Source organism: Homo sapiens, chromosome X (genome assembly GCF_000001405.40).
Source record: "Homo sapiens chromosome X, GRCh38.p14 Primary Assembly".
Classification (NCBI taxonomy): Eukaryota; Metazoa; Chordata; class Mammalia; order Primates; family Hominidae; genus Homo; species Homo sapiens.
Genome location: NC_000023.11, coordinates 66,157,702 through 66,301,880, shown reverse-complemented (window position 1 = coordinate 66,301,880; position 144,179 = coordinate 66,157,702). Strand labels below are relative to the sequence as shown.

The 144,179-nt window shown below is 38.5% G+C and overlaps 1 protein-coding gene across 26 annotated transcripts; it reads right to left on the bottom strand.

Moving 5' to 3' along the window:
• HEPH (hephaestin) lies at positions 33,018 to 139,210 on the bottom strand. Of its 26 annotated transcripts, NM_001367242.2 has the most exons (23): positions 137,411 to 137,634; positions 131,144 to 131,323; positions 130,613 to 130,754; positions 130,377 to 130,452; positions 129,282 to 129,526; positions 128,080 to 128,292; positions 113,340 to 113,522; positions 111,943 to 112,197; positions 109,583 to 109,751; positions 108,243 to 108,379; positions 106,652 to 106,783; positions 103,987 to 104,198; positions 102,853 to 103,003; positions 101,129 to 101,341; positions 98,304 to 98,517; positions 94,547 to 94,686; positions 93,635 to 93,766; positions 46,740 to 46,846; positions 45,551 to 45,776; positions 42,902 to 43,041; positions 41,619 to 41,781; positions 38,193 to 38,237; positions 33,018 to 35,441 (listed from the first exon to the last, which is right to left on the bottom strand). In NM_001367242.2, the coding sequence occupies exons 7-23, from the start codon at positions 113,344 to 113,346 to the stop codon at positions 35,209 to 35,211; spliced, it is 2,676 nt and encodes an 891-aa protein (NP_001354171.1). In that variant the 5' UTR covers positions 113,347 to 113,522; positions 128,080 to 128,292; positions 129,282 to 129,526; positions 130,377 to 130,452; positions 130,613 to 130,754; positions 131,144 to 131,323; positions 137,411 to 137,634; the 3' UTR covers positions 33,018 to 35,208. The 26 variants fall into 26 exon arrangements, 23 of the variants coding, with proteins under 23 accessions (NP_001354171.1, XP_047298651.1, XP_047298650.1 ...); NR_159801.2 differs by lacking the exons at positions 130,377 to 130,452; positions 130,613 to 130,754 and adding an exon at positions 50,482 to 50,591; NR_159802.2 differs by lacking the exons at positions 130,377 to 130,452; positions 130,613 to 130,754; positions 131,144 to 131,323 and adding exons at positions 43,676 to 44,436; positions 97,952 to 98,059.

Here is a 144,179-nt window from a genome sequence, read left to right as displayed (position 1 = left end):
AACAACCTCATGATTTTGTCCAACTCTAACCACCTCCAGTCCTTACTGTCTGCATTAAGCACTTGATTCTTCTTTCCAGGTGGCATTGTCAGCATCTTAGATTTGCAGACATATTGTATTCCCAAGAAATAAGACAAAGCCACTTGTTAGGGACTATATGCTCCTCCTTGTAGTGAATAAGAAGAGTAGAGACAGTCTGTGTCCTACTCCTAGCCTGGGTATGGAGTGCAGCAGATTTAAGTTAACTCCCAAATAATTAGAAGTTCAAGAACAACAGGAACCATAAGAGAGACAGATAAGACATTGAAGCTTCAGAGGGTACTCTTGCATCAGTAGGTCTAAACACTACAAAATGCCACTTTGCAAGATATTCAGAGCCTTTTAGTGGAGTTATGATCATCATAATGGAAGTAATGTAATGAATGGAGGTGGGGCTTGAAACCAATTAATTAATTCAACAAATATTTATTAAGCCCATATCACGTTCTTGGCACAATTCTCAGCACTAGGGATATATCAATGACCAAAAAGAAGAGACATTGACCCTGTGCTAACAGAACTTACATTCTAGTGGAGGGAAACAGACAATAAACAAGTAAACAAATATAGTAACAGGATTCTATCAGAAGTGATGCAAAATGCTATAAATAATATGACATATGGTAAACGTGATAAGGAGTGGGCTGGTGGTCCAAGAGCTACTTTGGATAATGCTATGGACTGAATGTTCATGTCCCCCAAAAAATTCATGCGTTTAAGCCCTAACCTGCAATTTGATGGTACTTGAAAATAGGACATTTGGGATGTAATTAAGGTTAGATTAAGTCATCAGAGAAAAATCTTAGTACAATGGAGTAAAAGTCCTTGTAACAAGAGACATAAGAGAACTTGCTCTTGTTCTTTCTTTGTGTGAACTCAGAGGAAAGGTAATGTAAACACATGGCAAGAAAGCATCCATCCATCTACAAACTAGTATAGGACCTTCACCAAAAGCCAACCATGCTGGCACCTTGGTCTTCAGCTTCCCAGCCTCCAGATCTGTGAGAAATAAATTTCTGTTCTGCATATCACCCAATATGTGGCATTTTGTTATTTTCAGTCCCAGAAGACTATTACAGATAGAAGGTCAAAGAAGGTTCCTACATGAAGGTGATTTTTGAGCTGATATCTGAAGTGTTCAGAAAAAGCCATGTGAATATTGAGTGAAGACCATTCCAGAAAAAAAGGAGCAAATAATGCAAGAAAAAGGATGTCATGATCTTGGTATGTTAGAGGAATAAAAAGACCAATGAGACTTAAGAAGAGTGAAGGGAGGAGAGGTAGGAGATAAAGTTGGAGAGATTGACATATATCAGGTCATACAGGGTAATGTAGGCCATGAGAACAAACTCAGTGGAAAGTCACTGGAGCATCTTAAGCAGTAAGATAATATAACCTTATGAAAAGTTTAAGATGACTTTTTGCTACTGTGAAATGGTGACAAAAACAGAAACAAAAGGCAAGATAGATTTATTGCAGTAGTCCAAATGAGAAATAATTGCAGCAGTGGCAGAGATTCAGAGAAGTCTCTGAATATAGGTATGCTTCAGAAATGACCAACTTTAAGTAAGAATGGCCGATTAAATGCCAGAATGGCCCCGAGGTTGCTCGTCTAAGAAACTGAGTGCACGATGGAGACTTCACTGAGATGGGTAATACTGATAGAGGAACACATGTTCTGGTCCTGTTGAGTTTGAGATATCTATTAGAAATTTAAATAAAGATATCAAATAGAGAGTTGCATATAGAAATCTTAGAGTTCATTGGAAAAAAATATTTTCTATCCTCTACCATATGTTCTGCTGCTCACTCTATAACCTACATCTCCTCTAGTTTCTCCACAGTAAAGAAAAAATAAAAACCTAGGCCAGGCATGGTGGCTCATGCCTGTAATTCCAGCATTTTGGGGGGCCAAAGTTGGTGGATCACTTGAGCCCAGGAGTTTGAAAACAGCCTAGGAAACATGGCAAAACCCTGTTGTTAGCCAGGCATGGTGGTGCGCACCTGTAGTCCCAGCTATTCAGGAGGCTAAAGTGATAGAATGACCTGAGCCCCAAAATTTGAGTCTGCTGTTAGCTGTGATTGTGCCACTGAACTCCAGCTTGGGTGACAGAGGGAGAACCTGTCTCATAAATAAATAAGTAAATGAATAAACATAAATAAAAAATAAAATATACTGTCTAGTCACCAGTATTTCCTAGAATTTGATACTGGCTCAAGTCTCAAAACTAAGACCAAAAGGCAGTGGCCTTCCAAAAAAAAATGGTGAAGCTGACTTGCTAGTAATAACACTAAGTGCCTGAAAGTACTTATAATACTGCATACCTAATACACTTAGCAACAGGAAAGCCTTTGGCCTATCATTAATCGGGTGGAGGTGGGGAGGTAACAAAAACTGAGTACAAGACTTGAGCCAGTTCTCATACCTGGACACTCATATCCTTCGGTACGTGGATAATTTACTTTTAGCCGCCTGTTCAGAAACCTTGTGCCATCAAGCCACCCAAGCGCTCTTAAACTTCCTTGCCACCTGTGGCTACAAGGTTTCCAAACCAAAGGCTCAGCTCTGCTCACAGCAGGTGAAATACTTAGGGTTAAAATTATCCAAAGGCACTAGGACCCTCAGTGAGGAACGTATGCAATCTATTCTGGCTTATGCTCATCCCAAAATCCTAAAGCAACTAAGAGGGTTCCTTGGCATAACAGGCTTCTGCCGAATATGGATTCCCAAGTACGGCAAAATAACCAGGCCATTATATATACTAATTAAGGAAACTCAGAAAGCCAATGCCCATTTAGTAAGATGGACACCTGAAGCAGAAGCAGCTTTCCAGGCCTTAAAGAAGGCCCTAACCCAAGCCCCATTGTTAAGCTTGCCAACAGGGCAAGACTTTTCTTTATATGTCACACACACACACACAAAAACAGGAATAGCTCCAGGAGTCCTTACACAGGTCCGACGGACCAGCTTGAAACCCATGGCATACCTGAGTAAGGAAATTGATGTAGTGGCAAAATGTTGGCCTCATTATTTACATGTAGTGGTGGCAGTAGCAGTCTTAGTATCTGAAGCAGTTAAAATAATACAGGGAAGAGATTTTACTGTGTGGACATCTCATGAGGTAAAACAGCATACTCACTGCCAAAGGAGACTTGTGGCTGTCAGACAACCATTTGCTTAAATATCAGGCTCTATTACTTGAAGGGCCATTGCTGCGACTGCACACTTGTGCAACTCTTAACCCAGCCACATTTCTTCCAGACAATGAAGAAAAGATAGAACATAACTGTCAACAGGTGATTGCTCAAACCTACGCTGCTCGAGGGGACCTTCTAGAGGTTCCCTTGACTGATCCCTACCTCAACTTGTATACTGATGGAAGTTCCTTTGTAGAAAAAGGACTTCAAAAAGTGGGGTATGCAGTGGTCAGTGATAATGGAATCCTTGAAAGTAATCCCCACACTCCAGGAACTAGCACTCAACTGGCAGAACTAATAGCCCTCACTCAGGCACTAGAATTAGGAGAACGAAAAAGGGTAAATATATATACAGACTCTAAGTATGTCTACCTAGTCCTCCATGCCCACGCAGCAATATGGAGAGAAAGGGAATGCCTAACTTCCAAGGGAACACCTATCAAACATCAGGAAGCCATTAAGAGATTATTATTGGCTGTACAGAAACCTAAAGAGGTGGCAGTCTTACACTGCCGGGGTCATCAGAAAGGAAAGGAAAAAGAAATAGAAGGGAACAGCCAAGCGGATATTGAAGCCAAAAGAGCCGCAAGGCAGGACCCTCCATTAGAAATGCTTCTAGAAGGACCCCTAGTATAGGGTAATTCCCTCCAGGAAACCAAGCCCCAGCACTCAGCAGGAGAAATAGAATGGGGAACCTCTTGAGGACACAGTTTCCTCCCCTCAGGATGGCTAGCCACTGAAGAAAGAAAAATACTTTTGCCTACAGCTAACCAATGGAAATTACTTAAAACCCTTCACCAAACCTTTCCCTTAGGCATTGATAGTACCCATCAGATGGCCAAATCATTATTTACTGGACAAGGCCTTTTCAAAACCATCAAGCACATAGTCAGGGCCTGTGAAGTGTGCCAAAGAAATAATCCCCTGTACTGCAGGCCATACATTTCAATCCCTGTATCTTTAACCTCTTTGTTAATTTTGTCTCTTCCAGAATTGAAGCTGTAAAACTACAAATTGTTCTTTAAATGGAGCCTCAGTTGCAGTCCATGACTAAGATCTACTGCAGACCCCTGGACTGGCCTGCTAGCCCATGCTCTGATGTTGATGACATCAAAGGCACCCCTCCACAGGAAATCTCAACTGCACGACCCCTGCTACACCCCAGTTCAGCAGGAAGCAGTTAGAGTGGTCATCAGCCAATCTCCCCAAAAGCAGTTGGGTTTTCCTGTTGAGGGGGGTACTGAGAGATAGGACTAGCTGGATATCCTAGCTGGGAAGGTGACCGCATTCACCTTTAAACATGGGGCTTGCAACTTAGCTCACACCTGACCAACCAAGTAGTAAAGAGAGCTCACTAAAATGCTAATTAGGAAAAAACAGGAGGTAAAGAAATAGCCAATCATCTATTGCCTGAGAGCACAGGGGGAGGGACAATGACTGGGATATAAACCCAGGCATTCAAGCCGCAAAAAAAAAAAAAAAAAAAAAAAAAAAAACACCTGAGTACACTCTGGGCATTCCAGTCAATTGGATGTTATAATGTGCATGTAACAAGCAGGTCCTTAGGTCAGTTATCAGTATGAATACGAATAATAAAGCATGGGTGAGGTATCTCCTCTGGAATCAGTTTCTGCTTAGGAAACATAACATCAGCTTCTACTTTATGTATCTGTGAAAGATAGAGATATGGGAAAATATATGTAGAGAGTTGGGATGGAAAAATTTCAACTATGATTAATACAAAGGTGAATACATACTCATTCTTAACTCTTTCTCACTATATAGAGGCTAAAAACCTTAATACCTGCTTTCTAAGGCTCCTTTGTGGCTAGAAGTACTATATGATATAGGTCTTGCCAAATAGACCTAAGGGAAAGGGTGCTGGGAATTCTAGGAAAGCTTATGTATTTGCTTATTTTAAAAAGACAGATGAAGAGCAAGACAGTGGAATAGAAGGCTCCATCAATCGTCCCTCCCCCAAAGACACAAATTTAACAACTGTCTGCACAGAAAAAAAAACACCTTCATAAGAATCAAAAATTAGCTAAGCATGCATAGTACCTGGTTTTAACTTTATATCACTGAAAGAGACATTGAAGAGATAGAAAAAACAGTTCTGAATTACTAACGCCATCCCTTCTCCATCCCTGACAGTGGCAGCCTGGTGCAGAGAGCTTTTCTGGGTGCTGGGGTAGGGAGAACACAGAAATTGTGAGGCACTGAACTCAATGTTATCCTGTTAGAACAGAAAGGAAAACCAGACCAAACTCAGTTGATGCCCACCCACGGAGGGCATTTAAAGAATCCCTAGCCAGAGGGGACTCTCCAATCCCAGAGGTCTAAACATGAGTTCTGGTAAACCTCGCCACTGAGGGCTACAGTGCTCTGTGTCTCCAAGTAAATTTAAAAGGCAGCCTAGGCGATAAGGACAGCAAATCTTAGGTGAGTCCTAGTACTGAATTAGTACCAGAGAAAGTGGACTGAAGGGGCATACAATATACTGAGGCACCAGCTGGGGCAGCCAAGGGAGTGCTGGCATCACCCCTCCCTTAAATCCAGGCTGCACAGCTCATGGCTCCAAAAGAAACCTCTTCCTTCTGCTTGAGTAGAGGAGAGGGGAAAATGAACAGATCTTTGTCTTATGTTTTGGATACCAGATCAGATCAGCCACAGCAAGATAAGTTACTGGTCAGAGTCACGAGGCCTCTGTTCCAGGCCCTTGTTCCTGGAAAACATTTCTAGACATGCCTTGGGCCAGAAAAGAACACACTGACTTGAAGGGAAGGACCTGGTTCTGGCAGTACTTATCATCTACTAAATGAAGAACTCTCCCATACTGAATAAAGAGCAGTGATATTCAGTTACTACATCAAGGGCTTTGGTTGAGCCTCTGTGACTTGCTGGCTTCAAGTGAGACTCAGCACATTACCAGCTGTGGTGGCTATGGGTTAAAACTCCTTCTGCTTGGGAAAAGCAGAGGAAAATGTAAAGGGGACTTTGTCTTGCACCTTAGGTACCAGCACAGACACAGACTGGTAGAACAGCAAGTGGGCTCTTGGGATCCCTGATTCAAGGACTTGACTCCTGAATGGCATTTCTATACCTGCCCTTGGCCAGAGGGGAGCCCACTTCCTTGAATGGTGAGTCTCAGGCAAGGCAGCATTCACCACAAACTGACTTAAGAGCCCTTAGGCCTTAAGGGAACATCTGAGATAATCTGGCAGTACTCTTCTTGGCCTGGGGTTGCAGTAGCTACAGGGTGAGGGTCATCTCTCTTTGGAAAGGGGAGGGAAGAGTGGAAAGGTCTGCATCTTGTGGTTTTAGTGCCAGCTAAGCCACAGTAAAACACCAGATATACTTCTAAGGTGTTTGACTCTACTCCCTCACTCATGGATGGCACCTATTGACCTACTCAGGGCCTGAGGGAACTTATCATCCTGAAAGGAAGAACACAGGCCAGACTGGCTTTGCCATGGGTGGCTGTGGAACCCCAGGGGATAGAGTGAACACAGGCAGTTGCCAGTGAGTGATTACAGTGGGCCTTGGGCAAGACCCAGGACTGTGCTGGCTTCAGGTCTGTCTCAGGCCTGAATTCACAGAGAATTCAAAACAGCTGCAATGAGGAAACTAAGAAATTCAAGATAACACAGGAATTTTATCAGATAAATTTAACAAAGAGATTGAAATAATTAAAAAGAATCAAGCAGAAATTCTGGAGCTGAAAGATGCAATTGGCATACTGAAGAATGTGTCAGAGTCCTTTAACAGCAGAATTGATAAGGCAGAAGAAACAATTAGTGAGCTCAACAAAAGGCTATTTGAAAATACACAGTAAGAGGAGACAAAAGAAAAAGAATAAAAAACAATGATGCACCCCTACAGGATCTAGCAAATAGCTTCAAAGGGGCAAATCTAAGAGTTATCGGACTAAAAAAGTATGTAGAGAAACAGATAGAGATAAAAAGTTTATTCAGAAAGTAATAGGAGAGAAATTCCCAAACCTAGATAAAAATATCAATATACAAACACTAGATGGTTATAGAACACCAAGCAGATTGAATACAATGAAGACTACTTCAAGGCATTTAGTCATCAAAATCTCAAAGGTCAAGAATAAAATCCTAAAAGCTGCAAGAGAAGAGAAACAAACAGCATACCATGGAGCTCCAATACACTGAACAGCAGACTTTTCAGTGGAAACCTTACAGGCTAGGAGATAGGTCCATGACATGTTTAAAGTGCTGATTGAAAAAACTTTTACCTTAGAATAGTAGATCTGGCAAAAATATCCTTCAAACGTGCAGGACAAATAAAGGCTTTCCCAGACAAACAAAAGCTGAGGGATTTCATCAATACCAGACCTGTTTTATAAGAAACTCTCAAGGGATTACTTTAATCAGAAAGAAAGGGGCATTAAGGAGCAGTAAGTAAGCACCTACTGGTACAAAACTTACTGGTAATGGTAAATAAACAGAAAAACACAAAACATCATAACAGCGTAACTGTGGTCTGTAAACTACTCTTAAGTAGAAATACTAAACCATGAATTAATAAAGATAATAACTACAACAACTTTTTGGGACACAGATAGTACAATAAGATATAAATAGAACCAACAAAATGTTGAAAAGTAGGGGGGTAAAGTTAAGGATTCAAGTCTTTATTAGTTTTCTTCTTGCTTGTTTTTATATGCAAACAGTATTAAAATATCAACTTAAAATATTGGGTTATAAGATAATATTTTCAAGCCTCCCGGTAACCTCAAGCCAAAAAGCATACAACAGATGCACATACACAAAAAAGAAAGAAACTAAGTCATGTCATGAGAGAAAAATTACCAATAAAGGAGTGCAGGAAGGAAAGAAAGAAGGAAGGAAAAGAAGACCACAAAACAACTAGAAAACAAATAACAAAATGACATAACCAAGTCCTTACTTATCAACAACAACATAATGATAAAGTGGTCCATTCAGCAAAAGGATATAACAACTTTAAATATCTATGCACCCAACACCAGAGCACCCAGATATATAAAGCAAATATTAGAGCTAAAGACAGAGGCAGACCCCAATACAATAATAGCTGGAGACTTTAACACCCCACATTCAGCAATGGACAGATGTTCCAAACAGAAAATAAACAAAGAAACATTGGACTTAATCTGCACTACGGACCAAATGGATCTAATAAATATTTACAAAACATAGCATCCAATGGCTGCAGAATACACATCCTTTTTCTCAGCACACAGATTATTTTCAAAAATAGACCATATGTTAGGTCACAAAACAATTCTTAAAACATACAAAAACAATTGAAATAACATCAAGCATATTCTCCGACCACAATGGAATAAAACTAGAAAACAATAAGAAGAGGAATTTTGGAAATTATACAAATACATGGAAATTAAACCATGTGCTCCTGAATGACCAGAGGGTCAATGAAGAAATTAAAAAGAAAAGTGAAACATTTATTGACAGAAATGATAATGGAAACACAACATATCAAAACCAATGGGATATAGCTAAAGCAGTACACAGAGGGAAGTTTATAGCTATAAGCCTACATCAAAGAAGAGGAAAATCTTTCAGTAAACAATCTAATAATGCATCTTAGGGAACTAGAAAAGCAAAAAAAAATCAAATTACTTCTAAAACAAGAAATAATAAAGAGAGCAGTAATACATAAAATTCATATTAAAAAATGCAAAGGACCAATTCAACAAAAAGTTGTGCTTTTAAAAAGTTAAACCAAACTGACAAACTTTTAGCCAGACTAAGAAAAAAGAGAAGATCCAAATAAATAAAATCAGAAATGAAAAGGATACATTACAACTGATATGGCAGAAATTCAAAGGAACATTAGTAGCTACTATGCGGAACTAAATGCCAATAACTTAGAAAATCTAGATGAATTTGACAAATTCCTAGACACATACAACCTACCAGGATGGAACCAGGGAGAAATTTAAAACCTGAACAGACCAATAACAAGTAATGAGATCAAAGTCATAATAAAAAGTCTCTCCATAAAGGAGAGCCTGGGAGCTGATGGCTTCACTCCTGAACTCTACCAAGCATATCAAAAGAATTAATCCCAATCCTACTCAAACTTTCATAAAAAATAAAGGAGGAGGGAGGACTCCCAAACTCATTCTAAGAGGCTGGTATTACCCTGATACCAAAGTGAAACAAAGACACATGAAAAAAGGAAAACTACATACGAGTATCTGCTGAATATTGATGCAAACATTCTCAACAAAATATTAGCCAACCAAACCCTAGAAGAAAACCTAGGCATTACCATTCAGGACATAGGCATGGGCAAGGACTTCATGTCTAAAACACCAAAAGCAATGGCAACAAAAGCCAAAATAGACAAATGCGATCTAATTAAACTAAAGAGCTTCTGCATAGCAAAAGAAACTACCATCAGAGTGAACAGGCAACCTACAGAATGGGAGAAAATTTTCACAACCTACTCACCTGACAAAGGGCTAATATCCAGAATCTACAATGAACTCAAACAAATTTACAGGAAAAAACCAAACAACCCCATCAAAAAGTGGGCAAAGGACACGAACAGACACTTCTCAAAAGAAGACATTTATGCAGCCAAAAAACACATGAAAAAATGTTCATCATCACTGGCCATCAGAGAAATGCAAATCAAAACCACAATGAGATACCATCTCACACCAGTTAGAATGGCAATCATTAAAAAGTCAGGAAACAACAGGTGCTGGAGAGGATGTGGAGAAATAGGAACACTTTTACACTGTTGGTGGGACTGTAAACTAGTTCAACCATTGTGGAAGTCAGTGTGGTGATTCCTCAGGGATCTAGAACTAGAAATACCATTTGACCCAGCCATCCCAAAGGACTATAAATCATGCTGCTATAAAGACACATGCACACGTATGCTTATTGTGGCACTATTCACAATAGCAAGGACTTGGAACCAACCCAAATGTCCAATAATGATAGACTGGATTGAGAAAATGTGGCACATATACACCATGGAATACTATGCAGCCATAAAAAAGGATGAGTTCATGTCCTTTGTAGGGACATGGATGAAATTGGAAATCATCATTCTCAGTAAACTATTGCAAGAACAAAAAACCAAACACTGCATATTCTCACTCATAGGTGGGAATTGAACAATGAGAACACATGGACACAGGAAGGGGAACATCACACTCTGGGGACTGCTGTGGGGTAGGGGGAGGGGGGAGGGATAGCATTAGGAGATATACCTAATGCTAAATGACAAGTTAATGGGTGCAGCAAACCAGCATTGCACATGTATACATATGTAACTAACCCGCACATTGTGCACATGTACCCTAAAACTTAAAGTATAATAGTAAGAAATAAAATAAAAAAAATACTAGCCAACCAAATTCAACAGTACATAAAAAATATCATTCATCATGACCAAATGGGATTCATCCCTGAGATGCAAGGATGGTTCAAAATATGCAAATTAACCAATGTGATACATCATATCAACAGAATGATAGATTAAATAACATGAAACATACCTCAACATAATAAAAGCCATATGTGACAGTTCCATAGCTAGTATGATACTGAATGGGAGAAAGCTGAAAGCCTTTCCTCTAAGATTGGGAACATGACATGGACACCCACTTTCACTCCTGCTCTTTAACATAGTACTGGAAATCCTAGCTAGAGAAATCAGACACGAGAAAGAAATAAAAGACATCCAAATTGGAATTTAAAAAGTCAAATTATCCTCATTTGCAGATAATAAAATTTTATATTTAGAAAAACCTAAATATTCCACAAAAAACTATTAGAACTGATAAACAGATTCAATAAAGTTTCAGAATAAAAAATCAGCATACAAAAACAGTAATATATCTATATGCCTACAGGGATTAATCTGAAAAACAAATTTTTTAAACTCCACTTATAATAGCCACAAATAAAATTACATATCTAGGAATTAACCAAATAACTAGAAGATTTTTATAATAAAAACTATAAAATGCTGATGAAAGAAATTCAAGAGGACACCAAAAATGGAAAACTATTCCATGTTCATAAATTGAAAAAAAAATCAATATTCTTAAAATTGTCATACTACCCAAAGCAATCTACAGATTCAATGTAATCTCTATTGAAATACCGATGACATCCTAGACAGAAATAGGAAAAAAAATTCTAACGTTTATATGAAACCACAAAAGACGTAGAATAGCCAAAGCTATCCTAAACAAAAAGAACCGAACTGAAAGAATCACATTACCTGACTTCAAATTGTACTACAGAGCTATGGTAAACAAAACAACATGATACTGGGAAAAAAAAAAAAAAGACACCTAAATAGAATAGAATAGAGAACCCAGAAACAAATCTACATACCCACAGTGAACTCATTTTTGACAAATGTGCCAAGAACATACACTGGGAAAGACTGTCTCTTCAAGAAATGGTGCTGGGAATACTGGATATTTCTTATGCGGAAGAATAAAGCTACTCCCCTCTCACCATATATAAAAATGGAATCGAAATGGAGTAAAAACTTAAATCCAAGACCTCAAACTACAAAACTGCTATAAGAAAACATTGGAGGAAATCTTCAGGATATTGGTCTGGACAAAATTTTTCGAGCAATACCCCATAAACACAGGCAGCCAAAGCAAAAATGGACAAATGGGATCACATCAAGTTAACAAGCTTCTGTATAACAAAGAAAACAATCAACATAGTGAAGAGACATCCCACAAAATTGAAGAAAATATTTGCAAACTACCCATCTGAAAAGGGATTAACAATCGGAATACATAAGGAGTTCAAAGAACTTTATAGAAAGAAATCTAATAATTTGATCAAAAAATGGGCAAAAGATCTGAATAGATATTTTACAAAAGAAGTAATACAGATAACAAACAGGCATGTAAAAAGATACTGAACATCATCGATCATCAGGGAAACATAAATCAAAAAGACAATGAGCTATTATCTCACTCCAGTTAAAATAGCTTATATCCAAAAGACAGGCAATAACAAATGCTGGCAAGGATGTGGACAACAGGGAACACCTGTATATTGTTGGTGGGAATGTAAATTAGCATAAGCACTATGGAGAACAGTTTGGAGGTTCCTCAAAAAAACAAAATATTTACCTACCACACAAGTCAGCAATCTCACTTCTGGGTATATATGCAAAAGAAAGGAAATCAACATATTGAAGATATATCTGCCCTTCTTTGTTTATTGCAACGTCATTTATATAGCTAATATATATAGCTATATATAGCTAATATTTGGAAGCAACCTAAGTGTCCATTAACAGATGAATGGATGAAGAAAATGTGGTACATATACACAATGAAGTACTATTCAGTCATTTAAAAGAGTGAGATCCACTTATTTTCAACAAAATGGATGGAACCAAAGATCATTACGTTGAGTGAAATAAGCCAGGCACAGAAAGACCAACATAGTATGTTCTCACTTATTTCTGTGATCTAAAAATCAAAATAATTTAACTCATGGACATAGAGAGCAGAAGGATTGTTACCAGAGGCTAGAAAGGGTAGTGAGAAGCTGAGTGGGGTGATGGGGATGGTTAATGGGTACAAAAAACAGTGAGAAAGAATAAACAAGACCTACTGTTTGATAGCACAACAGGGTGAATATAGTCAATAATAACTTAATTGTATATTTTAAAACAACTTAAAGGGTATAATTCCATTGTTCATAACTCAATGGATAAATGCTTGAGAGGATGGATATGGCATTCTTCATAATATGCTTATTTCACATTGCATGCCAGTATTACAACATCTCATGTATCCCATAAAAATATACACCTACTATGTACTCACAAAAAAAAAAGACTTAAAATTAAAAAAACAAATGTGTGAGCACTGCCTCTTCCTCCTTCTTCTTGCCTTAAATACAGTTATGATGGTTGCAGCAACAGTAATCATTTTGTGTTTTTGAGGAAGATACCATAAGTATCTCAGTTACCTCAGCCCTGAAATGATTGAGTTACTGAACCATAGCAACCACTTTATATTTCTTGATATGTGAGGAAAAAAAAAAAACAACTTCTTTTTTTTAAGCCACTATAGTTGGGTTTCTCGTACTTACAGCCAAATGCAACCCTAAGTTAAACTACTAGTTAGTGTGGGGTAGGAATTTATTACAGGTGTGCCTGAATATGTCTCATGTTCTTGATCAGTATCCTATGCCATCTGCCCCCCTGGGCACAATTTGTAAACAGCTCACAATACAATAGACTAAGTGATATGTAATGTGGTACAGGTTCTTTGTGGCATGGAAGTGTGGAAGCTCAGGTCACTGAAAGCTGGTGTAATTAGGAAGGTCCTCTTCCAAGGATGGAGAGCTGCTACAGAGACAGAAGGATAAAAAGAGGGCATTCTATGTGGAAGAACGTGCATTAAAAATTGGCATTACTTTTGCTCCTGTCCTCTGGTAACCATCCTTCTGCTCTCTATGACCATGAGTTTAATTATTTTTAATTTTAGATCACAGAAATAAGTGAAAACATACTATGTTTGCCTTTCTGTGCCTGGCTTATTTCAGAAAGGTGCAATGTCTAGCTTCTGTCCTCAGACCAAGATTCCTTCCTAGGTTCCATTTGTTTCCCAAAAGAGTCATTATCCCTTGACTCTATAAAACCAGGCATCTAACTTTTACCTCACAATTATTTATAAATAACATCCCATTCAACGTTAAAGTAACATAAGTGGTAGGTCTGTTATATTCCCTAGGGCAGAGGGCTCTGGAGATGTGGCAGCCCCATCAGCACTGTTCAGATTATCTTGATAGAGATCAAAATCCTGTGTATAGGCAGGCCACAGAAGAGATCAAGGAGAGCTGTGGAAACAGTTGCTGTAGAGTCTCTAAAAATCTTCATAGTAAACTTGGAGCAAAAATTCCTTAAACTTCCCACTCTGCCTCCACTGCAATGAAATTGTTGGGCCTAGCCTCACTTCTTTATGATTCTCAGTTTCAGCCCCCACACAACCATCCCCATAACGTCATGCCACTCTGGCTCAATCTCAGCTTGTAGATTCAGACTCCAGACATTTGGTCCCTACTATAGGACTTGTCATAGGAGGGAATTAAGAAGGAATGAGGGCCGGGCATGGTGGCTCATGCCTGTAATCCCAGCACTTTGGGAGGCTGAGGTGGGTGGATCACAAGGTCAGGAGTTCAAGACCAGCTTGGCCAACATGGTGAAACCCCGTCTCTACTAAAAATACAAAAATTAGCTGGGCATGGTGGCACGTGCCTGTAATCCCAGCTACTTAGGAGGCTGAGGCAAGAGAATTGCTTGAACAGGGACCTGGGAGGTGGAGGTTGCTGTGAGCCGAGATCGTGCCACTGCACTCCAGCCTGGGCTACAGAGGGAAACTGTCTCAAAAAAAAAAAAAAGAAAGAAAGAAAGAATGAGACAATGGGAACTAAACAAAGTTTTGTTGCCACTTGTCTTTCATTTTTTGAGTTACATCACCTTAGATTATTGCATTATCCCACCAAGCTTTACTTTTCAAAATAGAAAATATTTCTAAGTCAGATTATGCCTTCATTTGCTAACAGTCATTAATTCTAAACTGTGAATTAGTACTGTGAAAGCAATGATAAATGCTCTGAACGAATAAGAATTCTGATGAGAAGAGGGAAGAATACATTTGAAACATGAGACATTATTCTAGGGGAGCATCATCTAGGGCCCTTATCGAAAAATTAAGCATGATAATTTTGAGAGAGAGTAGGGAGGATATCAGGGCTTTTCCCATTTTTAAAATTGGTTGTTGGTTTTTTATTGTTGGATTTTAAGAGTTTATTGTATACATTATTTGGGGAAGTTTTGTTTTTTTAATTTTTTACTAAATCTGAAATGAACAAATTTGTAAATTTTTAATTATATTTATTTTTAGAGACCAGGTCTTACTCTGTTACCCAGGCTGGAGTGTGGTGGCACAATCATAGCTCACTGCAGCTTCAACCTCCTAGGCTCAAGTGATCCTCCCACCTCAGCCTCCCGAGTAGCTAGGGTGACAGGCACATGCTATCATGTCTGGTTAATGTTATATATATATATATTTATATTTATTATATATATAATAAATATACACATATATACATATATACATATAATATATATACACACATATATACATATATACACATATATACATATATGTGTATATACATACACACATATATGTGCATACACATATATACACACATATGTATACACATATATACACACATACGTATACACATATACGTGTACACATATATATACACATATACGTGTACACATATATACACATATGCGTGCACACATATACACATATATGTGTATATACATATACATATATGCACATATACACATATATGTGTATATACATATACATATATGCACATATACACATATATGTGTATATACATATACATATATGCACATATACACATATATGTGTATGTACATATACATATATGCACATATACACATATATGTGTATATACATATACATATATGCACATATATACGTATATACACATATATGTGTGTATATACGTATATACATACACAGACACACACATACACACATACACACATACATATATACACATATATACATATATACATATATACACACATATATACGTATATATGTGTATATATATACACACACATATATACGTATATATGTGTGTATATATATACACACACACATACACACACACACATATATGAGATGGGAGTCTCTCTAGGTTGCCCAGGCTGGTCTTGAACACCTGGTCTCAAGCAATCCTCCGACCTTGGCCTCCCAAAATGATGAGATTACAGATGTGAGTTGCCATGCCTGGCCTCTTTTTTTTATTTTAGATAACAGTCTTTTATCAGATATGCCTTTTGTGAATATTTTCTCCAATTTTGTAGCTCGACTTATTTATTGACAGTCTTTATTTTAACCATTTAGGAAGGGGCACTATTTACACGTTGTAAGTAGCAAATGTTACACTTGAAAATTATATTAAAATCTTTTTCTATAGCCTGGGAGTTACAGTTTGGTCCTATTTCTATGTTAGTTTAAATGAGACATAGATTTTCTCATTCCTCATTTATAAGAAATCTTGCAGGGTCATCAGATGATTTCATGGGAAGAACTATTTCAGTATTATTAACCTAGGACAGCTGCTGAAACAGCCCCTTGGAACTCCCAAAATTGAGTTTGGAGGCACTTTCACAAGGCGTAGTAGCAACTTCTGAATTTTCGGTGTCATTAAATGTAACACTCACAAGGACCAATTCCTGACACAGGATTGTGGCTTCCTTTTAAGTTTTGGAGGAAGAGGAACATTTTCTACTCACCTTGCTGAGATTTCTCTTGACTACCAGTTAGGAACCGTTAGGTTTCAAGGTCAACTATGGGATTCCATTAGCACTTGGTGAGGAATAATTGTGAACATCAAAATGTACAATGTGGAAAGTGAAAGGCCAGAGGAAGATTATTATAACGTAGACTAAGGGCAAGCAGAATTTTGCTTCCTCAGTCCTTCACTAAGGGGCCCTTGTTTGATCCCTCACCTTAGATTTGAATCCTTCTGAGGTGCTTGTTCCTGACCTCAGCATTCCTCCCTCTGCTTCTTTTGTGTCCAGGGGCAGGGTTTGTTATGCAGCATTTAAGGTATAGTTGGGCCTCATTCAATAACCATTCCTGCTGCCTATGAATTAAGGATTCTAGCATTCCTGCAACTCCTTGTAAAATTGATTTATCCCCAGAAATGTCCACAAAGGTCCCCAGCCTCTCTGTCTGTCACGTTGTGGCTACTCCTTCCTAACTGAGGCTGATCGACTCTTGGGTGACCTATGTTTTGGCAGGATAAGGTTACTTATTCTTTGCCGGTAAAAGACCCCTCACATTCTTCCTCACTGGCCAAGGTGAATTTTAAGGCCATGTGGTTCTGATGTCCAAAGTCTTGAATGATCTCCAGTTGAAACATTCAATTTGGTTGGTACTGACTTGTCCTAAAGTCCTTAGAGTTTGCAGTCCCCTGGAGTGGTTGTGGTCTCTGCCTATCTTTGCTTTGGTTATACCACGGGGTCATATTGAAAGATGTGGCATGAAGCAGGAGTGGGCCACCAAGACTGATGATCTATTGGCATATACAGACACAAACTTAACAGTTAAATATTAAAGTATATCCGATATGAGTGGTAAACTAGCACTGCCATTAGCTTACCCAAGTGGGTCCTCTCCAGGCTTTCCCATGATCAGGAGCTATAGGATTCATCCCTGGTTTGGCAGGCATTCTTCAGGATGGTGCACAGCCTCTAGCCAGGGCCTTGTTAAGTATTTTCAACATTGTTCTACATTCAACATTGTGTTCAACATAGTATTGCCTTTACTCCTTTGTCAAAGATCAGTTGACTATACTTATGTGGATCTATTTGTGGCCTCTCTAGTCTGCTGAATTATATATTTATTTACTCTTTCACCAAGATCACACTGTCTTGATTATTACAATTTTATAATAAGTTTTGAAGTCAAGTGGTGTCAATCTTCTGATTTTGTTCTTTTCTTTTAATATTTTGTTAGCTATTCTGTCCTTTGTCTTTCCATATAAACTATAAAATAAATTTGTTGATATCCACAAAATAACTTGATGGGATTTTAATTGGAATTGTATTGAGTCTATATATCAACTTGGAAAAAGTAACATCTTGACAATATTAAGCCTTCCTATCAACTCTTCATTATTTAGTTCTTTGATTTCTTTCATCAGTTTTGTAGTTTTCCTAATATAGATCTTCTACTTATATTTTTTAGTTTCATACCTAAGCATTTTCTTTTAGGGCATGCTAATGAAAACAGTAATGTGTTTTTAATTCAAAATTTTACTTGTTACTGCTGGTATATAAGAATATGATTTACTTTTGTGTATTAACCTTGTATCCTGCCACCTTGCTATAATTGCCTTCTAGTTCCAGGAGTTTTATTATCTATTCTTTCAAATTTTTTGCACAGACAATCATGTCATTTGTGAACAAAGACTTTTATTTCTTCTTTCCCAATCTGTATAAATTTTCTTTCATTGTCCTGTCTTATTGCATTGGCTAGGACTGTCAGTACAATGTTGAAAAGGAGTGATGAGAGGAGATATCCTTGCCTTGTTCCTGATCTTAGTGGGAAAGTTTTTAGTTCATCATTAAGGGAAACGTTAACTGTAGGTTGTTGTAGATGTTCTTATCAAATTAAGGAAGTTCCTGTATATTCTTAATTTGCTGAGAGTTTTTTATCATGAATGGGTGCTGGAAGTTTTCAAATGCTTTTTTCTTCATCTATTTGTATGATCATGTGATTATTCTTCTAGTGTGTAGATAAAATTGATTACACTAATTGATTGTTAAACCTTGAACCAGCTTTGCATACATGGAATAAATCCCCCTTCGTCAAGGTGTATAATTTTTTTATACATGATTAAATTTGATTGGCTTATATTTTGCTGAGAATTTTTACATTTATGGTCATGCGAGATAGTAGCCTGTAGTTATTTTTTTCTGCAATGTCTTTGCTTTTTGTACTACAGTAATGCTGCCTGGCCATATAGAATGAGTTAAAAAAAATTCCTTCTTCTGAAAGAGATTATAGAGAATTGGTGTGATTTCTTCCTTAAATATTGATAGACTTCACCAAGTAAATCCACTGGGGTCTAGTGCTTTCTTTTTAAAAATATCATTAATTATTGATTCATCTTCTCTAATAAATATGGGAGTATTCAGATTATTTCTTCTTGTGTGAATTTTGGCAGATTGTGTCTTTAAGAAATGGGTCAATTTCATCTAGGTTTTAATTTATGGACATATAGTTGCTCATAGTATCCATGTGTTTTCCTTTCAAAGTCTTCAGAAACTGCAGTAATGACTCCTCTTGAATTTTTGACATTAGTAATTTTCATTTTTTCTTATTTTTTAGTTGGCTTGTCTATTGATATCTTCAAATCATCTACTTTTGGTTTTGTTGATTTTCTCTATTGATTTTCTACTTTTAGTTTCATTACTTTCTGCTCCAATTTTTATTATTTTCTTGTGTTTATTCTTGATTTAATTTGCTCTTCTGTTTCTAGTTTCCTAAATTAGGAAATTAGATTATTAATTCTAAATCTTTCTCCTTTTCTAATATACTTATTCAGTGCTATAAATTTTCCTCTAAATACTGCTTTAGCTGCATCTCACCAAGCAATACATTTATATGTAACACTTAGAAGCAATATACTGTAGTGGAAAGGGCACTCAACAGTGCCAGCAGACCACCATTTAAGTCCCACCCTGACTTTATGGCCTAATAAAGACTCCTATTCTCCTCTACTCTTAGTTTCCTCATCTGTAAGAATTGAATTTGTTAGAAATTATAGAACAGCTCAAAGCCATGAGTTGTAAATGATAAATACTGCCCTTTTTTAGATACTTTAAATCACTGTGAAATGGAATGGTAATTAATACTCTATGGAGGGGACAAGGCTTGACCTTTTCTAATGTAAGCAATTTAGTTCTACAAATTCCCTATTTAGTACTGGTATGGCTGCAAGCCACAAATTTTGTTATGTTGTATTTTCACTTTCAACCAGTTCTATGTATTTCTTTAATTTCCTTTAAGAATTCATTTATCCATGGATTATTAAGAAATGTGTTTTTAAATTTCTGAGTGTTAAAGATTTTTCCTTTGTCTTTTGGTTATTGATTTCTAGCTTGGTTCTATTGTGATTGGAGAACACACACTGTATGATTTCAATTCTTTCAAATTTGCTGATGTTTGTTGTATGGTCCAAGATATGGTATATCCTGATGAATGTTCCATGGTTGTTTGAAAATGTGTATTCTGCTATTCTTGGTAGAGTATTTTATATATATCAGTTAGATCCTGTTGATTGATGGTATTGTTCAAACCTTCTCTGTCCTCATTTATACATATTTTTGCTTTATGTTTCTGTTTTTTTCTTTCCTTCATAATGTTTCAGAATTTTTTACTTTTATTATGTATTTTGTGTTTCAAGAATTTTCTTTTAGCCATTCTTTAAAAGTATGTCTGATATTAAAAATGTATCTTAAATTTTCTTAGTCTGAGAATGTCTTTATTTCTCCATTCTTGATGTATAGTTTCACTGGATATAGACAATATTTTTTATTCATCACTTAAAAAACGGAATTCAGGCTGAGTGTGGTGGCTCATGCCTGTAATCACAACACTTTGGGAGGCCGAGGTAGGTGGATGACCTGAAGTTAGGAGTTCGAGACCAGCATGACTAACAAGATGAAACCCTGTTTCCACTAAAAATACAAAAAATTAGCCGGGTGTGGTGGTGGGTGCAGGTAATCTCAGCTGCTCAGGAGGCTGAGGCAGGAGAATTGCTTGAACCTGGGAGGTGGAGGTTGCAGTGAACCAAGATTGCACCATTGCACTCCAGCCTCTGTGACAGAGCAAGACTCTGTCAAAAAAAAAAAAAAAAAAAAAAAAAAAAAAGGGCATGCTACTTCCCTCTAGCCTCTAGAACTTCAGATAAATGCCCATTGTTATTCAAATTGATGTTCCACTATATGTAATATGTTATTTCTCTTTGGATCTTTTCAAGATTGGTTTTGGTCTTTAGTTTTCGGAATTTAAGTATGTTGTGTCTTGGCACAGACTGCTTTGGGATTATCATATTTGGGGAAAACTCAGCTTATTAAATCTGTAGGAGCATAACTTTTCCTAAATTTGGTAAGTTTTCAACCATTATATCTTCAAATACTCTTTCAATCTCATCCATTTCTTCTCTTCTGAGACTCCTATAATATGAATTATGGATGTATTGTAATATTTATATAAGCCCCTGGGACACTGTTCATTCAGTCTATTTTCTCTGCTGTTTGGATTTCGTAAATTTTGTTGACTTGGTCTCAAGTTCGCTAATCCTATCTTCTGCTATCTCCATTCTACTGTTCAGCCCATCCATCTAGTAAGTTTTTTAAATTTCAGTTATAGTTTCCAGATCTGTTTTTTCACTTGTTTTCTTTTTCTAATGTCTGTTGCTTTGTTGAGATTTTATATTTTTCATTTTATATGGTTTGGCTCTGTATTCTCGCCCAAATCTCATCTTGAAATGTAATCCTCATAATCTCCATATGTTGAAGGCAGGATCTGGTGGGAGGTTATTAGATAATGTGGAAGTTTTTCCCATGTTGTTCTTGTGATAGTGAGTTATCACAGTTTTTATAAGATCTGACGATTTTATAAGTGTTTGACAGCTCCTCTTAAACATGCTGACTCTTGCCTGCCACTGTGTAAGTTGTGCCTGCTTTCCCTTCCACCATGATTGTAAGTTTCCTAGGCTTCCTCAGCCATGTGGAACTGTGAGTCAATTAAACTTCTTTTCTTTATAAATTACCAAATCTCAGGTAGTTCTTTATAGCAGTGTGAGAATGAACTAATACAGGGTATTGGTAGTAAGAGTGGAGCACCGCTATAAAGATAACCTAAAAATGTGGAAGTGACTTTGAAACTAGATAATAAGCAGATACTGGAACAGTTTGGAGGCCTCAGGAGAAGACAGAAAAATATGGGAAAGTTTGGAACTTCCTAGAGACTTGTTGAATGGTTTTGACCAGAATGTTGATAATGATGTGGACAATGAAGTCCAGGCTGAGATGGTCTCAGATGGAAATGAGGAACTTATTAGGAACTAGAATAAAGATCACTCTTACTATACTTTAGCAAAGAGACTGGTGGGCATTTTTCCCCTGCTGTAGAGTTCTGTGGAACTTTGAACTTGAGAAAGATGATCCAAAATTGGAAGTTATGTTTAAAAGGGAAGAGAAGTATAAAAGTTTGAAAAATTTGCAGCCTGACAATGTGATGAAAAGAAAAACTTATTTTCTGGGGAGAAATACAAGCTGGCTGCAGAAATTTGCATTATTAACAAGGACCCAAATGGTATTTACCAAGACAATGGGGAAAATGTCTCAAGGGCATGTCAGAGATCTTGGCAGCAGCCTCACCCATCACAGGCCTAGAGGCTTAGGAGAAAAAAATTGGGTTTTATGGGCTGGGCCCAGGGCCCCAGACCCTACTCCTGAGTGCAGCCTTAGGACTTGCTGCCCTGCATTTTAGCCACTCTAGTTCCAGCTGTGGGTAAAAGAGGTCCAGGTGCAGCTCCAGGCTTTGCTTCAGAGGGTGCAAGCCCCAAACTTTGGCAGCTTCCATGTGGCATTGGGAGTGTGGATGCACAGAAGTCAAGAATTGAGGTTTGAGAACATCTGCCTGGATTTCAGAGGATGTATGGAAATGCCTAGATGTACAGGCAAAAGTCTGCTGCAGGGCCAGAGCCCTGATGAAGAACCTCTGCTAGGATAGTAGAAAAGGGAAATGTGGGGTTGGAGCCCCCACACAGAGTCCCCACTGTGGCACTGCCTAGTAAAGCTGCAAGAAGAGGACCACCATCCTCGAGACCCCAGAATGGTAGATCCACCAACAGCTCACACTGTGAACCTGGAAAATCTGCAGGCACTCAACTCCAGCCAATGAGAGCAGCCACAGGGGTTAAACCCTACAAGGCCACAGAGGAAGAGATGCCCAAGGTGTTGGGAACCCATGTTTTGTTTGCATTTGGATGTAATAACTGCCCTGTTAGATATTGGATTTGCATGGGGCCTGTAGCACCTTCGTTTTGGCCAATTTCTCCTATTTGGAATGAGTGAATTTATCCAATGCCTGTACCCCCATTGTATCTTGGAAAAAGCTAACTTTTTTTTTTTTTTTATTTTACAGGCTCATAGGTGGAAAAGACTTTCCTTGTCTCAGATGAGACTTTGGAATGTAAACTTTTAGGTTAATGATGGAAGGAGTTAAGACTGAGGGACTGTTGGGAAAGCATAATTGGTTTTGAAATGTAAAAAGGACATGAGATCTGGAAGAGCCAGGGGTGAAATAATATGGTTTGGCTCTGAGTCCCCACTCAAACCTCATCTCCAATTGTAATCCCCATAATCTCCATGTGTTGAGGGCAGGACCTGGTGGGAGTTGGTTGGATCATGGGGGAAGTTTTCTCCATGCTGTTCTCATGATAGTGAGTGAATTCTCATGAGATCTGATGGCTTTATAAGTGCATGACAGTTCCTCCTACATACTCTCACCTGCCACCATGTAACATGTGCCTCCTTCCCCTTCCATCATGATTGTAATTTTCCTAAGGCCTCCCCAGCCACGTGGAACTGTAAGTGATATGATTTGGCTCTTTTTCCCCACCCAAATCTCATCTTGAATTGTTCTCCCATAATTCCCACATGTTGTGGGAAGCACCCAGTGGGAGATAATTGAATTATGGGGGCAGGTTCCCCCATAATGTTCTCATGGTTGTGAATAAGTCTCACAGGATCTGATGGTTTTATCAGGGGTTTCTGCTTTTGCATTTTCTTCATTCTCTCTTTGCCTGCCACCATCCACATGGAATGTAACTTGCTCCTCCTTGCCTTCTGCCATGATTCTCAGGCCTCTCCAACCATGTGGAACTGTAAATCCATTAAACCTCTTTCATTCGTAAATTGCCCAGTCTTGGGCTTGTCTTTATTAGCAGTGTGAAAATGGACTAATACAGTGAGTCAATTCAACCTCTTTTCTTTATAAATTACCCAGTCTTGGGCAGTTCATTATAGCAGTGTGAAAACAGACTAATACATCATTTGCTTCAGGAGCATTTATAATTGCTCATGGAAGCATTCTTATGATGGCTGCTGCTTTAAAATAATTTTTGGGTAATTCCCACACGTCATTTATATCAGTATTTGTGTCTATTGATTGACTTTTCTGAGTCAAGTTGTAATTTTCCTTGTTCTCCATATGATAAAATTCTGGGCTATATAGAAATTCTCTATTTTAGCAGGCAGTCACTCTGTTTACGTTTAGCAAACAGGTTGTGGCATAATTTTGAGTTCCAATAACAAAATAATTTTCAGAGATTTTTATGTGCTGTATTATTTTGCCTGGATTCTCTGGTGTCATGAGGGCTCTTATTGATCTCTGCCAGAGCCAGTTAGTGTCTCTGGACAGTGAGAAGGATTCTCTAGCTTGAAGGATCAAAGAGTGCTTTCTGAATTGGGCACCTTGCTGGGATGCGATCCCCCCTTGCAAGTGCTGCCTTGTGTCTATTTGGGGGACTGGAGTCACTGGCTAGTGGAGAGGAAGAGCAGCTCCCCTGACTACTTAGTGTTAACAAAGCTTCTCAGTGTCTCCTGCCACTGCTGCCAGGCCCACCTGGAATTGTCAGTAGGACTCTCCTTCAACCTCAGGCTGCATTTTGCTACATTGGGAGAGGCTGGGCCTATATCAACTTCAATTTCTGGGTTGAGGCTTATATGATGTCAAGTTTCTGTATTGCTCTTCCAGGTCTGTGTCCCTAGCCAGTCTGCCTTTCTCTTTTTAACATTTGAATACTTTTATTGTTGTCTCTCTCACAATTTCCAGTGTCTTTTCATCTTAAAGGAGAGACAAGTCTATGACATTTTGTCCAAAATAGAAGCCTAATTTATTTGCAAAATATTACTTTTCTATGTGAAGAATAAATTGGATGGAGCTAGAGAGAATGTGAGAAAATTAAGCAGAAGACTACTATAATAGTTGAGGTAACATATCATTGTGGGAATTTTTAATTTTTAGCTTTCATGGGTACATAGTAAGTGTGTATATTTATGGAGTACATGAGTGGTTTTGATGCATGCATTTAATGTGTAATAATCACATCGTAGAGGATGGGGTATCCATCTCCTCAAGAATGTATGTTTTGTATTACAAACAATATATTTATGCTCTTTCAGTTATTTTTAAATGTACAGTTATATTATTATTGACTATAGTCACCTTGTTTGGCTATTAAATAGGTTTATGCATTTTAAACTATTTTTTTTTTTTACCCGTTAACTGTATCTATCTCCCTGCTCCCTACCCTTCTTGGCCTCTGGTAATCATCCTACTCTCTATGTCCAAGAGTTCAATTGTTTTGCTTTGTAGATCCTAAAAATAATGAGAACATGTGAAGTTTGTCTTTATGTGTCTGGCTTATTTTGCTTAACATAATGACCTCCAGTTCCATCCACATTGTTGCAAATGACAGGGTCTCATTCTTTTATGGCTGAATAGTACTCTATTGCGTATACTTACCACATTTTCTTTTTCATTCATCTGCTGATGGACATTTAGAGTGCTTTCAAATCTTGGCTATTGTTAACAGTGCTGCAACAAACATGGAAGTGCAGGTAGCTCTTCAATATACTAATTTATATTCTTTTGGGTATACACCCAGAAGTGAGATTGCTGGATGCTATTGTACCTAAATTTTTAGTTTTTTTTTTCTTTTTATTTTAGGCTTGGGGGGGTACTTGTGAAGGTTTGTTACATATGCAAACACGTGTCACCAGAATTTTTCATACATATTATTTTATCACCCAAGTATTAAGCCCAGTACCCAATAGTTACCTTTTCTGCTTTTCCTTCTCCCACCCTCCCTCATCAAATAGACCCCAGTGTCTGTCGTTTCCTTGTGTTCATAAGTTCTTATCATTTAGCTCCCACTTATAAGTGAGAACACATGGTATTTGGTTTTCTGTTCCTGCCTTAGTTTGCTAAAAATGGTAGCCTCTAGCTCCATCCATGTTCCCCAGAAGACATGATCTTGTTCTTATTTATGGCTGAATAGTATTCCATGGTGTATGTGTACCACATTTTCTTTATCCAATCTGTCATTGATGGGCATTTATGTTCATTGCAGGTTGTTGCTATTATAAATAGTGCTGCAGTAAACCTTCACATGCATGTGTCTTTATGGTAGAATGATTGGTATTCCTCTGGGTATATAGCCAGTAATGGAATTTCTGGGTTTTATGGTAGTTCTGCTTTAAGCTTTTTGAAGAATCACCATCAGGTGATTCACTATACACTGTTGGTGGGAGTGTAAACATACTGTTTTCTACTATGGTTGAACTAATTTACACTCCCACAGTGTATAAGTGTTCCCATTTCTCCACCACCTCACCACCATCTGTTGTTTTTTGACTTTTTAATAGTAGCCATCTGACTGATGTGAGATGGCATCTCATTGTGGTTTGATTTAAGTACCTCTAATGACCAGTGATACTAAAATTTTTTATATGCTTGCTGGCCACATGTATGTCCTCTTTGGAAAAGTGCCAGTACAAGTCTTTTACCTTCTTTTTAATGGTGTTTTCTCTTGTAAAGTTAAGTTCATATAGATGCTGGATGTTAGACCTTTGTCAGGTGCAGAATTTGCAAATAATTTCTGTAGGCTGTCTGTTTACTCTGTTGATAGTTTCTTTTGCTGTGCTCTTTAGTTTAATTATATCCCACTTGCCAATTTTTGCTTTTGTTGTGACAGGTTTTGGTTTCTTTGTCATGAAATCTTTGCCCATTCTTATGTCCAGAATAATATTGCTGAGGTTGTCATCCAAGGTTTTTATAGGGAAGGGGTCAGCTTCAGTCTTCTGCATATGGCTAGCCAGCTATCACAGCACCATTTATTGAATAGGGAGTCGTTTCCCCATTGCTTGTTTTTGTAAGCTTTGTTGAAGATTAGATGGTCATAGATGTGTGACCTTATTTCTGGGCTCACTATTCCGTTATATTGATCTCTGTTCCTGTTTTTATACCAGTACCATGCTGTTTTGGTTACTGTAGCCTTGTAGTATAGTTTGAAGTAGTGTAACATGAGGCCTCCAGCTTTGTTCTTTTTGCTTAGAACTGCCTTGGCTATTTAGGCTCTTTTTTGGTTTCATATGAATTTCAAAACAGTTTTTTTTCTAGTTATGTAAATAATGTCTATGGTAGTTTCATAGAAACAGCATTAAATCTGTAAATTGCTTTGGGAACTATGACCATTTTAATAATATTTATTTATTTACTCTTCCTATTCATGAGCATGGGATTTTTTTTTTTCATTTGTTTGTGTCTTCTCTGATTTCATTGATCAGTGTTTTGTAATTCTCATTGTAGAGGACTTTCACCTCCCTGGTTAGCTGTATTCCTAGGTATTTCATTCTTTTTGTGGCAATTGTGAATAGGATTGTTTTTTCCGATTTGGCTCTTGGTTTGGCTGTTGCTGGTGTATAGGAATGCTAGTAATTTTTGTACATTAATTTTGTATCCTGCAACTTTGCTAAAGTTGTTAATCAGCTGGAGGAGCTTTTGGGCAGAGACTATGAGATTTTCTAGATACAGAATCATGTCATCTGCAAATAGATACACTTTGACTTTCTCTCTTCCAATATGGATGCCCTTTATTTTATTCCCTTGCCCGACTGCTCTGGCTTCGGCTTCCACTATGTTGAATAGAAGTGGTGAGAGAGGTCATCCGTATCTTATGCTGGTTTTAAGGGAAAATATTTCCAGCTTTTGCCTATTTGCTGTAATACTGGCAGCGCATTTGTCAAAGATGGCTTTTATTACTTTGAGATATGTTCCTTCAATACCTAATTTATTGAGAGCTTTTAACATGAAAGGGTATTGAGATTTATCAAAAGCCTTTTCAGCATCTATTGACATAATCATGTGGTTTTTGTCTTCAGTTCTGTTTATGTGATGAATCACATTTATTGATTTGCTTATGTTGAACCAATCTTACATCCTGGGATGAAACCTACTTGATCATGTGGATTGGCTTTGTGATGTGATGCTGAATTTGATTTGCAAGTATTTTGTTGACAATATTTGCATTGATGATCATCAAGAATATTGGCCTGAAATTTTTTTTTTTTGTCTCAGTCAGGTTTTGTTATCAAAATGATACTGCTCTCATAAAATGAGTTTGGGAAGTGTCCCTCCTTCTCAATTTTTAGAAATAGTTTTTGTAGAAATGATACCATTGTTTTTGTAGAATTTGGCTGTGAATCTGTCAGGTTTCAGGCTTTTTTTTTTTTTTTTTGGTGGGTAGACTATTCATTACTGATTCAATTTTGGAGCTCAAGATTAATCTGTTCAGGGAATCAGTTTTTTCCTGGCTCAGTCTTGAGAGGATGTAAGTATCCAGGAATTTATCCATCTCTTCTAGGTTTTCTAGTTTGTGTGCGTAGATGTTTTTGTAGTAGTTTTTGAGTGTTGCTTTTATTTCAGTGCAATCAATAGTAACATTCCCTTTATCATTTCTGTGTTTATTTGGATCTTCTCTGTTTTATTATTATTCTAGCTAGTGTCCTATTTTATTAATTTTTTCAAAAAACAACTCCTGGATTCATTGATCTTTTGGATGGCTTTTCGTGTCTTGATTTTGTTCAGTTCAGCTCTAATTTTTTGTTATTGTTTCTCATCTTCTGCTAGCTTTGGGGTTGATTTGTTCTTGCTTGTGCAGTTTTGAAGTTACATTCTTGAGATCTAACTTTTGGTGTGGATATTTAATGCTCTGAATTTCCCTCTTAACACTGCCTTAGCTGTGTCTCAGTGATTGTGGTATGTTTTATCTCATTATTTTAAAAGATCTTCTTGATTTCTGCCTTTATTTCATTATGTACCCCAAAATCATTCAGGAGCCTGTTGTTTAATTTCCATTTAATTTCATGGTTTTGAGAAACTTTCATAGTGTTGACTTCTATTGTTATTGTGTTGTGGTTTGAGACTGTGTTTGGTATGAATTTGATTTTTTTTATATTTGCTGATAATTGCTTTATGTCTAATTTTGTGGTTGATTTTAGAGTATGTGCCATGTGGTGATGAGAAGAATGTATATTCTGTTGCTTGGGATGGAGGGTTCTGTAAAGGTCTATCAGATCCATTTGGTCCAATGTTGAGTTTAGATCCTGAATATCTTTATTTTTTGCCTCATGATCTAACACTGTCAGTGGAGTGTTGAAACCTCCCAGTATTATTGTGTGGGGATCTATGTCTCTTTGAAGGTCTCTAAGAACTTTCTTTATGAATCTGGATGCTTATGTGTTGAGTGCGTATATATTTAGGATAGTTACTTCTTGTTATTGAATTGGACCCTTTACCATTATGTAATGCCCTTCTTTGCCTTTTTTTTTTATTCTTGTTGGTTTGAAATCTCCTTTGTCTGAATTAAGGATTGCAACACATGCTCTTTTTTTTTTTTTTCCACTTGCTTGGTATATTTTCCTCCATCCCTTTATTTTGAGCCTATGAGTGTCCTCACGTGTTAGATGGATCTCTTGAAGACAGCATACCATTGAGTCTTGCTTCTTTATCCAGCTTGCCACTCTGTGCCTTTTAAGTGAGGCATTTTGACCATTTACATGAAAGATTAGCATTGATATGTGTGGATTTGATCCCGCCATTGTGTTGTTAGCTGGTTATTATGTTGCCTTGTTTGTGCAGTTGCTATACATTAACACTGCTCTGTGTGTTTGAGTGTGTTTTTGTATTAGCTTGTATCAGTCTTTCCTTTCTATATTTAGTGCTCCTTTCAAGATCTCTTGTAAGACAGGTCTAGAGGTAATAAATTCCCTCAAGATTTGCTTGTCTGAAAAGGACATTGTTTCTCCTTCACTTAGGAAGCTTAGTTTGGCTGGATGTGAAATTCTTGGCTGAAGATATTTTTTCTTTAAGAATGTTGAATGTAGGCCCCAAATGACTTCCGGCTTGTAGGGTTTCAGCTAGCAGGTCCTCTGTTAGCCTGATAGGGTTCCCTTTGTAGGTGACCTGCCCATTTCTCCTGACTTTAACATTCTTTCTTTCATTTCAACCTTAGAATTTCTGACAATTAAGTGTCCTGGAAATAATCTTGTGTAGAATCTTGCAGTTCTCCGTATTTTCAGAATTTGACTGTTGGCATCTCTAGCAAGGTTGGTAAAGTTTTCATGGATGGTATTCTGAAATATGTTTTCCAAGTTGTTTGCTATCTCCCCTTCCCTTTTAAGGATGCCAATAATTTGTAGATTTGGCTTTTTTACATAATCCCATACTTCTCAGAAAGATGCAGGTCAGCAATAGCTCAGTGCAATCAGCCCAGTATGGGACTCCTGTGCTGTGGGCCCAAGCTAGGGGTTCTCTGGTCATGAGCAGTAGCTGTGTGTGGGGAACTCATGGGGGACAGACTTGCCTCCTCTCCTTGGGTCCACTGCAGCTTGTTGGAGGTGTGGATAGGGCACTTAGAGTCTTTGTTCCTTCATTAGTCTGTAAGTGACAAAAGCAATTCCACTGCAGAGGCAGTGGCAGAAAGGCTTTCAGTTGCTCCTGGAGGCTCTATCCAGAGAGTTGCTGAGTTGTTACTGGCTCAATAGCTCTGTCAGGAAGTGGCTGGAATCCCAGGTCTGGAGGACCTATCTGGTGAGGAGAAATGGGAACAGGCAGTTATGTAACACTCTGGCCACTTTTCCACAGGGCTGCTGCAGTATGCTTGGAAACTGCTCCAGCCCTGAGTTACCTCAGATTTTCCAGTACCTGGTATCACCAGTGAAGGCTGTAAAACAGCAAAGATGGCAGTCTGTTCCTCCCTCTGGGAGCTCTGCGTCAGGGAGATATGGGCCAGTTGCTGGTCCAAACACACCTGTAGGAGGTGGCTGAAGATCCCAGTTGGGGGTTCCCACCCAGTGAGTTGGAACAGGATCCGTGATCCACTTTAAAAAGCAGTCTGGCCACATATTGGTAGAGCAGCTGTGCTGTGCTGGGAATCTGCTTCAGCGCACCAGTTGCCTCAGACACTATGAAGCCTGAAGGCTGGAAAGGATATGTCGCCCAGACAGAAAGGATAGTGGTCCACCCCTCCCTCTCAGAGCTCCATCCCAGGGAGATTACAAATCTCTGTTTGCTGTAGAATGCCAACAGCAATGGTTGGAGGCCCCAGTTGGAAGTTCCCACCCAGTGAGGAGAAATGAGATCAGGCACCTGATTAAAGTAGCAGTCTGGCCACGTTTTGGTAGAGCAGCTGGGCTGTGTTGAGGGATCCCTTCTGCCACCCATCAGCTTGGACTTTACAAAGCCTGAAGGCTGGAATGACTAAGGCACCCAAACAGCAAAGATGGCAGTCCACCCCTCCTCCCAGGACCTCCTTCTTAGGGTGTGAAATGCAGTTACTGGAGGCTGGTTGAAATTCCAAGCCAGTGGATCTTATCTTGTGACGTGCCATGTGCCATGGAAGTTGGGACTGCAGGCTGTTGCTGCTCAGCCCTGTAAATTTAGCCTCTTTCCTATGGGTATGTATGGGGGTCTAACCTCCCACTTTGCCCAAGTTACAGCTATTTTTGCCAAAAAACCCAAATAGCTAAGGCTCCAGGGTCTCCAATCATACCTGAGCAGATGCCCTGCCAAGACTCCACGTAGCCCTGCATGTTCAGACTGAAGGCCACAGTGGAGTGGCTTCACCAGGTGATCTCCTGACCTAAGGGCTGTAAAGATACTTGGGAGAACCATGGTACCGTGGTTCGCCTGGCTCTGTGTTGCCCGCAGGTGAGCCACTGTTCTGTCTTGCTTTTCTTCATTCTCCATGGGTCAAGTGGTTTACTTGATTAGTCCCAATGTGAGTACCTGGATATTTCAGTTTAAAGTACCATATGTACTCACCCCTTCCCTTCCTCTCCATGAGAGATAGAGCCATACACACTAGCTGCTTCTAGTCAGCCATCTTGGCCACTCCCTGATTTTTATTTTTGTAACTTCCAAACTGTTCTCTATAATGGTTGTACTAATTTACATTCCTACCAACAGTTTGTGAGGGTTCCCTTTTCTCCACATCCTTGCCAGCATGTTATTGCTTATCTTTGGATATAAGACATTTTAACTGGGGTGAGATGATATCTCATTGTAGTTTTGATTTGCATTTCTCTGATGATTGATGATGTTGAGCACCTTTTCATATGACTGTTTGCCATTTGTATGTCTTCTTTTGAGGCATGTCTATTCAAATATTTTGCCAATTTTTGATTAGATTACTAGATTTTTTCCTGTAGATTTGTTTGAGCTCCTTATATATTCTAGTTATTAATCCCTTGTCAGATGGGTAGTTTGCAAATATTTTCTCCCGTTCTGTTTGGTGTCTCTTCACTTTGTTGATTATTTCCTTTGCTTTGCAGTGGCTTTTTAACTTGATGTGATCTCATTTGTCCATTTTGGCTTTGGTTGCCTGCGCTTGTGGGGTATTCCTTGAGGTATTTCTGCCCAGACCAATGTCCTGGAGGTGTTCCCTAATTTTTTCTTGTCTTAAATTTAAGTATTTAATCCATTTTCATTTGATTTTTGTATATGGCCAGTGACAGTGGAACTAGTTTCATTCTTCCACATAGGGATATCCAGTTTCCCCAGCACCATTTATTGAAGAGACTTTCTTTTTCCCAGTGTGTGTTATTGGCACCTTTATGAAAGTGAGTTCACCGTAGGTGTGTGGATTTATTTCTGAGTTCTCTATTCTTTTCCAATGGTCTATGTGACTACTTTTATTCCAGTACTGTGCTGTTTTTGTTACTATAACTCTGCAGTATAATTTGAAATCAGGTAATGTAATTCCCCCAGTTTTCTTTTTCCTCAGGATAGCTGTGGGTATTCTGTGTCTTTTGTGGTTCTGTATGAATTTTAGGATTTTTTTTTTAATTTCTGTGAGGAATGTCATTAGTATTTTGATAGGGATTGTACTGAATCTATAGATTGCTTTGGGTCAGATGGTTGTGTTTTAAACTTAGGTGGTAGCAATGGAGATGGAAACGAATAGCAATGGAGATAGAAACAAATGAATAGGATAAATACATTTTGGAGATAAAACCGAGACTCACTGATGTGTTGACACTGATAATTTCCAGCTTGAGCAACTGAATAGATGGCAATGTCACTTGATTGTCAAAAATAGATACTTGTATCCCTACTTGGAGCAAACTTACCACAAAAATACATTTCTTTCTTAAATACATGGGCTCTGAGTTTCTATTCCTTGACCTGGAGCAGGATTACAAAATAAGAAGAAATGCATTCCATCTCATCTACCTCTCCTAGTCTCTTAGAGTTATAACTGAGACCAAGCTAAGAACCTCCTAGTTGCATGTAAATTATAACCATTAATTGACTGGAATTCCTAGCATGTACTTGGTCTTCATTAACATTCATGTTAACTGCAGGCCAAAACAGTTCTGCTGCTGTTAAATCATTGATTCTGCAATGGCCTAAACACTAACTCTTGGATAACTAGCCATCTAAATCCCCCTTCCACCCACACTTTATTTCTGAGATTCTCAGTAAAGCTCTCCAGAAACCCATTGACCATGGAAAAACAAGAGGAATCATAGCTTCTGGATTGTGTTTTCTCCTCCAAACTTATATCGTAACTGAACACCAGCTCTGTGAGTTTCTACATTTTATCTTCAAGAGATTGCTACCTAGACAGACAGATTGCTGGACAGACAGAAAAGTTGGAATCAATATGGGTAAGGTGGATGGAGATTAGTGGATGTTTCCATGATATATGAGGATGAAATAGGTATTTGGAGTCAAACAGATGAATACATGAATCCCTGCTCAACTTCTACCTGAGGGATCTTGGATGAAGTTACTTAATGTCCATAAGCTTTTGTTCACTCAAATGTATAAATGGATAACATTACTCAAATGTAAAATGACTTGCCCTGAGGTAATCCAAACGCAATCAAGAATTAAAATGCTTTTTAAAGTGTAAAACAGTACATAGTTATCATCTTTTCTCTCCTTGATACCTCTTCTGTTCTCCACTTGCCATGTGGTACAATATTATGGATATTGCAGTGGGGTGGGCCATCTTACCCAATCTAAAATTTATCACTTATCTGTGCTCTCTAACCAATATTTGGCTCAAATTTGCATGTAACAAAGGAATATTGCTGTAAAATACCAGAAAGAATGACTCCATCCTATAAGGAAGCCCCCAAAGTTGCAACTAGACCTTTCACACCACCACTGCCAAAAAGGCCCCATAAGATATGGTCCTACTTCCCCTGGCCCACTGGACAGGTTTGAGTCTCGTCTCAGACTTCTATTTCCCTCTGGCAAATTTTCTTGACACTCAGAAAATTTTTGTCATTTATGCGACAGCTCCTTTTCTAGGGTGGTACCCAGCACTCTTTGATGCTTCCTCTGGAACAGCTTCCTCATCTCTAAAACAAAAACTTGTAGGTTCTACAAAGGCTAGACAAATACATACTATACTCACTCACCCCCTAAGTATTTTCTGTTTCAATCACAGTGACAGAAGCCACAGAGACTGTCAAAAATCACCAAATTCAGTCTTTCAGTGTTCTAACAAGTACTTTAATGGATAGGGTTTGCTGTCTAAAACATGAAGAGGTAACTCAACATTCCTTTCAGTGCCACAGGTTAAGAACTTGGAGAACTGGCTTTCCTGAGGAGCTTCTAGCTCCAGAGGTTGTACATGCTCATGGCAGCAACAACCCATTGACCACTTCTTCAAAGTAGTTCACTGCCAAGGAGAATCAAAATTCAATTTGGATTCCCAATACTCAGCCTACCTTCAATTTCCCATCAAGCCTATATTCTTAGCCTTTAGTTTAAGTGTGGGTTATCTTAACAGCTCACTTGGCCTCAGTTCAAAGTGAAATTTCCTGAGTCCTTGAAAGAAGTAGAAACCCAATCAATGAGTTTTTCTCTTGGTCTCTACTTTGTGAGAAGGATACATTTCTAGAAATTTCAATACCTTCCAAGTGTCAGAAGGAAATATAATGTAGCTGTTGAAATTTGCGATGTAGGATAATAAGGTACTCCCTTAGTGCCAGGTGCCCACGTAGAGCAAAGAAACTAAAGAAAAAGTGAAATCATATTATTTCCATGTAAAATAAATAAAGAAAGAAATATCCAGATAAGCTTGATTGCTCCTTCTGCTTCTCCACCACCCATGCCCCTTTGAGTGTGGGGTTAGTGACTAGTCCATGGCCTGCTGGGAGTGCACTACAGATGTGCTTCCTGAGGATATCTCCAGGCTCCAGATGTTACTGTTTGAAAGACAGAAGCTTGAAGCTGTCATCCAGGATGGACCTCCTATTGCGTCGTAGCTTTCTCTGTCGATGTTGGTACCAAACCACTCCACCAAGAGCCAGAACAACGAGCAGAAGGGTGACACTAATGGCAACCAAAACAGAGGCCAGCATCTCAACATTCTTTATGGGGATCTGCATGCCCAGCATCTTCACATTGCCTTCTTCAATGTCTCTGGGGGGCACTGCTGAAATGGAGAAAAAAAAAATGGGCATCCTGGGATGGGGAGTACTCTAAAAGGTAACTATCTATAGTCATCACCTGAAAAAAACAAGTCAATCCAAATAGGACAGGAGGCCTGTCCTTATCCTTCACAAAACTAGCTGATGAAGACAGATTTAGAGGTTAGAGAATCAAGAAAACATGATGTAACAGCTATAAGGGTCCTTGAGAATCACTGAGGCCCCAGTCCATTCATGGAAAGAGCTAAGACTCAGATTGGGAAGGCCCTTGATACATGTTCTCAAATATCTAAAGGACTGTGATATAAAAAAAAAAGATGAATTTGACTTGTTCTGTATGGCTTCAGAGGGTAGAATTGGAGGCAATAAGGGAAACTTCAGAAAGAAATTTGACTCAGTCATCCAGCTTATCAATAGCAATTTTGACAATTAAACCATGACAAGAACCTGCTACTAGGCTGTCCAGTCTTACCTCTTTGGGTCATGTTAACGCTGATGTCACATAGACCTTTCCAAGAGAAATATCTGATTGTTAGTTCTTGGCATACACACTTTTGATGATTCCCAATTAGCCTACAGAGAAAAGCTCAGACTTTTAAACCAGACATTCCAACTCTCAGTATCAGGCTCTAATCTATCCTTCTAGTCCTATCTACTAGTTTTCAGCCATAGCAACACATTCTTTCCTCCTCATAAAAAGTGATCCCCTTTCAGGCTTCTAAGACTTTGCTCATGCTAATCCCTTTGTCTGAACACACTTTACTCCTTATCTTTCTAGCCCTACCTTAAATTTTACATGTCTCTGCAAAGTTTTCTTTGATTTCATTAGACAATTGTTCTTTCCTCTATGTTTTCCAAGCGCCTGTACCTTGTACCCCCATAATTAACTTATTGTGTGACCTTGGGCCAAGAGACCTAATCCCTCACTTCCCATCTAAACCTCAGTTTCTTCTTTTATAAAATCAGAATAACAACCATACCTAACACAGAGGCATATTGTAAAATTTAAGTGAATTAATACTTATAAAATATCTAGTATAGCACCTAGCAGACAGGAAGTACCCAATACATGTTAACTGTTATTATTGCTTGCCCTTTTTGTACAGCACACAGCATCCAGCATTATTATTTCTGTGCCTCATTCCATTTATAGACGCTGAAAAATAGCGGCTATGTCTTACTTATTTTGATATCCCTGGTACCTGACACTTGTTTGATGATTGTTCATCAACATCAATCAATGTAATTCAACATAACTGGTTGAATTAATGTTCTAACACAACTGAGAGAAGACAGAATATAATGAGTTCAAATAGAAGCTCAAAACTTTCTGGTTCTGAGTTTACATTCTACCACATACTCCTTTTGTGACATTGAACAAATCATTTTCAATTTCTCAGCTTCTCATGTAGAAAATTATTGAGTTTTATTAGAACAACAGTTTCAAAGGCTTTTTTCCCCATTGTAGAAACTTTTTAACAAATGAGAGCTTATGAGGAATGTATATATGTACACAAAATATGTATGTATATATACAAATATACACACAAAGTATGTGTGAACACAAATATATATATAATATTTAAAATATATAAAATATTTAAATATTTAAAATATATATAAAAATATATATATATAATATATATATAAAATAATTTAGTTGCTCAGGTTGAAAGAGACATGGCCTGAAAGCCCACCCACACAATCACACCTTACCTTTCCCCATCCCCTCCAGGACATATCCTGGTCCCCTGGTTAACAGTTCATGAGATACTTAGGCAGATCATTAAGACTTCTCCAAACAGCTGTAAAACCTCAGACTAAACTACTAATTATCTCTAATGTTCCTTTTAGCTCTCATACCTTTCTGGATCTTTCCTAGTCCAGAGACAAATGAGGTGGAGAATAACAACACTATTTGGACCTGGGCTGCACAGAAAAATAATCTCTACAGTATTCAAGGTCAGAAATGGCTGGTTCCAAAGGTTTAACTCCTTGGTATTCCATAGATGAAAGGGAAAGAGGCAAGAATAAAAATAGCTGTTGAAGAACATATGGTGTTGGAACTAGTCTCATACTGTCCCTAGGGGGGATTCATATTTGTGCTATAACTTTTCCATGTCCAACCCAGCAGGACCTAGATTTAATATATATATATATTTAATATATATATTTTACATATATATATATATATTTCAACAGCTTCAGGAGTACAAGTGGTTTTTGGTTACATGGATGAATTGTGTAGAGGTAAAGTCTGGGATTTTAGGGCACCCATCACCCAAGTAGTGTACGTTGTACTTAATAGGTAGTTTTTTATTCCTCACTGCCCTTCTACTCTCCTTGCTTCTGAGTCTCCAATGTCCATTATGCCATTCTGTATACCTTTGCATATTCATAGCTTAACTCCCACTTATAAGTGAGAACATGCAGTATTTGGTTTTCGACTAGTATCTAGAATTTACTTCCCCCCTCACACATTAGATGAGAGGCTAAGACAGCAGCCTTTAAATGGGGAGGAGGCTGTTTTCCCCAACTCAGGAGGTTTGAGGTGGAAGCCAGAGAGAATAAACCTGCTGAGGGAAGCTAAACCTTGGTTCTTTGGCTTCTGAAGTCTTGCAGAAGTCTCAGGATACTTTCTGCTGATGTATTCTAACTCTCAGTCACATAAGTCCCATACCCTAAAGGTACTTCACCCAACCTCATACACAGACACACTATGTATAAGTACCCAGTCTGTGCATCATTTTACGTACCTTTTTCAGTCTCTTTGGTGATGACGGTGAGAGGGCTTAAGTGTTCTGGTTGGGGGGAAAAAAGACAAGAGGTTAGCCTTATTGTTCTTCCTACCAATCCATAGGCCCCCTATGAAAGGTCAACATTGGTTGCAGAAATTTCTCTGTGATTAAGTAAGCAAAATAAAGGCAGAATTTACTACTTTATAGTCCAAGTCAATATTGGTATGTTGATTTGATTTTGAACAGTGACATGAAATATGGGCAAGAGAACAGGCTTGGAGTCCAAAATGTAAATCACCCCTCTGCTATTATTTAAATATTTCTTGGCACTTCCTCTATCCCCATTATTGCTCTATTTCCAACCATTTGCCACACTTCCTTCAGGAAATCCCTGCTCCTTGTGAAACCTACTTCTCTACACATTCAACATCTTCTCAGAACACTTCTTCCTCTCCTTGATTTAATAAAGCTGAGTTCTTCTCTGAGGACCATACTTCATTTACATCATCTCAATACTTCTTTGAGATCATTGTTCCTCCTCTTTTTGTAAAAACATATCTCTTTTGAGGCTCATATTATTTGGCTAGAACTACAATCATTTCTTGTTATTGTTAGCTAGCAGTTCTCTTCATTTATGGAAGTCTTTAGTACCTGGCTCAGTCTTCCTCTCCCTCAATTCCAACCATGGGTGCTGACCCATCAAATACTCAAGCCTCACAGTTTCTAGCCCTTTTAACTCCAATAACTTTGATGTCTACTCCAATTCTACCAACCACTCCCATGGTCACATTAACCTTGTTATCAAGAATTGTTACATCTCAGAAATCTAAAATCTAACAACAACCTCCCATCCTTTCAGTGCTCTAATACACTTTATTTCAAAAACCTGTTATCCTCCCCTGCCATGAGACCTCTAGCTTTCAAAACCTTCAGTTTTTTTCCTCAACCTAGTAGCTTCATCCTGTCTTTTCTTCCATTCCTGACCAAGTGAGACTCCAAGGTCTATCACTTCAACTACTAATCTACCAAGAGTGTTGCAATAATCTACCAAAACTCCAGTAACTGTAATTACCCTGTATTTTGTCTGGTATGCTTAATTGCTGTTAGAGAAAATAACACAATTGTAAAGATTATTATCCTTTGTGTCCAATTTCAACTAAGCCCTCAATGCTGGCTGGTGATAATTATTTATTTCCCATCCCCCAGAGTGGCTATTTCAAACTTTCATCCACTTTTCTCAAGCCCTGTACCCTATAACCTGCCTTTCATTCTCAGCAGATGACTCTATTTGCTCCATCAGAGAGAAGAGAAAGACCATAGGCTGAAATTATCTGTCAGTCTGTCAAACCCCCTGGTCAAACCTACACATTGATCCTTATATTTTCTGTCTTCTTTCTTCTTAGAGTAGAAAGATGACTTTCCTCCACTCTTGCACTAATCTTTCATGTTAGCTCTGATTCTCATTCCCTGCTGCCTTATCAGAAACCTTGTTCCAAAAATTAGTCTTTTCCCTCTGTCTTTTCAACTCTTCCTTCCTGTTGGCCTGTTAACACACATGGAGTTGAAACAATATGAAATTAGGCCATAGCGGGTTATAAAAAAACAAAAGGGCAAATAGAAAAGATTTATGGGCTGGCTCATTGTCATAGAGAGATATGAGCTATCCTTCCTCATGGAAGTACCCTGGCAATATGTATTGAAATGGTCTCATATATTGGATGGTTCATATTTGGGATAACCCATTACTACATATAGAGAAAACCTGTTGTCTTGGATCTATATCAACCTGATGATGTATCAATTGATCACTTGACTTTTGTTCTATGTACTTACAACACAACAAAGAAGTTTCTGTAAATCTGGGTGCTAGGGAATAGCTCCTGAGTAGTTAAGTGGAAGCTGCATTCTAGCAGTATTAGTTGATAGAGAATAAATATTTTAAATTATATAGGAAGTCATAATGTGCAATCATTCATCTCTCTCTCTAAGGGTAAACAGAAGAGTTGTATTCTCCACCCACATTTGCTAAGTCTGTACGAATATTCAAAGACATTTTCCCCTTCACTATTCTTGTTGATAGAATGCCAATGACTGACAACCCCAGAAAACCATTTTTGTTCAAATGGTGGCTATATATTCTTTAAAAGCATAGAAAAAAAAAAAAAAAACACAGCCTTGATTTGTATGGGTCCCAAAAGGCTCTACAGGGCTTCTTGGAAGGCAAATAGTGTTGGGGATTGGACTCAGGTCAAGAACCTTAAGAAGTAAGACATTTGACCCTTTAATTACTCAAAGACACAAAAGCCAACACAGCCTACCCATCTACATTTTTTGGTGAGGAACAAAGAGTGGCTGGTAAAGAAATTGTCCCAGCTGCTCCCTCTCCATATAAAATATAAAGAAAAAGTTGTTTCCACCCTTGGTAGTAACTCAGATAAGCTGTAACTGAAGGACAATCTCTCTTTCTAGCCTTAGATGAAGATATTCAAAAACCAAAAAGAACTGTCTTGCTAGATGTGGTGGCCCATTCCTGTAATCCCAGCGATTTGGGAGGCTGATGTGGAAGGATGGTTTGAGCCCAGAAATTTGAAACCAGCCTAGGCAAAACCCTGCCTAAAAAATAAAAACTAGGCCAGGTTCAGTGCCTTATGCCTGCAATCCCAGCACTTTGGGAGACCAAGGCGGGAGGATTGCTGCTGCAGAAGGAGGCCAAGAGTTTAGAACCAGCCTGTGCAACATAGGTAGACCCCCTTCTCTACAAAAAGTATAAAAATTAGCCTTATGTGGTGGCACATTCCTGCAGTCCCAGCTACTTGGGAGGCTGATGTGGGAGGACTGCTTGAGTCTAAGAGTCTGAGGCTCCAATGAGCCATGATTGCACCACAGCACTCCAGCCTGGGTGACAGATCAAGACCTTTACTCTAAGAAAAAAAAAAAGAAAAAAAGAAAGAATTGCCTTTCACAACCCCATAGAACAAATCAATTTAATGGGTGACTATTAGAATTATTTTTATTCTCTTTTTAGAAAGACTAATCAGCAATATTCCTTGAAATAATCAGTTACTCTAATGAAGTCAAGTAATACATTTGTATATAAGTTAAATTTATTTCAAAAGAAGCAGGCCTGCACTAGGCTTCAATGCATAGAGCCAAACCGGTTTCAGGCTGGGTCAATTCATGTGAGCTCAACAGGTTTTGAAGTAATTTGGAGAGGGACAGGTGTCAGGGGATTAGAAATATCAGTTGGGGCAATGGAGGGACAGGTGCAATGGAGGATTAGAAATACTGGTTGGGGCAATACCTAGAGGGAGGCTATGCTCTGCCTTAAGACCTGCTTATTGTGGGATCAGAAGGAGACAATCAAGAGGCTTTTTGGTATTACCTGCTTCCTATAGGCTAGATAAAGTGTTAGAAGATGATCATTTTGGGGAAGTTAGGACTTACCTGTTCGAGAAAAAACAGTGAAGAGGGTCTCCATGCCAGCATGGACATGGTCAGTCACATGGCAGTGCATCAGCCATGTCCCAGGGTTGCTGGCCACCATCTCCACAACCTCAAAAGTCCCTGGGAACAGATCCACCACATCTGCCCGGTAGTTCTCGCCATTCTGCAAGAGAGATTGGGAATGAGGGAGAGGAAGTGAAGGGTATAAAAATCATCTTAGAGCTTTCAGGAACCAAAAAATTGTGATGTCCACATTAGGGAGCTGAGACTTCAAGGTTCCTAGACCAGTGAGTGGTTTTAAAAGTCCACTTTACCAAGACCATCCTGGCTAACATGATGAAACCCCGTCTCTACTAAAAAAAATAAAAAATAAAAAAAATAAAAAAAATTGCCGGGCATGGTAGCAGGCGCTTGTAGTCCCAGCTACTCGGGAGGCTGAGGCAGAAGAATGGTGTGAACCCAGAAGCCGTAGCTTGCAGTGAACTGAGATCACACCACTGCACTCCAGCCTGGATGACAGAGTGAGACTCCATCTCAAAAAAAAAAAAAAAGTCCACTTTATTCATATCTCCAATGAACCCACCCACCGAAGCTAAATCAACAGAGGTGACTTTCTCCTCTTAAAATGTCCCAAAGAAAAAGAATTTCTAGGTTACTTTAGAAGGTTCAAAACAAGTATCTTTATAATTTTCAGCAGGCTAAAATATGGGGAATTTGGCTTAAGCTTTGACCCCTATGAATGAGGCATATATTTCCTTTAGAAATTGATTCAAATAAAGTTATCTTTGCCATTGTCTTTTTCAGCACTTCTAAATCTCGAAGTCTGTATCAATGCCCCCAACTCTTCCTCCTTTACCTAAGACTAAACTGTTTTCAAAATCTACATATTGTTCCATGTACCCCCTAAGTTGAAGCTCTTCTTATAATAGATTAAGGACTTTCAGCAATTCTGAGATGCCACTCTGAAATTCCTTGTTCTTAAAAATCACTGCTCATTGAGTCTCAAGTCCTTGACTGAGACTTGATATTGATTCCTTCAGTCTCCTTACTGATAAATGGGCCTTTTTTGTCTTCCACATCAGAAGGGAAAGCTAGGGCCTAGCGGGAAGTTATTGAGTCTAGGATATACAGCCAGACTAGAATTTCCAGCTCAGTGCTCCATGTACTAGACCTCTGCTCTTTAACTAATTGTTACCTGTTCCACACTGTTACCTTTTTTCTCAATTGCTGTTAAACCACTGTTCTAATCATCCTTGAGGGACTCAGCCCATTTTCCAGCTCACCCGATAGAGGAAGCTCTCTGCATGAAAGTGGATGGTGTGTAGATCCACATCTTGGCCCATGGCCAGCATGTACCAGGCCACTCGTTCTCCTTGGTACATGGTAAGACCCCTAAGGTTGGCATAGAGTTTCCCATTGATTGCTGTCAAAAAAAAAGAAAAGAAAAGAAAAGAAAAGAAAAAGCTTCTTACATCTCTCCTTTGGACTTCCCATTTCCACTATCCTAGGCCTAATCTTTTTTACCGAAGATAGCAATGGGCTTCTAATTTGTCTCATCTTTTTTCCATCTGTCCCTCTTCAAGGTATCTTCTTACATTGATATTATCAAAATTATCTCTCTAAGTGACTGAATCTGATGACATCATTCTGCTGCTTAAAATATTTTAATTACTCTCTCCTGCTCCAAAGAGCAAGTCCATGGATCCTTACTTCACCCAACAAGATCCTTCAAAATATAACTCCAAACCACCTTCCTAGACTCATCTCCCACTACCCAACACATTTATTCCAGTTGGGGTGATTTCTTCACCATCCCTCAAATGGTCCATGCATGTTCTTTGTGTCCTTGTGTTTCTAAGATTCCCTACTAGAAATCCTGCCTTCTTTTACCCATTTTTTAAAGTCCAGTCAAATCTTCACTCCCCCAGAAAGACTTTCCTGATCTCCTAGTTCCTCTCCATAACTCTCATTCCCTGCATCCCCTTCCACCTGTGAACTCCTCCAGTACTGTCTGCATGACTCACTGAAACTCATAAGAAATTGTCTTCTACATTTACCTGTCTTTTCATGCGTGAAAGCTTACATCCCCAATTAGACTATAGGTTCCTAATATGCAGGAAAGAATGTATGTATACACTGCATTACTATAGCTTCCTTGTATTTTCTCAGAACACCCAGTAGACAGCTGAGCCTACAATAAATGTTAAAAAAATACCTGCCACATTCATGGAATTAATAACATTAATGCATAGAATTAATAATGATATTAATGCATGGAATTAATAATGATATTAATGCATGGGTCTCTTCCCAGGCCACATCCTATGCTCCAAGGACATCAAACTACTCATTGTTACAATAATTCACACTTCCAGGACTTTTCCCTGGACAATTTTCCCCCACTTCTTATGTTCTTACAGAGAGAAGATAATTTCCACTTTATCACCCAAGAGAGGAAGCAATCATTTATAATCTGTCTCTATGTCTACCTCTACCAAATTGTGGATTTCAGAGAGGAAACTAAACATGATCAACTCAGCCTCTTATTGATCTTTTCTCTCCCTCATCAATCAGGCCACAGAAATGGGCAATAGCCGATTCATTATTTCACTGTGGGGTATGATTCTCCCTCTGCCAAAGAGGTGAGTATTGCTGCCCATCTATGTCAATGACAAGGTGGAAATGTCTATCTGTTGCCAGAGAAGTGTTAGTAAGCCCATTTAGTTGTAGAACTGAAATCAGTTTTTCAATTAGCCTTCTTAGTATTAAGGTTCACATTTGATCTTAAGCATCTCTCTTTCTCAGTTGGTTCAGGAACCTGAAAAGGAAGAGAGGGATGTTATTTATTTACCCCTCAGATGCAAATATCTCCAGGGCTAGCACTCAGAAACTGCTTAACAAATACCTGCTCGATCGATAGGTAGGTAGACTTATACCTGAAGAGTGTGGATAGACACATAAACAAACAGAAGAAAGTAAGCATTAGCCAAACCCCTGCATTAACAGGACCTAACTGTGTCCTCTTTCCCTTTTTATCCTGGACCATTTCTCTGATTTGACAGGCGCTAAAATTTCTGCCTTGTGAAGTCTGTGAATCATCTGTTCTAATGTGAATCATTCATCACTCCATCAAGGTGAAATAGCTAAAATCTGTGGGATAATAATATACGACTTTTTAGTTCCATTAGAATCACTATCAAAGATGCTCCTCATTCTCAGATCAAAGAAATCTTGGGCTAGAAGGAATAGTGAGAGATCACTTCATTCTACTGCACTTATGCTCTCCCCTCTTTCTCTTGTTTTTGAAAAGCTACACAGATCTCTCAAACAAAGGAAGGCTTTGATGCACAATTTCTCTCCAAAATCCATTCAAGTACCAAAAAGTTCTTCCTTGTATCTGACATAAATCCAGTATGCTTCTCACTGAGGATCTCTTCAATTCTTCCATCTATAAATTGAAACTCTTTTAAAAAGAGACTAAAATACAAGCTTTCATCTGGCTGTATTGGAATCCATTGAGAAAACAGATCCCAAATTTAGAGTGGTAAATAAATAAGATGATATTGGCAGACTAAACTCAGGGTTTTAAAATAGAGGGGCACTAAGCAGCCAGCTTGACAAGTACATTGAAGGTCATACATGTCCATTTTGCCTTCTCTAATATGTTAAAATTTTCTGGTATCGCCATGGCAATTTACAGAGTCAACTTCCTGCTTTCTGGGCACCCAATCTAACCTGGACCACATATCTGCCTTTGTATATGTAAATGTACAATAATAGGAAATGCTTCTTCTAACTCATCCCCATTTCACCTTCCCATGTTCGTGTCCTCTCTGGGATTATGTTCCCTTAGGTAGCAATAGGCCTATTAAATATCCCCATGTAACCAGTAGGGACTGCTTTGGAACAAGAGTAGGTTTTTTACTACTGACCATGCATTTTATTGCTCTCCAAGAAAGTTTCATCCTGTAGGTTAATACTGCCTGGATCCTGGGACCCATGGGTTGCCACATTTTCCTCCAAATACCAAGACTTATTTTCATCAAAAATCAAGAACAACAATGCAAATTCCCGATCCATGTCACTCCGTCCTCCATGGGGCTCCAGGATGCCCTTTTGGCAGATAGCCAAGGGCCCCACCAGGCCACTATACATGTCCTGAGGAAGGGAGGAAGTGGGAGAGAGAGAAAGAGATGGAGTTGTTTCTGGGTAGCAGTACTCCGCAGGGAGCCAGCTTCTCATACAAGCCCACTGTGCCTCTCAGCATTTCCTCATGATATCTTACATTTATAAGTACCCCACTATGTTATTTGAATTCATTCTAACAATTATCTTGGGACTCAGTTAAGATGCACTATCTGACCTATGCTTTATCTAGGCTAAACTATTTATTGATCTCTTAGCCTACCAAGCATTTTTACAACCTAGTGTTTTTTTGTGCTGTTTCCTCTGCCTGCAATGCCCTCTCCATCATCATATCCCTTATCTGATGGCATAATGTGACTCAGCTTTCAAGGCCCAGAGTACATGCACCTCCCATTGTGATGCCTTCTCCAGGTTCCCTCTTGCTCAACTAGACCATACTCTTTGAAGGTGGGAAATGTATCTTAAATTTATATCATCCAAAGCACCAAGTAAAATGCCTAAAATGTGGTAGGCACTCAATAAATGATTACTAATGGCTGGCTGTAGATGGATGGCTAGATCGATAAATCCATTTTCCAGATGAGAAAACAGAGGCAGAATGACTTATTTAAGGTCACTCTAAAAGCATGCTATAACCAAATTTGGGACTAGAACCTCAATCTCTGTACAACCAATCCCAGGTTTCTTTTGTGTTTTTTGTTTGTTTGTGTGTTTGTTTTTTTTTATAATGAGAACATGTTGCTTTATAGGATCCAAAATGAAAAGATAAGGAAGAAAATCTTCATGACAAATATCTGGTGCTACCCATTCCCTTCGTCCCTCCTCCTGTCTATTAAAATAAGTCCAGCTTTTGAAGAATGTTCCCCAAATTCTAGGCTCTAGAATCTCAGGAGTAAGCTTCTTACTACACCTGGTTAATAGCTTCTTTTTGCCAGGGAGTTTGACCCACCTCCAGGTAGCCAATCTTGTATTTACCTTGATGGGATCCACTGCAGAATAATAGATCCAGGAAACACAAGCAGAGTCATTGGGCCCAGGGCCAGACCTCTCTGGGATGTTCCACTGATAAGTGACCACCTCACCTAGAAGTGTAACAAGGAACCTCCAGTTGCACCGGGTCAGAAATTTCTCTCAACTCCCAGGTCTCCCCAAGAGGCAGTGGTGAGTGAATCCCATCTTCTTTAGGATCTTTCTTCATCATTCCTCCATCATTTTATTTTTGTGACCTTGCTCTTCTCCCTCCTGGGACACCCTCAACCTTTCTTTTCTACTTTCCCTATCCTCAAAGGCCCAGGTCCAATCCTCTAGTAAGGCAGCCTTGCTACTTTTTTTTCTCTGCTTTTAATATCATCTTTTTCTTTGCGGGGCGGGGGTGGGGTGGGGTGCTCTGCTTTGGTTTATTTTTTCCAGCTGCTATATCCTAAATGCAGTTGTTTGCACAAAGTTCTGTCTCAGTTCTCTTCTCTCTTTCCATACTCTCTCCTTGGAACCTTTAGTCACCTTTCTGACTTCAACTATGATCTGTGCATCGATGACTCTTAAATACTTAGTTCCAGCCAGACTCCCCTTGTTACTAAGCTCCAACTCCAAATATTCAATTAGATGCTGAATATCTTTTAAAGATTGTCCTGACAGCACCAGGAAAACAGATTGTATGAACTCACCTCCCTCCTTTGAAAAACCACCGTTTCCCAATCTGTGCTCTCAGTGTCTATCTAGAAATAACATTATCACTCTTTTACTTACTCAGACTCAAAACTTTAATCTTTACTTCTTCACTTTCGTAATTCAACATCTAACCAAATGGCAGGTCTTATTGATTATACCTCTACCCTATATTTTAGAACCATCCTCTTCTCCTTTCAATTATCATTACTCTTGCCCTAGTTTGGACCCTTGTTTTCTTAACTCAACCATTACAAAGCTTCCTAACATGTTTCTCTGCCTCCAGCCTTGCCCCCTCCAATTCATCTTCCAAATAATGCTATATTAATCTTTTCTAACAACTTTATTGAGATGTAATTTGCATGCCATACAATTCACCCTTTTAAAATGTTCAATTCAATGTTTTTAGTATATTACCAGAACTTTGTAACCACCACGATTCATTTTCCATTTCATTACCACCAAAAAAACTCCTGTACTGCCCTCATCCCCTAATCCACCCATCCATTCCTGCCCCACCCCACCCAAGGTAATCAATATTCCACTTTCTGTCTCTATAGACTTGTCCATTAGGGGCATTCCATAGATATTGAATTATATCATACATTTTATTTTGTGACTGAATTTTTTTATTTAATATGTTTTCATTGTCCACCCCCTTTGTAGCACATATCAATACTTAGTTGTGTTTATTGCCAAATAATAGTCCATTGAATAGATACACCATATTTTATTCATTCATTCTTCAGTTGATGAACATTTGGGTCATTTCCACTTTTTAGTTATTATGAATAGTGCTGCTATCAGCATTTGTGTACAAGTTTTTATGTGGATATATGTTTTCATTTATTCCTGAGTTGTATGGTAATGCTATGTTTAACCACTTAAAGAATTGCCAAACTGCTTTCCAAAGCACGTGCACCATTTTGCATTCTCACCAGCAACATATTAGGGTTCCAATTTCTCAACATCTGCATGAAAATTAGTTATTGTCTGCTTTTAAAAATCTTTTATTTTAGTTATCCTAGCATGTGAAAAGTGTTATCTCACTATAGTTTTGATTTCCATTTCTCTGACGGTTAACCATGTTGAGAATCTTCTCTTGTGCTTAATATCCATTTTAACATCTTCTTGGGAGCAATGTTTATTCAAATCCTTTGCCCATTTTAAATTGGGTTATGGGTTTTTTGATAATAGCATTGTCAAATAACAATGACATCAAGCAATAGTTCCTTATGGATTCTGGATACAAGTCCCTTATCAGATATATGATTGTCAAATTGTTTCACATCCTGTGGATTGTCTTTTCACTTTTTTATGGTGTCCTTTAAAGCATATTTCAAATTTTAAGGTATTTCAATTTATTTGTTCACTTGTGCTTTTAGTGTTGTATATAAGAAACCATTGCCTAATCCAAGGTTATGAAGGTTTGCTCCTTTGTTTTCTTCTAAAAGTTTTATAGCTTTAGCTTTTATATTTAGGTCTTTGACCCATTTTGAGTTGATTTTTCTGTATGTTGTGAGTTAGAGGTCCAACTTCATAGTTTTGCATGTGGATATCCAATTGCCTCAGCACAATTTATTGAAAAGACTATTTTTTTCCATTGAAAGGTCTTGGCACTTTTGTTGAAAATCAATTGACCAAAAATTAGAGGGTTTATTTCTGGATCTTCAATTCTATTCTATTGATCTATCTGTCTATCCTTATGCCAATGCCACACAATCTTGAATTCTATGCTTTGTAGTAAGTTTAGAAACCAGTAAGTATGAGTTCTCCAACTTTGTTGTTCTTTTTTAACATTGTTTTGGCTATGCCATATTAATCTTTCCAAAATCTCTCTTTGTTCATGTCATACCTTTTATCAAAGGCCTGTAATGGCTCCCTAATATTCAAATAATAAATTTCAAAAATTTCCCCATCAGCTAAGCACTCTCTAACTCAGCCCTGGCCTGCCTTTTCAGCCATATCTCTTACTCTTTCTGGTTCTGCAAAATATATACTGGTCGAACCTAACTACATGCTCACCTCTGGGCATACCTCATACTTTCACAGCTCTGTATCTTTTGTCATGTTGTTCTGTTTACATGAACTTCTCTCCAACCTCTCCATCGAGTTCAAGACTTATTCAACTGCATTCTTGGCACCTCCATTTGTCTAATTTTTATCTCAGACTCAACATATTAAAAATAAATATTTGATTTTCCCCCAAACCTTCTCCTCTTCAGTCTTCCTTATCTCAATAGATAGTGCCACCAGTTATGTAAGCCAAAAACACAAGAGTTATCTTTGATTATTATCACTCCTCACATCTCATATCCATCATCAAAATTCTGAGGGATCTACCTGAAAAGTCTATCTCATATTATCCACTTCTACCCATCTCCACTGCTACCACCATAGTCTGCGCTATTATCTTCTGGCACCTGAAAAACTACAATAGCCACCTCTCTTGTTCCTCTCATAACATATGCTTCACATAACAACAAATGTAACCTTTTAAAATACAAAGTAAACCATGCCACATCTCTGCAACAGCTCCTCACTGTGAGTAAATCTAAACAAAAATTCCCTACCATGGCTTGCGAGACTCTACATGATCTTACTTATCATTCTTTATATCTACAAACTCATTTCTTATTATTCTTCATCATTCTCAGTATGCTACAGCCACACTGTCTTCTTATTATTCCTTAAATACATTGAGATCATTCCTGTCTCAAGGTATTTACACTTGCAGTTGAAGCTGTCCTGTAACTTTCTTAATATGGCTGATTTCTATGCTACATTCAAATATCAGCCTAAATATAATTTCCTCAGAGAGCCCTGGACTGACCATAGTAGTCAAGGCTTCACTCTTGTATCCAAAATACATAAAGAACTCTTAAATTTTAACAAAATAAAAACAGCCCAATTAAAAATAGGCAAAAAAAAATTGAACGGACATTTCACAACACAAGATATAAGAATGACAAATAAACATATGATAGATGTTAAACATTATTAGCCATTTGGAAAATGCAAATCAAAATTACAATGAGATATCATTACATACCTGTCACAATGGCCTTTAAAAATCAGTGATAACACCAAATGCTGGCAAGGATGTGGAACAACTGAATCACTCACACTTTGCTGATGGGAATGTAAAATGGTTCAGACACTCTGGAAAAAAGTTTGGCAGTTCCTTATAAAGTTAAATATCCCCTTACTATATGATCCAGAAATCCTAGTTCTAGGTATCCACCAAAGAGAAATGTGAATGATGTTCACACAAAAGCTTCTACACAGCACCTGTAATCCCAGCACACTGGGAGGCCACAGTGGGTGGATCACTTGAGGTCAGGAGTTTGAGACCAGCCTGGCTAACATGGCAAAACCTATCTCTGCTAAAAATACAAAAATTAGCTTAATGTGGTGGTGGGCACCTGTAATCCCAGCTACTCGGGAGGCTGATGTATGAGAGTCATTTGAACCTTGGGGGCAGAGGTTGCAGTTAGCCAAGATTGTGCCACTAAACTCCAGCCTAAGTGACAGAGCGAGACTCTGTCTCAATCAATCAATGCCTCTATACAGATAGTCATAGTAATTTTATTAACAAGAGCTAATAACTGGATAAAATCTAAATTCCCTTTAACAGTGAAAAGTTGTACAAAATGTGGTACATTCATACCATGGAATACTACTCAGCAATAACAAATAGTAAACTATTGACACATACAACAACTTAGATGAATCTCCAGAGAATTACGCTGAGTGAAAAAGGTTAATCCTGAAGTATTGCATACTGTATTATTCCATTTATATACATAAATATATTCCATTTATATGTAGATATCACTTATGTAAATCAAAGAATATATATACATATATATGCATATTTTTTCTAGGAAAGATGTAACAATAGGAATTGAGACCAGATCAGTGGTTCAAAGAGGGCGGGGATAGCAAGAAAGTAACTGCTCTAATTCCTGATTGCGGTGGTGATTATACTAATCTATTCATGTGCTAAAATTCATACAACTGTACATCAAAAAAGTCAATTATACTGTAAGACTTAAACAACTACAGGAGTTTAGAGGTATTAATCACCGGATAAAGTGTTATAGAAGAGTTTAGGCTTGGTCTGAATCTCAAGGAATGAGGAGAGCTTAAAGAAGAGTCAGAGGTGAAAGCATGCAATTTTTTTTCACTCATACAATCAACAAAGCTGTATTGAACAAATACTACATGTTGAGTGTTGGAAAGAGTCATCAACAAAACAACATAGTGCCTGTCCTCTTAGAATCTAGTCAGGAGAGGAAACAACATACAAGTAAACCAACAAAAAAACCATGTAGAATTACAAGGTGGGATAAGTGCTATGTCCTTGAGAAGATCCCTACTCTCCTCTACCTTTTTTAATCAGGTTCCTCCTGACTCCATTCTTTTCCCTATCTGGTCCAAATTCCCTCACTGCCATGGTCAGCATTTGAACTACTCTTTTACAAATATCCTGCACTCTCATGTCTTCTTGCCTGTTACTCTATTCTACACAATGCATCCCCTTCACCACTCCCACCCCATAATAACTTCCTGTAAATCAGTGGTCCTCAAAGTTTATTTCTTCCACCAGCAGCATCAGAATCCACTTAGCAATTTGTAGAAATGCAAATTGTTGGGAATCTCTCCACACCTGAAGATTCAGAAACTCTGGGCATGGGCTCAGCAGCCTATGGGCAATCTAACAATCCCTCTAAGTGATTGTCATGTCCACTAAAGTTGGGTACCACTAACCTCCCTAGGTGTATTTTACAATCTGCCTTCTCTGATCTTAGACTGTGATGTGCTGAACACAGCTGGAGAAAACTCTACAGCCTTCTGTAGTGCTGCTTCTTCAAATTTCTATTTTCCAGTCTCAATTGTGTCCTCAGTGCTGTTTGGTTCAATAGCTTCCAATCCTGTTCCTCTGGGTGACAAGTACAAACTTTCAATACACTCCTCAAGCCTCATTTGTTCCTTACCTTCTCACTCTCAACAACTGAATTCAACTCAAATTTCACAGAATAAGAATAATATTGGCAAAAACTTGCATAGCACTTAAAATACATTAATTCAAAATCCCTATGAGACAGATATTACTATTAATTCCATTGTATATATGAAATAAGTAAGGCTTCAGCTCATAGATATTATATCACTTTCTGAAGATCACACATCATAGCTGAAATTTGAGCCCATGCAGTCTATCTTGAAAATTCCTTTTACCACTACTCTACAAAAGCTCTCATCCTTTAAAATTCCATTCCTTATCCATGTCTACCAAGCCCTTGAGCCTCAGAGGGGGAAGTGTTTCTACTCACGTGGGTCCTCTATACTGTTCATCAGTCTTATTCCATTTCTCAGAAAAGTTTGTTTTTCTACCCTTTGAATCAACAATTTCATACATTTTTTCCTTTTCTTCAAACCTCCTACACCAGCACACCCACCTCCACAACACTGATGGCCTTTACTTAGATATGAATAAGAAAATTGAAACCATCAGAAAAAACTCTCATCATACTATTGTAAAATCCGCAAACTTCTCTCACTATACAGTAGTCCCCTCTATCCAAGGAGGATACATTCCAAAACCAGTGGAAACCTGAAAGCACAGATAGTACTGAAGCCGATTACTGTCAATTGAAACACATTTCTGTTTATATCTTCCACCCACAAATGTAATGCCTTTTTCATCTTAACTAAGCACTTATCATACATTGTGGCCATAGCTTTTGTAGTTTGAAGTGCTACAGAAAAACCTGCATGAATTTATTTTTCCTTCTTCACAATTGCATAGATAGAATATTCATTCTTACCATCAATCTTAGCAACCTCAGCATACAAGTTTTTTCATTATTAATTCAAAAACTTTCACCTTTTCACTAAAAGAAGCACTTTACGGCTTCTCTTTGGCACATACAAATTGCCAGCATCATTACTCTACCACTTTGGGGCCTTTATTAAGTAAAATAAAAGCTACATTAACGCAAGAATTGCAAAACTGTGACAGTTGATCTGGTAACTGAGACAGCTAAGTGCCGAATGGGCAGGTGGCATATCCAGTGTGGATATGCTGGACAAAGGAAACATTCTCATCCCAGGTGGGATAGTATGAGATGTTATCACACCACTTATACAAAGTTTAAAACTTAAAAATGGTTTATTTCTGGAAGTTTTCATTTAATATTATCAGATTATGATTGAACATGAATAATTGAAAGCATAGAAAGTGAAACCAGGAATGAGGTGGTACTACAGTACTAGAGCATGTTGATCTAGCAAAGAGGGAGAGACTGATAATTAGGTGGGAGAGAGAGAGAGAAATAATAACCATAGGACTTAGGTAAGTAAAAAAATGGAGAGGGAATGGGGTCCAGAGTATGAATGATAGGAATTAATATTTAATGAGAGAAAAGATGCCTTATTATTTGTAACTGGATAAAAGAAAGGGAAGATGGTGCAAATCAGAGGAGTTTTCAGTGCTGTCCAATACAGTAGTCACATGTGGCTAATATAACTGAGGAACTTAATTTATAATTTAGTTTAATTATAATGAATTTAAGTTCATACAGCCATATGTAACTGGTGGCTATGGTATTGGACAGTTAGCCCAAACTATGCAATTTAAAAAACCTTCCTTAGTCACACATTTCTATCGAACTACAATATCCCATTTTTCAATACCCTTTAAAACAAGCCTTGAGAAAAGTTGTTGATACTCCCTATTTTCATTCCCACAACTCCTTTTTACTTTTTGGTTCATGTAACTTGACTTTTGTTCCCACTATATCACTGATGTAATTACTTATAACAGCTGCTTAAGTATGCTTAAAGAACTGAAAACATAAATAAAAAGTAAAGAAAAACTTAAAACCATATCTGAACAAAATTCAAATATAAATAAAGATATGGAAATAAAAAGGAACCAAACAAATTCTGGAATAGAAAAGGAGAATTGAAATTTTAATTCACTAGAAGAGTTAAACAGCAGATTTGAGCAGGCAGAAGGCAGAATCAGATAACTTGATGATAGGACAATGGAAAATATCTAGTATGAGGAGCAGAAGGAGAGAATAATGAAGAAAAGTGAACAGAGCATAAGGGACCTGTAGGACAACATCAAGCGGATTAATATATGTATTATGGAAGTCAAAGAAGGAGGAGAGAGAAAGGAGAAAAAACATCTGAAACAATAATGGCTAAAAATGTCTCACATTTGACAAAACATGTAAATCTACACATCCGAGAAGCTCAGCTGACTAAAAGTAGGATTAGCAAAACTCTACCCACACCAAGGCACATTGTAATTAAACTATTTTAAAAAAGACAAAGAGAACCTGAAAAGATGCAAAACAAGATTTGTCACAGAAAAGAAATTCTCAATAAGATTAATAGCCAATTTCTTCTCTGAGACCATGGAGGTTAGAAATAAGTTAACTGACATATTTAAAGTGCTGAAAGAAAAAAATACTCGTCAATAAAGAATTCTATATTTGACAAAATGACCCTTCAAAAATGAGAGGGTGGGAGGGGCCAATATGGCAGAATAGAAGCAGCTCATGTACTCCACTCTCACAGAGAAGAAACAAAAAGTTTAATAAACACTGGCCCTGAAGGCCAATCAACAGAGAAACCATGTCAGGATTCATCAAGGTAGCAGGGCTACAGAAATCAGAGAAGAGGGAAGCTGAGCACCAGCCTGTATGGGCACAGCAAAGAGCCAGAAGAACCTCTCCAACAGGGGAAAGGTGAGTAAGTGAGAATCTTCTGGGATACTCACATCCTCCACAGGAGCCTATGCAAGACTGGGAACAGCAGAATCACCCTGGCCCCCACACACTGCCCCCACCATGCTTCTAGACTGAGGCAGAGGACCACCTGGATGCTTTGCAGGGGAAACTCTTGACTCCAAGGGAAACTCTACAAGTCTTAGGCCACAGAATAGACCAGCACTGACACCACAGCCCCAATAAAGACTAAAGTCATGGTGCCTAGAAGGAGTAAGATTGCTCTACTGCCCCTCATCAGACAGGGCTTAGCACCAGCTTCTGGCACAATGGTCTCACTTCTACCTAAACTCAGCCAACATCTGTAGCCCCCTGCTGTCTTAAAAAGCACCCAGATGGCAGAAAGGGCAATCCCACCCACTCCTGCCACTGGTAGCCAGGCAGGTAATGCCTGCTAGATTTTCTAACCCAACAGTCTCACTTCTGTCTGAACTCAGTCCTATTCAGCTTCCTGTTTTCCCAGGAAACACCCAGACAACAGGGCAATCAATTCCATCCACCTCCACCTCTCATGGACAGACAGGCTACACCTGCTAGAGCTTCCAACCCAGCAGTCCCACTTCTGCTGGGACTCTGTGGGCAGGCACAACCCCATGTTCCCCCAGGAAATACTCCGACAGCAGATTACAGCTGACCCGGCAAGGACATGGCCTGTCTGCAACTGCAGCCTCTGCCTGAGGGAGCTTCATGGACAAGAACACCCAACAAAAGAAACATAGGCACAGAGACAGTAATCAGAGGGAGTTATTTAAACACCAAGGAGTAGACTAGAATCAAAACCATTCTACTCAGTTTCCATGTAGTTGAGCGGTTTTGAGTGAGTTTCTTAATCCTGAGTTCTAGTTTGATTGCACTGTGGTCTGAGTGATAGTTTGTTATAATTTCTGTTCTTTTACATTTGCTGAGGAGTGCTTTTCTTCCAACTATGTGGTCAATTTTGGAATAGGTGTGGTGTGGTGCTGAAAAGAATGTATATTCTTTTGATTTGGAGTGGAGAGCTCTGTAGATGTCTATTAGGTCCACTTGGTGCAGAGCTGAGTTCAGTTCCTGGATATCCTTGTTAACTTTCTGTCTCGTTGATCTGTCTAATGTTGACAGTGGGGTGTTAAAGTCTCCCATTATTATTGTGTGGGTATCTAAGTCTCTTTGTAGGTCTCTAAGGACTTGCTTTATGAATCTGGGTGCTCCTGTATTGGGTGCACATATATTTAGGATAGTTAGCTCTTCTTGTTGACTTGATCCCTTTACCATTATGTAATGGCCTTCTTTTTCTCTTTTGATCTTTGTTGGTTGAAAGTCTGTTTTATCAGAGACTAGGATTGCAACCCCTGCCTTTTTTTGTTTTCCATTTGCTTGGTAGATCTTCCTCCATCCCTTTATTTTGAGCCTATGTGTGTCTCTGCACATGAGATGGGTTTCCTGAATACAGCACACTGATGGGTCTTGACTCTTTATCCAATTTGCCAGTCAGTGTCTTTTAATTGGAGCATTTAGCCCATTTACATTTAAGGTGAATACTGTTATGTGTGAATTTGATCCTGTCTTTATGATGTTAGCTGGTTATTTTGCTCATTAGTTGATGCGGTTTCTTCCTAGCCTTGATGGTCTTTACAATTGGTCCTCAGTTGGCCTATTTTTCACATAAATGGAAGTTTTCTACACATAATGTTTCATAATTTGCTTTAATAATATGTATAAATGACTTTCTATGTACTAAAATATTTTTAAGAGGATCACTTAAAAAAAAAAAAACATTCTACTGAACCCACCTTGCACCACAATCAAATCCCCAAGGGAATCAAAGAATATAAAAGCAAGAAAAACTTATCTGAAGGACAGCAACTTCAAAGACTGAAGGAACATCAGCCTACACAGATGAAAAAGAATCAGCACACAAACTCTGAAAACTCAAAAAGCTAGAGTGTCCTCTTACCTCCAAATGACCACACTAGTTATCCAGCCATGGTTCTTAATCAGGCTGAAATGGGTAAAATGTCAGAAATAAAATTCAGAGTATGGATAGGAATGAAGATCAACATTCAGGAGAAAGTAGAAACCCAATTTAAAAAAATCTAAGGGATATAATAAAATGATATAGGAGATAAAAGAAAATAGGCATTTTAAGAAAGAACCAAGCTAATCTGATAGAGCTGAATAATTCACCTCAATAATTTCATAATAAAATTGCAAGTATTAACAGCAGAATCAACCAAGCTGAGGAAAGAACCTCAAAGCTCGGAGACTAGTTCTCTGAAATAACCCATTAAGACAAAAATAAAAATAAATGAACAAAATCTCTGAGAAATATCAGATTATGTAAAGATACCAAATCTATGACTCATTGACAACCCTGAAAAAGAGAGAGAGCAAACAACTTGAAAAACACACTTGAAAATATCCATGAAAATTTCACCTAGCTCACTTGAGAAGCCAGCATTCAAATCCAGGAATTGCATAGCACACCTGAAAGATACTATACAAGATGACTATTCCTAGTGTGCATAGTCTTCAGTTTTCTTCAAGGTCAAAATAGAGGAAAAAATGTTAAAGGCAGATAGAGGAAAGGGGCAGGTCACCTACAAAGGAACCCCATTGGGCTAACAGTGTACTTCTCAGCAGAAACTCTACAAGGCAGAAGAGACTGGGGGCCTATATAAAGCATCTTTAAAGAAAAGAAATTCAAACCAAGAATTTCATAACCAGTGAAACTAAGCTTTATACAAGAAGGAGAAATAAGATCCTAAGATCCTTTTCAGGCAGGCAAATGCTAAGGGAATTAGTTATCATCACACCTGGCTTACAAGAGGTCATTAAGGAAGTGCCAAACCTGGAAAAGGAAAGACCCTTACCAATGACCACAAAAACATGATTAAATACGTAGACCATTGACACTATAAAGAAAGCACACAATCAAGTCTGCATAATAACCAGGTAACAACACAATGACAGGATCAAACCTACATGTATCAATATTAACCGAATGTAAACTGGTTAAATGCCCCAATTCAAAGGCACGAAGTGCCAAGTTGGATAAACAAGCAAGATTCAACTGCATGCTGTTTAAAAGAGATCCATATCATATGCAATGACACCCATAGGGTCAAAGTATAGAGATGGATAAAAATCCACCAAGCAAATGGAAAACTGAAGAAAGCAGGAGTTGCTATTCCAATTTCAGACAAAACAGACTTTAAACCAACAATGATCAAAAAAAGACAAAGAAGAGCATTCCATAATGGTAAAGGGTTCAATTCAACAAAAATACCTAACTAGCTTTTTGATCCTTAGCCTCCTGGCATCCTCCACCCTCAAGTACACCCTGGTGTCTATTGTTACCCATAACTTTGAGTACACGTTTGCTTGTACTCTAAGTTTAGCTCCCACTTATAAGTGAAAACATGCAGTATTTGGTTTTCTGTTTCTGCATTAGTTCACTTAGGATTATGGCCTCCAGTTCCATCTATGTTTCTGCAAAAATATGTCATTCTTTTTCATGGATGCCTAGTACACCATAGTGAATAGTACCACTTTTTATTATTCAATACACTGTTCATGCTATCATGAAAAGTGCTGTGATGAATATGCACGTCAGGTGTCTTTATGATAGAATTATTTGTATTTCCTTGGTTATATACCCATTAATGAGACTGCTGGGTCAAACAGTAGTTCCGTTTTAAGTTCCTGGAGAAATCTTCAAACTGCTTTCCACAGTGACTAAACTAATTTACATTTCTGCCAGCAGTGTATGAGCATTCCCTTTTATCCACAATCTCATTGGCATTTGTTGGTTTTTGACTATTTAATAACAGCTGCTCTGACAGGTGTGAGATGGCATCTCATTGCGGTTTCAATCTGCATTTCTCTAATAATTAGTGTTGTTGAGAATTTTTTCATATGCTTGTTGGCCACAGAATATAACGTCTATGTCTTCAAGAAGTATCTGTTCGTGTCTTTTGTCCATAGGGTTGTTTGATTCTTGCTTGTTGATTTGTTTAAGTTCTTTATAGATTCTGGATATTAGACCTTTGTTGGATGCATAGTTTGAAAATATTTTCTCCCATTCTGTAGGCTGTCTGTTTCCTTTGTTGGTAGTTTATTTGGTACAGAAGCTTTTTAGTTTAATTAGATTCTACTTGACAATGTTTGTTTTTGCTACAATTGATTTTGGAGTATTTCTCATAAAATCTTGCCAAGGCCTATGTGCATAATGATATGTCCTAGGTTTCTTCTAGGGTCTTTATAGTTTTAGGTTTTACATTTAAGTCTTTAATCAATTTTGAGTTGATTTTTGTATATGATTAAAGAAAGGGTCCAGTTTCAATCTTCTGCATATTGCTAGTCATTTATCCCAGCATCATTTATTGATTAGGAACTTCTTTTCCCATTCCTTGCTTTTGTCATATTTAAAAAAGATCAGATGGTTCTACATGTGCAGCTTTATTTCTTCATTCTCTAACCTGTTATATTGGTCTATGTGTCTGCTTTTGTACCAATACCCCACTGTTTTGGTTAATATAGCCTTGTAGTATAGTTTAAAGTTGGGTAATGTGATGCCTTCAGTTTTTTTTTTTTTCTGCTTAGGATTGTCTTGCCTACTCAAGCTATTTTTTGGCTCATATATATTTTAAAATAGTTTTTTTTCTAATTCTGTGAAGAATGTCCTTAGTGGTTTGATAGGAATACCATTGAATCTACAAATTGTTTTGGGTGGTATGGTCATTTTAACAATAATGATTCTTTCTACCCATGAGCATGGAATCCTCTTCCATTTGTTTATGTCATCTCTGATTTCTTTGAGTGGTGTTTTGTAATTCTGTTACAGACATCCTCCACCTCCCTGAATTGCTCTATTCCTAAGTATTTTATTCTTTTTGTGGCTATTGTGAATGAAATTTGGTTGAATGTCAAGTTTATGTCCCAAATATCTTTGTTAATATTATCTCTTGATAATCTGTCCAACATTGTCATTGGGGTGTTGCAGTCTCCCACTATTATTGTTTGGTTATCTAAGTATCTTCATAGGTCTCTAAAAACTTGTTTTATCAATCTGGGTGCTCCAATGTTGAACGCATTTATGTTTAGGATAGTTATGTCTTCCTGTTGAATTAAACCCTTTATCATTATATAGTACCCCTGTTTGGCCTTTTTGATTGTTGTTGGTTTAAAGTCTGTTTTATCTTGAATAATAATAGCTACCTCAGCTCTTTTTTGTTTTCTGTTTTCTTGATAGATCTTCCTCCATCACTTTACTTTGATCCTATGGGTGTCATTGCATGTGAGTTGGGTTTCTTGAAGACAGCATAGAATTGGGTATTGCTTCTTTATCCAACTTGCCACTCCATGCCTTTTAATTGAGGTGTTTAGCCCATTTTCATTCAAGGCCAATACTGATATGTGGAGATTTGATCCTATCATCATGATGTTAGCTGGTTTTTATTTAGGCATGATCCTATAGTTGCTTAATAGTGTCCATGGACTATTCATGTAAGTTGGTGTTTGTCGTGGATGGTAGTGGTTTTTTATTTCCATGTTTAGCACTTCCTTAAGGACCTCTTGTGAGACAGGTGTGGTGGTAATGAATTCCCTTAACAAATGCTAAGTGCTTGTCTATATTTTTAGTAGAGATGGGGTTTCTCCAAGTTGGCCAGGCTTATTGCAAACTCCTGACCTCAAGCAATCTGCCTGCCTTGGCCTCCCAAAATGCTGGGATTACAGGCATGATCCACTGGGCCTGGTGTAATATTTTTTCTTTTATGTTGACCTTGCAGGATCTGATGACTATGTGTATTGGGGATGTTCATCCTGAAGTAATTTATTTAACATTTTTTGTAGTATAGGTATGTAGGGAATGAATCCTCATAGACTTTTCTTTCTGAAAATGTTGTTTGTGTTTTCTTTTTATTTTCAGTGTACAGAATTCTGAGTAAACTATTTTTTCTTTCAGCATGTAAAAGATTTTTGTAACATTAACTTCTGGCTTCTGTGGCTTCTGATGAAAAAATTGCTATAACTTTTCTTTCTATATTTCATTTTATTTTCTCTGTTTTTTTAAGATTTTCTGAATGTCTTTGGTTTTCAGTAGATTTTACGTTGTATGTCTGGGGTGGGTGCATTTTTTTTTTTTTAATAATTAGCCAAGTTGTGGTGCTTTGAGTTTTTTGAGTCTGTGGTTTAATATCTGTCAACAATTTTGGAAAATTATCAGCCATTTTATTTGAAGTCTTTCTTCTGTCACATATTTCTTTTCCTTATACAATTAGAATTGCATTTATATTAGGGAGTTTGATATTATCCCACAGATCCTGGATGATATATTTCATTTTCTTCCTTTTCTTTTTCCTAGTGTTTCAGTTTGGACGAGTTTTATCGACATATCTTTAAGGTCACTAATGATTTTCTCAGCTGTGTCAAGTCTCCTGATAAGGCCAATAAAGAGACTATATCTATTATTGTGTTTTTAATTTCTAGCATTTCCATTTTATTCTTAGAGTTTTAATCTCTCTAATGAAATTACCCATCTTATTTTGCAGGTGGTTCACCTTTTCTATTAGAGCCTTTAACATTTTAATCATAGTTATTTTTACTTCCCTTTCAGGCATTTCCAACATCTATATCATTATCAGAATCTGGTTTGTTTGATGTGTTTGTTTCTCAGGAGTATGGACTGTATTATTCTATTTATATGCCATTGTGAAGAAGATAAAGCTTAGAAACGTAGAAAATAGTGGCAGTGTTTACCAAGGGTGACGAAGGTGGGAGAAGGGCTTGACAACAAAGGGACAGCATAAGGGATAATTGTGAGGTGATTTAATTTTTATCTTGATTGTTATGGTAGATATATGACTCATTTTGTAAACTCATAAAAACACTACATTATGAGAGAATTTTACTAAATATAAAGTTTTAATTTAAATTTTAAAAATCTTAGAAGAGTGTGTCCTTTCTGCTCTGGAACCATAGGATTTGGCCAGGCCATGCTCTATGAGGTCAGGGTCTAGATCCTGCTTGGTTTCACATTTTTCTCTGGCTGAGAATCATGCATATCTTCACATGATGAAGTAGAACAACAATTAAAATATCTAGGACCCCAAAATGATTATGTGAAAGTAATTATCACATAGAGGATGGTCTGTTCCATTTATGAACAAGAAATCTTAACCATTTATAAACACTTGTTAAGTAAAGTGGCTGACCAGACACAGCCAGGTGGAACAGATGCCACTGAGGTACTGACACAAATGGCATGCTCCTAAAAAGTATTCAAATGGAAGATACTGAGAATAGATGGAAGGAAGACACAAAAGCTGGGTTGAAGGGGGAAGACTCTGGGGACTCTACAAGGGGCTACCATGCACTCGGACTTATTCCTGGTCCCCAACAAATTAAGGGGAATGGGTGAGTTGAACCGACAAGGAGCAACCTCCTGTCACCACGGGCCTCTGAAATTCCAACAGAAAGAGACCCTTCAACCACCAGGGATACTGGATGTTGGGAACAGGCCCCAAAAATCTGGCCATAAACTGGCCCCAAAACTGGCCATAAACAAAATATCTGCAGCACTGTGATGTTCATGATGGCCATAACACCCACATTGGAAGGTTGTGGGTTTACTGGAATGAGGGCAAGGAACACCTGGCCCACCCAGGGCAGAAAACCACTTAAAGGCATTCTTAAACCACAAACAATAGCATGAGCGATCTGTGCCTAAAGAACATGCTCCTGCTGCAGATAACTAGCCCAACCCATCCCTTTATTTTGGCCCATTCCTTCATTTCCCATAAGGGATACTTTTAGTTAATCTAATATCTATAGAAACAATGCTAATGACTGGCTTGTTGTTAATAAATACGTGGGTAAATCTCTGTTTGGGGCTCTCAGCTCTGAAGGCTGTGAGACCCCTGATTTCCCATTTCACAGCTCTATACTTCTGTGTCATCAGTTTCTCCAAGGTCAAAATAAAAGAAAAAAATGTTAAATGCAGCTAGACAGAAAGGGCAGGTCACCTACAAAAGGACACCCATCAGACTAACAGTGGACCTCTCAGCAGAAACCCTACAAGCCAGGCAATGTTCAACATTCTTTTGTTTGTTTGTTTGTTTGTTTTGACAGGGTCTCACTTTGTCATGCAGGCTGGAGTGCAGTGGCATGATCATAGCTACATGCAACCTTGAATTCCTGGGCTCAAGGGATCCTCGCACTTCAGCCACCCAAGTTCAACATTCTTAAAGAAAATAAATTGCAACTCAGAATTCCATATCTGGCCAAGCTAAGCTTCATAAGCAAAGGAAAAATAAGATCCTTTTCAGATAAGCAAATGTCAAGGGAATTTGCTCCCACCAGAACTGCCTTACAAGAGCTCCTGAAGGAAACACTAAATATGGAAAGGAAAGACCATTACCAGCCACTCCAGAAAAATACTGAAGTACACAGACTAATGACAACATAAAGCAACCACACTAACGAGTCTGCATAATAACCAGCTAATATGATGACAGATTCAAATCCACACATACCTATACTAACCTTGAATGTAAATGGGCTAAAGGCCCCCATTTAAAAGACACAAAGTGGCAAGCTGCGTAAGGAACCAAGACCCTGTTGGCATGCTGTCCTCAAGAAACCTATCTCACATGCAGTGACACCTACAGGCTTAAAATAAAGGGATGAAAAAAATCTACCAAGCAAATGGAAACACAAAGAAGCAGGGGTTGCAATCCAAGTTTCTGACAAAACAGACTTTAAACCAACAAAGATCAAGAAAGAAAAGGTATTACATAATAGCAAAGGGTTCACTTCAACAAGAGCACCTAACTATCCCAAATATATATGCATCCAACACAAGAGCACACAGATTCATAAAGCAAATTCTTAGAGACCTTCAAAGATACTTTTAGACTCCCACACAATAACAGTGGAATACTTCAACATCCCACTTACAGTATTAGACTGATCACTGAGGCAGAAAATGAACAAAGATATTCAACATGTGAACTCAGCACTGGATAAAATGGACTTGATAGAAATCTACATAACTATCCACCCAAAACAACAGAATATGCATCCTTCTCATCACCACATGTACATCAAAATCAACCACATAATCGAACACAGAATACTGCTAAGCAAATGCAAAAAAACTGAAATCATAACAGTCTCTCAGAACAAAGTCCAATCATATTAGAAATCAAGACTAAGAAATTCACTCAAAACCATACAATTACATGGAAACTGAATAACCTGCTTCTGAATGACTTTTTGGTAAATAATGAAATTAAGGCATAAATCAAGGCCTTCTTTGAAACCAGTGAGAACAAAGGTGCAGCATTACAGAATCTCTGGGACACAGCTAAGGCAGTATGAAGAGGGAAAAGGAAAGTTTACAGCACAAAATGCCCACATCACAAAGTTGGAAAGATCTCCATTTAACAACCTAACATCACAACTAAAAGAACTAAAGAAGCACAAGAAAAAAACAATCCCAAAGCTAGTAGAAGAAAAAAAAAAATCAGAGCTGAACTGAAGGAGACTGAGAAACACAAACACACACAAAAAAAAATTCAAAAGATTAATGAATCCAGGGGTTTGTTTTTTGAAGTAACTAATAAAATAGACTTCTAGTTAGATTAATAAAGAAGAAAGAAAGAATATCCAAATAAACACAATTAGAAATGACAAAGGGGATATTACCATTGACCCTACAGAAATACAGATAGCCAACAAAGAATATTATTAACACCTCTATGCACATAAACTAGACAATCTAGAGGAAATTGATAAATTTCTGGACATATACGCCCTCCCAAGACAGAGCCAGGAAAAAATTAAATTTCTGAACAGGCCAATAAAAAGCCCTGAAGTTGAATCAGTAATAGCCTACCAGCCACATCCTCCATAAAAAAAGAGCACAGGACCAGACAGATTCACAACCCAATTCTACAAGGTGTACAAAGATCTGCTACCATTCCTACTAAACCTATTGCAAAAAAATGAGAAGGAGGGACTCCTCCCTAACTCATTCTACGAGGCCAGCATCACCCTGATACCAAAACCCGACAGAGACACAACAAAAGTAGAAAACTTCAGGCCATATCCTTGATGAACACTGATGAAAATATCATCAACAAAATACTGGCAAACCGAATTCCACAGCACATCAAAAGGCTTATCCACCATGATAAAATTGGCTTTATCCCTGGGATGCAAGATCAGTTCAACATATGCACATCAATAAATGGGATTCATCTCATAAGCAGAACTAAAGACAAAAACCACATGATTATCACAATAGATGCAGGAAAGGCTTTCAGTGAAATTCAACACTCCTTCATGTTAAAAACTCTCAATAAACTAGGTAATGAGGTAACATATCTCAAAATAATAAGAGCCATCTATGACAAACACACAGCCAACATCATACTGAATGGGCAAAAACTGGAAACCACCTTTTGTCCCTTGAAAACCAGCACGAGAAGAGGATGCACTCTCCCACAACTCCCAATCAACATAGTATTGGAAGTTCTGGCCAGAGCATTCAGGTAAGAGAAATAAAAAAAGGGAATATGAATAGGAAGAGAGGAAGTCAAACTATCCCTGTGTGCAGGCAACATGATCCTATATCTAGAAAACCACACAGTGTCAGCCCAAAAGCTCTTAAGCTGATAAGCAACTTCAGCAAAGTCTCAGGAAAATCACTAGCATTCCTATACACCAACAACAGTTAAGCCACGAGCTAAATCAGGAATGCTATTCCATTCCATTCCATTCCATTCCTAAAACACTGCCAAAGAAATCAGAGATTATACAAATGCAAATATGGGATCATGAATAGACAGAATCAATATCACTAAAATGGCCATACAGTCCAAAGCAATGTATAGATTCAATGCTATTCCTATCAAACTACAGATGCCATTTTTCAAATAAATAGAAAATACTATTTTAAAATTCATGTGGAACCAAAAAGAGCCCAAATAGTTCACCAAAGCAAAAAGAGCAAAGCTGGAGGCATCACAATACCTGATTTCAAACTATACTAACAAGCTACAGTAACCAAAACAGCATGGTACTGGTACAAAAATAGACACATAGACCAATATAACAGGATAATGAGCCCAAAAAGAAGGCCACATACCTACAACTATCTGATCTTCAACAAAGCTAAAAATGAAACAGGCAGTGGGGAAACAAACAATCCCCTAATTGAATAAATGGTGCTAGGATAACTCACTAGCCATATGCAGAAGACTGAAACTGGACCCCTTCCTTACGCCTTATTCAAAAATCAACTCAATATGGATTAAAGACTTAAATGTGAAATCCAAAAGTATAAAAATACTGGAAGAAAACTTAGGCAATACCATCCTGGATCTACAAAAAGGCAATGATTTCATGACGAAGACACAGGAAGTAATTGCAACAAAAGCAAAAATTGACAAATGGCATCTAGTTAAACTAAAGAGTTTCTACACAGTGAAAGAAACTATCAATTGAGTGAACTGAAAACCTACAGAATTGAAAAAAGTTTTGCAAACTATGCATCCAAGAAGGGTCTAATATTCAATATCTATAAGGAACTTAAACAAATTTACAAGGTAAAAACAACCCCATTTAAAAGTGGGCAAAGGACATGAACAGACCCTTCTCAAAAGAAGACATACATGCAGCCAACAATCATATAGGAAAAAAAAAACTGCTCAATGGCCAGGTGTGGTGGTTCACGCCTGTAATCCCAGCTTTTTAGGAGGCTGAGGTAGGCAGATCACTTGAGGTCAGGAGTTCAAGACCAACCTGCCCAACATGGTGAAACCCCGTCTCTACTAAAAATACAAAACAAAACAAAAAAGATAGCCAGGTGTGGTGGCATGTGCCTGCAATCCCAGCTACCCGCAAGGCTGAGGCATGAGAATTGCTTGAACCCAGGAGGCGGAGGTTGCAGTGAGCTGAGATTATGCAACTGCAGTCTAGCATGGGCAACAGAGCAAGACTACCTCTAAAAAAAAAAAATCAAAACCACATGAGATAACATCTCATACCCATACAGTTATTATTAAAATGTCAAAAAAAAAAACCAGATGGTGGCAAGATTGCAGAGAAAAGGGAATGCTTATACACTGTTGGTGGGAGTGTAAATTAATTCAACCATGGTGGAAAACAGTATGGCGATTCCTCACAGACATAAAAACAGAACTACCATTCAACTCAGCAATCCCATTACTGGGTATATACTCAAATAATATGAATTGTTCTATCATAAAGACATGAATGAATATGTTCATTGCAGCACTATTCGCAATAGGAAAGACACAGAGTCATCTGAAATGCCCATCAATAGTAGATTGGATTTTTTTTTTTAAAAAAAGAAGCATTATAAGTACACTGTAGATTACGCAGCCATAAAAAAGAATGAGATCATGTCCTTGGCAGAAACATAGATGGAGCTGGAGGCCATTATCCTTAGCAAACTAATGCAGGAACAGAAAACCAAATACTGCATGTTCTCACTTATAAGTGGGAGCTAAATGATAAGAACACATGGACACATATCAGGGAACAACAGACACTGGAGCTTACTCAAATGTGAGGGGTGGGAAGAGGGAAAGGATCAGAAAAAATAACTATTGGGTACTAGGCTTAGTACCTCAGTGAGATAATAGTCTGTACAACAAATGTCCATGACACAAGTTTACCTATATAACAAACTTGAACATGTACCCCTGAACTTAAAATAAAAAATTAAAAATTAAATAAACTAAATAAATAAATACATAAAAATAAAAACATGTTTTGACAGCCTTGGTCTAGAATCATGACTGACCAGTGAATTCTGAAAATCAAGACTTTGGTTCAGTACATAAATTTGATGGATGCCTTGATTTCCATGTTATGCTTTTTGGAAATGTATATATTCAATTTAATTTTAATATATAGTATAGTCACTAATAATGTTTCCTTGAGAAAGACAAAAATCTAATACTAGATGCACAGATTAGCCATTGTTGAAGAAGATTTTCTTCACTGAGTTACTTAAATTTTTTTATGTTAATGGTTTTAATGTTTAATGTTGGCAGTGAAGTAGTTAAAAGTTTAACATTGGGCAAAAGAAAATGTTCTGTCCAAACAAACTGCTCAGTAAGCCCAGTGCTCATAAATCCACTCTAGGAAAGCTCCTCACAAATAGCTGGCAATTAAGGCAGACACAAAGAGCAACACTCTCAGCCAAAGCACTACAAAGCCTCCTCACAGACCCAGAATTGTTGTCATTACCAGACATGAACAAAGCATCTAATATGACAACTGCTCTCTGGGGCCTCAAAACAGGCTTGAGGTTTGGTAAGGCAGTGATGGATGCCTTTCAGGAGGCTGGTGAATCATACCTGGTGGGATTTTGCAGCATGCTCACATATGTACCATCCTTTCTCAATAATTAGTTCATCATACACATATATATCCAGTTGGCCAATTGGTTATATACAGAGGCAGTTTGTATGGTGTTTTGTAATTAATTGTGTAAACTATGTTAATTTTAACGTGTGACATATTTGTAAAAAGTTGTTTATAATATGCTGCATTTTTACTTAAGTAAGCCCATTTTTTGCTTAGATCATAATCATGCTTCTGTAGGTTAATGATTTTTTGGTTAGCTCTTAAGGTACTATAATTGATATACTTGTATACAGGGTCCTTATAAAATACAGCTCATACCTAAATCCAGATATTTAATAATTGGGCCCATTAAGTCCAATCACACATCACTATGACAGAGCAAAAGCTTTTCAAAGGGTATAATTTTTCTATGTAATAATTTACAGTACCCTAAAAAAAGTAAATCTGGCATCAGATTTACTGATAGAATATACCATATGCATTTATCATAATGATTTTATGTATTTTGGTGCTATTTATGTATTTTTTATATATTTTAAAATTAAATATTGTACATTGATACATAGGAGAGCTTATCATTAAGGTGGGTGTACAGGTAGTTTTCTCCTGACTAGACTATAATTGTTTTCGTAAAAATAAGATGTTATGCTACATTATAACTTTCATATGCCCCCATTGCACCACATATTAACCAACCTTATAACTGACAATACTAATACTACACTAGGATTTCATACGGACATTATATTAAAACATAAAAATTGCTTATGTCAGCATTCTGAAGCAGATATTACATATTTTCAATAGTGGTATGGTTGATGTCATAACTAGGTTGGATTTTTATTCTCTATTAAGAGAAAACTAAATACAGGAGAAGCTGTATGCCTTCTGCAGTATTATTGTAACAACACTTAGAGTAAATTTTCTATTCCAATCAATAGAAAAAGAGGGAATCCTCCCTAACTCATTTTATGAGGCCAGCATCATTCTGATACCAAAGCCGGGCAGAGACACAACCAAAAAAGAGAATTTTAGACCAATAGCCTTGATGAACATTGATGCAAAAATCCTCAGTAAAATACTGGCAAACGGAATCCAGCAGCACATCAAAAAGCTTATCCACCATGATCAAGTGGGCTTCATCCCTGGGATGCAAGGCTGGTTCAATATATGCAAATCAATAAATGTAATCCAGCATATAAACAGAGCCAAAGACAAAAACCACATGATTATCTCAATAGATGCAGAAAAAGCCTTTGACAAAATTCAACAACCCTTCATGCTAAAAACTCTCAATAAATTAGGTATTCATGGGACGTACTTCAAAATAATAAGAGCTATCTATGACAAATCCACAGCCAATATCATACTGAATGGGAAAAAACTGGAAGCATTCCCTTTGAAAACTGGCACAAGACAGGGATGCCCTCTCTCACCACTCCTATTCAACATAGTGTTGGAAGTTCTGGCCAGGGCAATTAGGCAGGAGAAGGAAATAAAGGGTATTCAATTAGGAAAAGAGGAAGTCAAATTGTCCCTGTTTGCAGAAGACATGATTGTATATCTAGAAAACCCCACTGTCTCAGCCCAAAATCTCCTTAAGCTGATAAGCAACTTCAGCAAAGTCTCAGGATACAAAATCAATGTACAAAAATCACAAACATTCTTATACACCAACAACAGACAAACAGAGAGCCAAATCATGAGTGAACTCCCATTCACAATTGCTTCAAAGAAAATAAAATACCTAGGAATCCAACATACAAGGGATGTGAAGGACCTCTTCAAGGAGAACTACAAACCACTGCTCAAGGAAATAAAAGAGGATACAAACAAATGGAAGAACATTCCATGCTCATGGGTAGGAAGAATCAATATCGTGAAAATGGCCATACTGCCCAAGGTAATTTACAGATTCAATGCCATCCCCATCAAGCTACCAATGACTTTCTTCACAGAATTGGAAAAAACTACTTCAAAGTTCATATGGAACCAAAAAAGAGCCCGCATCACCAAGTCAATCCTAAGCCAAAAGAACAAAGCTGGAGGCATCACACTACCTGACTTCAAACTATACTACAAGGCTACAGTAACCAAAACAGCATGGTACTTGTACCAAAACAGAGATATAGATCAATGGAACAGAACAGAGCCCTCAGAAATGACGCCGCATACCTACAACTATCTGATCTTTGACAAACCTGAGAAAAACAAGCAATGGGGAAAGGATTCCCTATTTAATAAATGGTGCTGGGAAAACTGGCTAGCCATATGTAGAAAGCTGAAACTGGATCCTTTCCTTACACCTTATACAAAAATCAATTCAAGATGGATTAAAGATTTAAACGTTAGACCTAAAACCATAAAAACCCTAGAAGAAAACCTAGGCATTACCATTCAGGACATAGGCATGGGCAAGGACTTCATGTCCAAAACACCAAAAGCAATGGCAACAAAAGACAAAATTGACAAATGGGATCTAATTAAACTCAAGAGCTTCTGCACAGCAAAAGAAACTACCATCAGAGTGAACAGGCAACCTAAAAAATGGGAGAAAATTTTCGCAACCTACTCATCTGACAAAGGGCTAATATCCAGAATCTACAATGAACTCAAACAAATTTACAAGAAAAAAACAAACAACCCCATCAAAAAGTGGGCGAAGGACATGAACAGACACTTCTCAAAAGAAGACATTTATGCAGCCAAAAAACACATGAAAAAATGTTCATCATCACTGGCCATCAGAGAAATGCAAATCAAAACCACTATGAGATACCATCTCACACCAGTTAGAATGGCAATCATTCAAAAGTCAGGAAACAACAGGTGCTGGAGAGGATGTGGAGAAATAGGAACACTCTTACACTGTTGGTGGGACTGTAAACTAGTTCAACCATTGTGGAAGTCAGTGTGGCGATTCCTCAGGGATATAGAACTAGAAATACCATTTGACCCAGCCATCCCATTACTGGGTATATACCCAAATGACTATAAATCATGCTGCTATAAAGACACATGCACACGTATGTTTATTGCGGCATTATTCACAATAGCAAAGACTTGGAACCAACCCAAATGTCCAACAATGATAGACTGGATTAAGAAAATGTGGCACATATACACCATGGAATACTATGCAGCCATAAAAAATGATGAGTTCATGTCCTTTGTAGGGACATGGATGAAATTGGAAATCATCATTCTCAGCAAACTATCGCAAGAACAAAAAACCAAACACCACATATTCTCACTCATAGGTGGGAATTGAACAATGAGATCACATGGACACAGGAAGGGGAATATCACACTCTGGGGACTGTGGTGGGGTGGGGGGAGGGGGGAGGGATAGCATTGGGAGATATACCTAATGCAAGATGACGGGTTAGTGGGTGCAGCGCACCAGCATGGCACATGTATATATATGTAACTAACCTGCACAATGTGCACATGTACCCTAAAACTTAAAGTATAATAAAACAAAACAAAAAAAAAGAGTAAATTTTCTTTGGAGAGTAGGATGAAAGGAACAAATTCCAAGCTTATCAAAGCTTATTAGAATCTATGCCATCTAATACAATTTAGAGATTAAGATATATCTGGTATAAACATCTTGGAAAAGGTACTTTATAGAGGTAGTCTTCAAAATGTTTTATTTTTATTTCAATAGGTTTTTGGGGAACAGGTGGTATTTGGTTACATGAATGAGTTCTTTAGTGGTGATTTCTGATACTTTTGTGCACCCATCACCTGAGCAGTGTACACTGTATTCAATGTGTAGTCTTTTATCCCTCACCTCCCTCCCACCCTTTCCCCTGAATCCCCAAAGTTCATTGTATCATTCTTATGCATTTGCATCCTCATAGCTCAGCTCTCACTTATGAGTGAGAATATACGATATTTGGTTTTCCATTCCTGAGTTACTTCACTTAGAATAACAGTTTCCAATTCCATCCAGGTTGCTGCAAATGCTACTATTTCATTACTTTTTCTGTCTGAGTAGTATTCCATGGCACATATATATCTACATCTATATCTATATATCTATATCTATGTCTATGTCTATATCTATGTCTATGTCTATATCTATATCTATCTCACATTTTATTTTTCCACTCTGATTGATGGGCATTTAAGCTGGTTCCATATTTTTGCAATTGCAAATCGTGCTGCTATAAACATGCATGTGCAAGTATCTTTTTTCGTATAATGACTTCTTTTCACTGGGTAGATACGCAGGAGTGGAATTGCTGGATCAAATGGTAGTTCTACTTCTAGTTCTTTAAGGAATCTTCACACTGTTTTCCATAGAGGCTGTACTAGTTTACATTTCCGCCAACAGTTTAAAAGTGTGCCCTTTTCACCATATCCATGCCAACATCCATTACTTTTTTTTATTTTTTTGACTATGGCCATTCTTGCAGAAGTAATGTGATATCACACTGTGGTTTTGATTTGAATTTCCCTGATCCTTAGTGCTGTTGAGCATTTTTTTCCATATGTTTTTGGCCATTTGTATATCTTCTTTTGAGAATTGTCTATTCATGTCCTTAGCCCACATTTTGATGGGATTTTTTTTCTTGCTGATTTGTTTGAGTTCCTTGTAGATTCCAGATATTAATACTTTGTCAGATGTATAGATTATGAAGATTTTATCTCACTCTCTGGGATGTCTGTTTATTCTACTGATTATTTCTTTTGCTGTGCAGTAACTTTAGTTTATTTAAGTCCCATCTATTTATCTTTGATTTTGATACATTTGTTTTTGGGTTCTTGATCATAAAATCTTGGCACAAGCCAATGTCTAGAAGGATTTTTCCAATGTTATCTTCTAGAATTTTTATGGTTTCAGGTCTTAGATTTAAGACTTTGATCCATCTTGAGTTGATTTTTATATAAGGTGAGCGATATGGTTTTGCTGTGTTCCACACGAATCTCATCTTGAATTGTAGCTCCTATAATTCATGTTGTGGGAGAAACCCAGTGGGAGATCATTGAATCATGGGCGTGCTTTCCTCCATACTGTCTCATAGTAGTAAATAAGTCTCACAATAACTGATGGTTTTATAAGAGGAAACCCCTTTTGCTTGATTTTCATTCTCTTCTCTTTTCTGCTGCCATGTGGGATGTGACTTTCACCTTCTGCTCTGATTGTGAGGTCTCCCCAGCTGCATGGAACTGTGAGTCCATTAAACCTCTTTCTTTTGTAAATTGTCCAGTCTCAGGTATGTATTTATCAGCAGCAGGAAAATGGACCAATACAGTGAGAGGTGAGGATTCAGTTTCATTTTTTTACATTCAATGCAATTTCCATCAAAATACCAACATTATTCTTCATAGAACTAGAAAAAAAATCCTAAAATTCATATGGAACCAAAAAAGATCCCACATAGCCAAAGCAAGGTGAAGCAAAAAGAAGAAATCTGGAGGAATCACATTACCCAACTTTAAACTATACTATAAGGCCATAGTCACCAAAACAGCATGGTACTAGTATAAAAAAAGGCACATAGAGCAATGGAACAGAATAGAGAACCAGAAATAAAGCCAAATGTTTACAGTCAACTAATCTTCAACAAAGCAAACAAAAACATAAAGTGTAGAAAGAATACCCTATTCAACAGAAGGTGCTGGGTACTGGTATGACAAATGGTACTGATTTGTGTATATTAATTTTGTATTCTGAAACTTTGCTGAATTCATTTACCAGTTCTAGGAGCTTTCCAGATGTGTCTTTAGGGTTTTGTAGGTATACAATCATGTCATCAGCAAACAGTGACAGTTTGACTTCCTCTTTACCAATTTGGATGCCCTTGATTTCTTTCCCTTGTGTGATTTCCAGTAATATGTTGAATAGAAGTGGTGAAAGTGGGCATCCTTGTCTTGTTTCAGTTCTCAGGGGGAAGGCTTTCAACTTTTCCCCATTCAATATAATGTTGGTTGTGGGTTTGTCATAGATGGCTTGACATATCTTAAGGTATGGCCTGTCATACCTTAAGGTATGCGCCTTCTATGCCGATTTTACTGAGGGATGCTAGATTTTGTCAAATGCTTTTTCTGCATCTATTGAAATGACCATGTAATTTTTGTTTTTAATTCTATTTATGTGGTGTATCACATTTATTTACTGTTGGGTGTTAAAACATCCCTGCATACTTTGTATGAAACCCACCTGATCATGGTAGATTATTTTTGATATGCTGTTGGATTCCATTCACCAGTATTTCATAGAGGATTTCTGCATCTATGTTCATCAGGGATATTGGTCTGTAGTTCTCTTTTTTTGTTGTGTCCTTTCCTGGTTTTGGTATTAGGGTGACACTGGCTTCATAAAATGATTTGAGGAGGATTCCATCTTTCTCTGTATTTTGGAATAGTGTCAATAACATGGGTACCAAATCTTCTTTGCATGTCTGATAGAATTCAGCTGTGTACCCTGGGTTTTTTGTTGTTGTTGGCAATTTTTTTATTACCATTTCAATCTCGTTGCTTGCTGTTGGTCTGTACAGGTTTCTATTTCTTTCTGCTTTAAACTAGGAGCATTGTATATTTCCAGGAATTTATCAATCTTCTCTAGGTTTTCTAGTTTATGCATGTAAAGGTGTTCATAGTAGCCTTGAGTGATCTTTTGAATTTCTATGGTATCAGTTGTAATATCTCCTGTTTCTTTTCTAGTTGAGCTTATTTGGATTCTCTTATTTTCTTGGTTAATCTCCCTAACGGTCTATCAATTTTATTTGTCTTTTCAAAGAACCAGTTTTTTATTTCATTTATCTTTTGTATATTTTTGTTTCAGTTGTATTTAGTTCTGCTCTGATCTTGGTTATTTCCTTTCTTCTGCTGAGTTTGGGCTTGATTTGTTCTTGTTTCTCCAGTTCCTTGAGGCATGACCATAGATTGTCTATATATGCTTTTTCAGAATTCCTGATGTAGGCATTTAAATGTTTAAACTTTTCTCTTAGTAAGGGAGGAGACCACCCCTCATATTGACTTATGCCCAATTTCTGCCTCCAAAGAAAGAAGAAGTAAAAACTAAAAGGCAGAAATGAATTCCATAAGCAGACAGCCCGGCACCACACCCTGGGCCTGGTAGTTAAAGATCAACCCCAGCCTAATCGGTTATGTTATCTGTAGATTACAGACACTGTATAGAAAAGCACTGTAAAAATCCCTGTCCTGTTCTGTTCCATTCTAATTACCAGTGAATGCAGCCCCCAGTCACATACCCCCTGCTTTCTCAATAGATCACAACCCTCTCACACAGACCCCCTTAAAGTTGTGAGCCCTTAAAAGGGACAGGAATTGCTCACTCAGGGAGCTCAGTTGTTGGAGACATGAGTCTTGCCGAAGCTCCCGGCCGAATAAAACCCTTCCTTCTTTAACTCAGTGTCTGAGGGGTTTTATCTGTGGCTTTTCCTGCTACATTTCTTGGTTCCTTGACCAGGAAGCAAGGTGATTAACAGATAGTCGAGGCAGCCCCTTAGGCGGCTTAGGCCTGCCCTGTGGAGCATCCCTGCGGGGGACTCTGGCCAGCTTGAGTGACACAGATCCTGAGAGTGCTCCCAAGTAGGCAATTGCCCCAGTGGAATGCCTTGCCAGAGCAGCGCATGGCAGGCCCCTGTGGAGGATCAATGCAGTGGCTGAACACCGGGAAGGAAATGGCACCTGGAGTCCAGACATCTGAAAGTTGGTAAGACTAGTCTTTGGAACTTGCCTACTCCATTTGAGTGGAAGCGTGGCCTGATCACCCATGGTGTGCCTGTACCAGCACTTTAGTTCTTTTTTTTGACTTGACTTGGATTGCTTGATACTTTGGTTTTAGTTTTGACCTGGCTTGGATTTCTTGATACTCTGATTTTGGTTTTGATTCTGCTTTGGTGTAAACTGTAAAAGTGTTTATGTGCCCTTTTTACCCATTCTTTGTTTTGTGGTGTGTGTGTGATGTAAGCGTGGTGTTTTGTCTTGAAGAAGCATGGGTCAGGCACAAAGTAAGCCCACTCCACTAGGAACTATGTTGAAAAATTTCAAGAAAGGATTTAAGGGAGACGATGGAGTACTATTACACCAGGAAAAGTTAAAACTTTTTGTAAGATAGACTGGCCAGCATTAGAGGTGGGTTGGCCATCAGAAGGAAGCCTGGACAGGTCCCTTGTTTCAAAGGTATGGCACAAGGTAACCTGTAAGCCAAGGTACCCAGACCAGTTCCCATATATAGACACTTGGTTACAGCTGGTTTTAGACCCCTCCACCACCAACCCCCACCACAGTGGTTGAGAGAGCAGCAGCATAAGCAGCTGGCAGAGGTAAGGAAAGATCAGCAGAGAGAGAGAGAAAGAGAGAGGCAGAGAGAGAGAAAGAGACAGAGGTAAAAGGAAAGTCAAAGAGAAAAAGAGACAGAAAATCAGAGACAGAGAGAGAGAAAGAAAGAGAGAGAGAGAGAGATACAAGTAGTTAAGAAAAAAAAAGTGTACCCTATTCCTTTAAAAGCCAAGGTAAATTAAAAACCTATAATTGGTAATTGAAGGTATTCTCTGTAACCCTATAACACTCCAATACCACTTTGTTGTCAGTGTAAACAAGGGCATATCCAGAAAGCACTGAAGCCTTCCTATCAAAAATCCTTAACCCAGTAACCCCTGGATGGCCCAAATGCATTCAATCTATAGCAGCAAGAGCTTTGCTAACAGAAAAAAGTAAAAAAATAACTTTTAGAGGAAACCTCATTGTGAGCACACCTCACCAGTTGAGAAGTATCCTAAGGCAATAAAAGAAAAGGATGATTTAACATTAACCACTGAAAATTCCCTTAACCCAGCAGGTTTCCTAACAGGGGAACTAAATCTTAATTACCATACAAAGTTCCAACCAGACCTAGGAGGAACTCCCTTCAGGACAGGACAATCAATGGTTCCTCCCAGGTAACTGAAGGAAAAAAAAAAAAAGTCATCTATACCAATTCTAAGTTAATTTGGACAAAACAAGGTCTGATTAATAGCAAAGGATAATTAAAATCCCAAACTTACAAGGTTTTCAACAAAAGTAAAGTTTGCTAAAAGTTAACAATATAACATATATTATAGTAATTTCTAATCTTGTGGCCTTAGACAGTCTAGTCCACAGACATAAAAGAAGTTCACTTTGGAAAAGAATGGTTATCATCTTCAAAAAAAAAAAAAAGCGGGGGAAAGAGGGGCTGCAGAATTTAGTAAAAAGAGTGTTATATGGTAAATTCTTATCCTGAAATACATTAACTGGTTGTTTAAAGAAAGAAATGTTTGTAATAAGTCAGAAAGTTAAGGCATGTCGAAGAATTGTCTGTGAAAGTCGTGAAAGAGAAAAATGTTATAAAAAAGAATTTATGCAAGAAATGTTGTATAATTTAAAACTAACTAGGCTTCCTAAATGTAAAACTATTGGAAAAAAAAAGTTTATGTGCAAGGTGTATAAGGAACGTAAAATATGCCTTTGGTAAAAAGATTAGAAGGAGGCATAAGAATGTAAATTTTTACCTACATTAAAAGGTTAAAAAAAATTGTTTTGAAGGTTTTGGCAAGTTTTAAAATGTTAATTATAAAAAAAATCTGTGTGTAAACATATTAGCTAATGTTAAAGGGGTATCATCCAGTTTTTCTGTGAACTGGACATTAAAGTAAAAACACAATGGGTTTTTCTTAAAGCACTAACCTGCTCTTTAACAAAGATTATAAAAGGTTAAAAAGAGTCTATAAAAATCTTACCTTATGGTCCGACATTAAAAACTGAATAAATACGTATACAAAGTTTTACTAAAACTAAGTTTAACATTAATAGTATACTAATATAAAGGTGAAATTTAGCTTATCTGGCATAAAAATCATACAAGAAGCATTATTAAATATAAAATGGTGTTTGGGTTTCTTTGGTCTAGAAACTAATAAAAATAGGTGCTAAAGGAAATTTCTCAGTAAGAAGGCACCAAAGACTACAAAGTCCACTGTTGATGTCCCCACATTTAAAACAAAAAGTCAATTTCTTAGAAATTATATACTTCGTTTATCTTCCACTTTCCTTTCCCTCAAAACTAAAAGTCTTTTAGCACAGGTACCACCACTAGAATTTCCAGTAAACCAGCACCAGCCTGAAGATCACCTTCTTATCAAAGGGCAGAAAGAAGAAAAACTCTAGCCAGCCTAGGAAGGACCCTACCTTGTGCTGCTAACCTCCGAGACTGCTGTTCGTACAGCAGAAAAGGGATGGACTCATCACACCTGAGTTAAAGCGCCACCCCCTCCAGACTCCTAGACTGCAGTCTCAGGGGAAAACCCTACCAAACTAAAGCTAAGAAAAATTTAACTCTTTCATCTATTCTATTGCTCTTTCTTCTTTCCTCGTTCTATTGCTGACCGTCTGGTTATTAACATAACCAAGTCGATTTTGCCTCAAACTATTGTATTTAATGCTTGCCTTGTTATACCCTGTGGGGACTTGCCAAGTCAAAGACAGCTCTCTACTTCAGAAAAGTACCTCTGTCCCTCCTGACTCTCCTCAGACTGGGCATTAGTAAATTAGGACCATTTAATCTGGGGAAATTTCAATAAAGACTCCAATGTCAACCAGGAGTCTTGCTCCCCAAATGTAGAGCTTTTATGCCATAGTTGGCCCAACATTCTGTGGACCACTAGAGAGCAAGGATGGACTGCCCCAACCAGTTTTTTTAATTTCCCAAAATCATACATTCATTTTACTAGAGGATCATAGAAGTTAAAGACTTAAAACAAACTTTGGCAATTAAGACAGCATACCAAGATGCAAATGCCTGGTTGGAATGGATCAAATATTCCATCCACACGTTAAAAAAAAGCAATTGTTATGCTTGTGCACATGGCAAGCCAGAGGCCCAGATTGTCCCCTTTCCACTAAGGTGGTCCTCCAGTCAACCAGGTGTGGGCTGCATGGTAACCCTTTTCCAGGATTCTACAGCCTGGAGTAATAAGTCATGCCAAGCTCTCTCTGCTGTATCCCAAAGTCTGGCACCCTGCGGGTCAGCCCCCAAGGGCCATCCAACCTCCGTCTCCCAACATAAGTTCACTTTGTGTCTCTCATGACAGGGAGGAAACTTAGCATTCCTTGGAGACCTGAAAGGATGCAGTGAGCTTAAACATTTTCAAGAGCTTACTAATCAGTCAGCCCTTGTTCATCCCTGAGCAGATGTGTGGTGGTATTGTGGTAGACCTTCACTGGGCACTCTGCCAAATAACTGGAGTGGCACTTGTACATTAGTCCAATTGGCTATCCCTTTCACCCTGGCATTTCATCAACCATAGGGAGGAAAAATAAGACATCGTAACACAAGAGAAGCCCCTTATGGGTCTTTTGACTCTCACATCCATTTAGATGCAATTGGAGTCCCACAGAGAATACCAGATTAATTAAAAGCTTGAAATCAAATAGCTGCAGGATTTGAGTCAATATTTTGGTAGGTGACAGTTAATAAAAATGTAAATTGGATAAACTACATCTATTACAACCAACAGCAATTACCTTTTCACGAGTTAAAAGAAAAACTCATGTCAGCCCGAGCCCTGGGGCTATTTGACCCGACAAAACCCTTTACACCCTATGTATCAGAAAGAGAAAAAAATGGCAGTTGGACTTTTAACCCAGACTGTGGGGCCCTGGCCAAGGCCAGTGGCCTAGCTTTCAAAACAACTAGGCAGGGTTTCCAAAGTCTGGCCCCCATGTCTAAGGGCCCTGGCAGCAATGGCCCTGTTAGCACAAGAAGCAGACAAAATAACCCTTGGGCAAAATCTGAATATAAAGGCCCCCCATGCTGTGGTAACTTTAATGACAACCAAAGGACATTATTGGTTAACAAATGCTAGATTAACCAAGTACCAAAGCTTGCTATGTGAAAATCTCCACATAACCATTGAAGTTTGCAACACCCTAAATCCCGCCACCTTGCTCCCAGTATCAGAGAGCCCGGTCAAGCATAACTGTGTAGAGGTGTTGGACTCAGTTTATGCTAGGAGGCCCAACCTCTGAAACCATCCTTGAACATCAGTAGACTGTGAGTGGTACGCGGACAGGAGCAGCTGTGCCAACCCCTGCAAAGTGACTCTGAAGAAGACGACAAGCCCTGTTCCAGTCACACCCGGAAGCTGACTGGTCCACGCACAGCCGAAGCATGAGAAAACTCATTGCGGGGACTCATTTTCCTTAAAATTCAGACTTGTACAGTAAGGACTTATTAACTGACCTTCCTCAGAATGAGGACTGTTCCCAGTGTATACATCAAGTTACTGAGGTAGGACAAAAATGTGCTACAGTCCTATTATTTTATGATTATTATAAGTGTACCGGGAATCTAAAAAAAACTTGTTTGTATCATGCTATCCTATGCAAGGTATGTAGCCCAGGAAATGACCAACCTGATGTGTGTTATGATCCATCTGAGCCTCCCATGACCACAGTTTTTGAAGTAAGATTAAGGTCTGAGGACTGGTGGGGGCTCATAAATGATATGAGTAATGTGTTAGCCAAAACAAAAGAAAAAGGGGTGCCCAAACAAGTCACCTTGAAGTTTGATGCCTGTGCTGTTATTAATAGTAATGTTAGGAATAAGATGTGGTTCTTTTAATTAGGAAAGAGGCTATATGGCAGAAAATAAGTACATTTGTCATGAGTTAGGACTGTGTGGAAATGAATGTGGATGCTGGTCTTGTGTCATTTAGGCTACTTGGATAAAAAATAAAAAGGATGCTGTCCACCTTCAGAAAAGGAAAAGTGGCCCTTCCTGTACCAGTGGTCAGTGTAACCCCTTAAAGCTAGTAATAACCAACCCCCTTGATCCTTGCTGGAAAAAAGGGGAGTGTGTAGACCTAGGAATCGATGGGGTTGGACTGGATCCTTGAGTAAATATCGTGGTTTGAGGAGAAGTTTATAAACGTGCTCCTGAGCCAGTATTTCAAACCTTCTATGATAAACTGAATGTGCCAGTACCAGAAATTCCAGGAAAAACAAGAAATTTGTTTTTGCAATTAGCTGAGCATGTAGCCCAGTCTCTCAATGTCACTTCCTGTTATGTATGTAGAGGAACTGTAATGGGAGATCAATGGCCATAGGAAGCCCAATAATTAGTACCTACAGACCCAGTTCCTGATGAATTCCTGGCTCAAAAGAATCACCCTGATAACTTTTGGGTCCTAAAAGCCTCAATCATTAGACAATACTGTATAGCAAGAGTCGGAAAGGACTTCACCTTTCCTGTGGGAAGACTCAGCTGCCTCGGGCAAAAACTGTATAGTAATACTACAAAAACAGCCACCTAGTGGAGTTCAAACCACACTAAGAAAAATCCATTTAGTAAATTCCCAAAGTTGCAAACTCTGTGAACCCACCCAGAGTCCCACCGGGACTGGACAGCCCCCACTGGATTATACTGGATTTGTGGGCATAGAGCTTACACCAAAATACCCGACCAGTGGGCAGGTAGTTGTGTTATTGGCACTATTAAACCATCTTTCTTCCTACTGCCTACAAAGACAGGTGAACTCCTGGGCTTCCCTGTCTGTGCTTCCCACAAAAAGAGAAGCATAGCTATAGAAAATTTAAAAGATGATACATGGCCCCCTGAGAGAATCATACAATACTATGGTCCTGGTACTTTGGCACAAGACAGCTCGTGGGGATACCCGACCCCCATTTACATGCTCAACTGAATCATATGGTTACAAGCTGTCTTAGAAATAATCACTAATAAGACCAGCAGAGCCTTGACTATTCTTGCCTGGCAAGAAACTCAGATGAGAAATGCTATCTATCAAAATAGATTGGCTCTCGACTACTTGCTAGCAACTGAAGGAGGGGTCTGTAGAAAATTTAACCTTACTAATTGCTGTCTACACATAGACGATCAAAGGCAAGTAGTTGAAGACATAGTTAGAAATATGACAAAACTGGCACATGTGCCCGTGCAAGTGTGGCATGGATTCGATCCTGGGGCCATGTTTGGAAAGTGGTTCCCAGTGCTAAAAAGATTTAAAACTCTTATAATAGGAGTTATAATAGTAATAGAAACCTGCTTACTGCTTCCTTGCTACCTGTACTTCTTCAAATGATAAAAAGCTTCATTGCTACCTTAGTTCACCAAAATACTTCGGCACAAGTGTACTATATGAATCACTATCGATCTGTCTTGCAAGAAGACATAGGTAGTGAGAATGAAAGTGAGAACTCCCACTATTGAGTGAGATTCTCAAAGTGGGGGAATAAGGGAGGAGACCACCCCTCATATTGTCTTATGCCCAACTTCTGCCTCCAAAGAAAGAGGAAGTAAAAACTAAAAGGCAGAAATGAAATCCACAAACAGACAGCCCGGTGCCACACCCTAGGCCTGGTAGTTAAAGATTGACCCCTGACCTAATCAGTTATGTTATCTATAGATTACAGACATTGTATAGAAAAGCACTGTAAAAATCCCTGTCCTGTTCTGTTCCATTCTAATTACCGGTGCATGCAGCCCCCAGTCACGTACCCCCTGCTTGCTCAATCGATCACGACCCTCTCATGTGGACCCCCTTAAAGTTGTGAGCCCTTAAAAGGGACAGGAATTGCTCACTCAGGGAGCTCGGTTGTTGGAAACATGAGTCTTGCTGAAGCTCTCAGTCGAATAAAGCCCTTACTTCTTTAACTCAGTGTCTAAAGGGTTTTGTCTGTAGCTTGTCCTGCTACATTTGCACCACTATTGTATCCCAGAGGTTTCGATAGGTTGTGTCACTATTATTGCTCATGTCAAAAGGTTTTTTAAATTTCTATCTTGATGTCATTGTTGATCCAATGATCATTCAAGAGCAGGTTATTTAATATCTAGGTATTTGAGTGGTTCTGAGGGTTCCTTTTGGAGTTGAATTCCCATTTTATTCCACTGTGGTCAGAGAGAGTATTTTATATAATTTCAGTTTTCTTAAATTTGTTGAGACTTGTTTTGTCTATCTTGGACTTTGTCTATCATATAGTCTATCTTGGAGAACATTCTATGTGCTGATGAATAGAATGCATATTCTGCAGTTGTTGGTAAAATGTTCTGTAAATATCTGTTAAGTCCAATTGTTCTAGGTATAGTTTAAGTCCATTGTTCCTTTGTTGACTTTCTGTCTTGATGACCTATCTAGTGCTGTCAGTGGAATATTAAAGTCCCCCACTATTATTCTGTTGCTGTCTGCCTCATTTTTTAGGTCTTGTTTTATAAATTTGGGGGCTCCAGTGTTAGGTGCATATATATTTAAGATTGTTATATTTTCCTGTTGCATTAGTCCTTTTATTATTATATAATGTCTGTTCCTCTTTGCCTTTTTTAACTGCTGTTGCTTTAAAGTTTGTTTTGTCTGATATAAGAATAGCTACTCCTGCTCACTTTTGGTGTCCCTTTGCATGGAATATCTTTTTCCCCCCTTTTACCTTAAGTTTATGTGAGTCCTTATGTATCAGGTGAGTCCCTTGAAGACAGTAGATACTTAGTTGGTGAATTCGTATCTATTCTGCTATTCTGTATCTTTTAAATGGAGCATTTAGGCCATTTACATTAAATGTTAGTAGTGAGATGTAAGGTATTGTTCTATTCATTGTGCTGTTTGTTGCCTGAATACCTTGGCTTTTTTTCATTGTTGCTGTTTTATAGGTCCTGTGAGGTTTATGCTTTAAGGAGGTTCTATTTTGGTGTAGTTTGAGGATTGGTTTCAAGTTTTAGAGTTCCTTTTAGCAGTTCTTGTAGTGCTGACTTGGTAGTGGCAAATTCTTTTCAGCATTTCTTTGTCTGAAAAACACAGTATCTTTCCTTCATTTACGAAGCTTAGTTTTGCTGGTTAAAAAATTCTTGGCTGATAATTGTTTAGTTTGAGGAGGCTGATGATAGGACCCAAAACCCTTCTACTTTGTAGGGTTTCTGCTGAGAAATCTTCTGTTAATCTGATAGGTTTTCCTTTATATGTTACCTGGTGCTTTTGCCTCCCAACTTTTTATAATTCTTTCCTTAGTTTTGACTTTAGATAACCTGACAGCTATGTACCTAGGCAACGATCTGTTTGAGAGGAATTTCCCAAGTGTTCTTTGAGCTTCCTGTTTTGGGGTGTCTAGATCTCTAGCAAGGCCAGGGAAATGTTCCTCTATTATTCCCTCAAATATGTTTTCCAAACTTTTAGATTTCTCTTCTTCCTCCCGAACACCAATTATTCTTAGGTTTGGTCATTTAACATAATCCCAAACTTCTTGGAGGCTTTTCTTTAAAATTATTTTTTCTTGGTCTTTGTTGGATTGAGTTAATTTAAAAGCCTTGTCTTTGAATTCTGAAGCTATTCTACTTCTTCAATTCTACTGCTGTGACTTTTCAGTGCATTTTGTCATACCATAACTATTTACTTATGCTGTCTATTTCACTGGATATTTTTTCATTTATATCCTGTATCATATTTTTAATTTCTTTAAGTTGTTATTCACCTTTCTCTGGTGCCTCCTTGATTAGCTTAATAGTCTACCTTCTGATTTTTTCTTCTGGCCATTCAGAGATTTTTATCTTGATTTGGATCCATTGCTGTAAGGTAGTTTGATCTTTGGGGATTGTTAAATAATTTGTTTTGTCATATTACCAGAATTGGTGTTCCAATTCCTTCTTATTTGGGTAGACTATGTTAGAGGGAAGATCTGGGACTCAGAGGCTGCTGTTCAAATTATTTTGTCCCACAGGGTGCTCCCTGGATGTGGTGCTCTCCCCTTTCCCTAGGGAGAAACTGCAGTGATTGTTATTTCTCTTCTGGATCCAGCCACCCAGCAGAGCTACTGGGCTCCAGACTGGCAATGGGGAGTGTCTGCAAAGAATCTTGAGATATAATCCGTCTTCATGTCTCTCAGCCATGGATATCAGCACCTGCTCCAGTGGAGGTAGCAGGGGAGTGAAGTGGACTATGTAAGAGTCCTCGGTTGTATTTTTATTAAGTGCATTGGTTTTGTGTTGTTTGGCCTCCAATCAGGAGGTGGTGCTTTCAAGAACACATCAGCTGCAGGTGTGTAGGGAGGATACATGCTTCTCATAGGGTCGCCTTTGGATAAGTGTTCAGTTTTGTCAGGTTGTACGCAGGGTCATAGAGCCTCTAAGAGATTGTGTTCGTTGTCTTTGGCTACCAGGAGTGCAGAATTAGGTGTGCCTGAACTCAGACTCTCCTTGGGCAGGGCTTGCTGTGGCTGCTTTGGGGGATGCAAGTGTGGTTCCCAGGCCAGTGGAGTTATGTTCCTAGGGGGATTATGGCTGCCTCTGCTGCATCACACAGGTCACCAGGGAAGTGAAAGAAAGATGACAGCCCACAGCCGAAAGGCTGGTCTCAATTGCACCATGCCTCCCCAACAGCACTGAGTTTATTTCCAGGTAGTTGGTGAGCAGGGCTGAGAACTTTCCCCAGGCTACAAGCCTCCCAACTGAGAAAGCAAGACAACTCACAGTCCCTTGGCTGTCCCATGGAGCTTGCAGCGGCAATGCACCTCCATCAAAGGGTCTGTGGATTCTCTCAGTGGTATGTTTCTGCTGTAGTTCCTGGAGCAAAGATTCATGATATGGATCTTCACATGCTGCTCTGTCCATCCCAGTGGGAGCTGCAAGTTAGTCTTCCTATCCACCATTTTCTCCTCCACCCCGAAGATGGTTTTAAAATTATTCTTCTACTGAAGGTTTTAGGTCAGTTATCTTGATTAAAATTTTAAATAAATGTTTGTTCATTTGGAAATTTAAATAAATTTCCAAAAAGGAATCATAGCAAAGAGAGAGAAACTTTACATGCACTCTCTTGAGATTGGGAGAAAGTTGAAGATGACCACTACCATCACTAGTATTGGTGATCCTGGCAAACATATATGGAAATGGAAAGGAATAAGAGATAGAAGAATAAAACTCTCAATATTTCTGGAATCAACAAACTAGTAAAACTAATAAGGGAGTTCAAGAAGACTACTAGATACAGGTTCAACTTACACAAATGAATAGCATTTCTCTACATTATAAATAATCTATTAGAAATATAATTTAAAAGTAGTAAGAAAAACTAAGAAGCATTAATGGATTAGCTTAACCAAGCATATGTACAACCTTTATGACAACATTTTTACAAAACTATAAAGTCATAGAAGACCATCTGAATAAATGGAAATCCATTCCAACAAATAATATAAAGATGTAAATTCTCTCCAAATTAATCTATAAATTTAATGCAATGTCAATCAAAATTTTAGCTGTATTTGAGAAACTTGAAACTTACTCTAAAATCTATATGGAAAAATAACATACACCTAAGTAAATCCTCAATAAAAGAGGTTTGTTCTTCAAATAGTAAGACAAATTTCAAACCCATAATAATAAAAATAATATGATATTATTGCAAGAACTGAATTGACAAATATAACAGAATAGATTGGAGACTGATTAATATATTTACAGAAACTAAACATGAAATAATGGTGGCAAAGCAACTCAAAGGGGGGAAAGTTGAATGGTTTAGAAGATGTTATTAAGAAAATTTTCTTTCTATATAAAGAAAAATTAAAAATGGATCTATAGCTAATAGCATATAAAAATGCAAACTCTGGTCTGATTACAGATTTGAATGTGAAAAAAGAAACTTATAAAGTTAACAGAAGATAATGCAGCAGAACGTCTTTGTGACCAAGGGTTGGGAAGGACTTGATAAACAAAATTTCAAAAGCACAAACTATGAGGCCAAAATTCCATTGATTTGATCACATCACATCAAGGATTTCTGTTCAACAAATGATATCACAAACAAAGTTAACAAGTAGATGACAAATCGGGAAAAGATATCTGCCATGTTTAAAACCTAGAAGGGATTAATGACTAAAATATAGCAACTACCGAAAATAAAAAAGAATATCTAGAAACCCCAATTCACAAGCTAATTGTCTTAACCAACAAAATATATCCAGAATTAGAAAACTTCTCACCCTTTCTACTTTATCAGGCTGGTCCAAGCTGCCATCATCTCTTACCTGAATTAATCCAGCCACCTTGGTCACTATTTACTGTATAACTCACTCCTTGAGTGATCTCATCCATATTATCACTTTAAATATCATCTACATGCTGATGACTCTCAAATTTCATTAAATTAAGATAGCTAGATCTACAGCACAGACCCTGTACTAATTCACATATCCAGTTTACCCAGTTGCAGGCATAGGTCAACTTACCACATGGAAGGGGGTAGTGCAATAGGGAGTGCTGAGATAAAAGAAACTGTAATCCTGCCCACTGGTAAGACATTTCCAGCAAACATTTTAGGTTCTGACTAATCAAATTAACATCTTTCTTGTCTGAAGCTGATGGAGTTCTAGAAGGCAGATTTGTGCAGTTAGTAATAGACTAGTATTATCTGTATTCCCATTGCTATTGACAAAGGCAGAAGCTTGGGTCTGCTTCAGGAATGTTTGTTTTGTCCTACTGATTTTTATTTACAGTATCATGTCACTTTAATTATTGTAACTTCATCTTTATAATATGCTATACTATTGGGTTACACTAGTGTGATTTCATCAGTATTTTTTTTTAATGTTTTGGCTCTTCTTGCCCAGGTATTCTTTATTTTTCCAAATGAACTTTGCATACAAGAATTTCATTGCAATACAAAAATATATCCAGTTGTAGTTATACAAAATAATAAAATACCTAGGAATAATAAAAATACATAGTAAAAATTTTAACCAAAGAGGTGAAAGAGCTTTACAATAGAAACTACAAACACTCATCATTTTTTATGGCTGCATAGTATTCCATGGTGTATATGTGCCACATTTTCTTAATCCAGTCTATCATTGTTGGACATTTGGGTTGGTTCCAAGTCTTTGCTATTGTGAATAGTGCCACAATAAACATGTCCTTTGTAGGGACATGGATGAAATTGGAAATCATCATTCTCAGTAAACTATCACAAGAACAAAAAACCAAACACCGCATATTCTCACTCATAGGTGGGAACTGAACAATGAGAACACATGGACACAGGAAGGGGAACATCACACTCTGGGGACTGTTGTGGGGTGGGGGAAGGGGGGAGGGATAGCATTGGGAGATAGACCTAATGCTAGATGATGAGTTAGTGGGTACAGCGCACCAGCATGTCACATGTATACATATGTAACTAACCTGCATTTTGTGCACATGTACCCTAAAACTTAAAGTATAATAATTAAAATAAATAAATAAAATAAATAAATTAATTTAAAAAAAACTACAAACACTGATGAAAGAAATTGAAGAGGATAAAAACAAATAAAAAAAATCAAAAGAATTAATATCATTAAAATGACCATATTGTCCAAAGCAATCTGCAGAATCAATGCAATTCCTCTCAAAATATCAATGTCATTCTTCACAAAACTTTTTAAAAATTTGAAAATTTATATGACACCAAAAAAGAGCCCAAATAGCCAAAGCAGTCCTGAGCCATAAACAAATAAATAAATAAATAAACCACTGGAGGCATTACATTACCTGACTTCAAAATATATTAAAAGGCTATGGTAATCAAAACAGCATGGTATAAAAATAGACAAATAGACCAATGAAACAGAATAGAAAATCCAAAAATATTGCCACATATTTACAGTCAACAACTGATCTTTGACAAAACTGACAAAAACTTACATTGGAGAAAGAACATCCTCTTTAATAAATAGTGCTGAGAAAACTGCACAGCCACATGCAGAAGAATAAAACTGGACCTATATCTCTCACCATATACAAAATTATCTCACGATGGATATGTGAAGCTATAAAAATACTAGAAGAAAACTGGAGGGAAACTCTCCTGAACATTGGTTGAGGCAAAGAATTTATGACCTCAAAAATACAGTTAATAAAACCAAAAATAGGCACACGGGACTATATTTAACTAAATAGCTATTGCACAGCAAAGGAAATAATCAACAGAGTGAAAAGACAACCTGCTGAATGGGAAAAAAAAATTACAAAGTATTCATTTGACAGGAGACTAATACTAGAATACCAAGAAACTCAAGCAAGTTAAGAGGAAAAAAAAAAAAAACACATTAAAAAGTGGGTAAAGGACATGAATAGACATTTCTCAAAATAAGACATACAAATGGCCAACAGGTATATGAAAAAATGCTCAACATTACTAATTATCAGGGAAATGCACATTAAAACCACAATGACAGATCATATTACCCTAGTCAGAATGGCTATTACTAAAAAGAAAAAAAAATAATAATGACAGATGCTGGCAAGGATTCAGAGAAAAGGGAACTCTTACACACTATTGGTGGAAATGTAAACTAGTGGAGCCACTATAAAACATGGTATGAAAATTTCTAAAAAAACTAAAAAATTACTATTCAATCCAGCAATGTCACTACTAGGTATTTACCCAAATGAAAAGAAAACAATATATCAATGGAATACCTGCACTTATATATTTCTTGTAGCACTATTCACAATAATAAAGATATGAAATCAACCTGTGTTCATCAAGGGATGAATGGATAAAGAAAATGTGGTATATATACACAATGGAATACTATTCAGCCATAAAAAAGAATGAAATCATATAATCTGCAGCAACATGGATGGAAATGGAGGTCATTATCTTAAGTAAAATAAACCAGACACAAAAAGACAAACATTGCATTTTCTCACTTATATGCAGGAGCTAAAAAATTTGATCATATGGAAGTGAAGAGTGGAAAGGTAGATAACAGAGACTGGGAAGGGTGGTGAGTGTGAAAGAAAGGGAAAGATGAAGAAAACTGATTTAAAGGGTACAAATATGCAGTAAAATGGAATGAATTCAATGTTTGATAGCAGATTAAGATTACTATACTTAACAAAAATATATTATACTTGGATGATGGACACTGTACATATTCTGACTTGATCACTATACATAATATACATGTAACAAAATTTCTCATATACTCCTTACATTTGTACAAATAAAATAAAATATCGAACTGTAATTTAAGTTAGAACTACTTTAAACCTATACATTATTTAAGATAGAGTACCTCCTCTTAAATAATAGTATGTTCCAAAGTTTCATTCTCAGCTGATGCCATTGTCACTTTACACACTATCTCACTGGGTGATTACATGCATATCATGATTTCAACTATCATCCATTGTAATTACTTATGACTGTTAAATTCCTATGCTATCCCAGGTGTCTCTTCCAAGTTACAGATCCATATCTCAAACTGATGATAATCTTCTATCCGTACAGCTCTCTCATTTCCACCTCGATGTTTTATGGCATCTCATATTAAGATTTTCAAAAATAAAGTCAACATCTCCCCACTCTAAACAAACAAACAAACAAAAAACTGCCCCCTGCTTCCTGCATTTATTTTCTTTGTGAGTGGTACCAACATCCAGGTGCTTAATCCAAAAACTTGGTTATGAACCTTGATTCCACCATCTCCCTAATCTTCTCAACACCCATTCAATCAAAATATCCTATTTATTCTGCCTTAACATCTCTCAAATTTATCTAGTTGTCTCCATTCTCATTTTCTATTACCTTTGTTTAAGCCATTATCATCACTTGTAGATCACTACAACCTTCTAACTGGTTTCCCAACTTCCAATGTATCCCTTCTCTCTTAATGGTCATTTATTGATTATTTTAGTACCTGGATCACCATCCTCTTTTCCATCCCAATCCCCACCATTTTTCTGAGTGACTTCAAGGTGCATGTGGATGATTTATCCAACACTCTAGCCTATTAGTCCCTAGATCTCCTCAACTGTAGTGTCCTTTGCCTCCACTTTACTTTAGCCTTTGGGCACAACCCTGACCTTCTCATTACCTAAAATTGTTCTGCCTAAGTCTTAAAATTAAGCCATACTCACTGTTTTCAATCTCTTATCTCCCGATTACTCTCTAATACATTCTAATATAGCTTCTTTCCCCAATTTATCAAAATCATCAGCCATTTCCCTATTGCTATAAGCAATGGAAAATTTTCTGCTCTTATTTTATTTGAACTCTTTGGAGCAGCTGAAGCTGTTGACTACTTCATCCTTGACATGACCTTTCTTAACATCTGTAATCTCATTTTGATTTTCCTCCTATTTTGCTAACTTTTTCTCAGGCTCACATTTCAATCGGTACCTCCCTTAAAAATTGGCCTTCCTCGGGGTCTCATCTGAGTATTTTTACTTTCTCATTCAATATACTCTTCTGGGGTAACTGTGTTCACTCTTATGCTTTTAACCACTATCTAGATGTTGATGCTTCCCACATCTATTCCTTCAGAGCATACTTTCCTCCTGGGCTCCAGATCTGTAAGTCTATCTTTATGTCTAGATACCTATATTTGATCAACTTACAAATATACCAAATCCAACAAATTCAAAAGGGAACTCATCATCATCCAATACTCCAATCCTCCCACTCCATCTCAAGTCACCTTTCTCTTATGTTCCCTATCTTGATGAATGGCATCACTATTTTCCTGGTTGTCCAAATCAAAAACTGGGTATTATTTAAGAATCTTTCTCCAAAAACACCGATATCATTCAATAATACTTATCTTTCTCACCTTCAAAATCCAATTAATCACCATATCTTGCTTATTTTACCTCATTGATCTTTTTAGAATCTATTCTTTTTCCTTTACACCAACTTCAATCTCTTTGCCTTTGCACACTGCATTCTTTAAATCTGGAACTTCCTTTTCCCTGCTTTTCTTCCATACTGTACTTTACCTTCACCCATATGTCCCTTTTTTCATCCTTTAGGTCACCTGTTTCCAAAGTGTAGTTTCTGAACTAGCAGCATGAGAACTTATTTGAATGAGCAAATTCCTGAGCTCCATCACACACCTACTGAATCAGAGACTTTCAAAGTTGATTCCAGCGATCTGTGTTTTAGCAAGCCTCTAGGTGATCCTGATACATGCTAAGGTTTGAAAACTACTGATTTAGGTCTCAGCTGAGATATCACCTAATCTGGAAAACCATTCCTGACTATTCAAACATTAGATTAAATACCCTTTTCTTCACATGCCTATCACACTGTAAAAACTCCTATTAACACTTAACACACTGGATTATAGTTACCAGTTTTACCTGTTTCTATCATAACAGCTCAAGTTTCTTCAAGACAGGAGCAAGTGTTCACTACTGCATCGATAGATTCTAAAGTTGTTCTTGTCACCCAGTAGGCCTCCAGTAAGTGTTTATTCAATGAATGAATTAATAAAAGAGAATGTTGACAAGATTATGATTATTCTATATTTAGTATTAGGAGCTTAGTATGTGACTGGGGTTAGAATTCAGTCTGCAAGAAGGGTACAAGAACTTTATTTACTGGGCTAAGGGCTGAATGATCAGCTTGTGGCCTAGGTCACATCACTCTCTAGTCAAGATTAGGAGCTCATACTGTATCCAAGGGTATATAGAGATCTGAAACAGGAATATTAGCCAAGTCTAAGCCATAGCCTATTCGGGGATTGAGAAAATGAGTATTTGATAGAGAAAAACTCAGGCTGTGGCTTAGTTTTGGCTATATTCCTATTTCAGGTCTCTAAGCTCATATATATATATATATATATATATATATATATATATATATATATATGTATGTATATATTTGAGATGGAGTCTTACTTGTCACCCAGGCTGGAGTGCAGTGGCATGATGTTGGCTCACTGCAGCCTCCACCTCCTGGGTTCAAGAGATTCTCCTGCCTAAACCTCCCGAGTAGCTGAGACTACAGGTGCACACCACTGCACCCAGCTAATTTTTGTATTTTTGGTAGAGATGAGGGTTCACCATGTTGGCCAGGCTAGTCTTGAACTCCTAACCTCAAGTGATCCACCCGCCTCAGCCTCTCAAACTGCTGGGATTACAGGAATGAGCTATCACTCCAGTCTGAAGTACATTAATTTTTTAAGGAAAAATCCAGAAGCCTGAAGCAGACGTGATGCATGTCCTTTGTTCTTTCACTAAGTGTCCCCACTCACCAGGCTCAGCAGCCAGTGGCCAGACAGTAGTAGATTCTAGCACTCCATGAGCATGCACAGAGTAGGGGCGGCTGGCATTATTCTTGAATACCACAGTCAGGATATCACCAACTTCACCTTTGATAAGTGGACCTAATGTAAACAAAAATAATTAAATAAATAAAGTTTCATTAATGCAGGAGCACAGGGAGCATTAAAGAAAGGGACATATATGAGCACTTCATAGAATTAGTGGTTTACCCTGACAAAACATCCTTCTAAGACCTAGAAGGCATGGCTGGCTCCATTTTAAGATTCAGAAGTCCTTAAACTGTTACTACTACCCACAGGATGAAGGTACTTCAATGACAAGATTATACTTCCAATTACCTCCACTTTTCCCACCCCTACCCTCTATCTATAACAGCCCAAGGGTCTAAAGAATCAAGGTGCTGTGGAATCATTGACGATAAAGAGTGATAAGTTTGGCAGACAATAAAGAATTGAGAGGATCTCTTTAGGAGTCAGTGGGTCCCTTCTGTACCATAACTAGAATAAGGGGGAAACCACCTAAAGCAATAATTAAACAGCGGTACAATGAAAAAACTGATTCCTTGTGTATATATATAGTTTTTTCACATTTTGATGTTCCTAAGTTATTCTGCCCCTAGCATTTATTACAACTTACCATCCTCAGAGACTCATACCTTGAAGCTATAGAAAACCCAGTAAAATCTGGTTCATGAATTCATGATTTCCTTCCTCCCCCTTCACTGTTTATTGTCATGGTTGTTTCATAAAATATTCCATAATTCCAGTATATCATATGAAAACATTGAGAATGGGGAATAGTGAGGCCATCCTGGTATAACATAGCTTCCCTAGGTGGAGTTCAGGCTGCTAAACACTAGGAGGGAAGTAGAATTCCCTTACCCAAGATTCCCAAGTGTTCTTCTGGTCCAGTCCTTGGCCGAGGGATCCTGAATGTACCATCAGTGTATTCCCTGAATACAGCTTTCTTGTATCTGGAACCCAGGAGCCCATCCTTGTTGCTCAGGAAAATGTAACCATAACTAGAGGAATCCAAAGAGTACTATCAGCACCTGGCCATCAACCCCTCATTTTCATTTGAGTATTTATGGGGAAGCTAAGTCAGAACCAGCTTCATGTCACAGACAGAAAAAAAAAAGGGGGGGGACCTATTTCTTTTTTTTTCTTTTTTTTAAATTTATTTATTATTATTATTATTTTAGACGGAGTTTCGCTCTTGTTGCCCAGGCTGGAGTGCAATGGCATGATCTCGGCTCACCACAACCTCCGCCTTCCGAGTTCAAGCGATTATCCTGCCTCAGCCTCCAGAGTAGCTGGGATTACAGGCATGCGCCACCACGCCCGGCTACTTTTTGTATTTTTTAGTAGAGACAGGGTTTCTCCATGTTGGTCAGGCTGGTTTTGAACTCCTGACCTCAGATGATTCACCCACCTTGGCCTCCCAAAGTGCTGGGATTACAGGCATGAGCCACCACACCTGGCCCCTATTTCTTCTAATGTCAGACTTCTCACCACATTGGCTGCATAACCACAATTAAAGTTGGCAGGTATGCCATACACAGTGGCTCACACCTGTAATCTCAGCACTTTGGGATGCTAAGGCCGGTAGATTGCTTAAGCTCAGGAGTTTGAGACCAGCCTGCCCAACATGGCAAAACCCTATCTCTACTAAAAATTAAAAAAAAAATCAGCTGGGTGTAGTGGCTTGTGCCCGTAATCCCAGCTACTTGGGTGGCTGAGGCACAAGAATCACTTGAACCTGGGAGGCAGAGGTTGCTGTGAGCCAAGATCATGCCACTGCACTCCAGCCTGGGCAACAGAGTGAGGCTTTGTCAAAAAAAAAAAAAAAAAAAAAAAAAAAAAAAAAAAAAAAAAAAGATGGCAGGTTTCCTTGTTTGCCATCATCCAAATACAAATTTGGTATATAATTCATACTATAAGAGCACTGGGCTAAGAATCAGAAGCCACAGGCTTTAGCTCCAGCCCTAATGATGTCTTGATGAAATTAGTTTTACAAAAGGCAAGATACAAGGTGGCAGGAAAGTATTAACTACTGCTGCAACCAGAGGGCAAAGGATGGTGAGACATAGGGAGGGAATGAAATCTTACAGATTTTCTCCTTATAGGATTCTGTCTAGTTTACAAACAGATTTATCATTTGATATTTCTAATAGGCCTATGGGGTAGGTAGGTGCCAGAGGTGCAATCAATTGCACAGAGATGACAGGACTTATTCTACAAGTGACATTGTTAGCCAGAAAGTGAGCCAGGATTTAGATTCAAGTCTGCTGCTCCTTCCCTCCCTCGTTTTCTAGTCCTGTTCTTTCATCTTATACTGCATCATTTTCAAGATGAGTATACCCAGGTTCAGAGACGGGAAGTCACTTTTTAAAATTTCCAAAAACTGAAACAATTCAGCAAGCAAAAAACAAATCACCCCATTAAAAATGGGCAATATATGGGTGTGGCAGCGTGCACCTGTAGTCCCAGCTACTTGGGAGGCTGAGGCAGGAGAATTGCTTGAACCTGGGAGGTGGTGGTTGCAGTGAGCCAAGATCACACCACTGCACTCCAGCCTGGGTGACAGACTGAGACTCTATCTCAAAAAAAAAAAAAGCATGAAAAATAGATCATTCTATCAAAAAGACACATGCATTCATATGTTCATCACAGCACTATTCACAATAGCAAAGACATAGAATCAACCTAGGTGCCCATCAGTGGTGGACTGGATAAAGAAAATGTGGTATGTACAAACAATGGAATTCTATGCAGACTTGAAAAAGAATGAAATTATGTCCTTTTCAGCAACATGGATGTACCTGGAGGCCATTAATTTCTCAGCAAATGAATGCAGGAACAGAAAACAAAAAAGTTCTCACTTATAAGTGGTAGCTATGCATTGGGTACATATGGACATAAAGATGGCAACAATAGAAATTGGGGTGGAGGGCAAGGGTTGAAAAACTATTGGGTACTATGCTTACTACCTATGTGATGGGATCTGTACCCCAAACCTCAGCATCACATAACATGCCCATGTAACAAACCTGCACATGTACCCCCATACCTAAAATAAAAGTTGAAATTAATTAAAAGAAAGATTTAACAAGAGACACTGGGGATTACTAAAGGGGGAGGAGGGATGCGGAAAACGGTTGAAAAACTAACTATTGGATACTATGCTCACTACCTGGATGACAGGATCATTTATATTCTAAAATGTAGCATTGCACAATATACCCATGTAAGAAACCTGCACATGTACTGCCTGAATCTATAATAAAAGTCCAAATTATTAAAAAAACCATTCTCACTTGGGCCCTACCTGAATGCTAGCAACTAATATTATATTTTTAAAAAACTGATGTAAATATCTCTTTTCCTTTTTCTTTTTTTTAAATTATAAGATCTTGTTAGAAGTATCTCACTGGGTTCTGATCAGAAACAAGTGAGAGGAACTAAATAAATAACTGATTTCTACATAAAGTCAAATTTTATTCTCAGTAGTTGCTGATAATTCAATTGTGGCTTAAATTAGTGTTTTCAAAGTCAGTATCAATTAGTAACATATTTTCCTTTTAGCATGTATATAGACAGAGGTGATAGATGGAATCTTCAAAAAAATGTCCAGCCCAGTTATCTGCTTCTGTTTACAGAAAACTTAGCATACATTCCATGGATTTTTGTTTTCATAATTGTATGTCTATCTGAACATCAAAAATCAAGAATTAAAAATAAAGTAAAATTTTTAGATGTTTAGCAGGAAGACTTCAACCTTCAACGAACAACGCAAAGAGTAAAAATTGCTAAAGTGTAGTGACAGCACCAAAAACAAAGTAGTGGAGACTGCTAATTTGTATCTCCATTTCCGTTCTCTCCTTCTTTTTTAGTAATAGAATCACCTAACTTTTAGCTGAGCACATGGCTGACTAATTAGAGATTACATCTTTTAGACTCTTTTTGCAGCCAATTATGGCCATAAGAATTAGTTCAGAACAACAGAGTATAAGAAAAAGTGATATATACAATTTCCATGCTGTGTCCTTATAGACAATGCTGCTTGCCCTGGACTTCTTTCTTTCTTTCTTCATGATAGCCGGGAATAGCTACAACTGGAACAGACATCTTGGCCCCAGAAAGGAAAGCAAGTGCTGAGGATGATAGGGTTCACCTGCCAGCCCTGAATTGCTCATATTTGTATTATTATGTGAATAAGAAATAAAATTCTATCATATTTAAATCACTCTGTTTTAGACATTTTCTGCTACATAGCTTAGTCTGTACCTTAATAAATGCAATGCCATTTTGTCAAGGGACAGCTGAGCTTGAGACATTCAATCCCTTGAGTAAATCCTGTAAAATTTAAGTCCCAGGGTAAATACTTCCAGCTAACTGAAAGAAGAGAGACAAAGATTAAGAGGGTGAAGGTGTGGGCAAGCTTTATTCCCTCCCTATATCAATATGGAAGCAGCAGTGAGCTAGAATTCATAAGAGCTGCATTATAGCCCCATCTCCCAAATCTGTTGGTATCACATTAGGAGACCTGAGATAAGAGTCTCCTCATCTCAGAATTTCAGTATTCTCATTTGCAAAATGTTTTTCTAAAAGTGTAATCTCTCCATTTATGAAGCCTTACCTGTCCTTCTCAGACTGGTTGTGCCATTCCCGTTCCCAGCTCCGGTCAGGGCAATAGTCCCACTCTACTTCTTCTGCCATGATATAGTAGATTCTTGCAGCTTGGTAGCGTTGGCGAGGGGTGGCTTGGTGGCCAGGACACTGGGAGACATTATAGATTGCCCTCATCCCTGCTTCTCGATGGCTGCCTGCCTGGCAATAAATCTCAAATGTCCCTGAGGGAGGATCAGAGAGAAAAATCTGACTCAGAACATCCCTGGGTAGTGCCTGGGGGATTTCCTGCCTTTCCCTAGGCATACTGCAGAAAAGAGTTAGTTTCAGATAGTCTCAGATAAGGCTCTTGCCTTAACTACACATAGATAAAAGAGTATTTAAAGTTTATTGAGAGTAATGGGCTCAAAGGTTAAGAGCTCCGGCTCCAAAGCTACATACACTGGGTTTATTAAAACTAAACTCTGCCGCTAGAATAACCAACTTCTTCCAGGGTGTTTCTAGTTTTAGCACTGTAAGTCCCATATTCCTAGAAACCCCTCAGTACTAGGCAAACTGCCATGGTTGGTAACCCTATCTTTCATTTATTATATATAAATCATATATATATACATATATAAAAATATATTATGTGTGTGTGTGTGTGTGTATATATATATATATATATATATATATGCACACATAAAACCTTGTGGCAATTGCTAAACCTCTGTGTTTTTCAGTTCCCTCATCAGTAAAATGAGGATTATTTTACTTTATTTGGTTGTTTTACAATTAAACACAATAATTTGTGAACAGTGCTTAGTATAGAACATATTCAATGTTCAGTTAAGTGATGCTATAAATAAGTAAATATAGCTGTAATAATTCTTATTCCAAGAAAAACATTGATGAGTTGTCTCCTATCAAGTACCAAAGAAATAAAGTAGACTTCAATAGTTAGGTAAAAAGAAAGAGAATGTCTTGATTGCAGAGGGATGCTTACCTAAGACAGCTTTAGAAGGTCCTTCACTCATTTTTTACAATGGAATGTGCAGGTAACAGTCTTAAATGTCTGTGTTGTGAAGTTGCCTGGACCAGATCTTAAGCTCCAAATTTCTAACTCAAGGATACTCAAACTCAATGTCGATCAAAAGAAGCTAAATTTCTTAGAACATTACTCTCATTGTTTCCTTACTTTGCTGCTCAGTGCTTATCCCATCACTACAAACTCTTCTTCCTGGCTTTCAAAGCCTTCTATGAGTTGGCACCAAACTACCAATCCAGTTCCACCTCCCACACATTGTCTCAAACTCAACTAGCACTCCAACTACATGGAACTCTGACTGTTTCTCTCACACATCTCATTCATTCCTACCTTGAAATCTTCATTCATTTTGTTATCCTCTTTCTGGAACTTACCTGCCCACCCCACCCCCAAGTATCTATGAGAGTCCACTCATTATCCAAGACTCAATTCATGTTTCTTTTCCAGAAAGCCCTCCCTGACTATTTTGGCCCAAATAGAGTTCTACATTCTTCACTTCTCCACCTCTAATGCACTTTATATCTAAACCACATGTTAAAGGGCTAAGTGCCCCTCTCTTTTAAAATGATCCCTTCTACTAGTTTATAAACACGTTGAAAGAAAGGGTCTACTCATTTCTTTCCACATCTACTTCTTCTATTTCCCTTACCACCGTTATCTATTGCATCAGTAAATCCTATCAGCAATTCCTTCAAAATTATTTTTTCGTTTAAACTGCCACTTCCCGAGTCCAAGCCACAAGCTTCTCTCACAGAGAAAACTGCAATAGCCTCCAAATTGTCCTTTCTATTTCTGAGGAGACCAGCTTTATGTCAAGTGTTTGTCAAACTCAGGACTAGGTTAATATTATTAAAGCGTTGAAGACACTTGTTCAAGGATGTTTTTCCCCCCAGATATGAATGAAATTTACAGGAGTAAAACAAAAGTTTAATAGGAACTGCGTGGAGCTGACAGGTTGTTCTTACAAACACTATTGCCATCTAATGGCTGGAAAAAAAAATACACCATAGGGACTAAAGAAAAGATAACTGCTCTATTATGAAATTCTAGAAATACATAGAATCTGAAGAAACATTATAGTCAAATATCTTCATAAAAGGAAGAAAAAGGATATAGAGGGAAGGAGAGATGGAGGGAGGACAAAAGGACAGAAGGAAGGAAGGCAGAAAGGAAAGAATCAAGGCAGGAAATCTAGCTAGAGAGAAGGGAAGTAATTAGACCAAAGTTACGCAGCAAGTTAATGAAAGAGCCTGAACTAGGGCTCCTGTGTTCTGATTTCCAGGCTGAAATTGTTACATCACCACACACACACACAAACACACACACGGGGTGGCAGGGGGCAGAGGGTGGGGCGCATCATGGGTAGAAAGAGAAAGAGAGAGGGAGAGATCAGAAATGAGTCTGTAGAAAGCCTCACAGAATATCAATTTGATAGCACTTATAAGTGCATTTTATTGACCTTCCTCCCAATAAAAGTACTGTACCTATAAAATCTCTGTGTTGTCAAGTCCACTCCCTGCCATATAAGAACTTCACTAAAGCTGAGCAACATCCCAACTTCCCTTCTGTTGTTCCAGAAAAGAGCTTCCTCCACCTTCTACTAACTATTCTGCCTGCAGCTGAGTAGGGAATCCAAGTAACCAGAACATGGAGAGCACATTGAAGAAGAAAAAGACAAGTGTTTTTAAAAACTTCCTAGAACCCTTAACATGCCTATTATTTTCTCTTCACCATCCCTCCCTCTTCCCGACCCCATTCCTGGCCCTATACCCAACAAAGCCTCTAGGGCCAGCTGCTAAGGCACTTACCAAGGTTGTCAGGCTGCATGATGGCCATGACAAAGGTATGAGGAAAGAGCATAGCTGCACCCTTCCTCATGCCCTGAAGCTGCACAGTGTTGCCCTGGAACATGACTCCATGCACATCAGTCTCTGTGCCCAGGCCGAGCAGGTGCCAGGCCACTGTGTCACCCTTGCACATGTCCAGCCTGGGCAGGTTAGAGAACAGAAACCCATTAATGGCTGGAAAACAAAAACACAAGACAAGGTGGGGAGATGAGACCAGACTACTCCAGCACTGGCCAGGAGCATGGCATCAGCTATGTACTATGGTTTCACACAACTTGAAACTGCTGAGTCATCCTCAACACCTCTGCCTTCCTCTCTATGCCACTTTAACTCTACTCGTGAATATCTCTGTCTTTGGGATGAGTGCTCAACTGTCCTTTCTGGCCTCACCTCCACCATGATCCACATCCTGACAACATTGAACTATTCTCCACTACCAAACACACACACACACACACACACACACACACACCAATCTCTCCTATTCCCTATTTCTTGAAACTCTCCTTCCTTGGTTTCTGTGGCAACATACTTTCTGGTCCTTTTACAACCACTCTGATTGTTCCTTTTCCATATAGATCTCATTTTCCACGCCCCCATACGTGTTGGGGATCTGAAAATTCCATCTTCAGCTCTCAACCTGTTTCCTCCTCTTCATCTTCACTGCTACTGCCCTGGTTCTGGCCCTCATCCTCCCTGGCCTGAACTAAAATAGCCTCCTCTCTGGTACCCCTACCTGCAGTCTGTCCTCCCATCCTCTTCCATACACACACACACACACACCATTGTCCTGTGAGCTCTATTTTTCTCTGCATTACCAAAGCTTTAAATATTGTAGGTGCTTTGATAATACCTGTTGACTTTTCACATGATTTCCTCTTTCTGGAATAAACTTCCCTTATGGTCTCTTTCTATGGCATCCTACCACTTACCTGTCGTATCTTCGTTCAGCTATACTTTACTCTCTCTTCGATCCATGAAAATTTTATCCCACAAAATTCTGCAGTATCAGTTGCCATGGATTGTAACTGATATACTTTCTGGTGATTTACTTACAAATCTATTTCCTGCACTGGATTGACATAACAGGAAGCATATCATTTTTTTTCTATATCTATGTGACTGCCTGAGCACCTAGCACATTACCTAGTACCAATTAGGCGCTCAGTAAATTCTAACTGGAATGAACTTTGCTCATGAGATGGTTTTACTTTTTCCAAATGATGAAACTAACTAGTAATGGGAATCAAGAGATGGAGCATTTCAAGTGAAGGGAACAGCACTGCAAAAGCATGAAATCAGCATGTTCACAAAGAAAAATAGCCCCAGTTGGCTGGAGTATGGGGGGGGGGGACCCAAGGTACTAAAATATAAGGAAGAGGGGAGATAAGATTGGAAAGGTATCATCTGGCTTATTCTTCACAATCTCTTGTAGATTTCTTGTGCACACCCTCATTTTGCAGTACTTTCTTCCAGTTTCCCCCATACTGTGTAACACAGGACACAGCACCCAAAGGTACTAAGTATAAGATCTGTTGTGTTCGGTTGAGCCTCTCAATCTAGCTCGCCTCTTGGACAGAGATGACCAATAAAATCAGTGTTTTCAGGATTGGTCATGATTACGGTTAAAGTTAGATTTTACTTGGGACCCTCAATTTAGCCCAGGGCAAAAGTACTCCCCATACCATGCATCCGATTGGAGTCTTGGAAGCCCTCAATATCCTCTGAAAGCAGTCGGAAATCCAACATAGCAGCTGCTTGATTGGCATTGCTGTACCAGCTCTTGTTCTCATCCAACACAGTGAAGAGAAGAAAGAATTCTTTATCCACCCCTTTCTGCAGGCCCAATAGAAGAAAGTAGAGGGAATAATGACAATAGTTTCAGCAGTTGTAGACTGTGTCGTTACAGATCAAGGGATGCCAGATTCTTTCCCATTTCCTTTTCCCATTTTGAGACCATACCTCCTATCCAGAGCTGCAGCAGTTTTTCCTTAGGTAACCTCAAATTGCAGATGAGAGAAGAATGTCACAATAAAAGTACAAGCCTGACAGGGAAGACTGTATGAAAGTGGGCAGGGAAGGAGCATAGGATAAGAAATAAGAGGTATAGAGTGTAAAAGAAGAGAGATGGTAATCACCTGGGGAGAGGAATGAGGGGAGGTGGCTAGAAAAGCAGGGGAGGGTCTTGGGGGGAAACTAGAAAATAAAAGATAAGTAATATCAGTGATAATTATTGTTACCACTAACATTTACTGAGTGCTTAATATGTGCCAGACACTGTGCTAGGCACTTTATATGGGTTATTTTAATTAATCTTCACAGAAATCCAAGGTGTCTTCTTCCATCGTTATCCCATTTTTACAAATGAGGAAACGGAGTCAAAGAGAAGTTAAGTAGCTCACCCAATGTTACACAGCTAGAAATTGTGGGCTGAATACAAAAGAAGACAAGCAAATATTAAAGCAGATTTATGGATCAGGAGCAAGGTTTAGGGGCCACCGAGGTGAGGGAGAGGGAAAGGGAGAGGGGGAGAGGGAAAGGGAGAGAGAGGGAGGGAGGGAAGGAGGGAGGAAAGAAGAAGATGATGAAAGGATATCATGAATTATCTGCAAGGCTAAGGAAGATATATATTTGTCAGTACAAAAAATAACATGCAAGATAGTATGAGGTCACCAACTATTAATTTCTGATGGACCAGCTTGATTATTTTTCTTCTATTCCCTAAACTTTAGAACCCAGTTCCATGCTTAACTCCTATCCAGCAACCCAGCTTCATCCTTCTCCCAGCAGGCTTTCCAGCCAGATAACCCTGACAATACCTGCTTGCCATCTGCACCCAAGGCACCAGCCCTGCACACCAGCAGCGGGCCCACCAGGCCAGAATTTGTGTCTCTTATGGGATCTGCAGCAGAGAAGTACATCCAAGTGAGACAAGCAGGATCCTGAGCAGTGGGACCGGCATGAGGGGGGACTGTCCAGCGGTATGTTACTTTCTCAAAGGGCTTGGCAACCAAGCCAGGGTAAGATGAGCCTGTAGTGAAAATATGGGACTCATTACTTAGATTGACTAGAATGAGAATCATCAGCTCCAAACAGTGAAATAAAGATTATGAACTACAAAGGCATTTTGGAGCAGCAGTAGCAGCAACATGGAATATTGAATAATGAGGAGAACTCTGGTCAAGGAGTCAAGAGATGAGTTTATTTTCTCGTTCTTCCATTACTTGCTATATGAAATGCAGCAATTTAATCTTCCCTATGTTTCAGTTTTCCAAAATCATAGGACTTTGGGACTAAAAATGGACTTTAAGACTTATTTGGAACATCTCTCACTTGAAAACATACATTAATCTGCTCTTACATCCCTACTTCTGCTTAAAACTCTCCAGTGATGGGGGACTCACTACCTGCCATTATAGTCCATGTCATCTTTGAACAGCTCTGATTATTTAATTTTTTTCTTTTAATATGTATTATGTACATGTGGGTGTGTATATGTTATGTATGTATGTATATATATACATATATATATAAAACACTAAGGCTGTAATTTCTAAAATGGACACAAGACATGGTCAAGCAATGCACAGACCTTTTTCAAATTTTCATGCCATCAGTAATCAAAGAAGTACAATTGAAAATAGCTAGATAACTTTTTTACAAATTAATTTAGCAAAGATTTTACAAATTGTAATAATGCATGATGGTAAGAAGTGGTTTAGATGGCACCTACCCTACTCACTCACCTATAAAGAGTGTAAATGTAAAAGGGAATAACACTTGAAAAAAAATATAGACAAAATTTGAAAAAAAAAAAGTACACCAAAATGTAGACAAAGCTATTTCTTTAAAAGGTTCATATGCACAAGTAGAATAATATATGCAATAAATACTGAATGTTCAACATGAAATAATCAAACAAATGTAAATCAAAACAACAGTGAGTTTTGTTGATGCTGTCGTTTGCCTACAAGACTGTCATTTTGACAAGATTAAAAAGATTTCCCCAGTGCTGATGAGGTTGTAAGAAAAGGAGTCCTCCTCAGGTACTGCTAATGGAACTCTAAACTGATAGGACTGCAAATCTTTCCAGAGAGTAATTTGGGTGTAGGTACCAAAAATTTTAATGTACATAGCCTCTGATATAGCAATTCCCCAACTTAAAAATATATTCTGAAGAAAGGTTTATAAAAACATTCAAAGAAACATATGGAAGGATATTTCTAGTATAGCTTATAACAAGGGGCTATAATTTAGGATGGTTTTAACCTACCTTTCCTTATTCATTCATTATTTCTTACTTTTCAAATTTTCAAATATACAGAAAACTTTAAAAAATAGTGCAATGATCAACCTATCACCTAGAGTCTATTGCTAACATTTTGCCATCTTTATTTATCTACTCTATGTGTATATACATCTACACACACATACATACAGTTTTTGTTTGTTTGCTTTTGTTGAATCACTTGGAAGTAGAATACAAACATCATGATATTAGCACGCATCTCCTATGTCGCTATAATGCCATTATTCCACCTAAGAAAATTCCCTAATAACATCTAATATCCAGTCTATATCAAGAATTTTGCAATTATCTCCAAAATGTCTCCTAAAGCTATTTTTACAAGCAGAATCAATCAAAATTTGCACATTTCATTTGTTATGTCTCTAATCCCCTTATTGATGGTATTGACTTCTTGAAGAGACTAGACCAGTTGCCTTATAGAATGTTCATTCTAGATTTGTCTGCAACTTTGCTCTTTATGCTTTCAGTTTTTCTTTTATAGTTTGGCTAGAATTAGCATGCATTAATATTCTTAGATAAAGTAAAAAATCAATTACACAATACTCTCACTTCTAAGATTCTCTCCTGATACAGTAATCCAAAATGCAAGCTAGGATATATGCATTCATTCATTGCAACCTGACTTACAATATTCAAAAATACTGAAAAAAACCTACATGTCCAAGCAATAGAGGAAAAAGTAAATAAATTTCGACAAATCCTTGAGATAAAGTGTTTTATAGTCATTAAAATGTTTGTAGCATTTTAATGGCATAGAAAAACAAACACAATACAATGGTAACTGAGAATAGTAGGATGCAAAACTGTACAAACCATATGATCACATATCTCTATATATAGACTTGTATAAGCACATAAAAATATTTAAAGGTATATCAAAATTTATATGACAATCTATAAATGATGCTTATTTACTTTGTAATTGTCTGCTTTTCAGAGTTCTATAATAAACTTATTTTTAAAATTAGGATATATTTAAATATATTTAAAAGAAATTTTCTCTTATTATTGAAGCCCAGCTCTGTTTTACTATTATATTATTCATTCATTCAACAACATCCACATATGGCAAATAATTCTGCCTACTTCATCCTCTCCATCTCCCATTTATTTGTTTTCTAGAGACACATGGTACCACCTAGAGCCCACATTTACTAGAAACCCTGTTGGCTCACCATCATTGTACACAGTGCCTTCATAGTCTTTCTCATAAAAGACCCCATGGGGCTGCATGCTGAATGGCTGGGAGGCACGGTTGTAGAAGACCACCTGAATGGTGTCACCCACCTCAGCCCGGATCACTGGCCCTGGAAAATGGGAAGGAGAGACAATGAGAATGATGAAAGGGATAAACAGGGAGGAAGGAAATGGAAGAAGAGGGAGGGAAAGAAAAGGAAAGTGAAAGTGAAGAAGAAAATAAAAAACTTTTCTTTGTAATAATAAGAACAATTCCTTTCAAGTATATTGCAATTTACAATTACAGAAAACACTGGGAAATCCATTATCTTATTTTGATTCTCAAACATCATTTTAAGGCATATAGGGCAAAAATTATTAACTCCAATTTACAGATGAGAAAATTTCAGCTGAGAGAAGTGGAATTTACCTATGCAAATTTAAATGGTTGATAAGCCATTCAGCCAGGACCAGAGGCCAGCAATTTCTCTCATCCCATTGTCAGCCCCAATCTCATTTTCACTTACTTTATTGTCCCAGATCCCATAGCTACATGTCTTTGTGGACCTATCTAAGATCTGTGCTTGCCTCAATCTGAAACCAATTCTGAGCAAAGAGAATTATGATATCTTCTATCCAGGCACTGTACTAGGTAATCTAGCCACAACTCCTGGACTCTTCTGAACTTCATTACCCACCACATGTAATCTAGCTTAGGTCATCTTTGAAGCAGACAAAAAGTACCAAAACTGGGCACTTATTCCGGCTCTAACTCTTGGTCAGAGTTTCTAGCTTGGTTTCCTATTCAATTTCCACATCTAATGTTTCACCTCATCTCAAAGACTGGGCACTCATACTGAAGTCCAGCCAATGATAATTCCTTCAGGCTCACCACCATCTCTCCTTCCTATGGTGGATTTCTCCTCATTGTATCTCCCTATCCAGCTGATGTAAGATCTATTGTCCATTATCAGATCTAGAATCAACTGGCACACACCTATCCCGAGTATGGTCCATTATATTAATTTCCAAAGTTTTTTTTCCATCTGGCCTATTTTATTTTCTGGTTCCATCATGCTACTAAACCACTTCTAACCTTGGTTTAGCCCTTCTAGATACCTTCTTCAAGTTCAGACTCTAAGCCTATTCTGCATTCCTCCTATTTCAAGTATGTCTGCATGTCATGCCAATCTGCTACTGGCCCCAGATTGCTGAGAACCTATACAGTCTTACTTCCTTATATAGCCCTTTAGGAATACTTCTAGAGAAGGAATTCTAAAAATGTGTACTGTACATCAGTGGTATTGGAAGATATTCACTGAAAAAAAGTGGAGATTCATGATAAACAAAAATAAACCTAAGGCTCCTAGAAATCCTGTAGCATAAAAAGCACTATTTAACTGCTTAACTTAGTGGTTTTAAAACACATTCAGACTCATAACTCTTTCACAAAACAATCATCTCATAAGACTCACTTTGGGAGATGCTGGTCTACAATGTGCTCCTAAGTGATGTCCAGGCCTCAGTTTCAAAGTCTTCCTCAATTCTCTGGCTCTAGTAAATGAATTTCATAATTTAAAAATTCCTCACCCAGGATTCCAAGATGCCTATCTTCCTCCAAATGCATCTTCTCTTGGAATGTCTCATCTTGAAAGGCTTCATATCGCACTTTCCAGTAAGTGCCCCCAATTCGGCTGGAGCTCTTCTGGAAAAACTTATCTGAGATACTGATGTATAAAAAGGAAAATATGATATTATTTCATTAGGTATCAAATAGACTCCCATCTCACCCTTAGTCTCACCAAGTTATGAATCTTTATATTTAGGAAGGACCTCAGAGCTCATCTAAGTTAACTCCCACCAGTGAAGATATCTCCTTTGGTGGCACCACTAGAAAGTTATATACAGCTTCTGCTTGAGCCTTTCCAAAAATAGGAAACTCATATCCAGAGGAGACAATCTCCCTTACTGTTGGATATTTTAAATTATTGGAATTCTATTTTAGTGTAAGTTGGAATATTCTTGCTTATAATTTCCAGGCACTGGGACCAGTTCTGCCCTCCAGAGATTCATAGTCTACATCTGTCCTTAATCATCCTTAGGTATTAATAATCCTTTCACTCCAAAATGAAAGCCCACTATGTTAATAAGCCCAGCTGGAAATCGTAGAATCCATGCTGAGACTCAAACACCAACTTTCCTAAGTTTTCTCCAGATTTACTCTATTATTTCCTGCTAGAAGTATAACCATGAAGGATCTTCCCCCAACCCCTCTCTTAGTTACCTATCAAGTGCCTCCTCTGTGGAAGACCTGTCATCATCGATTTCCCAGTGAGTGGTATGACTTAAGACCCAGCAACTGAGTAGGGCACTAACCTCCTACTCTATCTTGCCCATATCTGGGTCATGGATGAGGCAGGAGAACTTGGAGAAATTCCTTCAAAAGAATGGGCATGTGATAGCCAAAAAGCAGGCTGCCTCTCTTCCTACATTTCTCAGAGTGCTTTTTATACCCCTGCTCAAATGCCTCATTCAGACTATAGAAAAGAAATGAAGGAGCAAGGAGGTAAATAATGGGTAAAGTGAAGAAACCTGGAATAAAAGCTATTTCAACTGATACAAGAACTGGTCCCACCTGGGCTTTCCTTTATGAAAATGGCCAGGAATTATAGTAGGACCAACTTCAAACTCTGTTTGGACCCTTTGTGGGGATATGGAATAACCCCACAAAAAGCTTTGCTACCTGTATCTCCCCAAGAGCAAGCTCTCCAGGGGGACACAAGAACTTGGCTAACAGTTGGTTCATGTAACCCCAGCCAGACAATGATTTGGATCCCTGAGTAAAGTGAGAGATTTCTGGAAGAAAGATAATAAATGTTTGGAGCTGGACCAATTAAAGAATTAAAGAGAGGGATCCCACTGCCTCTTACCTGCCTGGCTCTCTCAAATTCTTCCCAGTACTCCCATCATGCCCCATCGGGCCATAGTCCCATTGAATCTCATGGGCCTCAATGAAGTACTGTCGAACTTTGCCTGTGAGCAGGTCCACAGGAGGGGCCATGGAGCAAGACTTGACCTTGTAGAGTGCCTGCATGCCATCTGAAGGAAGAACATTATGGCTGACCCCATTCTATCCAATAGGATTTTAACCCAGAGGACTCACCTTCCTCCTTCTGTTAGTGTTTCCTCCACCCACCCTCCACTACTCTCTTTACTCCTGCTCCAAAATGGGCCGCTTTCTCTCACTCTTAAAGTGCATGGCTGAGAGAGAGAGTCCAGGGTAGAATTCAGGTACCTCCACTTGCTTATACCACCACTGATGCATTTACTAGATACTCATTCCTGCCTCTTCATAAAGGCTCACATTGTAGCAACATCACAGAGACAGAAGTAAGGAAACTCGAGTTCAAGCCCAAGCTTTAAGCACTATCTGTAGGACCTTAGGCAAGTCACTTCCTCAATCTGAGCTTCCCTCTTTTGCCAAAGGAGAGAATAGGAAAATCCACCTCATGGGGCTGGTAGGAGCATCAAATTTAAAATAGGGGTTAATTATTTGTAAACTGGGAAGCTCCCAAAATAATAGAACATCTTCTATCAGTGAAGATAAAGCTTCAGACTTGGGACCGTAAGGAAAATGTAGATTCTAAGTAGTGTTTTCAAATGTGGAATATACTACATTGCGTCACAATGGCAATGGATGGTACTGTCTTATATTGGCTTAGCAACTTATAGAGGTCACTCAGCTATATTATTTTATTAGCATCCCACAGCATCCCAGGGAGATTTGAAATTTGTAAATTAGAAACTTGAGGTATGATGAAGGGAGAGGAAAAAATATTTATTTTCTTCAACATGTATTATGTTAGGTAGGTTCTGTGTCAGGTGCTTTACATCTTTTTTAAAATTTCAGTCCCAGGGAGTACATATGTTATCTCTATCAATCCTTACAACCATTGTATGAAATAGACTTTTAATGTCCCCTTTTGCGGATGAAGAAAACTAAAGGTCAGACAGGTTAAATAACTTGCCCAAGGTTGCACAGCTAGTCAGAGGTGGAGTTGAGAGTTAAACTCTCATCTTTCAACTACAGATCTTAATTGTTCATTTTATTTTCTTATATCTACTATCTTGTTTATATCATCCCCCTATTCTCTAAGATCCAAAATCACATTTTTACTCTAAAACCTCATTACAATTTTATGAGGTATACATCACTACTTCTATTAAGAGGCTCAGAGAAGTGAAATGATTTATCAAAGGTGGCTAAACAAGTGATGGAACGAGGATTTGAATCCAAGCATGTCTGTCTCTAAGGTCTATGCTTATTCCACTATCATGCTGCATCTCTAATCCCAATCCATATTTATACTCTCTTACCTAGGAAGCTTTGGGGCTAAGACATACCCTGGATAATGGAGTACATGTAACTGTCCCCTATTGTGTCAAACCTAACACCCAAGATTTATTATCCTATTAGTCTACAACTCCTAACCTACTAAAATCCACTTCAAGTACTCACATATCATTTTTCTGACACCCTTCTAATTTACCATAAATCAAATAATTCTAGAAAATGACAGCTGAAGAGGATTTAAGAGACGATTTAGACCAACTTTCCCATTTTACGGATGTGGCAAATGTGACCTAGAAATGGAAAGACACCTGTCTAAAGTCATATAAAGTTTTTCACAAACTTAAGACTACCATTCAAACCTAACCACTTATCTACTATTCTTTCCATTGCTTCATACGCTCTTCCTCCCCTCTGATGCATCTGATGCTCCTCAATACATTGCTCTGCAATGACATTAATGTTTCTCCCTTTGAAAATAAAACCTTCCACTCCTACTTCTATTGAGTTCCAACCAGAGTGTAACTATGTACCCACAATACACCATGATCTCCTACAGAAATGTTACTCTCTTTTAATTAATCTCTCCTTCACTCCCTGTTCAATATGTTGAAAATGTCTCCAGGTATTAATTGTTTAGAATTCTAAGCAAATAATAAAAAGCTGATTAAAAGTCTACTTATCCATCCCCAGGCTGTCTTATGTTCAAGATGGGGAAGATTAAACACAGAGAGATGTGCCCAAAGTTATCCAGCAAGTTTCCCAGCAGATTCAGGAAAAAACCTGGGTCCCCTGACTTCTAATCTAGTGTGCTATCCTTTATCCCAAGATGCCTCAACTGGAGGACTTATTTATGGCTTCAGGCCAGAAACCCAGCCTCCCTTGACCATTATCATACCTCTCTCTTACAACCCAATGGTCAGAAATGTTGGATCTCACCTCGAAAGTGACTGTTCACTTGGCAGCTAATTAACCAGGTACCAGGTTCCCAGGGCACCATCTCAGCAGTCACAAAGGTGGCTGGAAAGATGTTAGCCACATCAGTGTGGTGTCCACGGGTAGTCAGCATCTGTCCATGGAAAAATGCTGTGTGGACATCAATTTCATTGCCCATGCCAAACAAGTGCCAGGCCACACGTTTCTGTGCACACATGTTCAGCTCAGGTAAATTCCCAAAAACAAAGCCATTGATTGCTGCAAAAGAAAACCCAAAGAAAATATCAGGATTAGGAAAGGACAGCCAAATGGAAGAAGCCTTACCATTTGACAATAATAGATAATATTTAAATGAGGTTATAAACAGCACACTGTGTTGACCTATGTATTATCTTCTTTAAATCTCAAAAACATCCCTGAGAAATAGGCAGATATCATTAGTCTCATTAAAAAAGAGAGAGAGAGAGAAAACCAAGACTCAGAGAGGTGAAGTTACTTCTTTCCCAATGCCATAGAGCTAATAAATGCTTACAGCCAATATTCCAAACCAGAAATGTGAAGAAGCTCTCTAAGGAATTTAGTTATTTTGCAGGCTATTCTTTCAGGGTGGTTTCATTCTAAAAATTTCCACAGGACAATTGTCAAATTGGCTGACTAATTAACATGGCTTTTATAATCAATTGGTATAAAATTCAAGAAAAAGTTGAGCTATCCAAGCCATCCTTTACATCTTCCTTCTGAATTTCCACCTCCTTTGGGGACTGTATGGTTTTTAGCCCACCCCTGTCATGAATGGCCAGTAAATGACTTCCTTAATGAAACAAAAACAAAACTGACTTGTTTATATTCCTAAAATCAGTTCAATATTCATGCCTCGGTTCTTCTGTGCCTTTAGTTTCTTTTTCAATTTAATTAATATGGTCAATGTCCTTATAGACATAAGCACAGAGTACGATGGGAGATATAAGCAAGGTAGCTTGAAAGAAACCATTTTTCTCCACAAAGTGGATAATTCTGCTAACTTCTTCCTTTTTAAAACAAATCAATATTGATTAATTGTATCAGTGGGCAACCCACAGCAAAGTAATTGACCATATACTATATAACTTTAGACTGTGTGCTATTCCACATTATGAGGCAGAATAGCCTAATGGCAAGAGCACAATCTATGCAGTCAGAGAGACCAAGGTTGGAATTTTAGCTGTGCCATTTATCTGCTGCATAATCTTAGGAGCCTCAGTGTCCTCACATGTAAAACAGGGAAGAGCCATCTACTACTCCTTGCCCTCGTGATGACTAAAAAGGACTATGTATGTGAAAGCATCCACCAAATACTAGGCCCAGTGGATACCCTCCAACAATGTTCCCTGTCACAATGTGGCCACCTTTTCCCAACTCACCATGCATCCTATTGCTCTCCTGAAATGTCTCATCTTCTTTGTCCACTGAAGCAGGATCTGAGCAGTAAGTGGCAATGTTCTCATTGAGATGCCAGCTGAGGTTCTCATCTACCACACTGAAGAGGAGGAAGAAATCATGGTCTACATCCTGGCGTTGAGGAGGGGAGTTCCCATCCAGGGCTCCTAGGGCAAGTAAGACAGTTTCCCTTGAGAAGATCCTTTCCTTAGCAATAGTAAGCTGAAAGGGGTACTCATAAGAAAGGAATAGAAAGAGAGGGGTCTTAAGAATCTGTAAGCAACAGAAAAGCAGAAATAACCCTCTTAGATTAATTTCCATTTCCAAACTCCCCATTTAAAACCACCAATTCAGTTGAACCTAGGACTTGATGTTAGGACACATAGGATCTACAATAATTCCCTCCTACCATCCCTGCCTATGTCTTCAACCCAGGGCCTGAACCTGACCACATTCCTGCCACCCTCTGGTCTTCAAGTCTGACATATCCTATTATCAGCAAAATCCTCCAAAACCCTGATGACCACACTTTCAATCTTATCCATATCTAAACTCTTACTACATATCTGATTTCAATGCGACTTGACTCCTATAATGACTAATTTGAGATTTAAAAGTGAAGCAAGAAAAAAAATAAAAAGGAGAAAAGTTTGGTGTTTTGTTGTTTTTAATAACAATAATTTTAAAAAAGGTTCGTAGGATCATCATGGTGGACAAGAGTCAGGAGTAATTGCAGCTCAGACTCGGATGGACAGAGCAGCATGTGGAGGCTTGCATCATGAATTTTGGCTCCAGCACCCTTCATGAACACACCAGGAATCCCAAGAGGACCCACAGACCCTCTGAAGGAAATGGACTGCTCCTGCAGGACCCGGGAGACACCCCAAATACTGTGCTGGTATTCACAGCAGAGAGACCCATACACAGTTCGCATCACAGGACTCTGTGCAGACAACCTCCAGTATCAGCCCAGAGCCAGGTAGACTTGCTGGGTGGCTAGACCCAAAAGAGAGATAACAATCACTGCAGCTCAGCTCACAGGAAGCCACATCCATAAAAAAGGAGGGAGAGATGGGGGAACACCCTTTGAGACAAAAGAATCTGAAGAACAGCCTTCAGCCCTAGAGTTTCCCTCTGACAGAGCCCACTCAAATGAGAAGGAACCAGAAACCCAACTCAGGTAATATGACAAAACAAGGTTCTTTAACACCCCAAAAAAATCACACTAGCTCACCAGCAATGGATCCAAGCCAAGATAAAAAAAAATCCCTGATTTACCTGAAAACGAATTCAGGAGGTTAGTTATTAAGCTAATCAGGGAGGCACCAGAGAAAGGTGAAGCCCAGTGAAAGGAAATAATAAAAACAACAACAACAACAAAAAAAATAAGAAGTGAAGGGATAAATATTCAAGGAAATAGATAGCATAGCATAAAGAAAAAACAATCAAAACTTCAGGAAACACTGGACACACTTATAGAAATGCAAAATCCTCTGGAAAGTCTCATCAATAGAATTGAACAAGTAGAAGAAAAAAATTCAGAGTCTGAAGACAAGGTCTTCAAATTAACCCAATCCAACAAAGACAAAGAAAAAAGAATAAGAAAAAATGAACAAAGCCCCTACGAAGTCTGAGATTATGTTAAATGACCAAACCTAAAGAATAATTGGTATTCCTAAGGAAGAAGGGAATTCTAAAAGTTTTGAAAACATATTTGGAGGAGCAATAGGGGAAAACTTCCCTGGCCTTGATAGAGGCCTAGACATCCAAATACAAGAAGCACAAAGAACACCTGGGGGAGGAGGAGCAAAGATGGCCGAATAGGAACAGCTCCGGTCTACAGCTCCCAGCGTGAGCGACGCAGAAGACGGGTGATTTCTGCATTTCCATCTGAGGTACCGGGTTCATCTCACTAGGGAGTGCCAGACAGTGGGCGCAGGCCAGTGTGTGTGCGCACCATGCGCGAGCCGAAGCAGGGCAAGGCATTGCCTCACCGGGAAGCACAAGGGGTCAGGGAGTTCCCTTTCTGAGTCAAAGAAAGGGGTGATGGACGCACCTGGAAAATCGGGTCACTCCCACCCGAATATTGCGCTTTTCAGACCGGCTTAAGAAACCGCGCACCACGAGACTATATCCCACAACTGGCTCAGAGGGTCCTACGCCCACGGAATCTCGCTGATTGCTAGCACAGCAGTCTGAGATCAAACTGCAAGGCGGCAACGAGGCTGGGGGAGGGGCGCCCGCCATTGCCCAGGCTTGCTTAGGTAAACAAAGCAGCCTGGAAGCTCGAACTGGGGGGAGCCCACCACAGCTCAAGGAGGCCTGCCTGCCTCTGTAGGCTCCACCTCTGGGGGCAGGGCACAGACAAACAAAAAGACAGCAGTAACCTCTGCAGACTTAAGTGTCCCTGTCTGACAGCTTTGAAGAGAGCAGTGGTTCTCCCAGCACGCAGCTGGAGATCTGAGAACGGGCAGACTGCCTCCTCAAGTGGGTCCCTGACCCCTGACCCCCGAGCAGCCTAACTGGGAGGCACCCCCCAGCAGGGGCACACTGACACCTCACACGGCAGGGTATTCCAACAGACCTGCAGCTGAGGGTCCTGTCTGTTAGAAGGAAAACTAACAAACAGAAAGGACATCTACACCGAAAACCCATCTGTACATCACCATCATCAAAGACCAAAAGTAGATAAAACCACAAAGATGGGGAAAAAACAGAACAGAAAAACTGGAAACTCTAAAACGCAGAGCGCCTCTCCTCCTCCAAAGGAACGCAGTTCTGCACCAGCAACAGAACAAAGCTGGATGGAGAATGATTTTGACGAGCTGAGAGAAGAAGGCTTCAGACGATCAAATTACTCTGAGCTACGGGAGGACATTCAAACCAAAGGCAAAGAAGTTGAAAACTTTGAAAAAAATTTAGAAGAATGTATAACTAGAATAACCAATACAGAGAAGTGCTTAAAGGAGCTGATGGAGCTGAAAACCAAGGCTCGAGAACTACGTGAAGAATGCAGAAGCCTCAGGAGCCGATGCGATCAACTGGAAGAAAGGGTATCAGCAATGGAAGATGAAATGAATGAAATGAAGCGAGAAGGGAAGTTTAGAGAAAAAAGAATAAAAAGAAATGAGCAAAGCCTCCAAGAAATATGGGACTATGTGAAAAGACCAAATCTACGTCTGATTGGTGTACCTGAAAGTGATGTGGAGAATGGAACCAAGTTGGAAAACACTCTGCAGGATATTATCCAGGAGAACTTCCCCAATCTAGCAAGGCAGGCCAACGTTCAGATTCAGGAAATACAGAGAACGCCACAAAGATATTCCTCGAGAAGAGCAACTCCAAGACACATAATTGTCAGATTCACCAAAGTTGAAATGAAGGAAAAAATGTTAAGGGCAGCCAGAGAGAAAGGTCAGGTTACCCTCAAAGGAAAGCCCATCAGACTAACAGCGGATCTCTCGGCAGAAACCCTACAAGCCAGAAGAGAGTGGGGGCCAATATTCAACATTCTTAAAGAAAAGAATTTTCAACCCAGAATTTCATATCCAGCCAAACTAAGCTTCATAAGTGAAGGAGAAATAAAATACTTTATAGACAAGCAAATGCTGAGAGATTTTGTCACCACCAGGCCTGCCCTAAAAGAGCTCCTGAAGGAAGCGCTAAACATGGAAAGGAACAACCGGTACCAGCTGCTGCAAAATCATGCCAAAATGTAAAGACCATCGAGACTAGGAAGAAACTGCATCAACTAATGAGCAAAATCACCAGCTAACATCATAATGACAGGATCAAATTCACACATAACAATATTAACTTTAAATATAAATGGACTAAATTCTGCAATTAAAAGACACAGACTGGCAAGTTGGATAAAGAGTCAAGACCCATCAGTGTGCTGTATTCAGGAAACCCATCTCATGTGCAGAGACACACATAGGCTCAAAATAAAAGGATGGAGGAAGATCTACCAAGCCAATAGAAAACAAAAAAAGGCAGGGGTTGCAATCCTAGTCTCTGATAAAACAGACTTTAAACCAACAAAGATCAAAAGAGACAAAGAAGGCCATTACATAATGGTAAAGGGATCAATTCAACAAGAGGAGCTAACTATCCTAAATATTTATGCACCCAATACAGGAGCACCCAGATTCATAAAGCAAGTCCTCAGTGACCTACAAAGAGACTTAGACTCCCACACATTAATAATGGGAGACTTTAACACCCCACTGTCAACATTAGACAGATCAACGAGACAGAAAGTCAACAAGGACACCCAGGAATTGAACTCAGCTCTGCACCAAGCAGACCTAATAGACATCTACAGAATTCTCCACCCCAAATCAACAGAATATACATTTTTTTCAGCACCACACCACACCTATTCCAAAATTGACCACATAGTTGGAAGTAAAGCTCTCCTCAGCAAATGTAAAAGAACAGAAATTATAACAAACTATCTCTCAGACCACAGTGCAATCAAACTAGAACTCAGGATTAAGAATCTCACTCAAAGCCGCTCAACTACATGGAAACTGAACAACCTGCTCCTGAATGACTACTGGGTACATAACGAAATGAAGGCAGAAATAAAGATGTTCTTTGAAACCAACGAGAACAAAGACACCACATACCAGAATCTCTGGGACGCATTCAAAGCAGTGTGTAGAGGGAAATTTATAGCACTAAATGCCTACAAGAGAAAGCAGGAAAGATCCAAAATTGACACCCTAACATCACAATTAAAAGAACTAGAAAAGCAAGAGCAAACACATTCAAAAGCTAGCAGAAGGCAAGAAATAACTAAAATCAGAGCAGAACTGAAGGAAATAGAGACACAAAAAACCCTTCAAAAAATTAATTAATCCAGGAGCTGGTTTTTTGAAAGGATCAACAAAATTGATAGACCGCTAGCAAGACTAATAAAGAAAAAAAGAGAGAAGAATCAAATAGACACAATAAAAAATGATAAAGGGGATATCACCACCGATCCCACAGAAATACAAACTACCATCAGAGAATACTATAAACACCTCTACGCAAATAAACTAGAAAATCTAGAAGAAATGGATACATTCCTCGACACATACACTCTCCCAAGACTAAACCAGGAAGAAGTTGAATCTCTGAATAGACCAATAACAGGCTCCGAAATTGTGGCAATAATCAATAGTTTACCAACCAAAAAGAGTCCAGGACCAGATGGATTCACAGCCGAATTCTACCAGAGGTACAAGGAGGAACTGGTACCATTCCTTCTGAAACTATTCCAATCAATAGAAAAAGAGGGAATCCTCCCTAACTCATTTTATGAGGCCAGCATCATTCTGATACCAAAGCTGGGCAGAGACACAACCAAAAAAGAGAATTTTAGACCAATATCCTTGATGAACATTGATGCAAAAATCCTCAATAAAATACTGGCAAACTGAATCCAGCAGCACATCAAAAAGCTTATCCACCATGATCAAGTGGGCTTCATCCCTGGGATGCAAGGCTGGTTCAATATACGCAAATCAATAAATGTAATCCAGCATATAAACAGAGCCAAAGACAAAAACCACATGATTATCTCAATAGATGCAGAAAAAGCCTTTGACAAAATTCAACAACCCTTCATGCTAAAAACTCTCAATAAATTAGGTATTGATGGGACGTATCTCAAAATAATAAGAGCTATCTATGACAAACCCACAGCCAATATCATACTGAATGGGCAAAAACTGGAAGCATTCCCTTTGAAAACTGGCACAAGACAGGGATGCCCTCTCTCACCGCTCCTATTCAACATAGTGTTGGAAGTTCTGGCCAGGGCAATCAGGCAGGAGAAGGAAATAAAGGGTATTCAATTAGGAAAAGAGGAAGTCAAATTGTCCCTGTTTGCAGACGACATGATTGTTTATCTAGAAAACCCCATCGTCTCAGCCCAAAATCTCCTTAAGCTGATAAGCAACTTCAGCAAAGTCTCAGGATACAAAATCAATGTACAAAAATCACAAGCATTCTTATACACCAACAACAGACAAACAGAGAGCCAAATCATGGGTGAACTCCCATTCACAATTGCTTCAAAGAGAATAAAATACCTAGGAATCCAACTTACAAGGGATGTGAAGGACCTCTTCAAGGAGAACTACAAACCACTGCTCAAGGAAATAAAAGAGGACACAAACAAATGGAAGAACATTCCATGCTCATGGGTAGGAAGAATCAATATCGTGAAAATGGCCATACTGCCCAAGGTAATTTACAGATTCAATGCCATCCCCATCAAGCTACCAATGACTTTCTTCACAGAATTGGAAAAAACTACTTTAAAGTTCATATGGAACCAAAAAAGAGCCCGCATCGCCAAGTCAATCCTAAGCCAAAAGAACAAAGCTGGAGGCATCACACTACCTGACTTCAAACGATACTACAAGGCTACAGTAACCAAAACAGCATGGTACTGGTACCAAAACAGAGATATAGATCAATGGAACAGAACAGAGCCCTCAGAAATAATGCCGCATATCTACAACTATCTTATCTTTGACAAACCTGAGAAAAACAAGCAATGGGAAAAGGATTCCCTATTTAATAAATGGTGCTGTGAAAACTGGCTAGCCATATGTAGAAAGCTGAAACTGGATCCCTTCCTTACACCTTATACAAAAATCAATTCAAGATGGATTAAAGATTTAAACTTTAGACCTAAAACCATAAAAACCCTAGAAGAAAACCTAGGCATTACCATTCAGGACATAGGCGTGGGCAAGGACTTCATGTCCAAAACACCAAAAGCAATGGCAACAAAAGCCAAAATTGACAAATGGGATCTAATTAAACTAAAGAGCTTCTGCACAGCAAAAGAAACTACCATCAGAGTGAACAGGCAACCTACAACATGGGAGAAAATTTTCGCAACCTACTCATCTGACAAAGGGCTAATATCCAGAATCTACAATGAACTCAAACAAATTTACAAGAAAAAAACAAACAACCCCATCAAAAAGTGGGCGAAGGACATGAACAGACACTTCTCAAAAGAAGACATTTATGCAGCCAAAAAACACATGAAGAAATGCTCATCATCACTGGCCATCAGAGAAATGCAAATCAAAACCACTATGAGATATCATCTCACACCAGTTAGAATGGCAATCATTAAAAAGTCAGGAAACAACAGGTGCTGGAGAGGATGTGGAGAAATAGGAACACTTTTACACTGTTGGTGGGACTGTAAACTAGTTCAACCATTGTGGAAGTCAGTGTGGCGATTCCTCAGGGATCTAGAACTAGAAATACCATTTGACCCAGCCATCCCATTACTGGGTATATACCCAAAGGACTATAAATCATGCTGCTATAAAGACACATGCACACATATGTTTATTGCGGCACTATTCACAATAGCAAAGACTTGGAACCAACCCAAATGTCCAACAATGATAGACTGGATTAAGAAAATGTGGCACATATACACCATGGAATACTATGCAGCCATAAAAAATGATGAGTTCATGTCCTTTGTAGGGACATGGATGAAACTGGAAACCATCATTCTCAGTAAACTATCGCAAGAACAAAAAAACCAAATACCGCATATTCTCACTCATAGGTGGGAATTGAACAATGAGATCACATGGACACAGGAAGGGGAATATCACACTCTGGGGACTGTGGTGGGGTCGGGGGAGGGGGGAGGGATAGCATTGGGAGATATACCTAATGCTAGATGACACGTTAGTGGGTGCAGCGCACCAGCATGGCACATGTATACATATGTAACTAACCTGCACAATGTGCACATGTACCCTAAAACTTAGAGTATAATTAAAAAAAAAAAAAAAATTCACACAGCTGTACAAACAAATAATGACTGAAAAAAAAAAATACAGCTGTGAAAAAAAAAAAAAAGAACACCTGGGAAATTCATTACAAAAAGATTATCACCTAGGTACATTGCCATCAGGTTATCTAAAGTTAAGACAAAGAAGGAAAGAATCTTAAGAGCTGTGAGACAAAAACACCAGGTCACCTATAAAGGAAAACCTATCAGATAAACAGCATATTTCTCAGCAGAAACTCTACAAGCTAGAAGGGATTGGGGCCCTATCTTCAGCTTCCACAAACAAAACAATTATCAGCCGAGAATTCTGTATCCAGCAAAACTAAGCATCATATATGAAGGAAAGATGCAGTCATTTTCAGACAAACATACGCTGAGAGAATTTGCCACTACCAAGCCACCACTACAAGAACTGCTAAAAGGAGCTCTAAATCTTGAAACAAATCCAGGAAATACATAAAAATGGAACCTCTTGAAGGCATAAATCAATCACACAGGATCTATGAAACAAAAATAAAATTTGAAAAGCAAAAACAAAAAAATAAAAAAAAAACAAGGTACACAGGCAACAAATAGCATGATGAATGCTATGGTACCTCATATCTCAATACTAACATTGAATGTAAATGGCCTAAATGCCCCACTTAAAAAATACAAAAATGCAGAATGGAAAAGAAGTCACCAACCATCTCCTGCTTCAGGAGACTCACCTAACACATAAGGACTCACATAAACTTAAAGTCAAGGGGTGGAAATAGGCATTTCGTGCAAAAGGAAACCAAAAGTGAGTAGGAGAAGCTATTCTTATATCAGACAAAACAGACATGAAAGCAACAACAGTTAAAAGAGACAAAGAGGGCCATTATATTATGATAAAAGGCCTTGTTCAACAGAAAAATATTACAATCCTAAACATATATGCACCTAACACTGGAGCTCCCAAATTTATAAAACAATTACTAATAGACCTAAGAAATGCCATAGATAGAAACACAATAATAGTGGGAGAAACACAATAATAGTGGGAGACTTCAATACTCCACTGACAGCACTAGACAGGTCACCAAGACAGAAAGTCAACAAAGAAACAGTGGATTTAAACTATACCTTGGAACAAATAGGCTTAACAGATACATACAGAATATTTCATCCAATACTGCCCAAGGTAATTTATAGATTCAATGTCATCTCCATCAAGGTACCAATGACTTTCTTCACAGAATTGGAAAAAACTACTATAAAGTTCATAAGGAACCAAAAAAGAGCCCGCATTGCCAAGTCAATCCTAAGCAAAAAGAACAAAGCTGGAGGCATGACGCTACCTGACTTCAAACTACACTACAAGGCTACAGTAACCAAAACAGCATGGTACTGGTACCAAAACAGAGATATAGACCAATGAAAAACAACAGAGCCCTCAGAAATAATACCACATATCTACAACCATCTGATCTTTGACAAACCTGACAAAAACAAGAAATGGCGAAAGGATTCCCTGTTTAATAAATGGTGCTGGGAAAACTGGCTAGCCATATGTAGAAAGCTGAAACTGGATCCCTTCCTTACACCTTATACAAAAATTAATTCAAGATGAATTAAAGACTTAAATGTTAGATCTAAAACCATAAAAACCCTAGAAGAAAACCTAGGCAATACCATTTAGGACATAGGCATGGGCAAGGACTTCATGTCTAAAACACCAAAAGCAATGGTAACAAAAGCCAAAATTGGCAAATGGGATGTAACTAAACTAAAGAGCTTCTACACAGCAAAAGAAACTACCACCAGAGTGAACATGCAACCTACAGAATGGGAAAAAATTTTTGCAATCTACTCATCTGACAAAGGGATAATATCCAGAATCTACAAATAATTCAAACAAATTTACAAGAAAAAAATAAACAACCCCATCAAAAAGTGGGCGAAGGATATGAACAGACACTTCTCAAAAGAAGACATTTATGCAGCCAAAAGACACATGAAAAAATGCTCATCATCACTGGCCATCAGAGAAATGCAAATCAAAACCACAATGAGATACCATCCCACACCAGTTAGAATGGCAATCATTAAAAAGTCAGGAAACAACAGGTGCTGGAGAGGATGTGGAGAAATAGGAACACTCTTACACTGTTGGTGGGACTACAAACTAGTTCATCCATTGTGGAAGACAGTGTGGTGATTCCTCAAGGATCTAGAACTAGAAATGCCATTTGACCCAGCCATCCCATTACTGGGTATATACCCAAAGGATTATAAATCATGCTGCTATAAAGACACATGCACACGCATGTTTATTGCGGCATTATTCACAATAGCAAAGACTTGGAACCAACCTAAATGTCCATCAGTGATAGACTGGATTAAGAAAATGTGGCACATATACACCATGGAATACTATGCAGCCATAAAAAAGGATGAGTTCATGTCCTTTGTAGGGACATAGATGAAGCTGGAAACCATCATTCTTAGCAAACTATTGCAAGGACAAAAAACCAAACACTGCATGTTCTCACTCATAGGTGGGAATTGAACAATGAGAACACTTGGACACAGGAAAGGGAACATCACACACTGGGGCCTGTCATGGGGTGGGGGGATGTGGGAGGGATAGCATTAGGAGATATACCTAATGTAAATGACAAGTTAATGGGTGCAGCACACCAACATGGCACATGTATACATATGTAACAAACCTGCACGTTGTGCACATGTACCCTAGAACTTAAAGTATAATAAAAAAAAAATTCTTCAATCTGATTGACAATAATAACACAACCTATAAAAACCAAACCTCTGGGATACAGCAAAAGTGGTGCTAAAAGGGAAGTTCATAGCTCTAAACGCCTACATCAAAAAGATTGAAAGAGTGCAAACTGACATTCTAAGGTCACACCTCAAGGAACTAGAGAAACAAGAACAAACCAAACCCAAACCCTAGAGATGAAAGGAAATAACCAATATCAAGAGAAAAACTAAATGAAATTGAAACAAAAAAACTACAAGATAAATGAAACAAAAAGCTGGTTCTTTGAAAAAAATAAATAAAATTGATAGATCATTAGCAAGATTAACCAAGAAAAGAAGAGGGAAAATCCAAATGACCTCATTAAGAAATGAAACGTTAAGATATTACAACTGACACCACAGAAATACAAAAGATTCAAGGCTACTATGAACACCTTTCTGCACATAAACTAGAAACCTAAATGAGATGGATAAATTCCTGTAAAAATACAATCCTCCTAGATTAAACCAGGAAGAATTAGGTACCTTGAATACACCAGTAACAGGCAGCAAGATTAAAATGGCAGTTAAAAAAATTACCAACCAAAAAAGTCAGGACTAGATGGATTCACCATGGAATCCTACCAGACATTCAAAGAAGAATTGGTACCAATCCTTTTGACACTATTTCACAAGAGAGAGAAAGAGGAAACCCTCCTTAATTCATTCTATGAAGCCAGCATCACCCTAATACCAAAACCAGGAAAGAACATAACCAGAAAAGAAAACTACAGACCATCTGTTCATATCCTTCGCCCACTTTTTGATGGGGTTGTTTGTTTTTTTCTTGTAAATTTGTTTGAGTTCATTGTAGATTCTGGATATTAGCCCTTCGTCAGATGAGTAGGTTGCAAAAATTTTCTTCCATTCTGTAGGTTGCCTGTTCACTCTGATGGTAGTTTCTTTTGCTGTGCAGAAGCTCTTTAGTTTAATTAGATCCCATTTGTCAATTTTGGCTTTTGTTGCCATTGCTTTTGGTGTTTTAGACATGAAGTCCTTGCCCATGCCTATGTCCTGAATGGTATTGCCTAGGTCACATATACACCATGGAATACTACGCAGCCATAAAAAATGATGAGTTCATGTCCTTTGTAGGGACATGGATGAAGCTGGAAACCATCATTCTCAGCAAACTATCACAAGGACAAAAAAACCAAACACCGCATGTTCTCAATCATAGGTGGGAATTGAACAATGAGAACACATGGACACAGGAATGGGAACATCACACACCAGGGACTGTTGTGGGGTGGGGAGAGGGGGGAGGGATAGCATTAGGAGATATACCTAATGCTAAATGATGAGGTAATGGGTGCAGCGCACCAACATGGCACATGTATACATATGTAACAAACCTGTACATTGTGCACATGTACCCTAAAACTTAAAGTATGATAATAATAAAAAGAAAAAAAGGAAAACTACAGACCGATATCCCTGATGAACATAGGTCCTAAAATCCTTAGCAAAATACAAGCTAATGGAATCCAACAACATAACAAAAAGATGATCCACTGTGATCAAGTGGGTTTCATACTCACTTGATGCATATGAAAGGAATGCAAGGATGGTTTAACATATGCAAGTCAATATGTGTGATGCACCACATGAACAGAATTTTTAAAAAATTACATGATCATCACAATAGATGCAGAAAATGCATTCAACAAAATCCAACATTACATTATGATTAAAACTCTCAGCAAAATTGGTATACAAGGGACATACTCCAATGTAATAAAAGCCATATATGACAAACCCACAGCCAACATTATACTGAATGTGGAAAAGTTGAAAGCATTCCCTTTGAGAACTGGAATAAGACAAGGATGCCCACTCTCACCACTCCTCTTCAACTTAGTACTGGAAATGCTAGCCAGAGCAATCAGACAAGAGAAAGAAATAAAGGGCCTCTAAATATGTAAAGAGGAAGTCAAACTGTCACTGTTTGCTGACAATATGATAGTTTACCTTGAAAACCCTAAAGACTCCTCCAGAAAGCTTCTAGAACTGATAAAAGAATTCAGTAAAGTTTCTGGATATAAGATTAATGTACAAAATCAGTAGCTCTTCTATACACTACCATTGACCAAGCAGGGAATCAAATCAAGAACTCAACCCCTTTTACAATAGCTGAAAAAATAAATACATACATACATACTTAGGAATATACCTAACTGAGGAGGTGAAAGACCTCTACAAGGAGAACTACAAAACACTGCAGAAAAAAATCATGGATGACACAAACAAATGGAAACACATCTCCTGCTCATGGATGGGTAGGATCAATATTGTGAAAATAACCACACTGCCAAAAGCAATCTACAAATTCAATGCAATTCCCATCAAAATACCACCATCATTCTTCACAGAATTGGAAAAAACAATTCTAAAATTCAGATGGAACCAAAAAAGCGCCTGCATAGCCAAAGCAAGACTAAGCAAAAAAAACAAATCTGGAGGCATCACACTACCTGATTTCAAACTATACTATAATGCCATTTCACCAAAACAGCATGGTACTGGTATAAAAATAGGCACTTGGACCAGTGGAACAGAATAGAGAACTCAGAAATAAACCCAAACACTTACAGCCAACTGATCTTTGACAAATCAAACAAAAACATAAAGTGTAGAAAGGACACCATTTTCGACAAATGGTACTGAGATAATTGGCTAGCCACATGTAAGAGAAACTGGATCCTTAACGCTCACCTTATACAAAAATCAAATGAAGATGAATTAAGGACTTAAATCTAAAACCTGAAACTATAAAAATTCTAGAAGAAAACATTAGATAAACCCTTGTAGACATTGGCTTAGGCAAGGATTTCATGACCAAGAACCCAAAGGCAAATGCAATCAAAACAAACACTTGGGACTTAATTAAACTAAAGAGTTTTTGCACGCCAACAGGAACAGTCAACAGAGTAAACAGACAACCCATAGAGTGGGAAAAAATCTTCACAATCCATACGTCTGACAAAGGACTAACATCCAGAATCTACAATGAACTCAAACAAATCAACAATAAAAAAATAAACAATCCCATCAAAAAGTGGGCTAAGAACATGAATAGACAATTCTCACAAGAAGATATACAAATGGCCAACAAACATATGAAAAAATCCTCAACATCACTAATGATTAGGGAAATGCAAGTCAAAACCACAATGCGCTACTACCTTACTCTTGCAAGAATGACCATAATCAAAAAAAAATCAAAAAACAGTAGATGTTGGCTTGGATGTGGTGAACAGGGAACAGCTACTTTTACACTGTTGGTGGGAATGTAAACTAGTAGAGCCACAAGGAAAACAGTGTGGAGATTGCTTAATGAATTAAAAGTAGAATTACCATTTGATCCAGCAATCCCACTATTGGGCATCTACCCAGAGGAAAAGAAGTCATTATACAAAAAAGATACTTGCACATGCATGTTTATAGTGGCACAATTCACAATTGCAAAATCATGGAACCAACTCACATACCCATCAATCAACAAGTGAATCAAGAAACCGTGGTACATATATACGATGGACTACTACTCAGCAATAAAAAGGAATGAATTAACGGCATCTGCAGCGACCTGAATGAGATTGGAGACTATTATTCTAAGTGAAGTAACTCAGGAATGGAAAACTAAACATTGTATGTTCTCACTGACATGTGGAAGCTAAACTGTGAGGGTGCAAAAGAATAAGAATGATACAATGGACTTTGGGGATTTGGGGAAAAGGCTGGGGGGGCACGAGGGATAAAAGACTACAAACAGGGTGTAGTGTATAGTGCTCAGGAGATAGGTGCACCAAAATCTCACAAATCACCGCTAAACAACTTATTCATGTAACCAAATACCACCTGTACCACAATAACCTATTGAAAAAAAAATTGTTCCTAACCCACAAACAAAGAAAAAAAGTAATGAAATTGCAAAAAAAAAAATAGTGCAAAGTGAGTTTAGCAGAGATTTTTCTTGCTAATAAACAAGAGTGCTGAATTAGCACTCCTCAGGCTGCTGTCCAATATGTAGGTGGTTCAACCATATCACTGCTACCCCTAGATGTCCCAAACTACACCTCATAGCTTATCCTTGGGACCTGTACCTCTTTTACAGGTGATGAGAGGCCCAATTAGGCCAGTTGCAATGTCTCGTGGAGCATCTACATGAGAATGGTAGATCCAGGTGAGGCACGCTGGGTCAGCATCGGTGGGTGCATGGCCTTCTGGAATGGTCCAGTTGTAGATATGGCTGCCCCCCGGGGGAACAGAGTCATCAGCTTTCAGTGGCCCAGAGGAGCCATCTGGGTATAGGGAACCTAGAAATGAAATTGTACATGCACAGGCCCAGAATAAGTGAGGGACCGTGGCAAATACATAAATTAAGACAGAGCTGACATGTAGAACCCTAGGTCCAGTCTTATAAAATGTAGCATGCTAATGACCTACATAGTATTCCTCACAACCTAAGGAGAGCACAGATTTAGGTAACATTTAACCTAAAAAATCCAGTCCTCACATTAACAATGGGTGGAAAGCTTGTAGCCACTGGAAAAGTTCTGTGGCTAGGAAAAGTACAGCTTGGCCTGATCTGGTAATGCCATAGCATAAAGCTGGTGGCATAGAAGCAAGAAGACAGAATTCCCTCCCTTCAAACACTCACTTAAAATAAAAAAGCAGGCAATCACAGAATTTCAGTCTGCAGTCAACTTAATGATTAATTGGTTCACTTCTCCATTGTATGGAAGAGAAAACTAAGGAAAAGTAACTTGTCCAGGATCATACAGGGATTTAGTGGCCCAGCCAGAGTCTTCTGACTTCCCTTTCTATTCCTCTTACTCACTGTTGTCAGTATTATAAATTACTGGGCCAGGAATAAGGGAGATAGAGATAAATAAGCTGAACTCCCCTTTAGGGAAAAACAAAATGGAACTTTCAGAAGACTGTGACACTAGGATGACAATCCTTCACATTTATAGCATTCTCTTTTCTTTTCATAGAATATTCAAATATTCTATGGAGATGCCATTCAAATAGTTCCTTGTGTTAAGAGGTAGACTGTGTCTTCACATTTCTGAGAAGGAATCTGAGACCCAGAGAGAGACAATGACTCGTCCAAGTCACACAGTATATGAATGGCAGAACTGATACCAGTGCCCACCCTTGTTTACTCTGAGGAGAGTCTTTGCCACCTCAGATAAATAGGAAGAAAAGAAAATCTTCACTACCAGTTCTTCTCCTTCACCTGGCAATAAAGGAAAAGTGATATTTGTTGGGCATGGGGGAAAGAAACGGTGGAATGGTTTACCTTCAGAGTCCTTCTCGTAGAAGACACCATGAGGGTGGATGGTATAGGGACGAGTGGCAAAATTCTTCAGGTGAATAAGAATGACATCCCCCACTTCAGCCTGCAACACTGGCCCCAGGAAGCCCAACCAGGCAGGCTGGGCCACTTCATCTGTGTATGAGTCATCCTTGTATTCTTTATAGATGGTCTTCTTGTAGGTTCCCCCTATCCGGTTCTTGTCAGACTTTAAGAAGCTGGAAGCCACTCTGGGAAAGAAGAAAAAGAGTCATAATTTTGCCCCCCATCTTCAAGCCTTGAGAGGTTCCTTTTCCAGAGGATACTGACCAAAAAGTGACTATCTTTGTTTAGGACAAAACAAGAGGAAATGGCATTGTACTGATCAAAACATGAAAGTTTTAGATTTAACTATTAAAAATTTCAAATATCAGCATATGAAATTGCTCATATTTGACCACTTTAAACCCACATAAAAGGCAATTTCACATAGCTTGACACAATATGCAGTAACAAAGAGACAACCAACTGTGGACTGACTCCTTAAGTGATCGACTCCTCGTCAATGTAGCCTGACTTAGCATCATTCTGATACATATGGGAGGCCTTAGGGCATAGTGCTTATAACTCCAAGCTTTGGAGCCAAGCCACTTGGATTGATTGCTGACTCTGCCACTTCCAAATTAGTGGGATGTTGAACAAGTTACTTAACTTCTCTGAACACAATTTGCCCATCTGTAAAATGGAATGGAAATAATCATAGTTCCTAACTCAGACAGCTTTTACTGGTGACTAAAAAAAAAAAATTCAAATACACGAAGAGCTTAGGACAGTGGCAAATAGTAAAAGTTCAATAAATGTGGAATATTACTACAAAGTATTAGGGATGAAGGATAATGAATTTATTCCCTCAAAAAAATTAATACAAGGACTCTGACTCTGAAACTAGATGAATATTTTGTGTCAAAAAAGACAGAGTTGTTATTCCTACTATACTCTAATTCTTCTCAGAGAACTCAGAGATATTACAATCAACTTTGGAAAACTCCAAAGCTTTGGAGAGAAAAAAATGAGTCATGGTCACAAAATAGTTTTTCGTACATTCATTTATTCTTTAACAGATATTTGTGGAGCACTTGCTATTTTCTAAGATCAGGAAAGGTTAATCCTGTGGGATCTATGAGGGACAGAGTGGTGAGAAGAGTATTAGTTTACATTCTCATTATCGAGGTTCAAATCCTATCTTTTTCATTTACTAGTTATAGGACTTGGATAAGTCACTTGACCTCTCTGAGCCTCAGTTTTCTCATCTATAAAATAACTACACACATACTTACCTTCTAGAGTTTTTGTGAGAGTTGAGACAAAGTATGTAAATTTCTAGTATGGTCTGTGTCACAGAGTATTACATAAGTGAGAATTATTACCATTAATTCCTTGATTCTAAGGCTTACTTTCTTTTTTCACATTTTCACATATCTGAAATAAATATACAGTAGCTTCACCAAACTATAGAAGCATAGCTCCCACCCATACATCTTACAAACACTGTATATATTTCATTATTCTTTTTTAAAGTCAAACAGTTGTTATTAAATAAGTAAGCATTGTGGGTATGAGATTAGAAAACAGCAAATATGGAATTCTCTTTAGGACTCTAAAAATGTTACGGCAAACTCCAGATGAAATGCTGGCTTCTGACTCAACTAGCCTTCTTCCCAGGAAATCTGCCACTGAGTATGTACAGCTCGGAGCAATCAGGAGCTGGCTGCTACCACACCCTGGGAAAGGGGCCTCAAGAGGCTACTTCCTGACCTCAAGAGTGCTCCCATAACTTCCCCTCAAATACCACAAGAAATTAAACCTACATGTCACTGTCCAGAGGCTGGTTCGTGATGACATTTCTTCCCTTGGGAGCATAGTTCCACTGCACATCCCGGATGCCCAGGTAGTAGACTCGAGTGGCTCCATCAGTCAGTTGAGGCCACAAGGACTGCATGAACAGCAGAGCCCAGAGGAGGTGGCCTGACTCCATGGCCCACATTACTCTGGGAAACAGGCAAATAAAAACTGCTGGTGTAGAAGAAAGAGAACAAAGGGGCTTTCTACGTGTCCAGAAAACTGAAGAGGCAAGAGCCAGGTTGAGTGACTGAGAAAGCAAAACCCATTTAGCCCAGTTTCTTTAACTTACCTGATTCCTTTTAATTCAATAAGTTTTCAATGATTGGATTTTGAAGGGCATAGTTAAAAAGTCACCCGTGCTGCTAATCATGTATTACTAGTTCCTTCAGAAGAGAGATCTGGATCCAGTTTTTTCAATGGTGTAGCAGGAAGAATGTGCTCTGTCCCAAGAATCAGGAAACAGGCACCAGAAGCCTTATTGGGCCACTAACACTAATTCTCCCTTTGCCTCTCTTTTCCCATAGGCAAAAGGGGAACACTCATTGTTGTTGCCACTTCCTATCCTCTATAAATTGTACTTAACAACAAGTGAGAATTTACTAAAAAATATTTACTAGAATATTCATAAACCCAAAATAGAAACAGTCAAAATGTTCGTGAACACTATAATGAATGAATACATTGCATTTTATTCATAAAATGAAATTCTTTATAGCAATAATAATGAACAAACTACAACTACACACAACAATATGAATGATTATGACAAATGTAATGTTTAAAAAAATAGACACAAAAGAGTACATATTGTATGATTTCATTTAAATACAGTACAAAATCAGGCCAATGTAATCTATGCTGGTAGAAGTAAGGATAATGTTTGCCTTGAAGTAGGATTCTGTGACTGGGAAGGGAAGAGGAGGGCTTCTAAGTAATGCTCTGTTTTGTGATCTACATGCTGGTTGTAAAAGCGTGTTCAGTTTGTGAAAATACATTGAGCTATAAACACGATTTGTGCACTTTATGTGTATTATACTTCAAAAGTTAACAATGAACCAAAAATAAATGACAGTATGTGAGGGAAGTATTTTGAACTTCTCAGAAGAAATGTTGTCTGCTGATTCCCAAGGCTATTCATAAATTCATTTCATAGGTCTAATCCTGAGTCAGAATCAGACCCAAGATTCTAACCTCTCACTTCAATGCATAAGACAGGACGTTAGACTTCCTGGGACTAGGACGAAGCACTCAGTGATACCATACACAGTTACAGTCAAACACAGAAACACAGACAACATCACATAAATACATAAACTTGCACACACAGGTACATGTAGTCTTACCTAAAAGCAGAGATGCACACACTTCCATTTACACATAAAATCACTCTGTTATATAAAATCTTAGTCAACTTCAGAATAATAATAATAAAGCTATATTTATCGTATGTGCATGGTACATCTGTTCCAAATGTTTTACACAGATTAAATCATTTATTCCTCACAACCACCCTATGAAGTAGACACCATTATTATCCCCATATTACAATGGAGAAACTTCAGAAGAGAGGTGTAAAGCAGTTTGCCCAAGGCCATCTAGATAAAAATCGGTAGAGTTGGGATTTGAGCCCAGGAAGTGTGGCTCCAGCATAATCACCATGCTGTACTACCTTCCACAAAAATATACTTGCACACTCACATGTATATACACAGAGAACATACATATGCCTATAGCAACAGCCATATCTATGAAAAAACACATACATTCTGAAACAAGCAATTACATGCAGTTATAATCACTTTACAAACAGACATACATACTCATGTAGGCAGAGATATAACTAATAGATTATATTAATGATAATGATGATAATGGCTACTATTCACTGACAGATCATTACATAGTAGCACCATGTCCAGTGCTTTATATAAATTATTTCGCTAAATCTTCAACCCAAGCATATGAAATAGGCATTGTTAATAAAAAATTGAGAATCAAATATATGCACAGATTCACATATGGATAGAAAATCCCCAGATATTTACCCTTTTTAAGAAATAAACTTATAGACTACTTCACAAACTCTCAGTCCTCTCCATACGCAGCAGTGACCCAAGTGTTAATCCCTAGATTCCATATTATATTTGGCAGAAAGCTCTTGATGTAAGAGAGGATCTGTTTTGGGGTCCTTTTTTCCAAAACCTGGCTCTCCCACTGACCAGCTGTGTAGCCTTGGGGATTACTTAACCACTCAGAACCAGTTTTCTCATCTGTAAAATGGGTATAATAATATCAGCCCTGGAGAAATAAATCAGAAAGCTTACATGAAACGGACAAGTATAATCCATGTTTGGAACATAGTAGGCAGTAGTAACTACTGGTTGCCTTCCTCTTCCTTTTCCCTCCTGGCTGCAGTTTGTTAATTCATCTCTACAGTCTCACATCCATCATACTTTCTATATTCCTACTCCAAGGGTTAATTTGAATACTAACTGCTCCAGAAGGCCACCTTTAGCCTCTTCATATCACTGTCCTCTGCAGGGCTACTTACTGTCTATAGCACCCAATTAGATTAAGTCAGACTCTGTATTATTGTTACCTTTCCATCTCATGACCTGCCTCATGAACTGTCTTCATTTCCCAGATTGGACTACACACTCCTTGAGAGAGAATGTCATTTTTTAGAGGTCGCTGTGTATCTATTACGACATGGCGATGGAGGCCAAGTAGATGGGCAATAACAGCTATTGTTAAAGTGACATAAAGAAGCACAAGTATACATTTTTCCATCAGTTGGGTCTGGTTCAAGTTCTAATACTTGTTCAGGGTGAACTTAGGCAAGTTTCTTCACCTCATTTTTCCCATCTATAAAATAATTGACTATATAAAGCTGGACTATATAGTTCTTACCTTTTGAGGGAGTCACAGAAGTGTGATAATCTAAGTGCAGAACCATAAAAATGTGGTATGTAATGAGCTCTCAAAGAGTCCTTCCAGCTTTCACATGCTGCCAATACTTACATTCACTGATGAAACACAGGCGTACTCACATACACCTACACATAGCTCTATATATGGTCACACAAATAGTCATGCCTTGGAATCCTCAACAGGGAGGGAGTGTCCTCGGTTCATTCCAAGTCTGAATGCAACATGGACCCCTTTCAATCTTCTTTCTCAGAGAGGTGTCAACAAAGCAGTTGTGCCTTGAACTCATTTACCTAGACAGAAAACTGTCCCAGGCAAGAGCTCCACAACTGGAGAAACACATGATAAAACTGAAAATATTCCTGGGAGAGACTAGTACAGGCCATCAGCATACAGTGAACAAGCATTCAACAGTGGTGACTTATGATCCAAATGGCTTAAACAATAGAATCTGGGGAGTGGTGGGAAATGCCACCTAACATACCCCTAGCAGTTTCCAGATTACAATGTGTTTTTCATATCTGCCATCTTATATAATTCTCAAGATCTTGAGAGATAAGGAATACTTACTCGATTTTGCATCCAGGGCACAGGCTTTGGTATCAGGCTACCTAAGTGAATCTTGGCTCCATTTTTCCTAGCTGTATGACTTGGGAAACTTCTTCATTTATTTAGCCACAGTGTCTTTATTTTTCAAATGGTATTAATACTATTAGCTACCTCATAGAGTTTTGTGGGGATTAACTTAATTAAGATCTGTAAGTACTTTAAGGGCACATGTAAGTGATCAAAAGGTATTAGTGGCTATTACTATTGCAAGTAAGGAAATAGTTTGGAAATGAAACTTGCCAGGGCCATAAAGATTTTCCATTTTATGAATAGCAATAAATATGTGCACACTCATAAATTCCCATATATGGTAACACATTCTAAGCATACAGGAATATAAACATAGGTATGAAAATGCACACAGCCCAAGCTGAACTCTCTTCTTGGAAACAACATGGTATAATGTAAAGAACTAGAACTTTTGAGTCAGACAAACTTAGGTTTAAGTACTGTTTTACTCTATATCTAAATAAGATAAATTTTTGCAGCAGCTGGGACTTAGTAGGCACCTGATAAGTATTTTTCTTCCTTCTAATTATTGACATCCTTTCTATCCTCCTCAAATTTGAATTTGTCATTGTTATTGCTGCTGTTTAATTTGGTTTTATCATATACTAAAAGAGCAGAAAAAATGAAAAACCCATAAAATCCTTTATAACCACTTAGATGTTAGGCCAGGCACAGTGGCTCACGCCTGTAATGCCAGCACTTTGGGAGGCCGAGGTGGGTGGATCACCTGAGATCGGGAGTTCAAGACCAGCCTGACCAATATGGAGAAACCCTATCTCTATTAAAAATACAAAAAATTAGCTGGGCATGGTGGTGCATGCCTGTAATCCCAGCTACTCGGGAGGCTGAGGCAGGAGAATCGCTTGAACCTGGGAGGCGGAGGTTGTGGTGAGCCGAAATCGCACCATTGCACTCCAGCCTGGGCAACAAGAGTGAAACACGGGTCTCAAAAAATAAATAAATAAAATAAAATATAACCACTTAGATATTTCATGGTACAGTGGAAAGCGTTCAGGCACCAGAAAATAGTAAGTTCTAGCTCTGGATTCATCATTTATTGGTTATATAACCTTGAACAAGTCCCTAACTTCCTGAGCCTCAGTTTCCTCATGTCTTAAATGAGGATTGTCTCTACTTTGGGCCCCTCATTAGTTTGTAATAAAGGTCAAATAATATGAAAGATGTGAAAGCCCTGTGTAAGCTTTTCACTTGGGCAAGGATATTTTTTTTCTCAGCTAAGCCCATAGAGAAGAACCAGACTGATGAGGAAAAAGAACAGGAAGAAATAAAAGGAGAAATGAAATAAGTAAGTTGAGAAAGAATCCTGGAAAAAAGTAAAAAATACAAAATAAAAAGGAAGGCAGAAGGAATAGGCACTCAAAGGAAGGAAAAAAGAAAGAAAAATTCTAGGCTATTTGGATAGTTTAGTTAAGATATACTGAAACCTTGTGCCAACCTGGAGAGAAGATCAGCCAATATAAAGTTAAGCCTCCCTTACCTTTACCTTACCTTCCTGCCATCCCAGTGTCACCTGGGTCTGGTCCCTATTATTCATAACAATTTGCATTGCTGTGTTCCCTAGAATTTGCAAACTGTTCCTTTATTGCGACAATGCTCTTTTCTCTCCCTCCATCTCCCTTTCTCAGTTATACTACTTTGGGCTAGACAGGCTCATCCTAAACAAAGGATTACTCAACTGAATAAAGGAATGCTGAGCCATCTTTGGGGCCCTGTCTTCAATCTCTCAGCAGCCTTCCTAATAAACCCTCCATCAAAATTCACCTTTTGGTCCTCTGCTTTCTTAACTCTGTGATAGAAAACATACCGATTTGAAGTTAAAGACCTTGATTCAAATCCTATCTCTTGTCTGTGATAGCTATGTGACCTTTCAATAAATTATTTTAGCCTTAGTCATCTCATCCAAAAAATGGGATGATATTTTTTTCACAGGATTGTCTTGAGGCCCAAATAAAACCATGGATATTTGAGTCCCTAGCAAAAGGATTGCTTGTCATATAATAGATGCTGAGTAATGAAAAACTGAACGTGTTATAGATTCACACATGCATGAAACCTTTAGAAACCATCTTTTTCAATCACCCTCATTTGATGTATAAAAAACTGATACCAGAGAGGTGCAAGGATTTGCTCAAAGTCACGCAGCCAGTTGTTAAAAATAGCCAGAATTTGAACCAATGATTTCTAAAAGATTTTTGCTATGTAGAAACTAAGACTACTCAAATTCAGATGTTTAGCTTAGTTAAGCTATCATTTATTGGCTTACTCTGTGCCAATCTGGTCTCAAAATATGAAACCAAACATGGTTATTTTTAAGTAACTGAGTTCCCACTTACATAATCCTCAGATCCATCACCTCAATAAATTCCTCAACCTGTGAAACAGAAGATGAGCAAGCTATTTCGACAGGAAAATGAACTATTCTGTATGGCTCCAGGATTGGCCCTGAAACAGACAAGCCAGTGTAGTCCTGGCTATTTTGGCGAGAGGAACAAAAGGAGCCTATTGTCTCCTTTAACTTTCCTGCACATCAGCCAAACCTCCTCCAACTTTTTGGCCACTGACTTTTTCTCCTAGTGGCCAGGACTCCCTTAAACCCAGCTAAATAAACGTTTTTGCACAGGAAGGCAGGTGAGGTAGAGTTTGAAAAGAGAGAAAAGAAAGCTTACCTTTGCTAGAGAAAACTACTCCATATTCATGTCAGCGGCCCATTAATGCTGCACTGCAGACCCCAGCCTGAGTCCGCCAGCCATGTTCAGTCAGTATCTTGGTTACAGGGCCTTTCTCCTAAATTAAGTCCAGGATTCCAATTTGGCAGGGTTTACTGGGATGGGAGGATGAGGGAGGGGGAAGGGCTGGGTGCCCTCTTTTCCAGAAACAAAACTACTGGAATGTCCTGTTCCTCTGGGGCCTGGTTTGATACAAAACCCGGGATGGTTCTTTACCCATATCCGGGTGTTTTACAAATCCTGGTTAGGATCTCAGGAGGAATTACAAGGGGGTGGGTTGTACTTCTGTTATCAGGACTTGCTAATTGGTCTTTGCTGAGAGGAGAACACTGTCAGTGTGGCCAGCCAAAGCTCATGGGTAGATTTCAACAGCTCCATTTAAGAAATGAGGTAGAAATTGAAAGAGCCTCCATCTCACCACCTCTTCCCCTTCTTGCTCTGAAGCACAATTGTCAGCCCTGACTATTATTCTGAGGTCATGGCTGCTTAGTCATAAGTAAAAATAAAATTGGCAATAAAACAAAGGACTTTTTTTCTACATTCTAAGCCCTATGTTAACCATTTTACATGCATTCTCTTATTTAAGTCTCACAATTATCCTGTGAGATGAATACTCTAATTCTCTCTATTTTACAACTGAGGAAAATTCAGCTCTGAGAGGGAAGGTAACTTGTCCAAGGTCACACACTTAGGAAGTAAAAGAGAAGAGAGATTTGCTGGGTCTGTCTAAACTTTTAACCATGAAACCACCACACACAATGTGCTGCTTAGGGGAGAAACACAGTACTTTCAAGGGGGTAGAAGGGACTTCACAATTATTGAAAGCCTACTGGCCACCAGTCACTGGTGGATTTTTTTATATATACATTAACTTTGCCTCCGTCATTTCTAGCAGATTCTAGAGTGAAATTTTATATTAACTATATTTAACATTTTCCACCTGAGGAAACCAGATATAGCTAGAAGATAGCCTGGATTAACACAGGTCAACACCCTAAAAACTAAGACATGGAAGAATTGAAAATACTAAAAAGAAAAAAAAAACAAAATGTTCCCCCAACAATTCAGGGTAAAACTGGAGTCTGGATTTGTTTAAAGTCAAAGGTCATTCCCATTCCTGGTGGAAAGAGAGAAGAGTGAAAAGTCACTGTCCTGAGTCAAGTGACCAAGGTTCTCGCCCCACTTGCTCTAGGAGTAATCAGCTATGTGGATTTTGTGGATTTGGCCCACTCCCTTCTCTTCTCTGGGCCTCTTTCTATTTCTACAATGAGGGTCTTAAACTAGATATGGACCCTCCCAGCCCTGTAAATTTACACATCTAGAATTCCATGAAGAAAGTATAGTCTAGATATTAAACATAGAAGATAAAGAGGTTTCAAAGACACAAAGTATAGGGAAAGAATGAGTGGGGAGCAATTTGTGGCGACAGGTCTGAGAATACTATGCCTCTCTAAAAAGGACTGCATCTACCCAACAGACCCAGGTATAGGAAGGGGACAGGTATGATGGGGGTTCCACCACCTGATATTCTTACTTTGTGATGAGGAGATCTTGGCTAGGAGCAGACACTTTTCTCCAGGCAGGCTGGGCACATTTTCCTCTTCTGAATTTAAAGTGTCTGGAGCAGGGTCCAGGGAAGAGAACATTCAGAAGACTGAGGTGGTAGGGCAAAGTCTGGGTCATAAACCACTAGAGATTCTTAAGTGTGCTCAGACACTTAGGCGCTGCCCCATGGACTGCAACTCAGACCAAGGCAGGTGGAAGCACCAGTAGGAAGGAAGGAGGAGCCACCAGCCTCAACTCCCTTAGAAATGCTCAGTGGTCAAGGGAAGCTTAGCCAAGCCATGGCAGCCCCTAGAATTATCTGCCTCGCACACATGTGAACCTTGAAGCAAGAAAGGGGAAGTGGAGACAAAACTGATTAAGCTGAGATCCAAGTCCAAGCTCTAAGGCATTTATGACAGGGAGGGGAAGGGATAAGGCCTCTGCTCTGACTCATGAAAGACAACAAGAACAGGTCATAATAGACTTGAATCAACACAGTGAAGACTGCAGGAGGCCAGGTAGGCCAGGTTTCCAGGTTTGTATTATTCATTCACCAATTTCACTGAGAGTACAAACAGCACCCACCTTTTCTGCAAATCCGGGGTACATTTCTGGTTCCTTCTCCTGGAGGTCACTTGAAAAACATTTTAAAGTTGGTGTCTACAGACCAGAGGTTGGCAGATTTTTTCTATAAAGGGCTAGCTACTAAATCATTTATTTCCAGAGCATACAGTTTCTGTTTGCCATAACTACACAAATTTGTCTTTGTAGCTCTCAAGGTATATCATTGTGCCAATAAAAATTAATTTACAAAACAAGCAGCAGGCTAAATAGACTTTTTTTTCAATATAGACATTTGCAATATGGCATCACTGTTAAGAGCATGAAAACTGAAATCAGATATTCTGAACTGAAATCCCAACTCTGCCATTTCCTGATTCTATGATTAAAGTAATTTAATCCCCCTAAACCTCAGTTTTCAAATGGAGATAATAATATTACCTATTTTATAAGACTGTTATAAGAACTTAAATAAGGCTATACGTATTAACTATTTAGCACAATAACTGGAACATAGTAAAGGCAAAAATTAGAGTTATAATTTTTAATTTTTCAATTCTAAATAATTGTTGAAATCTAAATAATTATTTCCTCGTTAGGACACAAACTGTATTAACTTGTGTCAAAAAAGAAGAATGTTTCAAGAATCCTGGCTTCACATTCTAGTTATGCTACTAAAGAGCACACAGTGACCCTGGACAAGTCTTTTTGCCTTTCTATCACTCAGTTTCTTCACCTATAACATGAAAAAGGTGGTCTAGATTTGGGTTTCTCAAAATTAATTTTGGCAGCAGAACCCTTTCCCCAAACAGAATCTTAGTAAACACCCACTACTTATGGAAGATGAAAGTGATTTGTTCTAGGTAAGGCAGGGAAGGAGATAGAAATGGGCAAGGGTGAAGAGACAGAGGAACCTGTCCACTGGGTATGACTGGTTTCCTAGACAATGTGATTGTGTCTGGAGCACCAGTAAGAAATGTCTAGGACACTAAAAACAGATTGGAAAACCGTAAGACCAGAATATCCTTAAGGGTCCTTCATGTGTTAAACTCTGTCACTAGAACATCTTTTCGTTTATTCATTCAACCAATATTTCCAGGTTACTCATCTATGGGCCATCAATAACACATGGCCCTGGGGTGGCTACAAAGAGGAGAGGACCCCAGGGACCTTCACATTAGAGTCAACATGGTCTAGGGTGAGAAGCATGGCATTTGGAGTCAGAAAGACTAAGGATTGTATCTTGGCTGCCTTTTTCTGAGCTATGTGACCTCGGGCAAATCACTTAACTTTTTCGAGCCTCTGGTCCCTCATCTGCAGAACAGGAATAATAACACTTCCATGACTGAAATATTGTGAGGATTAAATCAGCTGGCATTTGTGTGAACCCTTAGCACAGTGCTCAGCATGTTCAGACCCCCAGTAAATGTTGTTTTCCTTCCTATATTTTCCACAGTTAAATTTTGTGACAGTATCAGGTACCAGGAGAAAATTAAAAGCCATGGGCAGTGCCTTGGCACAGACAGTCTAACCCCTTTACCTCAGGATCCTCTGATGAGCTTGCCCTTAGCAGTTTCTTAAAAAGAAGACCTCTGGGGAAAGGTGGAGGGGTGCAGGGAAGAGGGGGTTGTCCCCCAGAAACCACATCTCTGAAGCCACTCCCCACCACCACTTCTGACCAGCAGACTCTGTTATGCTTTGGAAAGGTTGCTCTGCATTGCTGTGATGTGTGACAGCCCTAGGCTTGCTCTGGGTACACTGTTTGGTTCTTGTACTCTGGCTCTTGAACTCCACTTGCTGCTTTCCCTAGTCCTCCAAGGCTGTAGGCCTCAAACTTGAACATGTACCAGAATCCCTTATAGGATTTGTTAAGGCATTGAGTTTTTGCTTCAGTAAGTCTTGGGTGAGGCCCAGGAACTTGCATTTCTGGCAAGTTCCCAGGGGATGCTGCTGCTGCTGGTTTGAGGACCACTGCTGGTTTGAGGACCACTGCTGTAAGGGATGCTTGCTCTGAAGCTCACCCCCCAACCTCCCACCACCACCAGCTTACTTGCATCTGCAGACTGATTCTTTAGCTCCAGACTCACCTGGTCTTTGAGTATTCACTCTTTGGCCCTAGGTCAAAAATATATTTTATTCAGCTTCCTGGTACCTCATTCATGTGGCGTCTCCCTGAGAGTCCTCCCAACACCTATTTCCCCACTCCCTTTGCCCAAGAATCTTTCTGCTTGCCTGGGTGAAGCTTCCTCTCCTCTCCCTGTGCAATTAACATGCTTTCCTCTCTGTTGCCTGCCTGGAGCAGCTCTATACATGGCATCAGCTGTTCCTCCCAACTCTTCTATACTTTCTCATTTGGCTTCCTGATGGTGGGCCCTGGGCATGGACAAACTTGGTTTGAATCTTAGCTCTGTCTCTCCCTAAAATGTATGATCTTGGGGAAGTCACTTGAGTGCTCTGAGCCTCCATTTTGTTATTTGTAAAATCAGGCTGTGAAAATAAAATGCAATGTCTGAAAAATGGCCCTGTGTAACACCTGTTACATAGTAAATGATCAGTAAATGTTAGTCTTTTTTTTTCTTCCTCTATTTTCCTCATACCTGCCTACTTCCAGCCACACTACTAAGGAGTACATAGCATGTAAGAAGGCTAAAACAATGTACAAATAAAATGTTTCATTACTATAAATAGACATAGTAAGTAAGAGAATAGAGGTCTCTACAATGTGATATAACATTTTAGAGTAGGGAGAGGATATTTTCAATGGGTGAATATCATTCAGAATAAGCCTCCTGAACGACTGCATGACATAATTAGCATTCTCATTCCTATATACCAAGCCAGAGACTTGAATGTCATCTGAGATTACTCTCTTCTCTCTCACTCTCTACAACCATTTCATTGATATGTCCTGTCATATTTATATTTTACATCTTTTTCTCAATGCACCCACTTCTCTCTATCTCCACCGCCATGGACTTGGTCTAAGTCACCATAATCTTTTAATTGGACCAGCGTAATAGCCTCCTTATAATTCTTTATGACTCCACTCTTGACCCCCCATAATCTGGTCTTCAAATAACAGTCAAAGCTATTTTTCCCATAACACAAAAGTGGTTGTAAATCCTTATTGCTTAAAATCCCCCAGCAATGCCTCCCTTATTGACTAAAGTTGGAATAATAATGATATTAGTAAGACTCTCTAGTAAGGATGACACTCAAACTGATGAAATATTTCGTATATGTGTGTGTGTGTGTGTGTGTGTGAATGCACATATGAAAATATTTTCAATATATGTCATTAAATAAAAAGCAAGGTGCAAAAGAGTGAGCATATTGTGATTGGTCATACATAGAGATATAGATATCTCCACACACACACACACACACACACACATATATACATACTTACATGAGGGGACAATGAATATTTCTTCTGGAAATAACACAAAATATTCTTAATGGTGGTTTTCCTTGGGGAGAGTAACTTGGTTGGGGGAAGCGTGACTTTCATTTTTCGTTTTGAACTGTTTAGATTTTCAAGCCTTATATATTAGTTACTTTTGTTTTTAAAAAAAGGTCACTTGGAAAGTGAATATGAAGCCACTTTTGTTGTCTTCTTTGTATTTCTATTCTCTCAAGAAACTCATATCTGTTACATTAAGAAAATTAATTCCTTATTATTTCACTAGGATAAAGATCAAACTTCTTAACATGGCCTATATGGCATTTTTATGGCCCAGCCCTTCCTAATCTTTCTAGGTCACTGCTTGCCCTTCCTCTCCTCACACTCAATGCGTCCCACCCATGCCAGAGGTCTGTCAGTTTGTCAGTTTCCAATGTGCATGGTGCTCTCTCTTCCCTCCAACAGATTCTGATATGTTGTTTCATCTGCCTCAATCACTTTTTCACCTATTCATTCACCCACTCATTTTTTGGGTCTCAGTTTAGAAGTCCCTTCCTCTAAGAGGTTTTCCCTGACTTTCTATGCTTCTGGGTGAGGTCCTCCTGTGATGTGCTCCCAAGTCACCCCGTACATCTAACAACAATTTGTTGAAATTGTTTGCTTAACTCTCTCCTCACCGTATAATGGAAGCTCTGTGGGGTCAGGGATTACATTTTTCTTGCTCCCTACTGTAGCCTCAATGCCTAGCACAGCACTTGATACAGAGTTGGTGCTCAATAAATATTTGCTGGATGAATGAATACATGAATGATTAGTGAAAGAATAAGACAGCAGCCTTAGAGCTGACCTTCAAGGTCAGCAAGATCCTACTAGAAAAAAAAGTGCGTGTTAACTTCACATTTCAGAAGATGACTTGAGGCTTTTCTAGTTAAAAGGTTGACTTGATTGTACCTGACAGTTCCATTGTTTGACCAAGTTTGTTTCTAAAAGGACTGTGTGTATGTCACTACCAACCCCTGTACTTTTCCAATCAATCCATCCACTGGCCCAGTCCTATTCCTCTAAGCACCTAACCCCCAAATTATCCTTGGTTACCTTGGGTTAGAAGAATAGTGAACAAAATGAAGCCTCAGAAGGCATGGTTGTCATTTGCTTTCAAATTATGTTGCCTCATAGGGCTCTTCAGAAGGCTTCATTTAT

Coding starts and splice junctions, on each gene's coding strand:
- HEPH (XM_011531073.4), bottom strand. CDS start 139,153: ATGACCCAGACTTTGCCCTACCACCTCAGTCTTCTGAATGTTCTCTTC. Junction 46,847..93,634: donor GCCACTGGCTGCTGAGCCTG/GTGAGTGGGGAC, acceptor TTACACTTCTAG/GTGAGGTGGTCACTTATCAG. Junction 38,238..41,618: donor CACTGTTTTTTCTCGAACAG/GTAAGTCCTAAC, acceptor CCCCCCAACCAG/AACACTTAAGCCCTCTCACC.